Below are 128785 nucleotides of genomic sequence, written 5' to 3' on the forward strand. Positions count from 1 at the left end.
GGTTTAAAACCCCCAGGGGTGGGGTTTTTTTTTTGGGTTTTGGTTGTTTTTTTTTTTTTTTTTTTTTTTTTTTCTCCTTTCCTGGCGCCTGTGGTTTAAAGGCTGTATTACTGGGACTCGGGAGCGCCCAGAAGGACCCTCCCCAAAGCGCACCTCTGCTGTCAGGTGCCGTGTGTGGGGCAAGGAGAGAAAAGCTATATGAAATCGGCTCACGGGTTCTCCGCTCACGGAAATTACCATCAAAACCAGGTATCTTCCCCTCATGCATGGTGTGTTCGGTCTGCTCCTATGCGCGTTGTTTCTCTCTCTCTAGCCCCTTGGAGAGCTATAGTTAAATGCTGCCGTTGAAGTCTCTGAAGCAGGAAGGCAGGGGTAGATGTGTGCTGGTGGAGGTTCCTGATCCTTGTGGAACAATACAAGGAAGGCTTTGTGGCCTTCTCTGTGCGTAGGGTTGTTTCATGCTCTCGTGGGGGACAGATGGCTGTATAAGTGCTCGTGGCAGAGAAAAGCCATGTTAACCTATTTTTCAAGGAGATGATGCAAGTTACTACTACTCATGCTAAATAAATCTGTGAATGTGGGAGGGGCTGTTGCGATGGGTAATTTTAAATTTGCCTTTCATGGATCCACTGAGATGATTTCGCTTACTCTGAAGTTTCTCTCGCTATTGCCACGCTCATTCACTTAGGGAGAAGAGTGAATATCACCTGCCTCCCCCACAAGTTCTAGAAATAAGAGAGTAAAGATGGGGAAGCAAATCTTCCAATGGGCATCCTTCATTAGCAGTGATACCAAGTCATGCAGATTGATGAGGAAGGAAAGTGAGTGGGCAAATGGAAACAACAAAGTCAAGATAGTGGGAAGAGTAGCTACCACCAGACACATCTGTTACAGATACAGATCTGCAGTCTCAGCTGGGATGAACAAGGGAGGCTCCCTTCTTCCTTCTTATGTAGGTTCTAATCAGAAACATGGAAACTGGACGTGGGTGCAGCTCTTATTTAGTCACAGCTGATACACCTGCCCCAAGCCACTAATACAAGATTTAGTGGCTATTTTTAGGTCTTTCTTCATTCCCAGTTTGAAATAATTCTAATGTTGAGGTCCCTTTGGGAGCAGGAAAGGAAGAGATAACCCACAATCTAATCATCCTTTTCCTTTGATGTTACATGATCTCTGTGCTGAAAAAAATAATATGTTTTTCCCTAGAAGTTCATTCCCTAAGTTCAACACCTTGTACCACTTCAGTTTATTTTGCTAGTGTTTTGGCAAGCCTCAGATAACTGCACATAATTGCATCCTTTCCTTCATTGTCTTTTGCGTGTATGTCTTCTTAGCCAACTTACATGTGAAGTTTTTAATTCCTTCGCATGTATGTGTGCCCCTCTAGCTACTAAGTGTTTTTTCCTGTTTTCTGAGTTCTTTCCTACTTGAGTTTCTTGCACTGAGTTGCACAGAATTTTGTGGCCATGTGTTTTGATACTTGGAAATACCATTACTTTTGGGTATTGGAGTTTGTATGAAGCAGGATTGTATCCTCTCTAATCACCGAAGCCTTGCAGAAAGGCACGCTCTGTCGCTTTGTTTTGAGGTTCTTAGCTCTTCCGAGCTGTGGCAAGAACAGCTTGGGTTATAGACACTGTTTTTGGCCGGGATTGCGAGTCTCTTCTCTTTTCTTTTGCTCAAGGCTGCTATTGTAATCGCCTTCTTTATGTGACTTGCAGGCTGACCAATGACACGGTGTATATGTGTTTTAGGGGAAAGGCAGCTGGTAGCTCCAAGGGGACAGCTGCTTATTCTCCAGCATGCTCCCATAGGCTGCCAGCAGATGTGTCTGACAAGAGAGCTGATCCCTCAGTCCATTGAAAATTGTCTTCTTTATGCCTATACAGATTCCCTGTGTGCATTCCTCTCTCTGCCCAGGTGCAGATGTCTTCTCCTTCTCCGCTTTGATATTGCATGTGCCATATGCAGACAATCGTGTAAGAGATGACTGTAGTTTCTCACTCCTCACCTTGTGTGCCTACATTAAGGTAGAGCTGCTTTGTGGTTAACTCTCCTTCCCTGGATACCTGCACTGTTACGAGATTTATGCATACTTTTCCTCTGGCTTCAGGAATGCTTCCCTCTATACATGTGCTTCCCCTAAAACCTGCTTTTCCTTGTTATCCATGGATTATCCCTCAGCAGCCCTTGTGCAGAAGGTTCTCCTAAAGTCTCAACAGATGAGTCCAACATACTTTAAGAGCACATTTAAGGTTGCACAGTTTATTTTTATTTCTCATTTCTGTGGCCATGTTGCATATGTTTACTGCAAACACAAACAATGGAAGAAGTAGCAACTGGTATGTATGGTCAAGCTAGATCTTTGTAATGTGGTTTACCCACCAAAAAGGATGGCAATATCCAAAAATGGCACTATTGTGAAAAAGTGTTTGTTAAGAGTATTCCAGAGCGGCTGTTCTCGGTCATAAACATATCATGATTTTTTTTCAGAAAGCTAAAAGACTCATTTCTATGAAGAGAAAAGTTGATTAAAGCTTTAGGAGGAAAGTGATAAGCCTCCTATAATTTTATCCTTATTTTCTCTTACGTTTTTTCTTAAGCCCGCTTTAATATTATATTAATATTTTATCTTATTGTTTAAAAAAGGAAAATTTTTATTTTGTTATGAAGTTTTATATTCTCTTACGGCAATATAGTTAACATACTTTTTCCAGCTAATGACTCCACAAATTCAGCAGTTTTCTAACTCTGTGCAACCTTATCATTTAGCTTCTGCCTTTTAAGTCATTGGCTGGAAAGTCCCCTTCTCTCCATATTTACTTTCTCTGAGAACCATGCAGTGTCATGGACTTTAGGTGGTATGCACAGGTACAACTTACGTGGGTTTTGTAAATAATTCTGTAGATGTTGTACAGCAGCAAACTAGCTCTCTGTCTTGAGTGGTGCCAATTGTGCTACATAAACAGACCCCCAAAAAGGAAAAAAACTCCTTAAATGCTAATGTCAGCCACTGTACTCTGACGTGTGAGCAGCAAATCTGCCGAGTAAGAAGATGCCATTTCATGTGGTTGCTTTTCGCATTTGATTTATACAAGGATTTTCAAACTTAACAAAGAGAAGAACTACACTGGTACTTTCTTCTCAGAAGCACATGTTGTGCTTTCAAGAAATACTCCTCTGCCACCAGGAATAGTATTTTATTTAAAGTATACTATTAATACATGTGGTGTTTTAAAAAAATAAAAAGTGTGTACTTCATGGAGTTACTGGCACAATATTTTATATGGAAGCCGCTGGCTTGCCTCTTAAAAAGTCACCATGGAGCAGGGTGATTCTCCTGTCACAGAGGTGCTACTTGAAGTTTGTTCTTGACACCACTTCTGATAAAAGAAGCAGCTTTGGAAGTCAAGCTCTTCCAGTCACTGGTTTCAATTTTCCATGCCTCCAGAGGCCCCTATGCATTCTGCTACTCAGGGCTTGCGTGTCAAGAAAATTTTTGTTCAAATGTTTCACATGTGCGCACACCCGCCTATATGCATGCATGATGCACATGCCCATGTATACACATGACAACAGTTAAAACAGCAGGGAAAAAGTGCTATCCTGGGAGTAGGGAAGATGCTGGATACTATGAGAACACAGCCTATCCAGTCTGAAAGCCTTCCATAGGAAGGTTGGATCCTTAAGGTCTTCATTCACCTTATGATGGAAATTCTTGCCAGCCCAGACCTGTATATTGAAACATATATGACTTCATTTTCAGACAGGCTTCTTCTTTTTTTTTTTTTTTTTTTCTCCCCAAGCTTGCCAAGTAAATGATTCTTCTGCTGATTCTGCAATTTCCAAGTGCAGTATTTTTTCTCAGTGCCATGTCTCTGGAAAATAGCCAATGTGTCTAAATCATGTAATTAAACTCTAGAAGCTAGAGACTGCGGACTACTGACTGTAACTTATTTCTGGTTTAGCATACCGATGTTCCTCCAAGTTACTGTAAAGCTTCCAAAGCTCCCTAAATGACCTGATTGCTCTCCCACTTACTGTAAGACACTCACATGTTATGAATCTGTTTAGCCCAGCTGACCACTTCAGAGGCAGTGTGTAGAAGACAGACGCCTATGTGGAGGCCTTTAGCATCAGGCTTACCACAGGTTGTTTCAGATCCTGAGGATGTCTACAAGTGGAAGCGGGGTTCCTTGGCAGAACTGTCTTATCTTCCTAACTATTCTTTAAGAAGAGGGTGGGATGTCACAAAATGGATATTGTTGCGGAGATTTCTGGGCAGGTTTTGAATAATTTCAATTTGGAAATTCAAATTGGACTGTTTATAAAACTGTTTGCGTTTCCAAATGTTAAGTTTCACTCACAGCTAGGATCATTTGATTCCAGTAAGCAGAATCTGAAATGCTTTCTGCACTAGGAAGATGTTTGAAATTATTCCTTGGTTTTGAGCCAGGAAGAAGCTGCTGGAAGCACAGCTGGATTGGGATGCTTGCCTGCAGTTGTCTCCCAGATGGTCCCTTCCCTTGCTAATGTCAGCAGGCTTTGAGCTGGTGCCAGCAGCAATGGGAATGCAAATATGTACTGGCATTTTCACTTTTCAGTGATCTTGCTAATCCCGTTTGGAGCATGTGCTGTTCATAAAAGGGCCACCGTATCAGCAGTTATAACCGCCATCATTATGGTACCAGGAATGGAATAGTACTTTTGAGGAATGTTCATTTAATTACTAGTGCAGAGAGGATCTTAGTGGCCTTCTCCTCCAGTATCTAAGCGTGTTAGAAATCGGTAAAGGTGCAGTACAACACGATTTGAGAACAAATTGTGCTGACCTGAGTAATTATTGGCAGTCTGTTAAAATCTTGCATATAGATAGAGGCTTGACAGAGGGAATTTTCTGTAGTTTGCCTGTGTCTTGGTGGTGTGTTCTGCCGGGACACGTATGTGGAGTCAGATGCTGAAGAGTAATTAGTTTTCTTTCGGAGCCTTACTGTAGCACCTTTTTGCTCAGGGCCCCAGGCAGAGCACTGGAAAGACATTTGGTGAAATAATGTAATGGGAATGATGCATGACTTGTGCTCCTTGTTTCAGTCGAAAGTCCTCCTAACTCTGACTGGAAGAATTTTGTTGACAATTGCTTGTTTCTCATGGATAATTTTACCCGTCTTGAATTAGAAGTGGCTCTGGATGGTCTCAGAGAGCTGCAGGTTCCTGCAACTAAGGAAATCACATTAGTGACTAGATCCCTGTTACCCGAAGAGAATGGCTTAAAAAAATGTTTCCTAAATAGATTCTTTTGATTCTGTCTAATGAATTGACCCCAAAAGAGTGTGTGCAGTGACAGAGTGTAAAGAAAACAAATCAGTCTTTGGAAACAGAATAAAAATAAAAATGTTCAAGTCTTTTAAAGAATCAAGCTAAAGCAAGTTTTACTCTCTTTGGTAAAGTAACACTTACTGGACAACTCTAATGGAAAGGATCAGAATGGGCTCGTTGAATTTTTGTGCCTGTCTTGCTTCTCTTGACTGATAGTCTGTACCAGCCCACTATGTCTAATAGGGTTACAAAGAGTTGTGTGGATAGAAATCAGAGTGGGAAGGGGGAACTTGCCCTAAAACATAAGAAATTTCTTCTAAAATCAGTTTTTAAATGATTCTTTTGGAAAAGGCTTTGCTTCCCCCCCCATGTTTTCTAATCTATTTTCTCTTGTTCCTCCGACACTGTGGTGTTGAAATTGGACGATCCCTGACTTTAAGGCAGTAATGCAGATGGGCTATTTGTATTTGACTGTGTGAACTTCTCTGCCACAGCACTGATGAACTGGGAGCTCCGTGAAGAGCAACAGAAGTGATTAGGAGACTATAGGGAATTTTTGACATGCTATTAAAAAGAACTAGCTTAATGATGACTGAGAAAGGGTTGCTCTGGAGTATCTGTAGTACCCGGGAGACTATTGACAGGATCCTAGACAATGTGGCTAAAGTAAAAAGGCTGGCTCAAATTGCCCAAAGTGGATGATTTCCGGTTCAGTATTAAGGTACCTTTTCTTCCAGAAGGGTCTAAGTAGATTGTAGGAAGTTGTGGGAGCCCTGTTCCTAATGTAATTTAAAAATATAACTAGGAAAGCTTAAAGGAAAAAACAGACAAAAATCTTGCAGTTGACTGGGGGCTGTAGGCCAGATGTTGTCTCACTAAAATTGCCCATCCCCCTCTTTTAGTTTCTATTATTACCAGCAACTGGGGGAGGGACTTCTTTCCTGACAGAAAATGCATCTTGGATCTGCCACATTACAACCAAGACTGGTTGGTATGCAAGGAAAGGAAGTGGTGTGTTGTCTTTCCTCCATTTTAGGTGTCATCCTTTGGTTTTGAAGTTGGACGTGACTGTAACAAGAGCAGTGAGCCCCAGCATCCACACTGAGATATAAGTAAGCCTTTGAGACACCGAGGAGGCAGGATGAGCTCTGAGATTTGTATGTTATTGCTTTATTCTCTGGCATGAAAATAATACAAACATGCATTAGAAGGAGATGCTATGAGCCTGAAATATCTTTCTGCTGTAACCCGCTTGGCCTTCCCTGTACCTCTTAAGACCTTTTCTGCTCTGCTGAAGTATTAGTGGCACATAATGTTCCTATTTCCTGAGGGTGGGAACAACAAACTGGAAATGCAGGATGGAGGAGGAGGAGGGAAGAACCCGGGAATAGAATTGACTGCTCTGCAGGCTCTGCCAGTGGCAAGTTCAAATTTTTGGTGGGGCTCCCTAACCTGCTTTCACTACACATGGGCTGCCTGTGATGCTTCACTGAACTCAGCTAATTGTTTCACCCAGTCATTCCCTTCCAGGTCATCTCTCTCTTCGTTGCAGCCTTGATCTCACTTCTTTTCTTCAAGCTGCCATTTCTGCCTCATTGCTCTCTCAACTGTTTCCTAGACAAGAGCCAGTTTTGGGCAACCTGATGGGAGAGCCTGGTCTAAGCCTTGGACTAGCATGAATCATGAATGTTGTCCTCTAAATAAATATCTATATGTCATTGACAAAAGGTAAAGGAAAATTAGTGTTAAAGACCAATTCAGATGTTTCTGAATTTGAAGGAGACCCTTATATTACCTGGTTTTGTTGCTCAGTTCAGTCATTTTAACAATGAGACCAAAGTACTATGAGGGAAGGAGACCAAGTCTGCATCATAGAGTGAAAATAGTTTGTGTTGGAAGGGTCCTTTAAAGGTCGTATAGTCCAACCCCCTGCAATGAGCAGGGACATCTTCAACTAGATCAGGTTTCTCAGAGCCCCATCCAACCTAACTTCGAATGTTTCCAGGGATGGGGCATCTCCCACCTCTCTGAGCAACCTGCTCCAGTGTTTCCCCACCCTTAATGTAAAAATGAATGAGGAGTATGGATTTGGAAACTGGAACTGAAGAGAGAAAAACCAGAGAAATAGTTCATTTTCTTAAAGTTTTTCCAGAATAAGTTCTAAGTCTCATAGTTCTGGTGTCCATGTTCATGCTGTGCCTGGAGAGATTTCTACAAAGGTAGCTCCCTAGTTGCTTGTTACTGCACAGTGTGGTAACACCTGCAAAAATAGTTATAGACAGACTATAGTTAGTGTTGGTGTGCAGTTCTGTGGAGTATGATTGGTGCAGTGCAAGATTTTTTATAGTGTTTTCATGCCTAATGGGAACATGAGGCTCAACTAATGGTGGAACAGACAGAATTCCCATCTTGGCAAACAGTGGTCATATAAGGATGAAAACTGTGTGGTAGAACTCTTCTCTGAGCCGTTTTCTCTCTCCCCTCATAGCCTCCTAGTTTTGTGCATATATTTCCACATCAAACGCTTTAATTTACATGCTGGAGCTAAAGCTTGTGTATTGTATAGTCTGTTGGTGCAGCAGCAAAATTTAAGGTTATCAGCTTGCTTGAAGATAATTTCTTATTCCCACTTCCATTCAGGGAATATCTTATGTTACAGGCCTCTGTTAGGGCAACGTTATGAACTCAAAACCTGATATTTGCAATAAGTGTGGGGGTATAATTGGATGGAAGCTAACTGGTAATCAATTGCATGGAGTAGGGCTGGGAGAGGAGACTTGGCCAGCAAGATCACGGCAATTAGCGAATCAGTAAAGTGATTGTGCTTCAGTGCTTTTCTGCATTGTTGTTTTACAAAGAAGCGTTCTTTCTTTGCTTCTCTTAACAGGAATAAAAACAGTGATGGTAAATAATGCTAATAATTAAATAGTTTAAAAAATAAAAGTAGCCTCTATCTGCAAATACAATTTGCCAGCAATTTGAGAACCAAGCTCTATGACAGCCCAAGGCTGTGAAACTGATTAAAATGGAAAGAAGTAGTTATAATTAACCCTTAAATCATAAAGCACATTCTCTGAAAACCCACATAGCCTCCTTGAAGCCAGAACGGAGGTTAATAAAAAGAACAGCACTTAAATGAAGATGTTTTAATAGTATTAGTTCTTTATGTACTATTTTGAAATGTCAGTTTCTCTCATGGAATGAAAAGCAATTTCAAAATGCAGGGAATTCCTGTAGAAGGTGAACATTATCTTTTAACTGACTGTCAGTGCTGCCATGGTCTCCTAATGGACAGCATAAGTTTGGATACTGTGAATATGAATAGCATGCATTTTCTGCTTTTGCTAAATATTCCTTACAGTAAAACCCTCATAAAGTCAAAAGCAGAATTAGAGATGAGGACAGTTAAGTATATTTTTACAAAAAATGAACATTCTTTACTTCTGCTGAAGAAAATCTTATTCCTTACTAAAGGGCTTTGCAAAATTTTGTCCACAAAGAGCAGTTTCAGAAAAGTATTCTCAGTTTGGTTTTTGCCCTCCATTGTATGATTTGAGTGTTTGCGCATAAGTCTTGGTTCATATATTTCTAGACATGCCATGTAAGGCTACATTCTTAATTTAAAATGAGAAACAGCATTAGTATAAAATATCCCTTTTCCTAGGCTTATCCATATATTACTTTTGTAAGCCACTCTCAGTTTTCCCCTCACCCAACCCTTCAGGCCCTTGATTTCTTTTCCAGTGTTCTGACAGTGCCTTTAAGGCCTTTTTGCAGCTCTGTGCTTGGTCTGTCTATGCAGATTTGCAGATGCTCTCACAGACTTGGTCAGCAAATGTCAAGGTTATTTGTCTGATTTGTGGTGTTGCTTGTCTGGCCGTTGCTAACACTGTGTTTGGCCTCTTTATAATTTTCCATCCATCAGCAATCAGAATTTGGTATATAATAAAACTTCAATTTCAGATGAAAAAGAAGCAAGATGAGCATTGCTGAGTAGAACATGATTTTAGGGACGTGCTCTTTATGTCACACATCCTTTGTTTAAATGCTGGTTTTGAAAAAGTTTTATTTCCCTTTCCTTTTGTTAATGCCAAAATAGCATGCATCTTTTTCCTTGTGTTTTCAAACTTGTTCTGTCATAAAATTACTGTGAAATTTGAAGTGTTTACGTAAACTTTGCAATTGCCAGTTGTACCGGCAAAGGAAATGCTGATTTTCAAAGAATTTTTACTACCACGGAATTATTTCATCTAGATGTGGTGGCCATCTTCAGGGATGCTTAAGTCGAATACCCTAAACATAATATTCTGTGCTTAGAATTTTGGAAATAGAATCTTCTACACAGCGCAGTGTAAATTACCTATTTTTTTCCTCTCTGAAGCCTTATGTTGTCATTTTGTACAGATGAAAGTATACTTGTTAAAGGTAAATCATACTTGAAGTTGAAAACATTGTGTTTATTTCCACATAGATAAAAGCGCATTGCAGGGATCTGTGCGTAGTTGTACTGAAAGAAGTTTCTTGAGAAATTATATTAGAATGGATAAGAGCACAGGGAAACCATACCCGGTAGGTACAGCTGTTATCTTCTCTCTCCGTCAAAGAAGATAAAAGTGATGGGCAGCTGATGATTCTTTTTCTCCCTCTTCTTTCTGAGGTCTCCTTTATTTACCATATGAAAATGAAAAGGAGTAATTTCTGTATCAGTCCAATTCCTATTATTTTTTAGGAGATTTTCTATCAGGCAAGTGATGGGTAACGTATACTACAAAGCATTTCTTCACATTTTTCATTCTATAACATTATTAATCTTTTAGAGGTGAGATTTTGCTTCCAGATGTTAATGTTAGAAACTTGAGTATAATTACTGGTGTTTCTTTGAAAAATACACGAATCAATATAAAAATTGTCAATTAAGTCAGGTGAGGTGGGAAGAGGTGTTATTCAGGAGCTTTGTTGTGCTTAATATGCATATAATTCAAGTACCTAATAAGCAGGTGGAAGAAAGAATCTGTGTATTTAATTCAAAAAGTAATTTTTTTTAAGAATTGCAATAGTTTAAAGAGATCAGTGTCCATCTTGTTAGGCATAGCAGAAACATAATGGGGAGGCATTGAGAGAGTCTTTCATTCTGGTGAATGAATTTTGGTTAGGAAGATAAACTGGGGTCAGAAGGAAAGCTGTGAGGCTTCTCTAGCCAAGTGTATGTGTCATGGCAGAGAAGAGACATTTAAAGGAAAACGCTGTGGTTATCTAAAGAAATGCTAACATGGCCACCTGTATGGGTTGGAAGGCAGCACAGAGGCACAGAATGTCCCCAGGTACCTTTAGGCTGCACCTAAGGAGTCATTTGGAGGGGGCTGTTTAGCACTCCATAGCTCTCTCTTAATTAAAATCAGGTCTTAGGTGCCTACCAAAGATGATTCAGCTCAGTCCATGGACTGTAGAGGTTGTTTGAGTGATTATGCTTCTAATTTGGGCACCCTATCTGAGCCTCAAGGGCTTAATAAAAATTCATGAAAATAAGCATCTGTTCCCTTTAAGGGCTATGGAAGTTCTTAACTTGGATCCCACCAGGAAATGTATAATCAGAGCATGGAAGATCAGCTTCAAGACTCCTGGTGTTTCCACGGTAAACAAGGAAATAAATCCCTTTGGAAAGCATTCAAAATCAACCTTTGGATTGTCATTGTAAACTTAAAGAATCTCAAAATACACTGACACAACCTTATTTAGATAATCTGTAAGAAACAAATGATGAAACCAGCTAGAGGAAATCTTTTATGAAGTACGTTGTTGAGGAAGAATTCCATTAAGCTTAGTTATGCATTAGCACCTAGAGCCTTTCTCTCAAAATTAAATTAATAAACTGGACCATAAAAAATCCACAAGGCTTTGTTACAAATTCCACTCCCCTCTCAGATATTTTTAAAGTATTTTGGAGTCATTCCAAATAATCTCAAATAGTAACAGCGGCTAAAAGGATACACAGCAACTATTGAAATGATTTATATATTTAATTATACGTTTCTCTGTGCTGCTATATGTGCCCCAGTGATAATTTTTTTTAAAAAAAACCCACACTAACTTCATAATATTAAAACCCCGAGCAGTAAATTATGGGTTGCTCTCCCCCCATTCACTTCCTGTTTGGGATGTAAAAAGATTTCTATGAATAGCCGTTATTGTAATTATTGTGTAAGAGAGAAGGTAGGTAGGATTACGTCATGCTCAGTGTTGCACAGGCATTGAGTGACAGCTTTTCACAACAGCATTGTGAGATTTATCTTGGTGAGATGCGTGACCTTAGCTGCAAGGGCATTTGAGTGGCAAAGGAGCAATTATAGTAGGAGAGAACTGGGGAGAGAGGAGGGGCGAAGGCCTCTCACTGGGTGTATAACATTATCATGGTTCCCTATTTATGATGAATGAGAAGAAGTATTAATTCCACTTTTTGTACTCTGCCTAAATGTGATGAATCAGTGTGCAGCACAAATTCATTGGAATAGTAGTTTATTTACTCCACCAGATGTTGTGTTCATTTATCTTTTTAATATTTCTCACTGAAAGATAATATTAAGCTGTTATGAGTCATAGTGCAAAATGTGCAAGAGGAGGAAAGATTGTGCCTGCAAAGGTACAGCATTTTCTCTGACCTGAAGAATTTTTGAGGTGCATTTGTTTTGCATCTAGACGCTTTGTGTGTGGAAGAAGTATGAAAAATATGAGGGAAATCTCTTGAATTAAGTGTAACAGAGGGAAGCTATACCCATATGATGATTTCTGCTGTGAAATAGGCCTAGAGGAGTCAGTTAACAATGAAGAAGGAAGAAGCATTGGTCCTTTGGGAGGAAATAAGATGATTTGGAAAAGTTCTTGGCTCAATAAAGAAGCATAGAAAGAGTAAAAATAGAGCATTGTTACAAACCAGTGCATACCAGCAGAACAATTTAAAATACATGAAAGTACTTTGTGGCACAGACATAGATATCTTTTCAAGTCTGTTGCAAGTTCAGAACAGGGATTTGATAAATTCAGAAAGAGATACTAAAGGGAATGGATTGGGCTATAGTCTCTATCTACCCTAGTCTTGTATTTGTGGATGCCGGAAGAATAGCAGGGGAGTGGACCACAGAGAGGCTACGCTTGCAAGCTGTCTCCAAGTAGAACCTCTTCTTGGCACTGGAGACTCAGAGAACACTTGGGTTAGGTGGATGTTGATCTGCTTCAGTGTGCTTTCTTGTGTTTTGAAATGTAGTTTGCACTAAAGCACGCAGAATTGTTATTCTCTTGACCACATATGGAAAAACACAAGTGTTCTTCCCATAAGGAAGACCAATATTAGAGCTGGGATTTTTACAAAGTAGCGCAGGATGGAGCATCCTCTCTGCAGTGGATCAAGCTCATATTCTTTTAGGGAATAGAATATTGGAACTGACCGTAGGTCTCGTAGGAATCGGGGGCTATGGGACTTGCAGTTCTTCCTTCTGCCTCTGGTTTGCTCTAATTTCACAGAACTCAAAGAAACAGCTACATTCGATTCACAGAGAGGAAGAACCTGTTGGGCCCTCATGTTTTCTCTAGGAGACTTGTGCAGTGCCTGAACAATTCTAGCTCGTTTCTTAATCCTAAAGGCATGCCTGAATTTCTCCTGCAGAACCCAGGCAGATGTGTGGATCAGATGAGTGCTTAACTGCTTTCTGAGGTCAAGTTCTGCAGGTGGTGTCTGTCAGAGGGGAGTAGGGTCAATGCGCATTGCTTTCTGATCTGTGGCTACATGTTGTCTGCATACTAAGCTAGAACATGCTTCAGCAAAGGTCTGCCTAAAGATTTATGGGTAGAATCAAAAGGACTGGAAAGCAGGGGGTTTTCTTTAAAGCTTGGATCCAGCAGGACCTGTGGCCAGCAGAGAATTAATACAGTTTATCTGGCTGTCACTGTTCTTGATCAGCCTCAGAGTGCCAGGAAAACTCAGAAGAAAAAAACCAGTCTGTTCTAAGGAGATCCCTCTTAGGTTTGTCATGTGCATGACCACCTCCATCAAGACTCAAGACATATGCCATTGGGGTGCTCTAAAATAAATGACTACGCAAACCAAGGAGCAAATCTGCTTCCCTTCTAATAAAAACACGTGCACTGATGGATGAGAATTTTGAATCAGTGCTGACCCGTTTAGCAACACTAATGCCCTGTCACTCTTCAGGTGTTGTCATTGACAGTGCTTGAACTTTGAGGAAATCCTTTAATTGCATAAGGAAACTGCTGCAGTGACACTGGCTGCATGAAATACTTCATGTTTGCCACAGTTTAGATACAGGATGGGCACACAGCAGCCCCCTTTGTGACAGAAATCTCACAAGCACAGACCTGTGCAAGTGTCAGTTGTCCTAATACATATGGGAGCACTATCACTATCTATCCTGTAGCAGTGAGCTTCATTTGCCTGGAGATTGTACTGAAGTGTTCCCACTTCAAGACTGAATTCCGAAAAAGTGAGAAATTACAGCACTGGCTCTGTCTGGTGAGAAGAAGCAGGCTGTAAACAGTGCCAGTTAAGCCAGGCATACTATATTTCACATTCAAGGCTTTCGAGTTGAAATGGTTTGTGTTTGCAGTCTTGTGTAGAAGCAGCTTTGAGGTGCTGGGCAAGAGCTGACTCTTTTCTGTTGAGATATACAACAAAAGAGAGCAAGGGAGCTTCTGACTACAAGGAAGAAAAAAAAAATAATCCCCAGTACCTGGTTCAGCACTGGAACAGATGTCCAAAGAAGCTGAGGAATTTCCATCCTTGGAGATGTTTAAAACTCACCTTGACAAGCTTCCTGAAGAACCCTTCTCCCTCACTGGCTGTTCAGTGAGATGATTGTGATTGTATTCATTTCTCTTATTTGGATCTTGAACATAATTAGATTCAAGTAATCCAGATACCACAGTGATGGTTGCCAAAGTAAACAATTATCACAGCATTGGTGAATAATGTGAACAGATTACCTGGAGACTTTCATCTCCAGTCTCTTGGAGCTTGGTACTAAAACAAAGTCAATATATAACTGATCTTTTCTGACTGCTTGGGATCTTCACTGTTTTGTAGACTTGAATCATTAAAAGACATTTGGACCTTCAGGAATTGTCATGCTGTTCAGATACTTTATGATTGTCAGGACTTCCAAGGAGTTAGAGAACATTCCACTAGCCATGGAAGTGTATGCCCCAAAATAGTTTAGAATCCTTTATGGAAGGGTTAGCATAAGAAGGATGGACAACTGGTACATGAATGATAAGTTCTGTGTAGCTGGAAGAGAGAGAGAATGAGAAGGGGTATTTAAGAAAGTTTGTTGAAGGATCCTGTGCAGGGAAGGATCCTGTGCAGGGAAGGATTACTTTGCAGTTGGATTCGGAGGAGAGTGGGGGATAGTGGATTCCGTAGCAAGGAGAGGTCATCTGTCTGAAGGCAGTTTTGGAAGAAGTAACAAGCTGAGAAGGCCATGGAGAGGTGCTTGTGTGGACAAGAGAAGAGGGTGGTTTAAGAGTTGGAATGGTTTGAGGTTTCTGTTTTAAATATTTTGGTGTAGGGAAGAAGGAGTAGGAGAACTGAAGAATGAAAGATGAGTGTCTTTGGGTGTAGTCAAATTCTGCACACATCAAGTGCTGGGGGAAAGGGCAGGGCAGTGGTTAGCAATTTAGGGGCTTGGTACTCTTTAATTCAGAGAGGCTAGCGCTTCCCTCCTACTCTCCCTTAAATGCTTCCGTAATGTTATCCTCTATCCTTCATTGTGGAGTAAGCATTTTTCATTGAGGTGCGGAAGAGGCAGAATCAAAAAATAAAGACAGATTTACCCTTTTTAACTCCTAAAACAAAACCGACTTTTTGGTTTAACCACAATTTATTTCAGGGAAAAATAATTTTCCAGTTTAATCCAGACAAAGGCTGTATGATGCCTCATGAAGAGCAGTGCAACATTGCTGGGATACAGGGTCTACCAGGGTAAGATGTTGTAAGAGACATGTGCAGGTATGGAGGGAAGGAGAACAATTGGTTTCCTTAAAGCCAAAAATGATTTTCTGTCTGCTTCTTGGTAGCAGGTTTTTTTTATCTTTATCTGTTTTGTGGTAGCAAACTGGTTTCCTCCTTACATGTTACCTAGTAATTTCAAGACTTTGGCCTGAGATCCAGCAGCCAGAGCGTATTTGGGTTCTGTTTCCTACTTTGCCACTCAGAAGTTGTGACATTGAGAAAGCTTGAATTGTGGGCTGTTTTCAAACTTTTTGTAAGTGAACGCAGTCCCATTGACTGAAATGCAAGTTTTCTTCAGTTTATTTGACCTCTGTTTCTGCATTTATTTGCCTTCAAAATGACTGTTTAAAAGTCCCCATGTCTCAGGAACTGGCTGGCCTAAAAAAATGGGGTTTAGATGTTACAGTGCTATAGATGGACTGGCAGTACAAATGCTGAGAATTTATGTCTCCATGTAGAAGAGTCATTCAGGCTTGATTCCAGCGTACCCAGTCTCAGGCAGTAGTCTTCAGCCCTGTTCCTGGAGAACACTGCTGTGTGCTTGGATAGTTCTTTCTATAAAGAATGGTTTCCTGATCATTCAGCCTGGACTATTCTCCTTTTTACAGTTTCATCCAGTGGTGTTTTTCTCCTGTGCTTCATAAACTAATATGTAGTACCTGAATTATATCCATCCTTCCATTTAAGCTTCATTTTTCTTCAGTTATACTTCACTGATTTTATTTTTCTCTTTTCTCATCAATCATGAATCAAAGTTATTGCTTCTTCCTGATGTCCTTTAAGTAACCTGTTTCCTTACCTAAGAAAAGTAAGTTTTCTTATGTTTTAGTGATGCCCAGGTTGCACGTGGTTCATCTGTTTCTGGTGCTCTAGGTTCTCGTTAGGGGCAGTGTAAGAGAGAACTATTCCATCCTGTCCAGTAAGTTTTTCCCCATCTTTACTAAAGCAAATCAAATTGCACTCTGATCCTTTTCTCGTACTCCCCAGGCTGCTTTTTTCTCTGCTACGCCGAACTTGCTCAAATCCCCCATTGCTAGGTTTTCAGATAATTGCAGTGAGGCTGCCCCTTTTAATTACAACTCTTCTCTCCCCTATTTCAGCCAAGTTATTGAGCTCTATATTGCCTGAGACATTTTTCTTTCTCTTTAGCTATGCTTCACTGTCTCGCTGAAGACAGTGAAGTGCTTTCAATGCTCTGTGCAAAGAGCAACTAAAGAAACAAAACATACTGGCTTTTTGCATGTAACCTACATATTACCATGGTATTTCTCTGGTAGGCTGAGAATTGGGCAGATATAGCCAGAAACACCTTGCTTAGCAAAATTATTGTGCTGGATTGATCGAATGCAGCATTGGATTAGGCCGCACGCTCCTCCCTGACTGTGAGATAAGCCTTTATGTCAGATTCTTAATGGTGGTGGCAGAGTTTTGTTTGGATGTTCTCCCACTTAAGATGATAAATTTGGACTTGTGTGCTTTTCCTGGCTGTAACGCAGGCTCCCTGTTTGACCTTAAATATCACAACATTTGCTTTCTCACCTACCATGTATTAATGGGGAAAATACTGTCCAGTTTCAATAGTGTTGTACAATCATATGCTTATAGGGACAAATGCCTGCATCTGAAATGCAGTTTCAAGTCTGTCAGCCATGCAGATTTGTATTATCAGAAATGGCAAAAACTTTCCTGTCATGGCTACCGCCCTGCAGAGTCCTGACAAGGCAAAGTGTAAATTATAAAAAACAGAGTTTGGAAAGCATTCAGGGGAAATGGAATGGACGCCTTCCAAGAGACATTGCCAAAGATAGATAGGATCGGGACTTAAGTAAGAATACAGCCTATATTGTGGGACAGATTAACACTGATCTGGGAAACCCACTCTCACTGATGCCATGAAAATCTCAAAATCTGTGTGTAGTGTCAGGGTACAAAACAGCTGGGACTGAAGTCTTGAGGGGTGGGAGGTGTGGGTATATGGTAAATACTGGGTCTGTGCTACTCTTTTTCACCTTTATCTCGGAAGTAGTAAATGATGGAGTGGGTGTATAAAAACTGCCAGTTCTGTATTATTGTGACCTGATTTCTGTTTCCACCTTCTGTTTTTTCTTAACCAGTATTTCTCTGTGAAGGCCTCTGTGCTTTGATTTGGGAAGATATTAAAACACTGCAAGAAATCTCTGACCGTTTCAAGGGAGTGGCGTGTGCTTTTTTGAGATGGTTGTATCTACAGAGAATCTTCATGGATTCTAATGCTGGTGTCAGCGCAAGAAGAGTGGCAGGAATGGGTTGGCTCTGGATGGTCTGCTGCTTCCATCTAGTCACCTCGCTAGAAGGTAAGAACAGATTTTAACAAAGTTTTCTCTAGAAAGAAAAAAAAAAAGTGTGTTTTCCAGTATGCTTATCCTTGTCCAGACGAGCATTGAGCACGTCTTTCTATTTGAAGGTTGATCGCTATCTCATGACATGTAAAAAGATAATAGTGTTGGTTTTAGTGGGATGGGCAAACCCTCTTATGAAGGACCATTAATGAACATTTCCACTCGCTATCTCAGAAGTGACAGTATCAAAGAATAATTTTTTTTGCCCTAGGAATAAGATCCTTGTTCATGCTTTGCCTGTATTTGATTTTTGTGTTGCTGTTCTTGCACACTGTTTGTTTCGTGAAAAAAATTTCTCGATGTTTATGCTGTTCTACAAGGCAGCATCCAGTGGGCTGAAATGAGGAATTTTTGTCTCTGCCATCTGAACAACTTGCCTCATATAATAGATAGGGGAAGAATGCTTTGCATTAACAAGAAGAGGCAGTTTGTGTTCAGCCAGCAGAGGAAAAGAGGGAGACAGCAGTGAAGACAGGGTAGAGGAAAGGTGGGCAGGGGAAAAGAGGGACCAAAAAAATTGGAGAAGAAAGAACAGATGATAGGAGGGAGGTTGATGAGAGCAGGAGATAAGATGAGAGCTGTGGAAGAGAGTTAGAGAAGGGCAGAGGTATTGTAAATAATCCTCTTGTTTGTTCCAAGAAATATCCTTGCAGCTACATGTGCTCAGTGAACTGCACTGCTTTGTGATGAATGCTCATCTCTTGCATATGTGAAAGCCTCTGATAAAGGAGAGGAGGGAGAGAGGGAATCAAAGGGAGGCAAGGGAGGAAAGACCTAAAGGAAGGGAAAGGAGAATAGTGTGAGATCTAAGCAAAAGAGGGTGGAGATTGGGAAGAAAAAAAATAATGTTTTTTTCTTACTAATAATGAAGAGGAAAGCTTGTTAAAGCATCCCTTCTCTTAACAGGAGGCAAATGCAGTGGGAGGGAGTTCAGAGAGTAAATAAGTGATGTAAAATTATAATACAAATTCTTAAATCTCTGCAACTCTGCTAATTACTGATTTAAAAATGATTTTAAAAAGTACTATGTTATTCCTTAGTGTAACTGGTAGAGGAACTGAGATGGAAAATATTTTGCATATTCTCTGCAAATACGAAGTAAGTCAATGATGCCTGTAGGAACTGACATTTTTGGAATTCGGTCATCACTCCTGTAAGCTTGTAGAAATAAAAGAATTTAGAAAACACTGTGTGATACAGCTTCACAGAACTCACGGTTGAATTGCCTGGGTTAAAATAGGACAGTAAAATTCTGCCTATGGAGGTGAAGCTGTAAAGGTGCCCATGAGCTGAATTTCAACTCTCAATTCGGAGTCAGGGGATTCAGCACCTTGCGTTATGAGTGTACTGCATGGTCCTAGGATTGCACTCCAAAGCTATTTTGCATCTCAGACATAAGTTTTTTTGTTGTGGTGAAAAGGCCAAGAAGAATTATGCATTAGGGGAAGAAAAGTCTGATGATAACAATATAGAAAGCTTTGCTTTACTACAGAGTTATACATAAGGAAGAAAAAAGGCCCATGGCCGTTTTGTTGACTCATTATTATATATAGTAGAAACTTGAACTTCATGTTTCAAATTTAAGTTGAAAAATGTAGGGAATATCCAGTTTGGTCTTTAGTTTTTATAAGGTTTCTTAGTTTTAGATGATGTCTAAAATGCGTCTTGCCTCTAACTGAAGAGGATTGACTGAGTGGGAAAATCAATCAAGGTAATTTTTCTTCCAAGTGTTTCTCAGGCATCTGAGTTAGATTTAAACAGTCTGAATGTAAATCACTCTTTGTCTCAAACAAAGCTTTGTTTGAAATTTTCTAACAGGGGAAAACCAATATTGATAAAACCTTAAGGTAAATCATTAAGAAAAGAAGGAGAAGCTGTAGAGAGGGGAAGAAAAGCAGCCGAAGTCTTCAAACCATATTTCTATGCATTATGAAGAGACCGAATACTTCTTACGCAGAATGCTTTTCAGATATAAGGAAATCAGTACCCTTTTACAGGACCTAATGGGACTTTAAACCCCTTCATAACTCAGGAGTAAAGAAATTCTTGTAAGCAACTGAAGATGTTTTTGTTGTTATTGTTAGTTTTAATGCATAAAAAGGAATCATTATGCTGAACTTGTTTGATACAGATCTAGTATTTGGACACACAAATTTCACTAGGACTGAGTATATCTGTCCAAAATTTTCCAGACATGATTTTTAGACTAGAAAAAAACCTCATGGGAAGCATGAGGGAAAACTGTTTTGGAAACAGATGACATTTGCAAACTTACTATTTTAGCATTATAAAAGGAAACAAGATTGCACAAAAGTTTTCATTAAGATTTCATTTCCAAATGTTTATGGCTCTGCAAGAGTTTTTGAGGTTTTAGTTGGGGAGCATTATTTTTGAGATATGTGCTGGGTGAAAAAATAGATTTTTTCCTTTTTCTCAAAAATATGTTAAAAATTACACAGACATTTTATTTCTGTGAGTATCTATATATGTATGTAATTACTGTCTACAGTTTATCATTTAACATTTTTGTAGGTTAAGCTTTTTGATTGTAAAAGTTAATGAAGCATAGAATTTAAGAACGCCTGATAGGCTACAGTCAAAATAGCTGAGAGCAAGTGATATCTTGGTAATAAAATAGCTCTTACTAGGGCACAGGCTTAAATTTTCTGTGGAATATTGGTTTTACTTTGACTGAGTTATATATGTTTACAGCTGTAAACACAAGCAGAGCGCATTTTGCAGAACTCGTTACGTATGTTCCAAAGGAATTATGTGTTCTGCATGTGAGTGACTGCATTTCTTTTACAACAAGCTGGACAATCTTTCTAAATATCTTCCGGAAGTTCAAGATATGGAGAGAATAATTCTTCTGCTTTGGTAGAAACTTTTTGCATTAAAGATGTCTCCTTGGCAAAAGGGAATATGCAGGAAAAAGGTTTTGAGGTCAGGCATTCTTATTTCATTTTTTCCCCTTATCTTTCCTATTAACTGGTTGTCATCTTGAGTTATTGGAAATAATGTATTGATTGCTCAAATTGGCTTGACTTGGAAGTGGAGGAAAACTATACTTTCCTCAAAGGTAATCTTTAGAATAAAAAACAGCATGGTCTTTTGGTTTATTATATACAAAGAAAGGTTTAAATGGATGATATTCTACTTAAGAGGAAAAAAAAAAAGTAAAATTAACTTTTTACTTCAGTTGCTTGTGATTCACACGAGTTATTAAAATCCTAGCAAAAATTTTCTGTTATGTTCTTCCCAGTTCTTTCCTGACACTTCCCTGCATGCCAAAATCTTTGCCACATGCTTGAAAAGCCCAGGGCAGAGGTATCTCCTGTTATAGACATACAGAAGGTGAATGTGACTGAGATGGATGTGCAGCTTGTTTGTAAGGGGAGGGGTGTCTGGATTATCCCATTGGTCAGTCTCAGCAGCTCCACTTGATTAGTTTTCTCCCATAATAGATTGCTCTGTAGTCCCTGCGCTAGGTAGGACATCCCCATTCCCAGGTACGTACCATAGCCCTACGTTGAAACTGTTCACAAGCTGCAGGCTAGCCCTCGCTGCGTGGAGGCCAGTAGGACAGTAGAGGCTATTCATGCTGCAACTAACACTGTTTATATTTGAAGTTAATTAAAGCTTGAAAGAAAAGGAACAGCATCCTTATAATATACAGTATCTGGGACTTTCAGTATATGCTTCACTGAAACTTTGGAAGACCCAAGCTCACTTTTTAATGTTTATGAAAAAACAAAAAAAAAAAGGCGGGAGAACATAGATAAACTGGCATCAAAAGTAGCCGGTTCGATGGCAGTGGCAGTTGGATAAGTTCTAGACTCAATATTGGGTGTTTGCAGAATTAATCTCTTTAAACCATGGAAGAATATGTATTCTATTGTATTACTAGGAAAGTTGCAGATAACCATTTCAGTTGATTGCTTATGCAAAGTTGAAACTAAGCATTTAATGCCATTTTTTTTTTAATTTCCTGATGTCTGCATTTCCTGACATCAGCAGAAGAATTAGTGCAACATGCTAATCCTGGCAGTTTCCCTAGAGCTTTAACAAAACAATAGGGGAGGTAAAGAGAAAAACGCAGGCATTCATAAAGCTTAAAAGCTGAGCTACCTTGCAAATAGCCGTGTATTTCCATATCCTAGATCATTTGGTTATCATATCTCTCTTTCACAGATGGTACATAACTCCTGATTGAGGTGTGAGAATTCCTCCATGCAGATGACAACTTCGTTGTTCTGATAGTGTCAGCATTTTGCTCTGACATAGCAAGTAGTTAAAAGATATTATACATAATGGAACTCACTAAATATGTATCCCATTTGCTCCAAATAGATTTTTTATTAATTGCATATGAGTCCAAAAGTAATATAGAAACATTCATTGGAGAAATGACTTCACAATACAGACTTATCCAAGAAAAGAGGCTAAACTCTTTTGTCTCATCTAGGTTGGGTTTGTATGCATTCTGTTATATTAGGAGGCATATTTTATTACTCTGTAGCTTTTTTTCATGTTAAGTCATAGCTGAACTGTAAAAAAGACATTTTTGTTAAAATTTAACAGCAGTCTTTGTACTGAGTAGTTATGAACAAACGGGATTTTTTGGCTATTTTTATTTGGTTTTTCACTTGTTTCATCAACTCATTCTTGAAAAACAAAATACTTGTTACAGTTGCATGTGTCACTAGCCATTGATATATTATTTACTTCACCACAATAGCTATTTACTTTTGGAAGAACTTCTAGTGTATTTAAGGCTTCCAAAGGTTTCGCTCTATTCTGTCTCCAAATGGTAGCCTCCATATATGAATGTATTTGTTTAGTTTCATGTTAAAAGACTCTTCTCCCCACACTCAAAGGAGCAAAGAGGAACAATGAAAGGCAGGGGAACCAAAATAACCTAATAGAGAAGTAAGCACCCAACTTCTCCCGGAGCTATGGCAGGAGTGGGAATGGAACCCATTAAGATAAGTCAATGAAAGTGTTCTATGGAACATCTTACAGATTGAGGGGGGTTACTGCCAACAGGGGCATGGGACTTTCTATGGAATGTAGGGAAGATCATTTGGGGTTTCTGCAAAACTTAATGCGGGTTGTGTAGAAGAGGAACCATTGGTGAGGAAACGGAGTGACCAAGGTTGTTTCAGGGAGGATCAAGTGTGAGAAAATAGAGAGATAAAGGACCAATCATATGTAAAGAGGCTGCTGATCAGTATGCCTGTCAGGTCTTGACCTGCACCTGATCACCACAGTCTATCTTATCTTCTTATTAAATTCAATTTTTCACTAGTTACCTGGGTGAGGGGGCTTTATTTTGTGTGTATGTTTGTATATGGACATTTAAATGCCAGCAACTGGAGTTGAACCACAAGTCATAGGGGCCCACATGTCAGTGCTGCCAGCAACTGGAGAGTCTGGAATGGATCATAATCAAGTGCCAGAACTCAAGTTTGACCACAGGTCATAGGATCTGTGCATGTGATGTCAGCAACTGGAGTGAGCAAGCTTATATGAGTTGAGTCTGTGATCTCTAGCAAATACTGAGCCAGATTAGCTGGTTAGTAGAGTAAGTGGTTTGGGAAGCCAGGGAGAGACCAGAGAGTCTGAGGGAAGAATGAGACACCTATTTGTATGTGTGTGTCTCTGGGAGTGAGACAGCTGGAGAAGCTATCTACTGAGGGGATCAGGAGGTCCAGACCAGCTATTGGGAAAACCGTAAGTTCTGGAGGTTCTTTGAGAGTCCTATCTGTATACTGTGTATCTCTGTGCAACAGGAGACAGGATGATCCAAGGGCCAGCTCCTGGGTAGGTTAAGTGTCTAAGGCCAGTTACTGGAGTGATCCATAGTGTGTGTAGCTGTGCGTGTGCTTGTATGTATAAGAGGGGTTCGGTGGAGTGGGGCAGCACTACAGCAACTGGCTGCGAGCCTTGGGGACTCATGTTCAAGTGCCAGCAACGTAGGAGAACAAGAATCTGGGGCCAGCTACTGGGTAGACTGCATGCCTAAAACCATTTAGAGGATCCATAGCATGCCTCTGTGTGTGTGTGAAGGCATGTATCAGTGAATGAGGGTGTTTGAATACTAGGAAAAGGAGTGGGGCTGCAAGCTTCAGGTGCCTGTATGTGCAGGTGCCAGCAAATGGGGAGACCGCAGACCCAGAGGTCAACTAGTGGAGAGCAAATGTTTAAGAACAGTTATTGCAGGCATCCATATTGTATATAAATGCATATATATTTCCCACTAACAGACCTTCATCCTGACCAGCCAGAAAGGGGAGCAGAATGAGGCCGTTAGTGGTGCTATTTCTGTTTGCATGACTGGTGAGTGTTTCTGTCTGTGTTGATCTTCGTGGCTGGCCATTTGTGTATGTGCAGTGCTTACATGTATTTGTGCGTGTGCCCGTTGGGAATACCCACTCAGCCTTGCTATTGATTGGACCTGGGGACATGGAACTGCAGCAGCTTTGCTTATGTAAGATTATCGGATTGGGCAACCCCTGACAATATTTTTGCACCAGCCTAGAGAATTCTTTCTCTTTCCAGCCCTCATAGAGAGCATTTGCAGTCTTCCTACATGTTCATGTTGAAGGCATGATCATACAAGGCAGAATAAGCCCAGTAATATTTCAGTTCTTTTCAAGAAGTGTGTTAAGCCTGAGAGCTTTGCTGCTTGGGGCATTCAGCTGCGCAGCAAAGCAAACTCTCTGAATGTTACCTTTTACCCTTCTGCTCTTTGCCTTATCTACCAATGTACGTGTACAATTGGATGTATTCAGAATTCAACTGGACAAGGCCTTGAGCAACTGACTGTAATTTAGTGTGGACTGCAGAGGGGTGTTGATCAGGATGACCTCTATACCTCCTTTCCAGCTTGTTCGGTTCTGTGATTCTATGGTCTGGTCATTCTTAGCACCAGTTTCTCATCCCACAGGTAAAAGGATTCTTTCGCTGTCTTCTCAGGATCAACTTTCTTCTCAGTGGCTATAGTTTGCCTAGACCTGGGTTGTATAATTCCCTCTTACTCCACTCCACTGTTAAGACACTGAGGACAAGTGTTCTTCAATACAGAAAACTGTTAGGCCATCCAGGACCTAAAGGAGGCCTACAGGAGAGCTGGGGAAGGACTTTTTACTAGGTCATGTAGTGACAGGACGAGGGGGAATGGATATAAACGGCAGGTTTAGATTCAACATTAGGAACAAGTTTTTCACTTTGAGGCTTGTAAGGCACTGGAACAGGTTGCCCAGAGAGGTTGTTGAGGCCCCATCCCTAGAGGTGGTCAAGGCCAGGCTGGACGTGGCCTTGGGCAGCCTGGTCTAGTGGGAGGTGTCCCTGCCTATGGCAGGGGGGGTGGAAACACAAAAAGTTTCAAGGCCCTTTCCAACCTAAACCATTCTATGATTCTATGATCTCTGCAATCCAGAGAGCTGCTAGTCGATCTCTGCCTTCATGAAGTCTGTTCAACGGTCAGTCATCCTTCAGTGAATTGTCATCCTCGTGCATCAGGAGAACATTTTGCCTGTAACACAAGCACCAAAGTGTCTTGCTTGAAAGTATAGGCTAACCAAAATCTGAAAATCATTAGGATGCCTATTCTGAACAGCCTGATCTGTGATAGCAACTTCCAACCTCTGCCCATTTGATCTTGATGTTCACATTATAGTATAGTGCAGCCCATGAGATTGGTTTGTGGCATAAATATAGGCTGGTACTAGCATGAGTCTTTGGGATTTTTTTTTTTTTTTCACCCTTTCTGGCCTGCAAGAACAGAAGTCATTAAAATGAGAGTGTAGTTATTCTTGAATTTTGTTTTACGAAGAGTATAATGAATCCATTTGACTCTGCTGTAAAAGATGATGGGATTTTTTAGTTTAGGGAAGAGAAATACAGAAGAATCTCTCATCAGCTATGTTTCTCTTCTTTGTACTAAAATAGTAGTCTTAATAAGAAATTGGAATCTTATTCTTCAAAAATGCAAGATTAAAGCAGAAGTCAAAGAAGAATTGTTATCATTTTCTGTGTTTAAAAGCCTCCATATTGCTCAGATACCTTTATTATCCCTCATTTTTACTCAAGAGTGGAATATTGTTCTGTCAATACTCTGAGGTCACATCAATAAGTGCTGTCTCCAGCAGGATCATGGGTCCTGGGCCTAGGTCTGATCTGATATTGCAAGACCCTTGAATTTGAGCAAGGTAGAAAGGGCGTAAGCCATTTTTCTTCCAGGTTGGTAAATTCAGCTGATTGCTATCTGCACTGAAGAGCAGCAGAACATGGGTCTGGCCCAGCACACTGAGGATGTGGAATGCTACATCAGTGCTAATAAAGTGTCAGAGTGAAGGCTTATACAGGTCATTCATACCGTTCAATTATTAGCACAGTCATGGGTTTGGCCCATGCCAACTACACTTCTCCCAAACAGTGCCTAGGTGTAGGTGAGAGGTTAGGAATGACCAAGGACCATTCCTGAGAGATGGGTTGGATGAAACCATGCACTTCTGTGGAGCTGGAGTTTTTAGCCATGTGAACACGAGCCATACTGTGCCTTTTCGTCCTCAGAATTAGAGAGCAGTCTAACAGCTTGTTAGATTTATGAGTGTGCATGCAGCTAGCGTGACTGGGGATCAGATTCAAGGCATACAACCAGTAGGAGAAGGAGAAAAAGAAGAAAAATAGTGAGGGACTTTTGACTGTAGGTCACCAAATAAGATTTATGCACACAACATTCTTGCCTACTTTCCTTATTTTTCTAATGCTTCCTGACTTAAAATATTTACTGTGAGAAGGGCAGTTCTGTCTGCTTCGGGCTGCCTGTATCTGTTCGCCTGTGAAATATTCATGTGCTTGATAAAGATTACCTTCCTCACTGGTGAGACGCCGTCTGGAGAATTTGCTTCCTGCTAGTCATGACAGAGCCCAGGCTGCTAAGCAAGTCTTCTCTATTTTCTCTCTTCTCCTTTCCTTTCTCACCTTTTATCTGCCTTTCCATGCCCTGATTAACTTTTCTCTGTTTTATTTTCTCCTAGAGTTTCCATGGGGTAGTTGCATTATACTTTGGTAAATGGGAGGCTCAGACCTGGTTAGAAAAAAAGATCTTTCTTTGTTAAAAAATGACCTTGTATATCATTCCAGTATATCAAAGGTGTGTTTGAGAACCCAGTGACAAAGTACTGATATGACAAAGTGCAACCCCTGTGCCAGACTGTGCAATTGAGACAGTAACATGCATGGGGGAATGCCAAGTCCCTCTGCTGCCTGGACAGCCTAGGCATAGGCCTTTCACAGATGTTTTGCCACTCAGAGGAGCCATCTGAGCTGATCTGTCCTCAAATACTGAGCTGCTCGGCACTTCTGAGGTCTGTTAGGCAATTTGAGTGAGGTTGTGCTTTAGCTGTAAGTTACTGGTTAGTAGCTCTTTCCAATTCTGGCAAGCCAGCCTAGATATTTTGCACTGCTTTTGAAGCAAGGAACTGCATTGGCTCATCAGGAAGGTCTAAGAAATATATTATCTCCGGTAGGAATATAGGGAACATCAGTTCGGGGTTATCAATGAAGCCTGAGGTCTGGATAAACTTGCTTACTTGATCATGTCTGCTTTAGGATAAATCTAGTGTTTCCCTTCTGCTGATTAATGTGGAGTGAATCCCCAGGGGCGCCAGTAGGGATAGTGAAGTCAGCAATCCATAATTTGGAAATAGAAACTATTGAGAATCTTTCCTGCGTAAAACATTGGACTATCATATCATTAAACCTTTGCAAAGGGAATAATGAATCCTGTTTGTGAATAAGGTGGATGTTCCTGTTGGGGTTTCATATTGTCTGTTTGGTTTGGGATTTTTTTTTTTTTTAAACAAAGCAAGAAGATAGAAAAATCAAAATAAGCAGACGAAAGAGATTGACTTCCCAGAATTTAAGAAAAAGCAGTCAATTTGTACAGTATGTATCAATTCATGCAAATACCTATTTGACAGAGTCTTTTTCTTCACTTATGTCCTCACTGTAAATGTACACCGAAATGTGCACATGCTTGCATACCAGTAACTTCCAGGGTGGTCTCAGACCTTGATGTTCACTTCTGCAGAATGCTATGTGTATAGTTTGCACTGTCACAATCTCTTCTGTATTTCTTTGTACCTGAACAGAGAACAACATCTCCAAGAGCAGTCAAGTTTAGTACCTGTCCCCAGTTGTAATTCAATAACAATGGAAAGGCAGACTTGTTGTAGGAATAAACTAGGCCTATGAAATTCTGCATGTACCCTACTCCTGAGCACTATAATGCAAAAGACTGTTTAAGATTGATTTTCTGATAAAACTGGGACTTGTACACAGACTTGCAGCCTAATGCCCAGCTCCAGAGCAAGGTGAATCCATTACAGGATCAACTGGGTCATCATCCTAAACTCCCACAGAAATTTGGTTCCAGAGCTGGAAACAAAAGTGTCTTGGCATTGTGCCCACATCTACATCTGCAAATAAAATGGGTGACCATGGTCCTGAGGAGACTGGTGTGCATTCATATAACTCGTCTCTCTGTCCCACTCTTCCCTTTCCAAAAAGAAGGTGGCCTGATCTGTACTGCTTATTATGGTAACTCTGCTCCATGCTGTCAGTGTGCTTACATTTTGCCTTGGGAAAGTTTTCATCTGGCCAGAATATTGCCAAGCAACTTGCTAACCATGAGTTAGTATGATTCCATGCACAGGGCCTCTGCCCCTGTCTTGGCCCTGCTTAATTTAGTATGGATGTAGCCTGACATATTTAATCTCAAAACATGAATGTATATTTTGGATGTGTGGAAGCCCTCTACAAGGCATGGTTTGGGTTGTTGTTTTGTTTTTTTTCAGAGGCAATCTTGTGAGGGACAGATGAGATTTTAATCTGACTTGGAAAAGCACAAAACACTTTTTTTTTTTTATTTAAATATAAACAGAAATACTTCTGGATACAACTGGAGAGACCTCAGAGATTGGCTGGACCACTCACCCTTCTGATGGGGTAAGCATTTCCCTTGTCGTCTTGACCACATGTCTGCTGGGAAGGCATGCACGCATCTGATGAAAAAAGGGAAAGTGGAACCAATGTGACTTGTTTTATGGATGTTGTACACATAAACAATTTGAACATGGTATGTTGTGTGAGTCCAGATTGGTAAGAGAGGAGGATACTGGGTGTGATATTATTGCCAAGTCCTTACCCTCTTCTTTCTACCTTCCTTCAGAAATACTTATGAGGTCTCCGCTCGTCACTGCACACAGACTAAAAAGAACAGAATAGAATATAGAATAGAATAGAATAGAATAGAATAGAACAGAATATTTCAATTAGAAGGGACCTACAACGATCATCTAATCCAATTGCCTGATCACTTCAGGGCTGACCAAAAGTTAAAGCATGTTATTAAGGGCATTCTCCAAATGTCTCTTAAACACTGACAGGCATGGGATATCAGCCACCTCTCTATGAAGCCTGTTCCAGTGTTTGACCACCCTCTCAGGAAAGAAATGTTTCCTAATGTCAATTCTGAACCTCCCCTGATGCAGCTTTGAACCATTCCCATGCGTACTATCACTGGATACCAGGGAGAAATCAGCGCCTCCCTCTCTACTTCCCCTCCCTGGGAAGCTGTAGAGAGCAATAAGGTCGCCCCTCATCCTCTTTTTCTCCAAACTAGACAAGCCCAGTGTCCTTGGCCACTCCTTATAGGACATTCCTTCCAGCCCTTTCACCAGCTTTGTTGTCCTCCTCTGGAGGCATTCAAGGACCTTAACATCCTTCTTAATTTGTGGGGCCCAGACCTGCACACAGCACTCAAGGTGAGGCCGCATCAACACTGTATACCGTGTTGTATACAATCACGTCTTTTGACGGGCTGGTGATGCTGTTTGATGCACCCCAGGATGCGGTTTGCCTTGTTGGCTGCCAGGGCACACTGCTGACTCCCATTGAGCCTGCTGCCCACCAGCACCCCCAGGTCCCTTTCTGCAGGGCTGCTCTCCAGACATGCCTCTCTCCATTTATACTTGTGTCTGGCATTCCTCTGTCCCAGATGCATAATACAGCATTCGTTCTTGTTAAATTTCAGCCATTGATGATCACCCAGTGCTCCAATCTATCTAGACCCCTCTGCAAGGCCTCTTGTCCTTCAAGAGAGTCAACAGCACCTCCCAGTTTGGTATCATCAGCAGACTTCCTAATGGTGCATTCAACTCCTGCATCCAGATAAAAATACTGAACAGAACTGGCCCTAGAACTGAACCCTGAAGAACACTGCTGGTGACTGGTCACCTGGCAGATGTAGCAGCATTTACCACCACCCTTTGAGCTCTGCCCTTCAGCCGGTTCTTCACACAGCACACCGTGTACTTGCTCATGGTTGGACAGCTTGTCCAAAAGGAGGGACAGTATCAGTAGCCTTACTAAAATCCAGCAAAATTACATCTACTGCCTTCCCTTCATCCACTAGGTGGGGGACCTTATCATAGAAGGATATCAAATTAGCTAGACAGGACTTTCCCTTTGTGAACCCATGTGGGCTGTGCCTGAAAATGCATTGTTCTTAAATGCCTTTCAATAGCACCGAGTATGATTTTCTCCATTATTTTCTGGGTACTGAGATTAGACTAACATGTCTGTAGTTTCCTGGGTGTTCCCTCACACCCTTCATGTAGATTGGAATAACGTTGGCTAGCTTCCCATGAGTAGGGATCTCCCCAGACTCCCCAGACCTTTGGTAGGGGATCAAGAGAGGTCCTGCTGTAACATCGTCTAGGCCCTTCAGTACTCTGGGATGCATCCCATCAGGCCCCATGGGCTTGTGAACATTCAGCTGATACGGCTGGTCCCTTACAATTTCAGTGTCCACAAATGGAAAGTCACTGTTCCTGCATTCGGGGTCATCTGACTCAGGGGACCTGGCAGCCCAAGGTCTATCAGTATTATTAAAGACTGAGGCAAAAAAAAAGTATTGAATGCCTCCTTTTTTTCTTCATCCCTAGTAAAGTGACCACCTTGAACAAGTATCAGTCCAATGTTTTCTATAGACCTCCTCTTGCTATTAATGTACTTTAAAAAGCCTTTCTTCTTGTCTGATACAACACTGACCAGTTTCAACTCTAATTGAGACTCAGCCTTTCATGTCTTCTCCCTATATACATATACAAACCACAGCTCTGTAATCTTCCTGCAAGGCCTGACCTCATTTCCAGAGATCATACAAGATTCCAGAGGATCTTTTTCCTCTTGAGCTCCATGAGAAGTTCCCTGTTCAGCCAAGATGGTATTCTGCACCATTTGGTTGACTTCCAGCACAGTGGGATTGCCTACTTCTGTGCTTCTAAAGGTGGTTCTTAAGAACTGAAGAGCACTCATGGACTCCTGAGACCTCAAAAGCTGATTCCCAGGGCACACTGCTAAGTAGCTCCCTGAATAGCTTAAAGTTTGCTCTCTTGAAATCCAGGGTAGAGACTCTGCTGTCCTTTTTTTCTGATGACATCGAAAACTTTAAACTCAATCATTTTGAGATCACTGTGGCCAAGACAGCGACCTACCATCACATCTTCCACCAGTCCTTCTCTATTCAAAACCAGCAAGTCTAGGAGGGCATCTATCCTAGTTGGCTCACTGAGTACTTGTGACAAGAAGTTTCTTCCCCAAACTTCAGGAATTTCCCAGACTTGCTTGTCACAGCAGTATGATATTCCCAGTTGATGTCTGGGAAGTTGAAGTCTCCCATAAGGGCAAGGGCTACCTATCCAGAGATTTCTCCCAATTGCCTATAGAATAACTCATCAGTGCTGACACCCTGGCTGGGCCATGGGTAGTAAACACCCACTACAACGTCTCCTTTGTTTTCCGTTCCCCTAATGGAAAACACCTATGGAAACCTAACGGAAACTTCACCCAGAGGTTCTCAACCACATCATCACAAACTACAAGGGCTGTACAATCAAACCTTACCCTTAGGTACAGTGCAATTCCTCTACCTCCCCTGCCCTGTTTGTCCCTCCTGAACAGCCTGTAGCCCTCCATCCCAGCAATCCAATTGGTAGACTCATTCCACCAAGTCTTGCTAATACCAATGATATCTGGGCACTGACCAACGCTTCTGCTTCATCCCATTTGTTTCTCATGCTGCGTGTGTCATTGTACAAGATTTCAGATGTGCTTCTGAGCCCTCTATGCTCCTAGAAGCAGCATTAAAGTTCCCACCCTCTGACAATGCCATGCCTTGGCTTACCTTCAGCTCTCCTGTTGGTGCCCCCTTCCCCCATTGATTCTAGATTAAAGCCCTCTCAATCAGTCCCACAGGTTTGCGAGCAAAGACCCATTTCCCCCATCAGGACAAATGGACCCCATCAGACCCCACCGTACATTATGCCTTGAAGTCTCTTCCATGGTTATAAAACCAAAAGTTTTGGCAGAGGCACCAGTCCTGAAGCCAGGTATTGATATTTTGGGATCACGTGTTTCTTCCAAAGTCTGTCCCCATTACTGAGGAGAACACTACCTATGCCACTGAATTTGTCAGCATTCTTCCCAGGGCCCTGAAATCTCTCTTGTTTGACCTTAGACTTTTTTTCGCAACATCACTAATACCCATGTGAAAGAGCAGGATTGGATAATAGTCTGAAGGCTGTACTAAGCTCTTCCATTGTATGGTGACATCCCTAATCTGGGCCCTAGGAAAGCAGCAAACCTCTCTGAAAAGATGGTCCAGTCTGCAAATGGTGCTTCCATTTTGCACAGGAGGGAGTCATCAATCACCATGGCTTGCTGTTGTTTCTTCTCGGCACTGGTCCTAATGCAGGTCTTGTTGTGAGGAGTTGGTCAATCTGACCTTGGCGAGAGTGCTTGCACAGGTTCCTTCTTTTCCATCTCATTATGCACTTTGTCTATCATACCCAGGGCCTTGTACCTATTCTGTAAAGCTAGCTGAGAGGGTAACGAGGGGTTTCTCTTACAGCTTTGTGCGGTAACCTGCTTCCACCCCCCCCTATCCCTCCCTTGGGCCTTACTCCTGGCATAAACCAGATCCTGGACCTGACCCAATAGTCACCATACTGAGTTGGCTTGTGTGCAACAGAGATGGCAGAGCACAGCTCCAACTGTGATAAAGTTGGGTAGAAGGGACTTCTGCTTTAATATTTTCTCCAAAGAACAGTGTCATGTTTGTCTGTCTTGTTTGTGTTGTGCGTCTTGTTTCTGGAGATAAAAGATGGGGAAATAGGACAGAAGAAAGTGTGACTCTGATTTTAAGATTCTCAATGCCATGTGACAGGTTTGCATGCATTATGTTTTCTGTCATAACAGTTCTTACTTGCAAGCTTTAACAGCTCTTCTTTACAGGGTCATACTTTGTCCTGTCTGGAGTGCTGTGCTGCACATGCCATCAGCAGGTTCAAGTCTTTTCATAGACATGGCAAGGAGAAGGTGGGGGAAGAAGAAGGCCTGTCCTGTATTTTTGGTGCAGTTGAACACTGAATCCGTATTTTTTTTACTATTTCTTCTTCCTTTTCTCTCCCATATATCCATTATAGTGGGATGAGGTAAGTGTCCTGGATGACAAGAAGCACCTGATCCGAACCTTTGAAGTCTGCAATGTGGCTGAACCAGGTCAGAATAACTGGTTGCGTACTCACTTCATAGAGCGACGCGGAGCCCACCGAGTCCATGTCCGCCTCCGTTTCTCAGTCAGAGACTGTGCCAGTATGCGCACTGTAGCCTCTTCTTGCAAGGAGACTTTCACACTCTACTACCACCAGTCAGAGGCTGACATAGCCTCTCAGGAACTGCCAGAATGGCGCGAGGGCCCCTGGACCAAAGTGGATACTATTGCAGCTGACGAAAGCTTTTCCCAGGTGGACAGCACTGGGAAGGTGGTAAAGATGAATGTTAAAGTACGTAGCTTTGGGCCACTCACCAAGCATGGCTTCTATCTGGCCTTCCAAGACTCAGGAGCCTGCATGTCCCTGGTGGCAGTCCAAGTCTTTTTCTACAAATGCCCAGCTGTGGTGAAAGGATTTGCCTCCTTCCCTGAAACTTTTGCTGGAGGAGAAAGGACCTCACTGGTGGAGTCACCAGGGACGTGTGTACCAAATGCTGAAGAGGCAAGCATGACTGGGTCTTCAGGTGTTCGGTTGCACTGCAATGGAGAGGGGGAGTGGATGGTGGCCATTGGACGGTGCACCTGCAAAGCTGGCTACCAGCCCGTTGATGATGAACGAGCCTGCCAAGGTGAGAGTCCTTTTTTCCCCACCCCTTAGGCAGCCACTTCTTTGTTGATTCTCTGTATTGGTAGTATTTGGCATTTGCCAAAAGTTCACAGAGCTAGGAGATTAAATCATTTCTCACAGACAATGGTTACTAGCAACCTCTTCGGATACTTTTAGCACCTCAGACTGGATTTGGAGCAACCATTTCTTGGTGCTAAGAACATAGTTGGAGACTCTACTCAGGCTTTAGTTCAAGCTGCCACCAGAGACAGCCCAACATATACAGAATTAACTGGATTGTAACTAGCCAGATGTAACATAGTTCTTTACACTTCTTTACCAAGAGGCAACAATGTTAGGAGTTATGCCACATGGAGCAGAGCTGAGCCCAGAGCTAATATACTCTATCATCCTAACTAGTTTGCGTCCTTTTGCTAGTGCTCTTGGAACTAGTGATAAAAAAAGAAAGGGGAAATGGCAGCAGCCTGGTCATAGGACAGGGAACATGCAGCAGGGGTCTGTGAGCCTGGCTCAGTAAGAAAAAGCATTCATAATGGTATTATCGTTACCTCTAATGTGCTCTCTGCCCTGGGACCCATGGTATTTTCTGTGAAATGCTTGTAGGAGGCAGTAGAATAAATTGCATATCACCCAGTAATCGTATTGGGCCAAAATCTGGCCGAGCCTGAACACCCGGTCTAATGTCATGACTGTCTTCCTATCTCAAGCTGAAGACAGTTATTAGACCAAGCTGCTTATGTTGATTATATAATTTTGTGTGCAATGTTCTTTGGGCGCTTCCTTGTTTTTTTAAATATGCATCTACTCTAGATTTCTCAGCAACATAAAGTGTTGCTGCACCACACTTAGTACTGTAAAAAATTAAATGTAATGTGGAACCCAGTTTTGGCTGCAGACACAATTTTAAAGTTGGATTGTAATTTATTCAAATAAGACTTCGACTGGGACATTGAGAGTACAAATATTCTGATGAACACCAAGTGCAAATGCAATGGATAGTTAATGGTTTTCAATGTTACCTGACATTCCTGTTTCATGAAGGGATTGGGGTCATGCAAAATAACTTTATTAAAATGCAGTTCATTGTGTAGGAGACTTACAAATCAATTAAAATTGATAAGTGCTTTTTATTTGTTTAAGCTTTGAGAATGATTAAAACGTGTGCGCCTTTTTATCCTGCTCATCCTGAAAGAAATGTAACTACATTCATATAGTGCTGCTCCTGAGACAGAAAGCTCAGACGGACATAGAGCAGTTCTATACAGCACTAGCTTTGGTGTCTGCATCAGCAGCATGACTAGTTCACAATCCAGGTAAACTGCCAGTCAATAATTTAATATCAGGTAGTGGTCCTAAGCACTCAAAAAATGGGGAAATTAGGCTTGGCAAATAAAAATAGGGATTTTTTAAAAATCTGTCTTCCCTTTTTTGTAGCGTTCAATGAAAGCTGATACTCCCTTGCAGCCCCAACCAATATCACAGAAGCTGGAGATAGATGAAAATGGTAAATATTTTAAGGAATAACTGAAATAATGACAGTCTATCAAACTAAAAACAGTGTTCCCATCATTTACTTCCTGAGATTCCATGAGCAGCATAGAACAAAGACAACCAAATAATGAACCTTAATGTTAGAAGGTATTTTTTCTCCTCATGTTTCTCAAAAACTCCTTTGGCTTGATCGCCATTCGTGATCTCTTCTCCTGCTAAACATATGGTGCTGTTCTGTCTGAATGGAGCCACATTCATCTAGTGTAGTTTGTCCCCTTGATTGGTGTTTTTTTGTGGGGAGTCCTTTCCAGGACTTCTCCTCTGTATGTTCTCCCTTCCTCCGAACAGCAGTACACTGTGATACAGAGTTGCTGCAGTGTTCTATAGGAAATACAGAACAAAAGCAATAGGCCAAGGGCACATTTCTACTGATGATCCTGCAGAGAGTTCTTCTTAATAAGACTGAAGAATGAACCAAGGATAGGAAGGAGAAGCAAGTTTCCTTCTTATACTTGAGTAGAAGAGCGTGTGGGCATTGCCTTCCCCCTCACCATATGGAAGCCTGTGGAGTCCTTCCTGGACCAGCTGTTACCTCTTTATTTAGAACAAAGAATCTGACAGGAGCCATTCTGAGCAGATAGATAGAAAGCCCTTTCTTTTTTCCTGCCCCCCTACCATGAGCTAAGAGACTTTCTTTCATTACTTTCGTAGGACTGCCTGCTGTTTCTTCCTGTATGTCCAATTTCTCCAGCTAAGTAGAAGAGTGAAACAACATCCTTTAGTAAGCCCTTTAGGTGATGTGGGATGTGGTGTGCGTGGGATTCATTTTTGACTTTATCTAAGTAGACTTTTTCTCATGCTGAACAGTCAGAAAGGAGAATGGCAGTTTACAGAGGAAAAAGGAAGTTTGGGACCTTAGCTCCTTTTAGATCTGTAGCTGTGTAGACACTGGGTTCCCTGCCTTGCAAAGTTTCCTGCAACTCTAAGGGTTTTTCCACATAGAAGGCCAGAAACGGAAAGTTCTGTGTGATCAGGCCATCCTAGGCTACTGATTCTCAAAACTCTGGACTGATTGGCTGTTTTCCCACGTCTTCTTTTTGAAATATTTTTTAACATGTCTCAGTCATGAATTCTAAGTACTGTCTTCAAAAGCATCTGGTAACTTAAATCCCACGTGACTTTTAGCAAGAAAGGCGATGATAAGCAGTGGGCAGTGAATCCCAAGAAACACGTTATATTGTAAAATGGTTCATGGGGATGGAATCTGGGAACAACTGTTTTCAGTAATGAATCGGTTGATCTGAGAGAAAATCACAGGACTATAGGAGAAAAACATAGATGAAACCATATTTAGAAAGGGATAGAGTGGAGGGAGCTATTTCAATTATGAGATTTGGGGCAGGTCTTTGCATTCTTGCTGAAGTTAGACTTGGACTGCTGATCCCCTCATTGGGTATCAGAGTGTATTTGGTTTATGTGGCAAGGTTCTGGTAGTGGGGGGTCTGACAGGGTGGCCTCTATGGCAAGAGGGCAGGGGCTGTCCCATGCCAAACATAGCTTTTTCCAGACAGCTCCACAACAGACCCACCACAGGACAGACCTGAGCCCATTAGCCATGTGCATGGTATCTCTGTACCTGTATATTTAAGAAGGGGCAGAAAACACCAGCCAGAAAGAGAAGGAGGGAACAAAAAGAAACGCCAGAGGGAACACCAAGGTCAGAGAAGGAGGAGGGGAGGCACTCCAGGTGCTGGAGCAGATGTTCTCTGCAGCCTGTGGAGGATCCCACACCGGAGCAGATGGGTATTTCCTGAAGGAACTGTGGCTCATGGACAGCCCACATTGGGGCAGGGTAAAAGCATGGGAGGGAAGGAGTGACAGAGAGAAACTGCACACCCAGTATCCTACTCTGTGATGCTTTGGTGGAGTACAAGAGTTTGTAGTGAAAAGAGTTGAGTTGAGTTTGAGAGAGGGGTGAGAAAAGGTGGTGTTTTAATGTTTGGCTTTATTTTCTCGTTATCCAAATCTATTTTAATCAGCAATAAGTTAAATTCATTTTTCCCAAGCCAAGTCTGTTTTGCCTGTGATAGTAACTGGTAAGCAATCTCCCTGTCTTTATCTCTACCCACGAGCTTTCTCGTCCTATTTTCTCCCTGTGTCGTGCTGAGCAGGGGGAGTGAGAGAGTGGATGGGTAGGCATTTGGCTGTTTACCAAGGTTAACCCACCACATGGCTTCTTCTCCTCTTTTCTTTCTCTGGATGTTTCTGAGAGTACTAAGGGAGCAAAAGGTCTGTCTGTCTTATTGTCCTGGTTTGAGGTAAAACAGGACCAATTTTGTTTAGTAACCTTCCTTCTTAGCTGGGCCTCTTCTAACTACTGAAATTAACAGCATATTGTGCAGACACTGTTCGCTCTCAGAGTGATAAGACCTGTGTTTATAGCTGATGCCCAGGCATGGTATGCAGAGAGGCTCCTGCTTATACTTACTGCTATAACACCCACGGGCAACCATCTTTGTTATTTGCCCTGTTGAAGGGTCAGACGCAGGAAAGCATAGAGGGGTCCCACCTGTAAGGAGGAACGGACAGGACAGGTGACCCAAAACTGACCAACAGGGTATTCCATCCCATCTGCATCATGCTCAGTATAAAAGCTGAGGGATCAGAGGGTCAGCTCTCTTTCTTCAATGGCCAGCGTCCAAGGAGGACTCTGTCTGTTCCTCTGCCTTTGATCCAGATCCTGAATCCAGATCTGGAATCCAGTTCCCTCCCAGTTTAACTCCAATGTCAGCTTCGACAGTCTGTTCATTTTTGATACTCTTACATCTAGTATTCATTCTTGCTGCCCCACAGTACACCTGGGAGCAGAACTCCCATGTAAGAAACAGACCACTTGTCTCAGTCAAGAAGAGAGCGATTTTATGCTCTTCTAAATGTCTTCCTATATCCCAGCTTAGTTCCAGATCATATCTGGGTACAAAAAGTCAGGGTCACCTGTACCACATTCCCTAAAAACACTGCTGGGGGTACATAAAGCTCTGTTGAAGTTTCCGACTGCCCTTCTTGGTCCCTCTTCCCTTGCTGTATTTTGGTTTTGCTCTCGGAATATTTCCTCTCTGCTCTTATTGTCCAAGTGAGCTTTTCAGTGCCTCTTTCTCTCTTTTAACTTCTTTGGTTCTTGGTCTGTCCCCTCTCTATTTTCATTTTCTTCACCCCCCTTCCCCACACATGCCATGATTCCAGCAATTTTTCTGCTGCTTTTGATATTTGTTATTGTTAGAAGTCTGTCAGAAACTGCTCCTCTGGCCTCCCGGGTGGAACTTGTCTCCAATGAGCAGTCAGGCAAATACAGGCAACACAGGGGTGAGTGTTGTAGGACGGAGATGAGGAGAACTGGGTCAATGTCTCTGAGATGAGCTGTGCCCAGCTGAACTGTTGTGGCATTCTGAGACTGTGCCAAGACATGAAACATGACTGAGACAAGCTGAGAGAAAAGCGCTTGCGCACTCCAAACTCTGCCTTCTCCTTTCATAGTAACCTTGACTTGATGGGAAGTGGCAGCTTGCTCTGCCCCCTGAGCTGCTAGCTTTGCAACGCTCTGTCCTTGCATTGGATATTATGAATCAATGAGAGCTAAATCTGTTTTCTTGCAAAGTACTGGTGCCTGGGGGATGATGAAGTCGTACTATCCCCAGTGACAAGGCCTGTGGCTTAACTGGTCTTGGTGGTTTGTGTGAAGTCGTTCAGCAGACATACAGTGGAAGTGTTTCAGGAGAAGCTGCTCTTGTTCAGGCTTTCTCTGGGATGATCCTGAAATGGTAATATTCACGAAAGCAAACCCTGCTAGTCCTAGTGGTGGTGGGCTTGCTTCAGCTTGGGTATTTGTCTCCAGTGAGTGCAGAAGTCATCTGCAGAGATTGTAGGACCACAGCAAGTGGACATGATGCCATGGTCTGCAGTAGGAAGGGAACGTAGAGTACGTGAAAACTGAAAAATCTAGTGGTGTGAAAAAAGTGATCCTTCAGAAACAAATGAGAGAGAGATTCTGTCTGTGTGTGGAAAGACAGCCACTAGGCTCACTGTAACTGCTGGAATAAAAGGAAACGGTTTTTGCCTATTTAGATTGCCAGGGGATTATTTCTCTTTCCTCCTGACTTGACCTTTGATATACTATTTATAGAGTGACTGGACTGAGGCAATGCCAGGAAAATCTCCATGTCATGGCAGCAGTTATTGTTGCCATCTGTGGGCTAAAGTCTTGCATGCAGCAAACTAGCGTATCTTAGGCAATTTTGGAAGGGGATAAAGGTGCTCGTGAATGTAAGCAGCTCCCTGACTAGATGCAGAGACAGGGGTCAGAGTTTAGGTGGAAGTAGAAGGTGTGGGATAGCTGCAGTCCTTGCCTGTGGAGGCCGTTCTTTAGCTACATGGAGGCCAGTTAGTGTCAACTGTAGTCAGTTCAGCCTTATTGGCCAAAATTGCAAATGTAAAATACAAGTAGCTACGAATAATAGGTCGTAGCATTTTTCATAGTCTTTTTCTCCTTTATTTTTTTGCAACTATCATTTCATTAAGAAGGGGAAGGAGATGAGAATCATGTTTAATCACTGAGAATCAGCTTTGAATGTGGTATGCTGTATGATTTCATTTTGCTGTTTTTCTTCCGGAAGTAGAAATACCCAAGGGCAGAATGAGAGTTTCAAAGCATCATCCTTTCTCTGTATCTGCCATTCCTCCTGGAAAGACTAGCATGAGATGATAGGTTTATGTAGTCATTCTTTTTTTTTTTTTTTACTAGACAATACAAAAATAATCACTGTGGAGAGATCTTTCCTCCTAAGTTGCTCAGGATTCCACTCCATTGTTCTTCAGCTGCCATTTCTGTCATGAGTTGAACTGGGCAGTCTCTTCCTTATTGCTTTTCTTTACGCTTTTCTCTGTCACCATTAAACTCTTTTCTCAGGTTCCACCCTCAGAGGATACCTGCCAATCCTATTCTCATATCACTTCTGATCATCTGAAATGAGACAGCCTAGTATCAAAAACTTTCCTTCATTGTTCCCTGTCCACCCACAATCATATATGTGGTGAAAGATCTGGCAGTGGGGCAGCCAAAACCACAGGGATCTATCCACACATTTTAATTTGCATATGTTTAAGGGAAATCACAGAATATCTGATCTTTGAAGAGAGCTCTGAAGGACATCTTCTCCAAGCCCCTCTGCTCAAGCAGGGTCACCTTGAGAAAGTTGCCCACAACCACATCCAGAACAATTTTGAATGTCTCCAAGGAGGCAGATGCCACGACCCCTCTGGGTAATCTGCTGCAGTGCTCAGTCACCCTTATGATAAAAAGTGTTTCCTTGTGTTCAGAGGGAACCTCCTGTGTTTCATTTTGTGCCCATTGCCTCTGGGCCTGTCACTGGGCACCACTGAATAGAGCCTGCCTTGGTCCTCTTTGCATCCTCCCTTCAAGTATGTGTGCACATTCATGAGATCCCTGGAAGCCTTTCTTCTCCAGGTTGAACAGTCCAAGATCTCTCAGCCTCTCTTCCTATGAGAGATGCTCCAGTCCCTTCATCATCTCTGTGGCCCTTTTCTGGATTCTTTCCAATATGTCCATGTCTCTCTTGTACTGGGGAACCCAGAAATTGACACAGGGCTCCATGTGTGGCCTCAGGAGAGCCCAGTAGAGGGAAAGGGTCACCTCCCTCGACCTGCTGGCAACATTGCTCCTAATGCAGCCCAGGATACCATTGGCCACCTTTGCAGCAAGGGCACATTGCTGGCTCCTGTTCAACTTGATGTCCACCAGGACCCCCCAGGATGCTTTCTGCAAAGCTGCTTTCCAGATGGTCAGCCGCCAGCATGTGCTGGTTCATGGGGTTATTCCTCTCGAGGTGCAAGATTCTGCACTTGAACTGCATGAGGTTCCTGTCAGTCCATTTCTCCAGCCTGTTGAGGCCGTCTCGATGGCAACACAACCTGCTGGTGTATCAGGCTCTTCTCCCGGTTTTGTATTATCAGCAAACTTGCTGAGGATGCACTCTGCCCCATCATCCACATCATTAGTGAAGATATTGAACAGTATTGGACCCAATATTGACCCCTGGGGTATCCCGCTAGGTGCTGGCCTCCTCCTAGACTTCATTTCACTGGTCACCCCCCTCTGGGCTCAGTTGTTCAGGCATTTTTCAATTAACCTCACTGTTTGCTCATCCGGCCCATGCTTCATCAGGTTGTCTATGAGGATATTATGGGAGACAGTGCTGAAAGCCTATACCATGTTCTCCATGAGGATATTATTGTTCAACTTGTATATCAATGACCTGGATGAAAAGAAATGAAATTTTCCAAGGAAGAAATTTAGATCTGTCTTTTAGTTGAAGTGGTGGGAGAGCTCCCTGGGTAGTGTTTCATAAGTTTTGTCCTTAAAAGAGAGGCAAACACACGTATCAAAATCTGAACTCTGTCTCAGAGAGGTAGATTAAGTGTCTTGCGTTGCTTCATAGCTATTTTTATTACTGAGCATTTTTACTGGTTTAGGCTTTTGCCTGAAGTAGTATCTGGTTATTAGGTACATATGACCGAAATGACTGTTTTTAGTAGAGCAGGCTTCATTATCCTGGGCATCCCCAGCACCACCACCCAATTACCCTGAGTGATGGGCATACCTGGATAACTGGGACATTCTAGAATGCTGCGGTGCATGGTCAAGAGATACACAAAGTGTAACTCTGGGTACAGGAACTTCATGCAGTTCAACAAAGACAAGTGTAGGGTCCTGCACCTGGGCAGGAACAACCCTATGCACCAGTAGATGTTTGGGGCTGACCTGCTGGAAAGCCACTCTACGAAGAAGGACCTGGGAGTCCTGGTTGACAACAAGTTGATCATGAGGTAGCAATGTGCCCTTGTGGCCAAGAGGGACAATGGTATCCTGGGGTGCATTAAAAAGAGTGTGGCCAGGAGGTCGAGGGAGGTTATCCTCCCTTTCTACTCTGCCCTAGTGAGGCCACATCTGGAGTACTGTGTCGAGTTCTGGCCTCCCCAGTTCAAGAAAGACAAGGAACTATTGGAAAGAGTCTTTTTGCAAAGGACGTTAACAGAATGTAGACTTCTGGAAATTGGAGAGATCAGCTGTCCATTGTTGATTTACAGATTGTCTTCAGAAACCTTAACATAGACCACATTCTTACAGAAGGGCCATATAAGGTGGATGATTCATGACCATCCCTCTTCACTGCTTTTCACTTGACTGTTTGAACCTCATACTTTAGCACTCTTAACATGAAGTGACAGCAGTCAGAAATAGTTTGGGAAAATGGGATAGCGCATCATTTAATCAAAACTGTGTCGTGGTTTGGCCTCAGCTGGCAATAAAGAAATATGCGGCTGCTCGCTCAACCCCAACAGCCGTGAGGGAAAAATCAGAAGAAAAAGGCAACTCGTGGGTTGAGATAAGGCAGTTTAACAGAACAACAAAGAAAAGAGAAAAAACAACAACAATAACACCGATAAAGGAATATACAAATGCAATTACTGTACCCTTGCTCATCAACCAAGCTGCCGACTCCAATTCACGACTTCCTGCCCCCTCCCCTGGCCAGCTCCCCCCTATAGCCTGGGCATGGGTCACATGCTATGGAATACCTGTGTCCTCTGCTGCATCCTTGGGGAAATTAACCCCATGCCTGCTGGAACCAGGACAACCTGAAAGAGGTTATTGAGCAGTTCTTACCCAAGGAGCCTTGTGCTCTGCTATCAGCTCCATACACAATTTCCTCACTTAGCAAAAGAACCATAGAATTGTAGAATGCTTTAGGTTGGAAGGGACCTTGAAGATCATAAATTTCCAACCCTCCTGACATAAGCAGAGACACCTCCCACTAGACCACATTGCTCAAAGCCCCATCCAGCCTGACATTAAACACCTCCAGGGGTAAAGCTTCCACAAGTTCTCTGGGCAACCTGTTCCAGTGCCTCACCACTCTCATAGTGAAAGATTTCTTCCTGATACCCTCTTCCAGTTTGAAGCCATTCCCCCTTGACCTATCACTACATGCCCTTGTAAACAGTCCTTTCCCAGCTCTCCTGTAGGCCCCCTTTGGGTACTGGAAGGCCACAATAAGGTCTCGCTGGAGCCTTCTCTTCTCCAGGCTGAACAATCCCAACTGTCTCAGCCTGTCAAAGATAAAATATGTTTTGCTGAAGAGCAGTTAAAAGAAATGCAGGAAATAATAGGAAGTTAAACAAAACTAATGAAAGAGTCAGAAAAAATCTGTGTCAAAAAATGTCTTCATTTACACACCACCACTTAATTGAAAATTCCACAACAACATTCCAAAATTATTTGCTGAAGGTGAAAGCAGCAGAGGAATCTCAAAGCTTTGCCTGAAAAAGACAGAAAGGGATTTTGACAAGAATCAAGTCACAGCAAAGAGTAAAGGCAGAGCAAATGAAAGATGTATGTTCTTAAGAGCAGGAAGTGGAGGGAGATCAGGAAAGACAGAACTACTGGAGAGAGTCCAGTGGAGGGCTACAAAGATGATCAAGGGAATGGAGCACCTCTCCTATAAGGAAGGGCTGAGAGACCTGGGTGTGTTTAGCCTGCAGAAGAGAAGACTGAGAGGGCATCTTACCAGTGCTTATAAATATCTAAAGGGCGAGTGTTGAGAGGGTAGGGCCAGACTCTTTTCAGTGGTGACCAGTGACAGGACAGGGGGCAGTGGGCACAAACTGGAACACAGGAAGTTTCATCTGAACATCAGGAAAAGCTTCTTTACTTTGAAGGCGCCAGAGCACTTAACAGGCTGCCCAGAGAGGTTGTGGAGTTTCCTTCTCCGGAGATATTTGTCCTGTGCAACCTGCTGTAGGTGAACCTTCTTTGGCAGGGGCGTTGGACTGGATGACTTCCAGAGGTCCCTTCCAACACCTACCGTTCTGTGATTGTGTGATTATGGGAGACAGTGTGGAAAGCCTTCCTGAAGTCAAGGTAGTTAATATCCACTGCTCTCCCCTCATCTACCAAGCCAGTGAGTTCATTGCAAAAAGTCTGATCAAGCCTGAGTTCCCATTTGAGAATCCATGCTGGCTACTCACAATTACCTTCTTGTCTTTCATGTGCCTAGAAAAGATTTCAATAATTAGTTGTTCCATCATCTTCCCAGGGATCAAGGTGAGGCTGAGCTGCCTGCATTTCCCTAGGTCCTCCTTCTTGCACTTCTTGAAGACAGGAGTGACATTCGCTTTCCTCTAGTCCTCAGCCACCTCTCACAGTCACCGTGATCATTCAAAGGTTATCAAGTGTGGCCTCAGGACATCAGCCAGCTCCCTCATGGGTGCATCCTATTAGGATCCATGGTATTATGTAGGTCCCGTTTGTCTAAATGTTCTGTCACCTGATCTTCTACCTGGAAGAAGATCTTACTTGCTCCAGACTTCCCCCCCAGTCTCTGGTACTTGGAGTTCCTAAAGGCTGGTCTTGCTGGTAAAGACTGATGTGAAGATGACGTTCAGTACCTCAGCCTTTGCCATGTCCTGTGTCACCAGGTCCCCTGCACTAGCCAACACTGGGCCCACATTTTCTCTAGTCTTCCTTTAGTCACTTATGTACTTAGAGAAGCCCTTCTTGCTTTTGACATCCCTTTCCAGATGTGATTTCAGATAGGCTTTGGCTTTCCTAATCATGTCTCTGCATGCTCGGACAGTGCCTCTATGTTCATCTCAGGTTACCTGTCCCTGCCTTCCACCTTCTGTGTACTTCCTTTTTTTGTTTGAGTCTAGTTAGGAGCCCCTTGTTCAAACATGCAGGCTTCCTGACATTTTTTTCCTGCATTCCTAAATGTTGGTATGGACCATTTTTGAACCTGGAGGAGGTAGTCCTTGCACATTATCTAGCTTTTTTTGCACATTATCTAGCACTCTTCCCTCCAAGGTCTTATCCCATGGGACTCCTTCAAGCAGATCCTCAAAGGGGTCGAATCTGTTCTCCTGCAGTCCAGTGTTGTGAGCTTACTTTTTGCTCTGATCACTCCTCTCAGGATCTTAAACTCCACCATCTCATGGTCACCACAGCCAAGGCTACCTTCAATCTTCACTTCACCAATGAGCCCTTCCTTGTTTGAGAGCATAAGGTGCAGCTGGGCACCTCCCCTCATTGCATCCTCTATTGTTTGGGTCAGGAAGTAATCACTGATGCTTTCCGGGAACTTCCTGGATTGCTTATGCCCTGTTGTGTTGCTCCTCCAGCAGTTAGGGTGTTTGAAGTCCCCCTTGAGGATTTGTGCCTCCAAACATGAGGCTGCTTCCATCTCTCAGCTCTCAGCTCCATTCAGTTTTTCACATGTAAGCATCTGAGGCCATCTGAGACACCCTGGTGTAGCCAAGACACCTACTCAGCACTATTAGATAGGACGTAGGAACGCAGAAGACCCAGCATCTACTGGAATGCCATCTGGATGACAGAGAGAATGGATGCCAGGGGCCTCTCAAATGTACAAGCAACTGAATTGCTCCTTGCATCTTTGCTTTAGAGTGAGCCTTGTTGCTCCTTGGGTTCCACTGATTGTATTGACTGGGGATGGGATTCAGCTGCCTGTCATGGGTATCAGCAGGGAATATGGGCTATATGTCACATGCCAGAGATCTTCATGGTCTACTGAGAATGACACTTGGCTGTGCTCTGCATAAGTGGGGATTGCCATGTAATTTTATACTAGTCTGCTCTCCTGATTTTTTTTCTTACAGGGAGCCTTCTTTGCTCCCTTCTCTCTGTGATGCAGTAACAACATTTTAGGGTTGGGTTTTTTTCATAGAAAACCATTTAGCTGTCACATTTGGTGGTTTTTTTGTAATTGAGTCACCTTGTAAAAATTACACATCTTACAGAGACTTTAACTCACTGTTTGTACCCCTCTTTCATCTGTTTCTTTGGGTCACTGAGGAGGAACATGATAGCCAAAATAACAGAAATGCCACCTCTTCCTCCAAAAGTGAGGGAGCATGTGAGGACAGAGGAATATTACTGAAATTTGTTTTGTTGGTGAAACAGCTGCTGTTGAATTTCATTTGTGCAGTTTACTGAGCTATAGTGGAGTTCTTATAAACCAGCCTATCTGGCTGCTTCACACTTGTGGCTGCTTGTGATAAATGCAGGATAAGGGAGACAGAGACATTGGGAGGGGGAAATATGTTTACATTAAGTCTGCTACTTTACTCTCAATGGCAACTATATCAGAAAATCACTTCAGAAATGGGGCAGGTTCCTTCTTAAATGTGGTCGTGGGTTTTTTTTGGTTTTTTTTTTTTTTTCTCTGCTGCTTGTATTGCGAGTTTTTCTCAGAAGCCTGCTGCTTCTGGTGGAACAATTCTTATTTAAACCTGTAATTTACTGTAAAGTCACCTGTTTTCATGCTGCGTTATTCTTCAGCATAAATAAACAATTCTTCATTCACTGATGTTTACAGTTTTGGAATTACATTCAAGAATAGATGCTGCCTCAACAAGTAAGAAAGAGAATAGGTGGCAGGAAACCACCTGAGTGTGACAGCACGAAAAGCACAGGACAGTGCTATGGGAGACAGCAGTAACCTGCCTTTGCACATGGTGCAGGCGTATAATGGTAAACATGGTGCATGGATGAAGAAATTAGATTTTGTGAGCCAAATAAGAAAGAATATCTGGAAGCATTTGGTCTCTAGTTAGTTGTCTCTATACTATTGTACTATATCTGGGGCATGAGTAGACAACATTGTTATCCATTGGCAGACACCATGTCCCTATACAACCGTTTGTATTCTTACTGCGTTGGTTGGTTGGTTGGTTGGTTGGTTGGCTGGTTGGTTTTTATAAGCAGCTGTTGAATGCTTCTGGTCACTTGGAGTGACTGTCCATAGCATTAATGAAATCTTGCATGGCCTTTTAAGCAATAGCCTTGCTCTGCCTTATATGAACTGCCTTTCTGTACCGAGGTGGTAGTGCTACTGGCCTATTCATTCCTGCACTTCTGCTTAATACCTTTGTCTAACTCATCAGCAGTGTGCTCTCCCTGCAGACCTCTCCCCTGCATCCCCAGACTCAACAACAACTTCAAAGCACCATGTAAAAATAAATGTTTGTTTATTTTAATGCAACCATGTTTATTTTAAAATAAATTTTATTTACTAAATACTAGACAAACTCTTCTTCATTCACAGCTTTGTCTAGCTTTCTATATGATTTGCAGTTGGACTAGAGATTAAACTACCTGAATTCTCTTAACACTACCCTTGTAGGGACAATATGATTTTGTACTGCAGGGGTAAAGTCTGTATCCTGTACAGATTTCCTTCGAGCATCACACAGACTGCAGGCATTATCATTATCTGTTCATTTGCACTATTGTAACTAGCAGCAAAGTCATTGTCCTACTTGATGTCAGGCTCTAGTAGTACTGAATGAAAAAAGAACCATTTTGCAGGGTGTACCTTGACAAGTGGAATGAGTGTGCCATTAGTACTAGGCCTCGACAAAAGCTTGAGAAGGGGTTTGATGCGAGAACAAATGGATGAGATAAAATGACTTGTAAGAAAATAAAGATGTTCACATTCAGTTCAGCGTTCTCAGATTTGAAATAAATAAAGGAAAATCCCTGAAAGTGATAAATTTTGGTTGAACAACTACGCAGTGAGTTGGCTGAGAACTTCCCATTCATAATACTCATAGTTTCAGTACAGGTGCAAAAGCCAAGAAACGTGAAAATTATATTCTACATCTGTGGCTGTTAGCAGAGCCTTAAACTGAACCAAGGGGATATAATTCATAAAGTGGACAAAATCTTACTTATTTTTTTGTCCATAGGAATATATGGACAGATCTTTCCAGATGAGAATAGTTTTATTTTCTGCTGGATAAAAGCCTGAATGCAAAGGCCGTTGCTGTTTTCTTACCGTCATCCATCATATGCAAAATTACAATCTCTTCTTCCCCCTTCCTTTCCATATGAGAATGTGTCACACACTGAATGTTGTCATTTTCTGAGTGCTGGGAAGAATCAGTGTTCTCCTATCTAATAGCTATCATAAAGAGTTATTGAGGTCCTTTTTGTGGTCTGACCTGTTCCAGGACTTACCACTCTTATCACGGTACATATGGAGGTTACTCAGCAGCCAAGAAGACTTCTGACAGAAAAGATGAATTAATATAAAAGGCATAAAGCTGATGGGACTCCACAGATGTTATTGGCTGTTATGACTGGACTGCGACTGTAACTTTTTCAGCTTTGCTAAGGTTTACATACCTGCAGTCCCACAGTATCCATCAAAAATTCTACAATGGGCTTTGAAAACCCAGAGGAAAGGGAATTGAACACAAATGAGAGAAAGATTAGATAAGCAAGCTGTTCTGTTTTTCTGAAGTTGTTTATTTGTTAAGAAAGATGCATCAATGGGCATTCAGCACCTAGAAACATTTCCAAATAATTATTATTGGGGGTGGAAGCCTGCAAGTACAGTAAGTAATAACCAGATGGGCTAGTTCTGCAGCTTTTGGTGTGGTGTTCCATTTTGGAGCATTCATTAGATACCTAACTTTCATATTAACACCTGTATGCAGTATTCTTCTCTTAGACATTTTTCTTTTTTTCTATAACTTTTTGCAGTCCACAATCCTTTGGAATGTTCAGCTTATGTTAATCATGAGGACAGTTCTTCTCTGAGTGTGTCCCTTGTGTCTTTTCACATCAAACACTCATGTGGGGTCTATCTAAAAGTTTCCAGTTCCCTGTAAATGGTCTTTATTGTGAAGTTAAATAACCAAATGTCAGTCCACAAATGAACTTTCACCTGAGCTTGCTACTCCATATAATCTAAAATTAGAGCTGTATCTGTTTATATAGAAAAACAGCTTTAGAAAACTTATATAAAACTTACATAAAAATTGTAAAAGCTTTACCCTAGCACTTCAGTGTGAGATCCAAGCACCTTCTGTTAGGTAGTTCAGCATAGCATCTTTGCCAAACTTAGAATGTTCCATACTCCCTTTTTGGTAATCAGTTTGGGATTTTTTTCATTTTCTTTTGCTGTAGGGTGGATTTCCATCCTTGTTTCAGCTTTTTGCATAGGCATGTTTCTATGCATTTGCAGATTAATTTTGACTAAATTAAGAGGCTTTAATCCATTCTTGGGAAGTTTCCAGACCTACAGGAAAACAATAGGACTGCCAATCTGAGTGCCTGCTTCTAATTTTGATGCAAAATCAGCCATGGTAGCTGATCCATTTTTGTGGCTGTGTTGAGTGGGGAGAAGGAGGTGTGGATAATAACTGTAACTGTTATGGCTATTTCCAGTCAGATCGCATGGCTATGCTCTTTGGCTTCTCCAACACTAAAGCTCTTTGAGTGAGTAATGAAAAGACAATTATTTCAGATGGTCAAAGCCGTCTCTGGCCTGGTTCTCTTTCATCTGGCAGTGAATCAGTTTAAGCACAGTTTAAGTATAGAATACAATAAGCCATTTTGAAAATGCAGCTTTAACAATGCATCCTCCATAAAGCAACAAAACCAGTAGTAGCTACTCTATGTAGCAACTTCTCCCTACAGCAGCAGCATGAGTTAAATGTAAGTAAGATTGCATTGTTTCTGGAATCTGAATTAATGAGTTTCCTGCTTTTGCTTCTCTCATTTTCCTCCTCTTAGCCTGTCCCCTTGGTTTCTTTAAAGTATCTGTGGGTGATGACCCCTGCCATCTATGCCCTGCCCACAGCCACGCTCCACTGCCAGGTTCCAGTGAATGTGTGTGTCAGAACCGTTACTACCGATCTGCTTCGGACAATTCTGATGCTCCCTGCACTGGTAAGTATTGGGATGGAGTGTGTGAAAGCCAGGAGGGCGGTTAATGAGGGATCATGTGTCTGAATAATTCAGGGGAGTTGCAAATTCACCTCTTCTCATGACCTCTGAAATAACCCCAAACTTGCTTTTGCTCCTCCAATTGACTACAGGGTATATCCACTTACTGAATGTAGATGAGAAGGCAGAAGTGTTCCCACATGCTTTTTACAATGTTGATACATTGGTGAAACTGTGTTTTGAGAATACTGGGTTGTTGCAATACTAGATGCTCAGAAAAGAAAAAATGTCATATTTTAGATGACTCATGCAACCTTAAATAAATCCATTGCAAGTATGCATAAGGTATAACTTTTAATGACAGAATAATATACTAATTTCTCATGAAATGCTAAACTAATTTCTTACAGAGAGTAAACATTGTTCGTTGAAGCAATTAACCAATATCTTCTTCATTTATCATTGAAAGTGTGAAGACTATGTTTACTGCACAGAATTCAAATTCTGCAAGTTTTATTTATGGGAAAGTAATTACTTTTTTCATTGGCTTCTCTGTGGTTCTCATCAGTTATGACTTTTCACAGTCATTGATTATGAATCAAGAAAGAATAATTAGATGCAGAAAATGAAATAAGGTTAGTGATTAGCACTCAAAAATATAGTTTAAATAATATATCAAACATCACCCTTGAACTTTGTGGAAGTGACAGGGAAAAAAATTAACTTCCTAAAGCATCTTGCAAACACTTTATGGCTCTGAAGTTAAATGCTCAGAAATTAGGAAATGTGATTGTGGGTCTTTTCTGTAATCCCTTGCTTCCTGTACCGCACAGAATCCATCTTCAGCAGCATCAAGCATCTGTACTTCACAGGGATTATTTTTCCTGAGCAGTTGTCTATCCTTTGCATTGATTGTGATAGGAATCCTCAGGGAAAACCAGTATGTGGTCATGCAATTAAATACTATGCCACAATGCAAATGCTGAATGGCCCAGTTAAGATCAGGGACTTGGGTCTTTTTAGTCTGGAGAAGAGAAGACTGAGGGTTTTTTTTTTCGACGCTTATAAATACCTAAAGGGAGGGTGCCACGGGCATGGGAACAGTCTTTTTTCAGTGGTGCCCAGTGAGGTAGAGGTAAGAGGCACAAACTTGAACATAGGAAGTTCCATCTAAACATGAGGAGGAACCTATTTACTTTGAGGGTGGCAGAGCACGGGCACAGGCTGCCCAGAGAGGTGGTGGAACTCTGGAGACATTCAAAACACATCTGGATGTGGTCCTGTGCAATCTGCTGTAGGTGACCCTGCTCTGGCAGGGTGGGTTGGAGTAGATGATCTCCAGACATCCCTTTCAACCCCTATCATTCTGTGATTCTGTGAGCACAAAAAAAAATTTAATTCTGACATTTCCTGATATACAAATGTTTCATCTTGTCAGTAATACATTTTTTAAAAGTCTTCTGTGTGCAATTTTCCAGCATAATTAATTTTTTTAACAACACTGGAAAAGTGAGTCCCCAGGGAAGTACAGCGATTAGAAATACTCAAATGCTCCAGCGATGAACTAGGTTGCAGACGAGAGATCCCATGCAAAGACCTCATCCACCTTTAATAATAGAGGGTATTGATCAGAGTTAGATAGAGAAATATTTCATCCATGTTTCTTGACTACAGATTAATGGTGAGAATGAGGAGTAATGGCTTTCATTACAGTCTTTGGAGGGAAATGTTACGTAAATCGTGTTTCCCTTGCCCCTCCCTGTTACTGAGCTCAGCCTCTGTCCCTGCCCTTCCAGTCCTGCTTCGTGTCTATGCTCAGGTTTAGCAGTGCAACACTGCTGCTTATTTTTACCTTTCTGAGCTTTTAACTTTCTAGCTCCAGTGTCTTGTCCCGTTCTCATCCCCATACCATCTTCTCACCCACTGCATTTTCCTGCTTCTCTTTTGCTGTCTCTGTGCTGGCAGGGGAAGTGTTGGATGCACAGAACAGGAAGTTTTTGAGCTGTCAGAGTTTACTCCAGATGCCGTTCAGGAATCTGGCTGGCAGCAGGAGTAATCATAGGGAAACTGGTGTTCAGTTCCTGCAAAAGATGGATCAGGCTAACTGAACTCTGAGAAAGTTCAGAGATATTAGGTGCCAAACAAGAGAATTAGAGGTCTCAGTAGAGATGTATCTTTACTAAACTTGTGCAAAATTTAAAATTTTTAAAGGGTTGGAATTTCCCTAAACTGTCTGTTCTTTTAGGGAAAAGAAAGTCACATCCTTGAAACAAAGACCCTTGTTGTTAATTTTTTTTTTAATTTGAAATGTGATAGTACAGTTGCTCCTTCGTGTATGTAAGTGCATGTATGTAGCAAAGAATATGTTTTTCTTAGCCTTTTTCAGTTTAACAACTAGAGAAGAGTAAGAATGAGAAGAAAAAGCAACTTGTTCTTCTGTTCTTTCACCCCTCCTTTGTCTTCTCCCCTCCCCAACCTCTCTCCCATTCTTTCATGGGATTTTGATCTTTCATTCTGTCTTACAGGCATCCCCTCTGCTCCCCGTGACCTAACCTATGAAGTTGTTGGCTCCAACGTGCTCCTCACCTGGCGCCTCCCCAAGGACCTGGGTGGCCGCAAGGATGTTTTCTTCAATGTCATCTGCAAAGTATGCCCAGCAGGGTCCTCAGGGCCATGCGTGCGCTGTGGGGACAGCATACAATTTGAACCTCGCCAAGTGGGTCTGACAGAAAGTCGCGTGCAAGTCTCCAACCTCTTGGCCCGTGTGCAGTACACCTTTGAGATCCAGGCTGTCAACTTGGTGACTGAATTGAGTTCAGAAGCACCCCACTATGCCACCATCAATGTTAGCACCAGCCAGTCAGGTGAGGAGACCCCTGCATCTGAGTCCCAAAATTTCCACTTCTATCTCTCATTTGATTTGCTTTCATCTTTTGAATCCTGGAGGTTTGTCTTCTTACTTGTATGTTGTGCCTTTTTTAATCTTGCCCTGCTAGTTCCATGATTTCACTTCTGCCCTTCTCATTCCTGATTCCTGCTTTCTCTGAATGGGCTTTTCTTTCTTCCCTCTTGGCAGAAAAACTGAGTTTAGCAGCTAATGTGGTTGTGCGTGAACAAAAGTTGTTAGGGCATAAGCTGCCCTGGAGAATGTGGCAATGGAAGTTGTAGTTCTGTGGGTCAGACAAAGCATGTTGCTTCATTGTGCAAGACAGGGACATGATCAGGGTTTGATGGGGTTTTTGTGAGCATCAGCCTGCCACAGCAGCTCTTGGAGAACATTTCTTCATTCCCTCTTCCCTTGCTCTATCTCCTACTCCCTCCATTTCATCTTCTAATACTTCAATCAGCCTTCCTAGCGTTTTTCACCTGTTCACTTTTATTTTTATCTTTCTATGTTTTGAGACACTCTGTTTTTCCATCAGTTCTTGTTCCTATACACCACCTTCCATTCGCCTCATTTCACTTCACACTCTACTGCATTTTAACAAGTGGTATTGAGTGTTTCATCAAATGGCCAGCAGGTAAAGGGAGGTGATTCTGCCTCTCTACTCCGCTCTGACGAGACCCCACCTGGAGTACTGTATGTAGCTTTGGAGTCCTCAGCACAAGAAGGACGTGGACCTGTGGGACCGGGTCCACGGGAACGCCATGAAGATGATCAGAGGGCTGGAGCACCTCTCCTGTGAAGCCAGGCTAAGAGAGTTGAGATTGTTTAGCCTGGAGAAGAGAAGGCTCCGGGGAGACCTTATAGTGGCCTTACAGTATCTGAAGGGCACCTACAAGAAAGGTGGAGAGGGACTTTTTAAAAGGGCATGTAGTGATAGGATGAGGGGTAATGGCTTCAAATTGGAAGAAAAAAAAAAAGATATCAGGAAAAAATGTTTCACTCTGAGGGTGTTGAGGCACTGGAACAGGTTGCCCAGAGAAGCTGTGGATTCCTCATCCCTGGGAGTGTTTAAGGCCAGGCTGGATGGGGTTTTCAGTGACCTGGTCCATTGAGAGGCGTCCCTGCCCATGGCAGGGGGTTTGGAACTCGATAATCTTTAAGTCCCTTCCAATCTAAATCATTCTATGATTCTGTGATTGTATGATCTGTCCACCTTTGCCTTGATGCATATCACAGTAAGGAATTGGAAAATAGAGAGGCAGATAGTCACTGTCTAAAGATGAAGATACAGTTAAAGATACAGATGGGCACTGTATGACAAGAAAGAATGTATACAATGACATTTACTCATCACCTAAATATACATGACCCCGAGATGGAGTGTATTAATACTGTGCAGTCCTGTGGGCCATAAAAGGATATGAAAACTACAGTTTTTACAATTTTTAGATAGGTGTTAAATGGAATTTTGACAAAGAATCCAGAAGCACAATCACCATTCCTATTTTATGGAAATTACTCTGGGTTCTTCCACCTACCATGTATTTTCTTCTACCTAGTTCTTGCCTTTTCAACCTTGCTGTTCTGATAAGTGGTCTTGGAATATTATTCTCCTGTCAATAGGAGACAAAGTGGGGGGTTTTGTTAATTTTTTGTTTTTTACATGGTAGAAATATTAAAATTTGCTGTACAGTTGTATGAAAGGTGTTATGATCCTTGTAACTAAGAACTAAACCACAGGGATGACTAAACTAGAATACTAGTGGCTTGTGTGGGCAGTCAAAGGAAGGGAAAAGATTAAATAGCTGGAAGAATAGGTCAGACTGATGGATACCATACAGAAGGCTTAAATATAGAGGAAAATGGAGAACAGCATCAAGCAAATCCTGATGTTCTGTAAATATTAAATACAAGGACTGGAGCCAGAGAGAGCCACATGTATACATACATACAGTTCTGCTAAATGTCAACAATAAGAGACTGGGCATATGTTGTTCTTTACAAGCATGTATAAGCTGGTATGGAGAGGAATTTTACACAGATTGTTTAAGAGGATATGATGAGGAGTAAAGTGATGAGGAGGCGAAAGAGAGGGAACAATTTGAACTGAGTGACAGAAAATGTCTGTAAATATTTAGAGATGTGTAAATGTTAAACTCAAACAAATCCCTGATGAGATTCTACAGTGTAGTTGTGGAAACCTCTGCAAAACCAGGCTTTGATACATCTGAAGTGAAATGCTGTGAAACCATATACACATCATGGTCTTGATTAAATCACATCTTTTCATTTCTGCTTCTATGCTATGGAAAGGAGGGGAATATACATGCACCCCAAATAATTTCCTACTGTTAGCAGATGCCAGGGGTTTCACAATGTCTGTTTCTTCCCTTTGAATCGTTACCTGACAGGCACTGAGTAGCAGAGCATGTATAGGATTCCTGCCCCCTTAAGAGGCCGGCTGCAAGTGGGTGATCAGTTTCTGTTTACAATAAAAGATATGTCTGGGTAATCTGTATGGTAATTCCAGGCAGTTCCTTCAATTTCTGCTGGAGACAGGTGAGTGTTCTCTTAACATCCTAAAGGGTTCTCTTTCTTCCTGGTTCTCATCTCAGCCTTCTTCATCTATATCTGAGGTAATTTAATTGAGAAACTGCTTCTTCTCCCGCCTGGAATCCTCAAATCTACCATCTTCTTTTGCTTCTGTTTGACGCTTCTGACAACTCCCATTCCTCAAGGTATCTTTTGGTGTCTCTGGGTGTATTGGGTGTTTCTCTCCAAGGTGCCTCTCTTGTGCACTGCAGCAGTTTCAGGGGAGGCCAGCTTTCTTAAACAGCAATGTGTACTGAACGACTTCTTTTTGTGTTTGTGGGTTGTTGTTTTTTTTTTCCTTGCTCTTCCTCAAGATCGTTAGGAGTGAGCTTGAGATGAGCTGCCCTCGATTCATAGTGACAGCTCATACTAACACAGCCTTGCTTCCTCCATCACGTGGCCTGTCTCATCCATACCCCCTCCCTTCTATCCCTTCAGCAGCTTTTCACTTTAGCATGGCTTATTGTTGTTGTTGTTGGGTTATTATAACAATTATTATTATTACTATTATTATTATATGAGTAGAGATGGACATTTCAGGATCTTATGTTCTGAAAGAGACAAGGAAGGGACAGGAAGGCATGAAGGGTATAAAAAAGGCAAACTGGAGAAAGATAAGTTTTCTAAATAAATGGTGGTAGCAAAAGAAATCTCTCTGTTGATTTAAAGGTGACCAAAGAAAGACCCTCCAGCCCTGGCAGTTTTTTGAATATTCTGCTTACTCATACATCAGTCATATTCTCTCACCTCTTCCAGTTGCTGATGCAAAAAATTCTCCTCTCCACCCTCTGCCCCTTTGTTAAAGATATCGTAGGCAATATTCTGTGCTGGAACAGTTCTACTTTTCTTTTTCTCATGCTACCTATTTGCTCTTTATCTCTGTCTCCAAAACACTGTTCATCTAAGAGTTTTCTTACCCCTAACAGTCTGCTAGCCCTGCTTCGAAGTATGATAGGATCCTCTGGTTACACAATCACATTTTTCTGTGGTAGCCTGATTATGATGTTCCTACTCTTCTGTGGCTATATGTTTGAAGACAGAATAAGAAGGGCTGGCACTGAAAAACTTCCTTTAATGTAGTAATACCTAACCTTCTGTAGCAAAAAGCATCAGCAGCCTGTTTGGATAGTAATAATAAAACCTGTTTGGATAGTAATAGCATGACATGCAAATATTGTATGCAAATTATCAAGCAGGAAAAACTATCCAGAGGTAAGATGAGAGAGAAGGGAATTGCTCTCAGCTCAGATTTGAAGTGCTGAGGATGAATACCTAAAGAAGTGTGAGGCTGTATAGAAAGATGTTGGGAGCATTTTCCAGATAGCATGAACTGCATGAGGAAAGGCTATTACGTAATTGTAGTGGAGTTATGCTTCTTCACAGAGGGGAACCTGACACACAGAAAGCAAAGAAATTAAATTCCAACCCTATTATTAAAAAAAAAAAAAAAAAAAAAAAACCTGACTAAAATATTAATGATTATTTTTACACCTTCAAGTGTACTTATCAGGCTAAACAAATAATCTGTTCTCATGTCTCAGGACAGAAGTCAGGTTTTCATTTAAAGGACTGTGAAAGACTTTCTCTGTGCACAGCTGTAACTACCTGTCCTTTTTTTTTTTTCCTACACTTTCCACTGAAGCATGTAGTAATATCTGTTGCCAGAGACACACTACTGAACTTATTCGTTCAGGCAGTTGTTACATTCCTAGAAAGAAGAGGAAGAGATAAAGACAGCAAAGACTCAAATGTTGGAGTAAATCTATGCAGACTTTTAAAAACAAATAGATTTTCTAATTTGAGTCCAGACGTTATGAGAGCAATGGAGATATGTGCAGATGAAGGTCACGTGACCGGGTTGCATTGTACCTGTGAAAAGATACATAGCAGCTTTCTACATCGGTTGGATTCAGAGCGGTGGGACCTGGCAATACCAAAAAATCTGTAGAAGTGCAGAAATTAAAGCCAGACAGTCTGAAGACTTGTGTAAGAGGCTGAATGGAGGCAAGGACAGTTATGGTTAGTGTCAGGAAATTTAAGAGGACCTGACAGAAGATTTTCAGGTGAAATGGTGTGAGAAGAGGAAAAGAATTATATGCCAAGTATGATTATGACATTATGAAGGGAAATGGATGAGTTGCTTGAAGATGTTTTCTTTTCCAAAGAGAGAAAAAAGAGTCCCATACACTTTGATGGCAAAAGCAGGGACACAGGCAAGGCATTTTCTTGATCAAAACAGGAAAGGAATAAGAAGGGAGCTGTCAAAAGCTACATGCTAGTGCGTTTTGCCAGGCTAAAACCAGCAGGTAAAGCAAGTGGAGTGTGAGCTCTGTTCATTGTCCTCTGAATGAACTGCATTAATTTTCAAAGTAACAAGCTGTTTGTTTATTTATGATCTAATTACCAACCCTGACCAGAGATCCCTAAGAATTAATTGTACTGTTTTATTCTTCAATAGGAACAACAAATATACTCTTAAGGTTTAATTTTTCCCTTAGTGACATTTGTCAAGTTTGCTGCTGTCAGCGGATTTGCCCAGTTATGACTGGGACTTAATAAAAATTTCTATGGTCAATCCACAAAAAGAAACTATTCCAGTTTCTCGCTTTACTATGCCCTATCTCTGCAGCACGAGCAGGGAATGAATAAGCTTGTTTTCACATTTCAAGTTTCAGCAACTGTTTAAATGAAGAGGAACTTTTTGAGCAAGTAGAAATAGGAGGTACATAGTAAAACACAGCACCTTGTGGCATAAAGGACTTTCTCCTGTTTATTAGGCATGAGTGGAACCAATACACAAAGAGTAGTAATAATAGAGGTAAGGGAAGTGAAAATAACTAATTTGCCTTTCTAAAGTACTCTTCATCCACAGGAAAAAAAACCTGACTAAAATATTAATGATTATTTTTACACCTTCAAGTGTACTTATCAGGCTAAACAAATAATCTGTTCTCATGTCTCAGGACAGAAGTCAGGTTTTCATTTAAAGGACTGTGAAAGACTTTCTCTGTGCACAGCTGTAACTACCTGTCCTTTTTTTTTTTTCCTACACTTTCCACTGAAGCATGTAGTAATATCTGTTGCCAGAGACACACTACTGAACTTATTCGTTCAGGCAGTTGTTACATTCCTAGAAAGAAGAGGAAGAGATAAAGACAGCAAAGACTCAAATGTTGGAGTAAATCTATGCAGACTTTTAAAAACAAATAGATTTTCTAATTTGAGTCCAGACGTTATGAGAGCAATGGAGATATGTGCAGATGAAGGTCACGTGACCGGGTTGCATTGTACCTGTGAAAAGATACATAGCAGCTTTCTACATCGGTTGGATTCAGAGCGGTGGGACCTGGCAATACCAAAAAATCTGTAGAAGTGCAGAAATTAAAGCCAGACAGTCTGAAGACTTGTGTAAGAGGCTGAATGGAGGCAAGGACAGTTATGGTTAGTGTCAGGAAATTTAAGAGGACCTGACAGAAGATTTTCAGGTGAAATGGTGTGAGAAGAGGAAAAGAATTATATGCCAAGTATGATTATGACATTATGAAGGGAAATGGATGAGTTGCTTGAAGATGTTTTCTTTTCCAAAGAGAGAAAAAAGAGTCCCATACACTTTGATGGCAAAAGCAGGGACACAGGCAAGGCATTTTCTTGATCAAAACAGGAAAGGAATAAGAAGGGAGCTGTCAAAAGCTACATGCTAGTGCGTTTTGCCAGGCTAAAACCAGCAGGTAAAGCAAGTGGAGTGTGAGCTCTGTTCATTGTCCTCTGAATGAACTGCATTAATTTTCAAAGTAACAAGCTGTTTGTTTATTTATGATCTAATTACCAACCCTGACCAGAGATCCCTAAGAATTAATTGTACTGTTTTATTCTTCAATAGGAACAACAAATATACTCTTAAGGTTTAATTTTTCCCTTAGTGACATTTGTCAAGTTTGCTGCTGTCAGCGGATTTGCCCAGTTATGACTGGGACTTAATAAAAATTTCTATGGTCAATCCACAAAAAGAAACTATTCCAGTTTCTCGCTTTACTATGCCCTATCTCTGCAGCACGAGCAGGGAATGAATAAGCTTGTTTTCACATTTCAAGTTTCAGCAACTGTTTAAATGAAGAGGAACTTTTTGAGCAAGTAGAAATAGGAGGTACATAGTAAAACACAGCACCTTGTGGCATAAAGGACTTTCTCCTGTTTATTAGGCATGAGTGGAACCAATACACAAAGAGTAGTAATAATAGAGGTAAGGGAAGTGAAAATAACTAATTTGCCTTTCTAAAGTACTCTTCATCCACAGGCAGTAAAGTACAAGGTTATGACAGAAGACAACCCAAGATACTTTTAAAGGATTTTCAGGTCTTTAGAGAAAGGATTAGAAGTAAATTAAAGTCTGTGGAAAAGACATAGGACATTTTCAAATTAAAGATAAGATATTAAACACATAAAAAAAGAAATTCCCATGCTGTATTCAGACCAATCTTCCTTGAAGATGATAGGTGGGAAAATGTGTGGAACAAAGCTAGGGCCTTCATGCCATTTGTTTAGAATATGAGGATAATAGGATACCTGAAGAGGTAACAAAGGAGAGACAAGAATGTGAGAGTGGTAGATTTGGGGCTAGTATTAGAGAATATAGAGGCATATTAGAGAACATTAGAGGCATAGCTGAGGTTGATCAAAACGTGTGAAATATAATGAGAGAGACACTGCATGCTTTCAGAAGCTTATGGGGTGAGACAGAAGGGGGAAGAAAACCCATAAACAACTAGAAAGAACATAGAGGCCCTGGCATGGTTTAGTTTGAATCCCAATTAAGTGATGATCTGTGAGCCAGTTGTCTCAATTCCTGTTGTAGCCCATGGATGTCTAGTCAGTAATGCAGACTGAATGACTCAACTGCCAGGTCATAATCATAAAATGGCTAAGCTTGGAAGAGAGCTCTGGAGGAGACCTTCTGCAACTCCCACTGCTCAAGCAGGGTCACCTTGAGAAAGTTGCCCACAACCACATCCAGAACAATTTTGAATGTCTTCAAGGAGGCAGATGCCACGACCCCTCTGGGTAATCTGCTGCAGTGCTCAGTCACCCTTATGATAAAAAGTGTTTCCTTGTGTTCAGAGGGAACCTCCTGTGTTTCATTTTGTGCCCATTGCCTCTGGGCCTGTCACTGGGCACCACTGAATAGAGCCTGCCTTGGTCCTCTTTGCATCCTCCCTTCAAGTATGTGTGCACATTCATGAGATCCCTGGAAGCCTTTCTTCTCCAGGCTGAACAGTGCAAGATCTCTCAGCCTCTCTTCCTATGAGAGATGCTTCAGTCATCTTTGTGACCCTTTGCTGGATTCTCTCCAGTATGTCCATGTCTCTCTTGTACTGGGGAACCCAGAACTCGACACAGGGCTCCATGCGTGGCCTCAGGAGAGCCCAGTAGAGGGAAAGGGTCACCTCGACCTGCTGGCAACATTGCTCCTAATGCAGCCCAGGATACCATTGGCCACCTTTGCAGCAAGGGCACATTGCTGTCTCCTGTTCAACTTGATGTCCACCAGGGCCACCCAGGATGCTTTCTGCAAAAACCTGCTGGTGTATCAGGCTCTTCTCACGGTTTTGTATTATCAGCAAACTTGCTGAGGATGCACTCTGCCCCATCATCCACGTCATTAGTGAAGATATTGAACAGTATTGGACCCGATATTGACCCCTGGGGTATCCCGCTAGGTGCTGGCCTCCTCCTAGACTTCATTTCACTGGTCACCCCCCTCTGGGCTCAGTTGTTCAGGCATTTTTCAATTAACCTCACTGTCTGCTCATCCGGCCCATACTTCATCAGGTTATCTATGAGGATATTATGGGAGACAGTGCTGAAAGCCTATGCCATGTTCTCCATGAGGATATTATTGTTCAACTTGTATATCAATGACCTGGATGAAAAGAAATGAAATTTTCCAAGGAAGAAATTTAGATCTGTCTTTTAGTTGAAGTGGTGGGAGAGCTCCCTGGGTAGTGTTTCATAAGTTTTGTCCTTAGAAGAGAGGCAAACACACGTATCAAAATCTGAAATCTGTCTCAGAGAGGTAGATTAAGTGTCTTGCGTTGCTTCATAGCTATTTTTATTACTGAGCATTTTTACTGGTTTAGGCTTTTGCCTGAAGTAGTATCTGGTTATTAGGTACATATGACCGAAATGACTGTTTTTAGTAGAGCAGGCTTCATTATCCTGGGCATCCCCAGCACCACCACCCAATTACCCTGAGTGATGGGCATACCTGGATAACTGGGACATTCTAGAATGCTGCGGTGCATGGTCAAGAGATACACAAACTGTAACTCTGGGTAAAGCCACTCCAGTGATTTTTTTCTTATGTTTCCCAATATTTCTAATTCCACTGGTTGTAACCTACTTCCGCATGCTGCCCATCTGAGTAGAATACCATTTATCATCATTGTTCTTGTACAGATTTTGCTGTACCTAAATGTGCTATGCACAGTGCCAACTCAGGTCTTCTTACCATTGGCCAATATAAGCTGTTGATGGGTAGCTGAAAATTAATAGTACATACAAAAATCAGAATGAATATGTTTTAACTAAAATACAGGTCAGATGTTGCTAGTTTACTTTGAGTGTTCCTTACAGGTAGGGGAAAAATTGTGGACTGGGAAGAAATGAGAAGGGTGGAAAGAATAACTGCTGGAGGTGGGAAGGAGGGGAATGAAAAGAGGTGGGAGGACAGTCATAGAGGGGAGATTTAACTCCGATCATTCTGCAAAATCTGCATGTGAAACTAGAAGGAACTCAGCTCTGCCCTGGTGGTGTAGCTGCGTATTTGGGTTTGCACTTCTCTCTGTGTGTGCTTTGTGTCCCATCAGAAGGAAGTTAAACTTTGCAGAACATTAAAATGTAGCGAAATCTGTCTTGATCAAATGTTAACTGACTGGTTATCCCATTCTCCTCACATTATCATTTGAATACAGTGTTCTTGATTTTTGTCTTAAGTGCTACATATGGTCTTGATTAATTGCTGCTGTCTTCAATCCTTGTCGCAACATTGTTGTCAGCAGATGAAGTAACTGTGCAATCTTGTTTGAAAGACAAGCAATTGTAAGAAATAAAAGGAGTAAGGATGAGAGAAAGCGTTTTGTTGTTTATACTCTTACATTTTTGTTTCATTTACATTTTTAACTGGTTCTTACTTGCCTGAGCTGTTTGAAGCCCATGTGAATTGTGTCAGAATAACTGTATCTTGTTATAAAAAACATTTCTTTTATCTTTTTCACAATTATGAGGCAAGAAAATGCTATTCTGCAGTTTTTGATAATTTACCAAATGTCTCTGCTTCGTTTCTCACATCAAGGAATTTTATGTCTATTGTGTAAAAGCAGTGGATTTAGGTGTCAGCTTTTCATTGGCATGCTTTTTCTGGAAAATGTAAATGTTCCTGAAAGTGTTACTTCCATTAGGAAAATGAGGGTTCCCTAGCTGAGTACATTAAAGGCTTCTTGGCAACGTGACATTTTGCTTGCAGAGAGAAAGCAAAACTTGAGAAGAGCTTTGTGGGCAGACAGCTGGCAGAGAAGATCCTCTTCCAACAATCCTGAAATTTTTGCTTGGAAATCTCTTCCTAAGAAGAAATTAATATTCTTTTTAGCTTTTGCACAAACCTGGAGAGTGTATGTGTATGTATAAAGTCATAGATGTTTTTTGTACAAGTGGATTTTCATTCTCTAGAAAGCATCACACGCAAATGGCTTTAATAACCATTCATCTCCCTTCCTGATCCGGGTACATTTTTTAGAAGAATTAACTACTTCAGAAAAGGGCCTGCTATTAAAGAGATGCTCTGTGTTTCTGTTGTCTTCAGAACCTGTGAATGATGCCTCTAGGAGGACAAAAAATGGAAAGCAAAACTACCTCAAATAGTAGCTTGGATTGTAATTGTAATTATTGTACTTCAGTAAACAGTGTTTGAAATCATTAATCATATTATCTTCAAGATAATATTTTGTTTCCTTCCTACTGATTTAATGAGCTTGAGGTTAGTAAGAAGTAATGGCAGTTACACGAGTCTTGAACTGAACCTCAGACTTTTAGAACAGCCAATCAAAAGATTTCTCAAATTGGTAGATGCAAGTTCTTGCTTGCTTTCTGGTTTAAATTCGTGCTTCCAAAGCCCTCTTTTATGTTTGCTGTCCAGATCCTTGCTTTGTACATAAAGGGAAGTTGACATTTTCCCACAGTAATTAATATCTGACACAGACTATAAGCACTTAATATCATAATGGAATCAAGACAGCTAACAGCTCCATCTGGGTAGTGCACCAGGCTGGCCTGTTCACCGAAAGACAAAAACTTAGCAAGCTATTTAAGAACAGGCAGAAAAAGTATGTGTGAAGCTTCCACACTTACTTTTTACCTAAGTGACCTTTAGGTGATGATTCCAGGCAGTAGTGCTAGTTAAAAGCCCATTCACACTGGACTTCTGTGGTTCAGTGGCCTGCAGTGAGACTGAGAGTCTCAAATACAGTGCCAGTTTTGACATCTGGGCAACAGTCCTGACAGGGATTGGCCTAAGATGCAGGAGCTAGTCTGAACACAAGGCTGCATATCAGGCTATGAAAATGAGATTCATTCTCTGTGATTTGCAGCTGAACTAGGACCATTGAACTGAGGAGTGCTTCGAAGTCTGTTCGTTAACACATCGATGTTCTCATCTACCTCTGTCTTCTGCTTTGCAGTCATGATCTGGTGGTGAAAGGCCCCCATTACTCAAGCTCGTACTTGATTTTTTTCTCCAGGCAAAGAATTATAACCTGGGGGAGAAGCAGAAGAGAGTTAATGTGCTCTGATTTTTCTTAGACCACTGTCACATTGTTTGTCCAAGCGTGATCCTAGAACAAGGCAGTGGCACTGAGCACCTTGTCATCGTACATGTAAAAATTGCAAATTTGAAGATCAGAATAATGTTCCAGCTACAATACAGACCATTTCATAATTCCTGCACATGATTAGTTGGATGTGGATTTCTTCATTTTCTTCCTGTCCAAGTTGTCGGTGACTGTATTTCCCAATAGAGTAGAATTGTGCCTGGATTTCTTCTAGATATTTTGTAAAGTACTTCATAATGCAAATTAAGGGAAATTAAAGGAAGAGCTGATCTTACTTATTAACTCATCATAATGAATATTCAGTTATAGTTCATTGTTAAACTTATGCCTTTGCAATCTCTCCTTTCTGTCTTTTATTACAGTCCCCTCTGCTGTCCCTATGATGCATCAAGTGAGTCGTACTACCAGTAGCATCACACTGTCATGGCCTCAGCCAGACCAACCCAATGGGATCATCCTGGATTACCAGCTCCGCTACTTTGACAAGGTGAGCAAAAAATGATGTGGTGCTGATTGATGTAGAGCTGTTATGCAAAACAGAACAGGGAAATCTTCTGTCTGGGAGGTGCACCTCTGGATCAGGATGGATAAGGTGGAGAAAAATGCTTCAATTGTGAGGGAAGGACAAGCTGTAGCAAAACCAGAATTTCATGATGTACACTTCATCCAACATCAGTTCGTCTGTATTTCCCAACTTGGAACCATTTAGGGATAATGCAAATAGAAAAAGAGAAGACACTTGTCGCCAAGCTAAAAAGCTGTGGCTAACAACCTAGTAAGTTTAGCCCCAGCTGGCACGGGTAACAGTGGAAGCAGCTGAAGTTTCCAAATGTGTACATCAGAATTGGACTCACTGCAACATTCTGTCATGTCTTTGTGGTGGGAAGTCCTCTGTTGCTAAGAAATTATGGGAGGAGGAATGCACTCTTTCATTCACTAAGTGGTGGATATCAGTTACCTGTTTATGTGCTGGAATTACAGGGTGGCAAATATAAAGATATTCTCCATTCACATCTTTTATGACTCCTAATCCAACTCATTTGAGGGGAAGAGGTACGTAGAGCTGTTCAGACAAGCTCCCATTCTGTATTCTTGATCTTTCACATAAATATTATTGCAGGATTGTGCAGGACTACTGTTTTTCTAGCAGTAAAGGGGCCTGTTGTTTCTGATAACAGGTTTAACAGCTTCCTGGATACAGCATTACATGTGTTCTTGCTCTGGATTCTCCTAGGAGAACGCATGAGTTTGGAGCTTGTAGAAAGCAAAATTTCAGGACAGGCTAGGGCTTTTTTTATGGATATGCTTATCAAGGAACCACAGGACAAGGTAGTTTTGTCTCTCACTTTTGTTTAGGTCGGGACTGAGGGTCTTTGGCAGAGCTTTGTGGGAAGCCCAGGCCTAAGGGAATGAAAAGCCACGGTGAGGAACAAATAGTGTGTGAGGAAGTCAGGTCTGGAATAGCAGTTGTGGTTGCAAGGCTCTGTAACAGATTCAAAGAATATTGGGCCAACATGGAAACTAGCATTCCTTGATGAGGAGAGCCTGCAGTGTGGGCAGAAGTCTCATGTTCCTTTTTCGTCACTGATATTCACAGGCAGAAGATGAGGATAATTCATTCACCTTGACTAGTGAAACCAACATGGCCACCATATCAAACCTGAGCCCAGGCAAGATCTATGCCTTCCAAGTACGAGCTAGAACAGCAGTGGGCTATGGCCCATACAGTGGAAAGATGTATTTCCAGACTTTAATGGGAGGTAAGTGCTGCCATTTTGTTCTCAGATCTGCACATGACCATCTTTCACTTGTGTGTGTCACTGAGTGTATTAGCTTATCCTCTGGAGGACTGCTACCAGAGACGCCTACTCAACTTGTATTTCTGTATATCATAATTTGCATATGCAGATTTGTTCACTCAAAGAAGCTTCATGCTGTGAGAGTGTATTGTTTACGCTAATGCCGTATCCCCCAGTCCTACTCATTGTTGCCTCTGCACCTCTGACCAGCCAGAACAGAGTGTCTCAGTAGAACTCTCTTTAGGAGAGCGTTACAGTACGTAGCACTGTACACTGCTGTAGTTTGGTCTTCAGCTGTCACAGGACATCTCAGAGCTGAATGCTCTGTGAAAATCTTAAAGACAGGTGGTACACAAGACATACACCGTAAGCTTGCCTTCCAGCTGTATCACCATCCGTTCATGCAGAGAACAACGTATTACCTTGTGATAGTCTTTGGTCAAAGGTACTCATGTATGTCATCTACAAGCTAAATTAATAGGGGACAATGGGATCAAAGCCCAGGTGTAGAGCTAGCCTATACCTAAGTGGCTAGTTAGGTGTCAGTGGACCAGGGGAAGGAAAAGTGGTTTCAGAGGGAGCACTGACTTTTCAGAAGTAGGAAGGAAGGAACTGGAGAAGCACAATGACTGAAGGGGTAAAGGGATAACCAAATCAAGCATTCGCTGAACTGTCAGGACTAGCCTGTGAAGCAAAAGACTGGTAGGGATGGAATTATGGGTAAGACCTAGTTGAGTAGAAGGGAAACTCTAACAGTTCCTGTCCTCTGCATTTGTGTGTGTGTATGCATGTGTCTTCCTTGCTAGGGGAGCGCTCGGAGATGGTGCAGGACCGACTGCCGCTTGTCGTGGGCTCAGCGCTCGGGGGTCTAGCCTTCTTGGTAATTGCTGCCATTGCCATCCTTGCCATCATCTTCAAGAGGTGAATTCCTTGACCTGCTCATGTGCACTGCAGACAGTGGAACTTTCTTACCCCTGCTACATAACCCTATCCCAAGGGAGACAGCCTGATCTACATTTATCCAGATGTCCTTGAGATGCCATTTTCTAGTTAAGGAAAGATCCTGCCCCATTACTCCTACCTGAGGAGCCTCTCCTTTGGTAAACCGCTCATGTACTTAGCTATTTGGCTAGTTAGCAACATGAACACAAGGGAAGCATTTTAAAGCTGGTGCTCAAAAGGTATTTAAATGCATCACTGTAAAGAAGGGACTTTAAATTGCATTTACAGCAAGTGGAGAATGAAACAATGTAGTGAAGAAGGACTGGTGGAATAAATATTTAGATCCACTTATTTAGAAGGTGCTAAATACCCTTTAACCAAGGACCAACAGACAATAGCTCATTTGCTGAAGAATAAAATCTGTACAACCCCAATGGTTCAATGGAACACTGACTCATAAAATATATGTTAAAGAAAGCAAATACTGCTCCCCATTTTGGAAAGAAAAAGGTGCAGATAAGTCAGTGTAGAGATTATCTGTATAGCAAAAAGGGACAGAAAGTTTAAAGAGAAAGAGAAAACAGTAAGGGTCACTACTTCTGTAGAGGTACAGAAGTAAACAATGGGGGTTTTGTTATTTGAAGAAAAGAAACAGTCATTACCTGCTCTTTGAATTTATTAAGGTTTCAACTTAATCCCCTAGACTGTCAGTAATGGATTTCTGTATCTTTGCTCTACTTTGCCTCTGCCCAAGAGGGACTTTTTAGCTTTTTCTGCTGACCTAAAAAAAATGTATAAACTACTTAACTTTAGAAAGTGACATCTAGTTTTAATTATTTCTTTTTTGTTCTCTTCTCTCTTCTACATTTGTTTTCTTCTTCTGTGTATATTCTCTTTTAATATTTTTCTTTCTGGAAAGAAAAGAATTATCAATTATTGTTATATTTGCATTGTTACTTCCTTTTGTAGCTTTGAACTGTTAAAAATATAATTTCTTGTTACAGCTGGAAATGTAATATTATGTGCACAACTCAATAAAGCATATATTTTTCCAAAAAAAATATCAAACCCAGAATAAATTAATACTACCAAAACTGTGTTGGGGAAAGACATTAATGGGTTTCTGTAAATGTATCTACATAAAAGGAAATATCATAAAAAATAGATTAATTTATACTTGAAGGATCATATGCAATTAATAGACAGTTGTTCAGAAAAAGTGGAGGTACTGAATTTCTATTTTAAATTTTTTCTTCAGATGAAAAATAAGTTTGAAGATGTAGGAAATGAGGAACACCACATGAGATTAGTAGTTCTTTAAAAGACTGAATATATGTACAGTCAAATGCTATTTTTTTAACTTGTTTTTGTAAATAGTTGGTACACATTTTCCAGGTAATATATAATGTGAAACACCTATTTTAGCTAATTGGGGTTTTTTTTAATGATGGAAAACCATTAGTATGTCAGAAACCTATTAAAAAAACTAGTGTAGACCTGACTTTCAGATGCAACAGCAGTTAGAGCTCTTTGGTATAGGCTCCTAGTAAAGCCAATTATTTTTCACAACAGAACAGATTTTGAAGTTAGAAGTTTTGGGTTTTTTTTGCAATCTTAGCAGAATTTAAAGAAGTAAGCCTGACAAGAAATACTAATACACAAAGTTACCTGTTAGAATGACAGAATTAGTTATGTTAGTAAAGTATCATAATGTTTCATGATACTCTGTCTTCAGTTGCTAATGGAACCAGCAGCTAGAATGTCTTGTGCTGAAACAGCAAAGCATGTGAGTTAACACAAATCCGTGCATACAGCAGGGATACTACAGGATACCACAGGGTTTGATTTACAATCTGGTCTAATTAATATGATTTAGAAAAGATTGTAAACTAGCATGAATTGTACATTTCTGGAAAAAAAATAATATGAGCACTGTTGGGAACAAAGGAAGTGACTTGAAAATGGAAAATATGTTTACAGCAAACCAAGAATAGGATGAAACTTACAAAACAACTAGATCATGTGGGAAAAAAATTGCTTGAAATAACATACATTTAAGAGGAGAATGAAATCTGAGAAATGCTTGTGCTGAGAAGGACCTATGCTTACTGGAAATTAGATGCATATATGCAATAAATATTGCAATAATAAAGCCCATATTTATTTTGATCTGCACATGCAAAAATAACATCATGGAACAGATTTCTGTTCATCTGGCTCTGTGTGGTTGGTTTTGAGTACCATACTTAGGAAAAGAAAAGTCAAAGTAAATGCTGTTAAGAGACCAGTAGGAAAAATAAAGAGGAATTAATCTTTGGGGGAAATTTATAGAAATTAAGCATTAGAGTAAATGGATCTTAAAATGTTTTTGAACAAATTAAAAGGCATCACAGAAACTGACTTAAATTAGTGTTTAAAAGAAAGATTTGTCATAATTAAATGAAATTAAAATGCAAATTTAGCCTGAATAGCAAGAAAACTTCCAAGACAGTAATGTTAAACTGTAATATTTTTTTTCAGGATAGTGCTGGAGGCCGTGTCATTTGTCATATGTAAAGTGGGGATGCATAGGAAACAAGCATGCACTGGTTACCAAGAGATTGGCAGGATCTTAACACCCATCTTCTATCCCTTAATTCAAGGATTCCCTGAATCTTGCATTGAGAAGCCTACCCCAACATCCTATGAGAGACTCTTGTGTGTGTCTTGACTTTTCTTTCCTTTATATCCTGCAGTAAAAGGCGAGAGACTCCATACACAGACCGCCTGCAGCAGTATATCAGTGCACGAGGTAAGTGTTCTTGAGCAACAGATGCCAAGGGCCTATCTCTTTTCAGGACTCATTAACAATCATGTCTCTCAGGGCTTGATTCTGGTGATGTTTTGGGCTATCTCCTCCACTGCAGGACTTGGAGTGAAGTATTACATTGATCCTTCAACCTATGAAGATCCCAATGAAGCTATTCGAGAATTTGCCAAGGAGATTGATGTGTCCTTCATCAAGATTGAGGAGGTCATTGGATCAGGTAGTGATCTGCAGATTTTGAAGTGCCTTCTTGGTCACCTTGAGTCCTGACATACTGCTGGCCTGAAATGGGCCCAACTGTGGTACATCAAGTGTCTCAGGATAGTTAACCTTCATTTTTACCAAAATTCATCTTAACCTACTTATCCTTAGATGTTGGCCCCAAACAAAGTTTAAAACACCCTTTGAAGACCCAGAGCTCCACATTTGAACCCTGAAGATGTCCAACCTGACTGAATTCAGATCCTTCATTGAAAACTTTACTTTAATCCAAACAGGCCTGGTAACACTATTTCCTAGCAGCACCCGAAGTAGAATGTTTTAGTGCACCTGACTAAAATTCTTTGCTTTGTTTCCTTGCTTGAGGTTTGTTTCTTCCCTCCCTGACAGGAGAGTTTGGAGAGGTGTGCTTTGGACGCCTAAAGCACCCAGGGAAGCGTGAATACACAGTAGCTATTAAGACCCTGAAATCAGGTTACACAGATGAACAGCGGCGGGAGTTCCTGAGTGAGGCCAGCATCATGGGGCAATTTGAGCATCCCAATGTCATCCATCTGGAGGGCGTGGTCACCAAGAGCCGACCAGTCATGATTGTCACAGAATTCATGGAGAATGGATCACTGGATTCTTTCCTCAGGGTACCACAACCAGAGTCTCCCACAACTGTTACCTCTTCATCTTGCTGTGTGCCAGTCTCAGATCTGATAATTTTGCCTGTCCTTCCTCTTCACTCTTGTTTCTCTAAACCCTCAGTTGTCCTCTTCAGTTGCAATAGAAATAATAGCAAACTACCAGAGTAAGTGGTTTTGGGCCAACATGGTGAAAATATTTCAAAAGCTCACCCATCATATAAAATTTATTATTTTAGACTTCTCCAGCTCAAATAATTAATGATAAACAGTACTAAATTGTTTATCCTTTTACACAGGCTTAAAGTTCCTTATGTGCATGCTCCAAAGTTTTCTTTCCTAATAATGATTTTTGGACTTTATTCCACTGAACGTTTTCAAGTTTCAACATTGTAATGAAGTAATGAAACTTGTAGTTATTTTTGGACTCAGTTTCCAGTGTCTTTTCTGGTAATGAAACATAGATACAGACATTTTTGTGGTATAGATGCTTCACTTCTTTTTTTTACTGATTCATATGCTAATTCAACCACAAATGCTTTGACAGGTACATTTTGAAGAGCACATGAACCCATTGTGTAGAATTGCATAGAACCCATTTTAAAGATCTTAAAACAGTAGAGCAGATTTGTCTGCTCACAGTTAGCCATCTTAGTTGTTAATGAAACTAGACGTACGATGCTAAAGGAGGATATGGCCACAAGGTGAGATTTGTCTTCAGAAGATCACCAGTGTCTGACTTCATTGGAGATTCGTTGCCTGAAGCCCACCCTCCTTTCTTATTTGCTGTCCCTGAACCTTCAGATTTTGACAGAAGTTAAGATACATGTTCTCTAACTTCATAAATCCACCTTGTTACCTTGCTCTTTGTTAGTCTTCCTTGCTGGATTCATGTTCTGTGGTCGTAAAAGCCCATGTTTGCCTCCTTACTTGCAGCAGAAGGAGGGACAGTTCAGTGTGTTACAGCTGGTGGGAATGCTACGTGGGATTGCAGCTGGCATGCGCTACCTTTCAGACATGAACTATGTGCACCGTGACCTGGCAGCACGTAATATCTTAGTCAATAGTAACCTTGTGTGCAAGGTGTCAGACTTTGGTTTGTCCCGCTTTCTGGAGGATGATGCTTCAAATCCCACCTATACTGGAGGTCTGGTAAGTTACCACTATGGAGTGAGTTACTGCAGTGCTGCCACCTATAATTTTTTCCTGTGTTCCTCCTTGATTTGGTGTGCCCTTTTTACTCCATCTTGAGACCAGAGAAACCAGTAGGGTAGAGCCTTCTATCTTATGGGCTATCTGTTCCAAACAAGTAAAAACCAAAAATAACTGAATATCTGATCCACTCTGCCATGGAAAATGGAGTCTCAGTGCTGTTCTTTGTGGCGTAAAGGTGAACAGGACAAACCTCATAACCTGATGTAGGTGTTATCTATCTGGAAGTATAAAGACTTGAAGGAGAGACTGAAGTCCTGTACTACCACCCTTTGAGGAAAGAGCTGTTTTTTTCCTACAGAAAAGATAACTGGCATAAGTATATTGATGGGCTTACAACCAACCATCAAATGAACTTAATGCCTATGAAGTTCTGATACCTGTTATACATACCACAAAAGGGGTGGGAGTATAACAGGCTGTTTGAAACTACCATTTGGTGTGCAGGGGATGAAGAAGAAATCAGTCACTGAAAAGTGAAACAAGTTTTAGATGTATGTGTTTTTGAAGAATGAGCACCTGAAAGATATTTCATCTGGCAGGTCATACCTGCAGTCGGAGAGGTCAAGACGGAAAGAGGAAGTAGTTAATGCTAGACACTCAGTGTACGTGTCCTTGGTGTTGCAGGTTGGGATTGTTTAAATGGCTTTAGACTGTAAAATAGTGGTGACTTTCAGGAGAATTTTACTATCTGCCACCTCTCAAATGCTGCAAAGTAGAGCTGTAAAACTTAAAATCTATTACATCATGGGATTTGTAGCAGCAAGGAGTCATGATTTTGTTTTTTCATCTATATTTGTAAATAGAACAAGGTGAAAACCTTGAACATAGTTTGAATTTAAACCAACAATGCCTACAAGATGGCATCAACTGGACAGGCAGCCTGTACTCAGAGTTGTGTTGTGCTACAGGCATCTGATCAGTTCAGTGATGTAATTTTCACAAATAGTCCTTATCTCACTAACATTCTGGTTGCTCTCTGACTGCTTTCTAGGGCTGCAAAATCCCCATCCGTTGGACTGCCCCTGAAGCTGTCCAGTATCGCAAGTTCACCTCCTCCAGTGATGTCTGGAGCTATGGCATTGTCATGTGGGAGGTGATGTCCTATGGTGAGAGGCCTTACTGGGACATGTCCAATCAGGATGTAAGTTTTAGTAGCGGTGAGACTGTACATCTCTTTCTCTGTCCTGTATCAATTCAAGAAGAAAGTCATACACCACCGAGTGATTGGAGCTTGTTTGTCTTTTATTTTCCCAGCTGTTATAAAGCTTTGTTCTTCATTACCTGCAGGTAATTAATGCCATTGACCAGGACTATCGCCTGCCACCACCCCCAGACTGCCCAACTGCTTTACACCTGCTGATGCTTGACTGCTGGCAGAAGGAGCGGGTCCAGAGACCCAAATTTGAGCAAATAGTCAGTGCCCTAGATAAAATGATCCGCAAGCCATCTGCCCTCAAAGCCACTGGCACTGGGAGCAGCAGGTGAGATGAGGACTTAGTGCAAAATAATAGGGCTTGTCTCTCAGTAGGCATCATGAGGAAAAGAAAGCAGTAAATTAGGCTATATAGTATTTTTACCAACCCTCTCATCTGAGACTGCAAACAAAAAGGAAGGAAAAAGAAGATGAGGGAGATGATTCACTTAATGGGTGATGAGGAGTTGTGAGTGCTGAATGTGAGGGGAGATAAATGTCTTGATGAGGTGCACTGAGGATGAACATGGGGGAGAGATGTTAGGGAATGAAGGGAGGGACACATCTGGGTGCAGCTACATGAGATATTCTGTGATCGCACAATACTATGGGATCACAAAAGGTGATGAAGGAAGAGCTTATGGATGGAAGGAAAACTGTAGCTAAGACTAATCAGAACTGCAGCTTGCAGCCCATATTTTCCCAGCTGCGTTTTCCAGCCTGATGGAACCAAAGGCAAGAGGTCAGCAAAGTACAAGTCTCTGAGGGAGTAAATGGCACCAAGATTAGATGACTATTGGGCTGATGATGGAATTGCATCCTGTTGGACTGGCAGGTTTTTCCCCGTGGTTGTAAACCTTGTCTCAGTGGAATGTACTCCACATCTGGGAGAGGAGAAAGAGAGTTATAGATTTGGGACAGACTCAGATGACAGGGAAAAGAGCAAATTCCACGTATAAACAGTCATTTCTTTGGCCTTTTACTGCTATGCTTTTATCTGAAGGGTGTTGGAGCTGAAACAAGGCACTCATTGTCTTATAGGTTACTTTCTGATCCAAGGAGTACATCTAGGAGAGGGAGAGCTAGTCACAAAGGTAAAAAGGTATAAGGTCTCATCTCTGCCTCAGAAACCTCCTCACTGCAACTCTTTACCCAGATAATAGGTCTAGACCCAGAAAGTGTTGAAAGATCTGGGGCAACAAGAAGAGAATGTGCCTGAGAGAGTATAAAATGGGAAGGAAGGATCAATTTCTTGGGTTAGGTTGATTGTTTTCAGACAGAAAAGGGAACACAGGTAGTCTAGAAACAGGGCATCAAGGTGGGACTTTAGGAATCAGGGCATGAAGAACAAATACTGTTCTCTTCCATTCTGTGCTCTTTAGAGGTCGCATCCTCTTACCTTACTAGTGTGGTCAGCTGATGTTGATAACTTGGGTTTTTAGAACCTGTCTCTTTTGCAGACCATCTCAGCCTCTCCTGAGCAACGGTCCTCCAGATTTCCCTTCACTCAGCAATGCCCACGAGTGGTTGGATGCTATCAAGATGGGCCGTTACAAGGAGAATTTTGACCAGGCTGGTCTGGTTACATTTGATGTCATATCACGCATGACTCTGGAGTAAGTAGAGGGGCAGAGCAGAAGATACCAGACACTAAATTTTCCATGCAGAAAGTGAAAGCAGTCTGAGAAATATTTAATAAAGGCTATATGGAGAATACATACACATGAAAAAGGAGAGGGAAGCCAGAGCAAAGTAGCTACTGTTTCTTACATCTTATTAGGGCCTCTGGACACTCTCCATACCACTGTACATTTGTAATCTGTTTCTATAAGCACTAATACTGATCCCATGTACACTACAAAAGATATTGTCAGCGTTGCAGAGAGACTATGACATCAGAATGTTCATGACACCTGCCACAGGTAATAACCACTTTCCAGGGGATGTGTAGAACCAGCCATACCATATACTGGTTGAATTGTTATGTAGAAGACAAGAGCCAGGAAATGGAACATTCTTAGAGTCATAGAATCGTAGAATGGTTTGGTCTGGAAGGGACCTTTAAAGATCACCTAGTCCAACCCCCCTGCCATGGACAGGGACATCTTTCACTAGATCATGTTGCTAAGAGGCACATCCAACTTGACTTTGAACACTGCCGGTGATGGGGCATCCACAACTTCTCTGAGCACTCTTCCAGTGTCTTGCCACCTTCATCGTACTAAATTTCTTCCTTATATCCAATCTAAAACTACTGTTTCTCAGTTTAAAACCATTGCCCCTTGTCCTGTTACTACAGGCCCTGGTAAAAAGCCTCTCTCCATCTTTCTTGTTAGCCCCCTTCATATATTGAAAGGCTGCAAGAAGGGGCCTCCAGAGCCTTCTCTTCTTCAGGTTAAACAACCCGAATTCTTTCAGCCTTTCTTAATAGGAGAGATGTTCCAGCCCTCTGATCATTTTCATGGCCAATTTCCACTGCTTCTTTTTCCATCATAACCTACCAAGTTCTGCTGACACCGCCTCCACCGACATACATTTGCCAAGCAAAAGCAGATGCCTTGTCAACTGTTTCTCAGACAAAGATAATATCCATACACATTGATTTAGATCTACAGGGAAAGGGGCTGGGACTGTTGAGAACAAGAAGCCCATTTTAACACCTTCCACATCCTCTACTCTCTTGCAGAGATATCCAGCATATTGGCATCACCCTCGTTGGTCACCAGAAGAAGATTCTAAACAGCATCCAGCTCATGCGAGTCCATTTGAATCAGCTTGAACCAGTTGAAGTGTGATGTTTACACCACCCTTATTCCACTAATATCAAACTCTGGAAAGGTTCTGGAGGAATTCAGAGGGATTTTCACTGTAAGAAAAAGAGATGTCAGTATGCTACTTGAAGACTTACTGCACCCAGAGAGTGCACGCTACATGTCCTGTTCCATGAACAAAAACAAAGCCTTGCCATGATTTGAAAGCAGAGCTAAATAACTGGTGGCATTTAAATGTGGCTGACATCACACATGGGGAACAGGTTGGGGGAGGGAAAGTTATAATAACATGGGAAGGGGATGGAATAATAGCTTGGACTGATCACAAGCACCTATTGTCTCTTCTCGGCCAACAAAAGGTATCAGACAACTTTACAAAGCCATCAGAAGGCTTTATCTGTGGCTGGGAGCACAGCAAAGCTACAGAGACATAATAAAGGCAACAAAAAAATATCATTTTTTTCCAAAAGAATCCCATCATGGTGTGAGAGATTATTACTCAGATGGAGATGAGCATCAGTCTGTCACTTGGTATGCCAGTTTGTTGGGGAACTCAAGTTCCAGTTAGTGCACAATATGTGGTAAGCAATAAGACATGTCACCTGGTAAAGAGGTTGAGAGTAAAGGGCTCAAAATTCTGTGCTATTTCATGTGCAATTCTTGGGTCTGCTCCATGATCCAGGAGGGAAGTTTACTAATCCATTGTGCTGACACAAGGAACAGCAAGTCCCTGGTGCTACGCAACTCTGTTTATGGCACTGCAACATAATGGAAAAATAAGGATTCCTAGGATCCACCCTGCTGGATCTGCAAGTGGAGAGGGAAACAGGTTCTGGTCCTCACAAGCCAATTCTTGAGAGGAAAGGCATAAGTTATGATATTCTGAAATCCTGAACACCCGGAATTTGGGTTTTGTTCTCTTCTGACCCCCTTACAGATATTGAAGACTGTGACAGAAAAAAATCGGAAGCCCTTTGCTGTTGAAAAATATTTGCTTTTTTTCTCACCCAGCCAATGGGCACAGTTGGTTGAATATTCTTTCTGAAGAAAATGCAAACCTGAAGTAGTCAACTCCAAATAGACAATTGGAACAAGGAAGGTGAAACTCTTTCACAAGTTCTTGTCAAGATGTATCAGGGAAGGATACCAGTTCCACAAGTCACTTCAGTCCTTAAAAAAGGAATAACAATGTCCTTGCAATCAACTATGTTATCTGGTAGAGGTGAATGAGAATAACCAGAATGACAGAGCTTATGTCCCCTTCAGACAGACTAGTGCCTGCTTATGGAAAGATCTGCTTTGAGGAGGAGCAGAGCTTCAGGGCTATATTTATCTATCTGTCCCTATGCAGGAGTATGAAAACATGAAGCTGAGCTTGAGAGGAAAATTCATAAACTATACTCTTGTCCACCTCACCAACACAAAGGAAGGGAAATGGAAATGGCCTCATTAAGGAAGACCCCAATGAAAACATTGCATAAAAAGATATCTTTTTTGTGTCTGTAGAGGAAATAACCCCAGCTGTTATGATCTGTGCCCGTCTGTTGGCTCACTGTGACCTAGTCATCAACTTACTGTATTTCTCCATCTGTCAAGGTTAGAATACCACAACTTCTACAGATATCACTCCTGTAAAGATTTAAGGATTCCCCCAGCCAACCCAGCAACTGAAGACTGAAAAACCACATTTGGTAGTTATTGAAGAGTCCCATAAGATGATAAGAGGTGCTCCAGAGTAGTCGCACTAGAATAGCCAACACAGTTCAGACTCTTTATTACGCCATTATAGCAACATGTTGGGTTTTTTTAGTTGAAGAGGGAGAATAGCAGTACATTCTTTCAAGATATAAAATGTCAATACAAAAACAATACAAGGAAACAAGAATAAAACATTCACATCAGTACAAAGACAGTATGAAGATTAACAAAAACCCCACATCAGACTAGAGTGAAACCCTAGAAAATTTGAGTCTGTTGCTTTTTAAGGGGTTTCTACAAACATTTAATAATTAAATCCAGTTACGTGTATGCTGACTGTCAGCTCCACCTACAGCGTCTGAGACTGAGCAAGTGTTGTCTTCTTCAGAAAGCATATTGAGCACAAGATGTTGAGGGGAATCTGTGATCTCTAGCACCTTCCATATGTATTCACCAGAGAACAACAATGCATGTATGTGCATTCATATATGAGTGTATTCTTGAAGTTCTGTGGACTGTTTGGAGAAATACAGCAGGCTATGTTTTCCATGCCTTGGGTGGTCAAGATTAGTGGAGAAATTAGTGATGTAGTTCAAATCCTGTGACCTCTTTTCAGCATAGTGAAACTTACATGCCGAAAATACATTCTCTCTATGCAATGAGACACAAAATGGGAACCTTGTCTGAATCTTACATCAAAGATAATGAGGTTGAACAGAACCTTATAGAGAGCTGCGGTGAAATGAAATGCTTGGTGGTCGTTCAAGCAGTGGGACATTTACTTTTGCATATGAAGTCTATGGCAATGTTGTTTTCACAGTCAGAGGAAAGGGATTTACTCACTATACCAAAGCAGGCAAGTGGTGATTGAACATCATAGATCTCTTCTTCCTCCTGTTCTGAGACAAGCTTGAAATGTTCCTATGGTAGTTCCAAGGGATCAAGTGTCAAGATGCCCTGGCTGTGGCTAGAACTGCATAGGGACAAGCTTGGGGTCACAGATGGAGTGCAAAGGTGACTGTTTTCTGTAAGAAGTCTCTCCATTCTCTTTATTCTCAGGATGTTCCCCACTTTCAGAGTACTTCTTCCATAACTTGGGATGCAAAGGCTCTCGTGTCGTAATGTATCTTGTGTTATTTGTCATCATGTCAGTCCTCAACTCTGCAAGTATGAAGGAAAAGCAGTCCTGGAAAAATCATTAGAAATACCTTGATCTCACTTTTCTCTATCTTATGTGAAAGCAGAAATCCTACATTCTGTTTCCACAGACATCAACTGGGATGTACTGCAGTATATGAAAACTCTCAACAGGTAGGGATGAGAATCAGGAGGGAAAGGAGTCTACCTTGACTTTGGCAAGGCTTTCGACACTGTCTCCCACATCATCCTCACAGGCAAGCTTAGGAAGTGTGGGTTAGATGAATGGACAGTGAGGTGGATTGAGAACTGGCTGACAGATAGAGATCAGAGTGTTGTGGTTAGTGGTGCAGAGTCTAGTTGGAGGTTAGTAACAAGTGGTGTCCCTCAGGGGTCAGTACTGGGCCCAGTCCTGTTCAACATATTCATTGATGATCTGGATGAAGGGATAGAGTATCCCGTCAGCAAGTTTGCTGATGACACAAAACTGGGAGGAGTGGCTGACACGCCAGAAGGCTGTGCCGCCATACAGCGAGACCTGGACAGGCTGGAGAGTTGGGCAGAGAGAAACCTGATGAAATTCAACAAGGGCAAGTGTAGGGTGCTGCATCTGGGGAGGAATAACCCCATGCACCAGTACAGGTTGGGGGCTGACCTCCTGGAGAGCAGCTCTGTGGAAAGGGACCTGGGAGTCCTGGTGGACAACAGGATGACCATGAGCCAGCAATGTGCCCTGGCGACCAAGAAGGCAAATGGCATCCTGGGTTGCATCAGGAAAAGTGTGGCCAGCAGGTCGAGGGAGGTCATCCTCCCCCTCTACTCTGCCCTGGTGAAGCCGCATCTGGAGTACTGTGTCCAGTTCTGGGCTCCCCAGTTCAAGAAGGACAGGGATCTGCTGGAGAGGGTCCAGCAACGGGCTACAAAGATGATTAGGGGATTGGAACATCTCTGGTATGAGGAACGGCTGAGGGACTTGGGTCTCTTTAGTCTAGAGAAAAGAAGATTGAGGGGGGATCTTATTAATGCTTACAAATACTTAAAGGGAGAATGCCAGGGGGATGGGAGCAGTCTTTATTCAGTGGTGCCCAGTGATAGGACTAGGGGTAATGGGCACAAGCTTGAGCATAGGAAGTTCCATCTTAACATGAGGAGGAACTTCTTTACCTTGAGGGTAGTGGAGCACTGGAACAGGCTGCCCAGAGAGGTTATGGAGTCTCCCACTCTGGAGACATTCAAAACCCGTCTGGACACTCTCCTGTGCAATCTGTTGTAGGTGATCCTGCTCTGGAGGGGGGGTTGGACTAGATGATCTCTAGAGGTCCCTTCCAACCCTAACCATTCTGTGATTCTGTGAGTGGGACTGCCCTAGGCACCTGATATCTGTCCATCAGCAGAAGAGTGAGAAACAGTGCAAAAAAGTCTTACAGAGCCATAGTCTTTGCCAGAGAAGCAATGAGATTAATGAGTTACTGCTCACATTTACTCCGTATGATATCTATAATAAGCAATGCATAAGAAGACCAAGTAAATTAAATGCACAGGTGTCAATGCATAGACTTTCATGAGGGCATTAGGCACTTGTATGAAAACTCAGAAGAGTATTATCTACTGTTGGAAAGAATATATTGCAAAGACTAATAGCTCGTCTGCTTGAGCACCAACTTTTCATTATCTGGAAACAGGAAGAAACTTCACCTTAAGGCCAGCTGTTTTGTAGTTATTCCTGATAAGGTTCCTTGCAGCTGCCTTTTTGATGTCTGTTACTGGATAGTCTCCCAGACAGACAATTTGGTCTGCACCAGTATGTCAGTTGGTGTACCGTGCTGCGAAAGAGCACATCAGGCAAGCAAGTTCCCACGTATGCTGTTTCAGCAGCCACGTGGAATTCTCAGTCAGGAGCTACATGTCTGTGCACCCCCTGCTTCACTAAGCCATGCCATGTTTATGTCAAAAGCAAGCCCCACTCACCCAGAGTATTCAAAAACAAGCACTTAAGATAAGCTTTTTGCACCCATGCCTGAAATTATGTTGAGGAAAGGATCAGTGAAAGTATGACTTCCACAGTGATTTCTGTTTGGCACCCAAGTATCCTCAGTGCATGTGCAGGTGATACGGCTTGCAGCCCCTATTTTTTGTTTTGTTTGTTTTAAGTTTTAAAATTTTAAAATCTAAATTTTGAAATTCAAGCAAGTAATAGTTCATACTGTTACAACAATATACAACTAGGCTAGTTGAGGGAGCACAAGTTGCTTAATGCTACTGAAGGAGAGCTGAAACAGTCTGTCTGTTTGGTACAAACATATTCAACACCTGGGACTACCTGGAAAGAAAGAAGCTGTTGTAGTTTCCTTAGTCGTAGACAATTCGCATGTTATTAAGCTGAATGAAACCTCTGGGTGTGGTGGGAAATGATGAGCAACACCAAGGAACTTATCTTTAATAAGCAAACAAAGGTAGAGCTGTCCTTACGGCTGGATCTTGTTTGGTCAGGGATTCCAGCCAACGAATCTACCTTGGGGATAGTCTAAGTGAAGGTAACTGGCCTGAATCCACCCTGCCTTTGGCACACTTTCTCAGCAGTCAGCTATACAGCTCTTGCCCATACAGGTGCAGCTAAGCAATAGATTTCCGTTCAGGAAAAAACTGATTCTTTCTCTTCCCTGAAACCAGTTGATGCTAGAGGGGGCAATGCAATGAGCTGTTCACATGTATTCCATGCTAGCAACTATTCATGAGTATCGAGCATCCTCAGGATTGTAGATTACATGTAAATTTGAATCTCTGGATGTCATTAAAAGACAGTAAGGAAGAACAAACCTCATGTCCAACTAAAAAGCTAGTCTAATCCTTCCGTTTTCAAATCTATATGGAAAAAATTGCACCTCCCTCAGAATTTACACTTCGTTGTAGCATTCCAGATCATCATGCTCTGTGTATGAACCCGTTCCATTTCTGCATTACTGAAAGGGCTGCGCAGAGCCAATGAGAAAACACTGCGTGGTCTTCTAGAGCTTGCCATTTTGTAGCTTGGACCTGTTCAAAGAGGAGTTACTACCCCCTGGTGTTCTGTTTGCTATGTGAAACACAGAAGAGAAGGCTTAACTGCCCTCAAAAAGCCTTGTAGCTTATATATTTTGTCTCCCTTTTCTGGGTGATGAGAAGACTCTCAGTTGAAACATGTAAATTCATGAAAACATACCAAGATTTCTTTCCTGTTTCTTCCATGACCTTTGTTCTTTGAACAAACAGAGTAATGTGGTCTTTTGGTCAACTGCTGTAAGAGCAAGTCACAAGTATGAGTACAGTGGGTTGACATCTTGACATCCATGCCTCAACTAGTTAATAGAGTTTGGTCTGTTATTTGTGTCTCTTATATAAGACCAAGTGTGCTTAGCTAACAGCAATAATGCTGTTTCCTTCTGAAAACTAATCCCTTGAATTCAAGCCATGATAAGTAAGGTTGGATATTTTCTAGTTTACAGTGGCACTAGAAATTATACACACACTGATAGCTAAAACTAGAATTTTAGTTACATCTATGCAACTCCGTGATTGCATTTTGGTAACTTTTATACAAACCTACTGCTGTCCATGCATCTGGACAGCTGTAATGGACTGATCATTTATAAACAATTCCATCGCTGAGAACAGACTCTAGTCCTCTTTGAACCATATTGACTCTGCAAGTGAGCGGGAGATTAAAAATAAGAAATTTATTTAGAGAAGTCAGCTAGTTTCACAGACATAAATGAGAAGACACTATCTGAAATAAGTTATTTTAAAATACATCTGTTAGTGTTGCTCTGTTAAAAAGGACAGTAATTATACTGTACCCTAATGTCTCCACTATAAGTTAAGTTGCAAAACTGTTGCTATTTTTAGACTGTCATCTCTGCAGCCTTATAACAAGAACAAACTAACAACAACAATAGTAACAGTTATCATGATAAATGAATGTGGTTTTCCCCAATGAAGACAAGTACAGTAAAAATAGCAGTAGTCCACCAGCTGGGTTGCCTGTGATTTGTACTGAGAAGCACTGTGGTTTTTGTCAGGTGAAATATTGAAAACTGAAAGTCTATCAGACCTACTAATTAGGAAAGTAAATATCAGCTTAGGGACATACTTAGGATCATGTGAACAGCTGCTTAACTCCATGTATACAGAAATTAGTGAGAATATAATATTTATCATTAGGACTGCACTGTTTTCAATTTTAGCATGCTCTTTAGATTTGTCCAGAAAATAGTACTAAGTTATTAAGTTAACACTGAGGATAGGTTGAGTAGCTTCACGTAAATGTATATCATAAAATCAATTTCTCTTATCCAGCCACAGTCTGGAGCAGCAGAAATGGCAAGCTGGACTCTAAGTTCAGCTTTCAGTACCACATCCCTGGGTGAGGTCCCTTTTCTTATGGCTGTGAGATGATGCCTTCCCTTGAGAAAGGAATTTGATATGCTTTTTGTGTGCAAGCAATAATACCTGTCCTTAATCTTTGTTTGACAAGGTCAAACAATGTGAGATAATTTTCATGCCACCTAGGTATCATCCAAGACACGTAGGGAGGACATAGGAATTGTTTAAAGGAGTGCAATTCAGGAGTGGGAATGAATGGAAAAGAACTGGATAATACTCAAGATTAAGCATGAAGAGACGTTTTCTAGCAGTGATGGTTTAGAGGGCTGTGACTATGCTGAGACATTTACTTAGGACCCCTATAAGCTGTGTTCCTCACTTTACGGAGCAGATCCTCCTGGAAACTCTGCTAAGGTACATGGAAAAAAGGAGGTGATAGGTGGCAGCCAGCATGGCTTCACCAAGGGCAAGTCATGCCTGACAAATTTGGTGGCCTTCTACAAGGGGGTTAAAGCAGTAACGGACAAGGGAACAGCAACTGACATCATCTACCAGGACTTATGCAAAGCGTTTGACACTTTCCCACACAACATCCTGGTCTCTAAATCGGAGAGATAGGGATTTGATGGATGGACTACTCTGTGGATGGACTACTCTGTGGATAAGAAACTGGCTGGACAGTCACACTCAAAGAGTTGTGGTCAACAGCTCGAAGTCCAGTTGGAGACCAGTGAGGAGTGGTATTTCTCAGGGGTCGGTACTGGGACCCGTGCTGTTCAACATCTTTGTTGGTGACATGGACAGCGGGATTGAGTGCACCCTCAGCAAGTTTGCCAATGACACCAAGCTGTGTGGTGAGGTATACACACTGGAGGGGAGGGATGCCATCCAGAGGGACCTGGACAGGGTGGCGAGGTGGGCCCATGCCTACCTCATGAAGTTCAACAAGGCCAAGTGCAATGATGTCCTGCATGTAGATCAGGGAAATCCCATGCACAGATACAGGCTGGGGGAGAATGGATTGAGAGCCATCCTGAGAAGAAGGACCTGGGGGTGTTGGTTGATGAGAAGCTCAACATGACCCAGCAATGTACACTTGCAGCCCAGAAAGCCAACTGCATCCTGGGCTGCATCAAAAGAAGGGTGGCCAGCAGGTCAAGGGAGGTGATTCTCCCTCTCTACTCTGCTTTTGTGAGATCCCACCTGGAGTACTGCGTCCAGCTCTGGGGTCTCCAACATAAGAAGGACATGGACCTGTTGGAGTGGGTCCAGAAGTGGACCACAAAGATGATCAGAGGGCTGGAGCACCTCTTCTATGAAGCCAGGCTGAGAGAGTTGAGGTTGTTCATCCTGGAGAAGAGAAGGCACTGGGGACACCTTATAGTGGCCTTACAGTATATGAAGGGCACATACAGGAAAGCTGGGAGGAACTTTTTACAAGGGCATGTAGTGATAGGATGAGGGGTAATGGCTTCAAATTGGAAGAAGGTAGATTCAGAATAGATATCAGGAAGAAATGTTTCACTCTGAGTGTGTTGAGGCACTGAAACAGGTTGCCCAGGGAAGCTGCGGATTCCCCATCCCTGGAGGTGTTCAAGGCCAGGTTGGATGGGGCTTTGAGCAACCTGATCTAAGTGGGAAACGTCCTTGCCCATGGCAGGGGGGTTGGAACTAGATGATCTTTAAGGTCCCTTCTAACTCTGTCCATTCTATGATTCTACGATGTGAATATGTTCCTCACTTTGTGATGAACTGCAGATAAAAATTCTCTACTTGGGGTATGACAGTGGGACATAATATAATGTAACTATGTTTTTAAAGCTCTGATTCTATCTTTTTCCTGATTCTCATCCAGCCTCAGATTTCAGAACTCCACATCAGATCCCAACAATCCCATCCTGCATTAATTATGTGGTTTGTTTCACTGGGTCTAACTTCCTAGAACAGGCTAGTCCTTCTTAATAGGTTTACACACAAATTTACCATGTTTAGTTGTCTAACAGACTTTACCTGAGATACCATCTGACGTAGACCATATTTGTGGCCACAGATTCCAGAGGAAGGACAGAGGCATCATGGAAGCTTCCTCTACAGCATGGCTGTAGAAGAAACAACATGCAGTAAATAAATAAGTGAATAAATAAGGATTTGCAGGCATTGAGGGATGCAAAAACAGAGGAAATAGAGTATTTCCATAGTTGCTATGAGACCAACATAGCAAAGATAAAATCCACACTTCTAATCACCTTTGAATTAATGAAACATTTACTTGTACTTCTCATCTAGCCCTACCTTTTCTGATAAGAATTCAGTTCTTCCCTCCATAAAAAAAAAAAAAAAAAACAAAAAAAAAAAAACAGAATACAACTCTTCTCAACTGAACGTGCCTCGCTTGACAATGGGATCCCGAGTGTGCCCCTTCCAGGACTGGCAAGCAGTCTGTCCCTTCCAACACACTCGTCATAATTCACAACAAGGACTTACATAGTTGAACAGTTTTCTCACCTGTGCTCTCCAAAGGTCGTCCTGCTCATAAGCCACTTTCCAGTGGATGCCACCCATCACAGCAATGAGCAAGTTGGGCATAAGGAGTCACAACAGCAAAGGCTGAGTAAGTGATGCCATACATGAAGGGTAGGTCCACTTCATAGTTGGCAGGCCCATCAATGATGGTGAGGAAGAGCTCAAAGGTGATAAAAGTGCCATGGGCTAGTTGTGGAAGTAGCCCAACTCATCGAGATCCTGGATGTGGGAGATGATGTAAAAAGCTAAGAGAAAAGAAGAGGAAAAAGAAGAAGAAAAGGAAAAAAATCCAAGACTTCTAATCATGGCCTTGGCTGGTGTAATCTGACTATGTCTGTAAACTACAACATCAGATTTTAGCCTAAACAATAGGACAAGACAGCCACATCTCCTATGTATGTCTAAGTTTATTTTCTTATAACTACTTCAGTTAGCTCTTCATATGGTCTTCAAGGCTCCTGAGTTCAGTGTCCTATAATATACTGGTAGGCCACTATTCTGTTCTCGCCTCCTGAGTTATCCAAGCAGGCTGGAATGAAAGAAGTATAATGGCTACATCCTGCAGACATAATGTCACAAGACAAACACAATGCCTGGCTATGCTGTATTCAATCATACACTTCGGGAAATTTTAGGGAACACATCAGTAACAACAGTAAATCCATATTGCTTCTGAAGAAGAATGAGAAGAATGTAGATTGTCTATTACTACAGGTATTGAAATTTTTCAGAAGTTAGATCAAATTCCAGCTGTCCTCCTTTCTTCCTTTAAATTCATATCTTGAATTTTGATCCTCTGAATAAGCCCTCCCTTTATGGACCCAAGCCTGCACATGAGATCTCCAAATATCATCTGCAGGTTAGACAAAGTACTATCAATAAGACCAAGTCTTCTCACAAAGAACCATGAGCATATTGCCATGGATATTAAGGCAGAGGGAACATTGATCATCTAGTCTGACGTCCTTTACCCTCCAGGACATTACATTTCACCGCCTTTACCTTGGACTGCTTTTCCCCATGGCTACTCAATCTTATCTTTATGATAATTTTTAATTGCAGTTTGCCTGGCACTTTTTGTACACTACCTAATTAGAATAAAGAGCTGTTTGTAATGTGGTGTTTCTGCATTTTCCACCATCACCAGGTCACATATTCACTTCTTTATACTCTAAAAAATTTAAATATTTAAATGTTTCCCTGTCAGACATCTCATTTGGCCCTCTCATCATTTTTATGGTTCTCTTCTTCATCACATTTTTGGACATCATTTTTAACAGCAGAATATCAAGAACACACAAAATCAACCTCACTAATACTGTACATGGACAGGAAACCAGCCTTTCACACTGACTCTGTTCACTATTTACTCACCCACAGACCACAGTAAGCCTTTCACAATTACGTTCTTTGGCTGCTAGGACACCCAGATCCTTCTGACTTAAATGCTTTTTTAGGAAATCCATTCTACGTAGATAGAATGTGCACTCTTTTTTCCCAGTTGTCAAGGACTATCCTTAGATAAGAGTTTTCAAAAGATTGATCTTTATATTGACATTTTACAATATTAAGCAGTCTTTAATCTGTATTATCAACTGATTCTGCAAAATAATAGACCATAAAGTGGCTCATAGGTCAAGTTTGGACCATATAAGGTCCATTTTATCAGAGCTTTGCTGTCCAAATCTCAAAAGATTCACTGACAAGAACCACCTGAATCAAGGAAAGTATAGCAGTGTCTGCCACTTTTTCCCTGGACATAGTTTTCCTTTGCATGTTCAGGACCTCCTTGTCAGAAGAATCGGGCATCTAGCTATGCCTGAGTTGTAAACCCTTCTTAAATAGAGTGAGGACTGAACCTGTGTCTTCCATTTTCTGAAACTCCAAAGGCAGAGGAGTCCCAAATCCTGGGCCATACTGCTAATGCATTTTGATTTTTTATTTTTTTTTTATTACAGTTAGGGATTTACAATGATAAAATGTTTAAACAAGGAAAGCAATCCAGAATTTTTGTCTCCATCACCTAAAAATGTAATGGCCTTATCAAAGGTAGGCCTTACCGCCTGCCAAATATTTGTTCATTACTGCTGTTTTGTATGCTATCAATTTTTTTTCATGCCTGCTTTGGTTTGTTAGGTATATTCAGAGAGTACCTATCAGATCAGGTCCCTTAAAAGGTACATTCAGAGCAAAGCTAGACTTGAGATAAACTCTAAGTCACATATGTGTGATCTGATGGGTAAGCATAGCAACAGTATCGTAGGATCTAAAATAACTCAGTCAACAAAATCTTGAACAAGTATATCCTCTTACCTAAATAGATCATGTAGGGTAACTATGGATCACAGGCTTGGGCATTTAGGTGATAGTCTTTTGTAGATCTGGATCCTCATGCTGTAAAATTATCCTGTTATTTATTATACAGCTCTAATGATACTGTGCTGTTGGGGTTGCATGGGACTGCAGTGTATGTGTTCCATCATAGCAACTCAGTGGTTTGTCCACAAATCCCTTGGGATCTGTGATCCTACTCACATGGGAACTTACCATGAGAATTATCTAGTATTTTGATCTGATGATAGAAATAAAAAATAACCTGAACCCTTCCAGTTCTGTTTTAAAATTTATCCATCGTAGTCAAGATCCTGATATCATAGTCAAGATACTGAACTACTCTTACATTCATAAGTAATGGTATCCTTAATATCCTAGTCATCAACCTGGGCTGCTTTTTCTTTTTTTGGCATACCAGGTCAAATCAAGGGTCTGTTCTTGGATCTCCTCTGTCTTGTTTCTTGTTTGATCATCAGGTCTTCTGTCTTCTTTGATCATCTGGTTAGATGGCAGCATAGGCAAAAATAAGTATAGATTTATCCTTATTCCCATGAATGTAAACTGGAGAACTAATTTCATTTTCTTCAGGTTTGTAGTGTACCAGTGAATAACATATGGAATATTTTTTGCTCTGAGGATGAAAAGTACCATCCAAAGGGAGGACTTTAATATGCTGACAGCAAAATGACTTGATGCTCTACATCAACATGTTGAAGTGTCTGTGAGAGGTGGTTATAAAGTAAGACTGTTTCCTGCTCCATAAAACTGTTGTTCTATTTATGCCCTAAATCATAAAAATCAATAGTCATATTATAGCAGTATCGCAGTCAACATTTTTATTTATGCAAACGCAGAAATTTTAAAATATTATTTTTAGTGTGTTTTCCCCAATAAAGGGGAAGTGGCATGCTTTTCCAAAAGTGTCACCTCTTGGTGTTAACTATGGGCAAGAAGTTAAACCATTCCACCAATACTTAGACATGGAAACTAGATCTTGTCGACTGATACTCTATTCCAAGTTAGCGATTCTCTCTGCCTTGCTGACCATTTAAAGTGATTGTCTTTAGCTTGTGCTATTTGAAGACCCTAACTTCTCCCTTACTGATAATGTTCCCTCTCTAATTCTACCAGTGGTGTTCCCAATTCAAGAACTATCTCTGTTCCCTCAATTTCAAGCACCATATCATAGAATCATAGATTCATAGAATGGTTTGTGTCAGAAGGGATCTCTAAAGATCATCTAGTCCAATCCCACCCTGCCATAAGCAGGAACATATTTGACTAGATCATGTTGCTAAGAGGACCATCCAACTTGACTTTGAACAATTCCAGTGACGGGGCATCCACAACTCCTCTGCGCAACCTGCTCTAGTGTCTCACCACCCTCATCATAACAAATTTCTTCCTTATATCCAGTCTAGAGCTGCCTGCTTTTGGTTTAAAACCATTGCCCCTTGTCCTGTTACTACAGGTCCTTGTAAAAAGTCTCTCTCCATTTTTCTTGTAAGCTCCCTTTATATATTGAAAGACCACTATAAGGTGTCCCTGGAGACTTCTCTTCTCCAGGCTGAACAACCCCAATTTTCTCAGCCTTTCTTCATAGGAGAGGTGTTCCTAGAATCATAGAATGGTTTAGGTTGGAAGGAACCTTGAAGATCATTGAGTTCCAACCCCCCTGCCATGGGCAGAAACACCTCCCACTAGATCAGGTTGCTCAAAGCCTCATCCAGCCTGGCCTTGAACAACTATAGGGATAGGGCTTCCAAAACTTCTCTGGGCAACCTGTTCCAGTGCCGCAGCACCCTCAGAGTGAACCATTTCTTCCTGATATCTAATCTAAACCTGCCCTCTTCCAGTTTGAAGCCATTCCCCCTTTTCCTGTCACTAAATGCCCTTGTAAAAAGTCCCTCCCCAGCTTTCCTGTAGGTCCCCTTTAGGTACTGGAAGGCCACAATAAGGTCTCCCTGGAGCCTTCTCTTCTCCAGGCTGAACAGCCCCAACTCTCTCAGCCTGGCTTCATAGAAGAGGTGCTCCAGCCCTCTGATAATCTTTGTGGCCCTCCTCTGGACCTGCTCCAACAGGTCCATGTCTTTCCTATGTTGGGGGCTCCAGAGCTGGGTGCAGTACTCCAGGTGGGATCTCACCAGAGCAGAGTAGAGGGGCAGAATCATCTCCCTTGATCTGCTGGCCGCTTTTCCTTTGATGCAGCCCAGGATGCGGTTGGCTTTCTGGGCTGCAAGTGTACATTGCTGGGTCATGTTGAGCTTCTCATCAGTCAGCACACCCAGGTCCTCCTCAGGCCTCCTCTCGATCCATTTTCCCCCCAGCCTGTATTTGTGCTTGGGATTGCCCTGACCCACGTACAGGACTTGCACTTGGCCTTGTTGAAACTCATGAAGTAGGCATGGGCCCACCTCTCCAGCCTGTCTCTCTGGATGACATCCCTCCCCTCCAGTGTGTCTACCTCACCACACAGCTTGGTATCATTGGGAAACTACCTGAGGGCACATACGATCCCACTGTCCATGTCACCAACAAAGATGTTGAACAGCAACGGTCCCAGTACTGACCCCTGGGGATCACCGCTCATCACTGGTCTCCACCTGGACTGTTGACCACAACTCTTCGAGTGCGACCATCCAGCCAGTTTCTTATCCACCAAGTGGTTCATCTGTCGAATCCATGTCTCTCCAATTTAGAGACCAGGATGTTGTGTGGGAAAGTGTCAAACGCTTTGCATAAGTCCTGGTAGATGATGTCAGTTGCTGTTCCCTTGTCCGTTACTGCTTTAACCCCCTTGTAGGAAGGCCACCGATTTGTCAGGCATGACTTGCCCTTGGTGAAGCCATGCTGGCTGCCACCTATCACTTCCTTTTTTTTCATGTGCCCTAGCAGAGTTTCCAGGAGGACCTGCTCCATGATCTTGCTGGGGACAGAGGTGAAACTGACTACTCTGCAGTTTTCTGGGTCTTCCTCTTTTTCCTTTTTGAAAATAGGGCATGTTCCATGCCTCTGATCATTTTTGTGACTCTCTTCTGGACCTGCTCTAACATGTCCATGGCTTTCTTGTGCTGGGGGCCCCCAGAAGTGGATGCAGTACTCCAGGTGGGGTCACATGAGAGCAGAGTAGGACAGAATCACCTCTCTCTACCTGCTAGCCATGCTTCTTTTTATGCAGTGCAGGATACAGTTGGCTGTCTCGGCTCCAAGTGCATGTGCTCGGCTGACATACAATTTTTCATCCATCAGTATCCTAAAGTCCTTCTCCACAGGTCTGCTCTCAAGCCATTCATCCCCCAGTCTGTACTGATCCTGGTGATTACCTCAACCCAGGTGCAGGACCTTGCACTTGGCCTTGTTGAACTTCATGATGTTCACATGGGCCCACTCCTCAAGCCCGTCTGGGTCTCTCTGGATGGCATCCCTTCCCTCAAGCACGTCAACTGCACCACTCAGCTTGGTGTCATCCACAAACTTGATGAGGGTGCATTCAATCCCACTATCAATGACACACTGATGAAGGTATTAAATATTGGTTCCAGCACAGACCCTTGAGGACACCACTCGTTACTGGTTTCCACTTGGACATTGAACCATTGACTGTAACTCTTCAGGCTCAGCCATCCTTACCCATCTAATAGTCCATCCCATCAAACCCATGTCTCTCCAATTTAGCAGCAAGAATGTTGTGGGAGACCATATCAAAGGCCTTACAGAAGTCCAGGTAGAAGGCATCTGTAGCTCTTCCCTTGTCCACTGATGTAGTCACTTCATTGTAGAAGGCCACTAGATTAGTCAGGCAAAACTTGCCCTTGGAGAAGCCGTGTTGGCTGTCTCTAATCCCTGTTTTCCATATGTTTCACCATATCTTCTAGGAGGATCTGTTTCATGATTTTGCTGGGCAAAGAGATAAGTCTGACTGGCTGGTACATCCCAGGGTCCTTCTTTTTACCCTTTTTAAAGATGGGGGTGAAGTTTCCCTTTTTCCGGTCACTGGCAATTTCACCTGACTGCCATGACTTTTCAAATACGATGGAAAGTGGCTTGGCTAATCAGCTAATTCTCTCAGGACTCTGGGGTGCATCTCATCGGGTCGCATGAACTTATGTACACTAAAGTCCCTTAGGTGGTCTTTACGCTGAACTTCACTTACAATGAGTGGGACTTCATTCCCCTAGTCCCTGCCGATGGGGGTGAAGTTTCCCTTTTTCCGGTCACTGGCAATTTCACCTGACTGCCATGACTTTTCAAATACGATGGAAAGTGGCTTGGCTAATCAGCTAATTCTCTCAGGACTCTGGGGTGCATCTCATCGGGTCGCATGAACTTATGTACACTAAAGTCCCTTAGGTGGTCTTTACGCTGAACTTCACTTACAATGAGTGGGACTTCATTCCCCTAGTCCCTGCCTTGAGGTTCAGGGGCTTGAGAGATGTGGCAAGAGAAATTACCATAAAAAACTGAGGCAAAAAAATTGTTTTTTACCTCAGCCTTCTCCATTTCACCAATTCTCCTGTCTTATTTATCAGGGTGGCAGGGGAGGGTGGGTGGGTGTAGATTTTCTTTAATCCTCCTTTTCTGGGCCAATTTACCTGTAGAAGCCCTTCTTATTATTCTTTCCATCCCTTGCCAAAGTCAGCTCCAGCTGTGCCTTAGCTTTCCTCGTCCCATGCCTACACATTCAGGTAGCATCCCTATATTCTTCCCAGGATACACATCCCTGGTTCCACTTCCTGTGCATTTCCTTCGTACGCTTTGGTTTGACCAGGAGTTTCTTACTGAGCCATGCTGGTCTCCTGCCCTACTTGCCTGATTTCTTACACATGAAAATCCAAATGTTCCTTGACACCATCCTCCCTCCATCTATAAAATGGAAATGTTGCTATGTACATCACAGAAACAGATCTCTCAGAAATCTGGAAGAGTGGGACCTTACCTGATGACGTGGAAAAGCCCTCCCAAGGTGGTTGGTGGTTTGTATTTGGTTGCTCTAGCTCTGAAGATATCTGGAATCTAAGAGGTATACACTGTTTACATTTGTATTCAGTCAAATTCTAAACTGAGGAAATATTATAAATATAAACTGTTCTTGCTTACCTTCAAGATCAATATTATTATAGACCCTGTCACTATGACCAGTTCCCCCACCTTATCTTCTGGAGTCACATAAGATTCCTGAAAGAGATCTCACTACGTTAGAAACTGACAAAGATATGACCATAAGGCTCCATTTAAATAGACCCAGTGGTGACCAACACGAACAAATCCTCCTTATGGTATAGCTTCTGTCATAATTCTTAGTGGTATTATGAAACTCTGCAGCCTAGCGAACTGAGCATGACTTAGTTAAAGGAAAACGGATTTAGGTCTCAAGTGCTAACAAAAGATGGCTACCTAATCATCTCAAAGTCAGGTTCACAGTTGTAGACAACCTAGTAGAGGACGATTTTGAGAGGTTCTGGGCATTTGAACTGCCAAAGAGTTCACCTGGAATTGTGGATACCTATTCCACAGAATATAGCCATATTGTCAATTGAACTGGGGCACTAAAAAGCACAAACAGTTTTGAAGTTTATTCTCTTCCATTACTTTGTTTCCTCACCCGAATGGAAATAAATTGTCAGTTTCTGAGAGGTATTGATAAGCAAAGCTCTACGTTAACACCTTTACATACCTTTCACACACAAGAACAAGAAGAGAATGAGGGAAGAGGTTTTGAATATAAAAGGCAGACTAATACAGAATCACATAATAGCCACTTGTTTAGCTAGTCCACATAGTGGGGACCTGTCCCCTATCTTGACTACATCATGTAGCCTAAATGTCCCCAGAACTGGAAGCAGCCAGCTTTAGAATGCCTTAAAGTTTTGGACAGTGGTAGGATTTAAGTGTGCTTCTCAGGAGGAAGTGCTACTTCTTCCTTTGTAGTGACAAAGAAAGAGAAATACTGAGTAGACAGGCACAGGCATGACCATAACTGTGGCTCCCTAAATAATGGGCAATCTATTGCAGTGTCATGTTGAGTTTCAGTGCAAGCCATAAAAGCTCATTCAAGAACTCCAAATATGCTTCAAGAACATACTGAGGCCTATGCTGCCTTGTTATTTTGACCTGGGAAAGTTAGGGTGAAGGTCTTGACTCACTCCATTATGTCTGCAAGGGCGGCAGTCTTTTGCAGTCATTCCTAACCCTGGTGGCCGACAATAAGGACTCCCTGTTTAGGCTTAGTCACTTTGGGTTATGAAGGGGACATGAAGAATCAGATACCTGCAGCAGTTTCTGCACATCTATAGTATTATCTCTTTGATCTGTTTTGGTGTTGTCTTGAAGTTTCAGAGGTCGGTAAATGCAGCACATGGTGAAGCAGATCATGTAGAGCACATAGAACACAGCCAGGATAAAGAAACAGCTATGTCCGTATTTATTCCACTTCAGACTCAGTAATAGGAGTAAGATCAAGGAACATCTGTGCCTCAGAAAAGAAACCAGACTAAATTTACATTGTCAAGCAGGAGAAGAGTAACCTATGAACAACTCACCCCAGACTGGGGAGAAGTTATCAAAAAACAAGATGAAGTAGAACCTTGCAGTCTTGGGTATACCTCACTCTTCCTGTCAAACACAAATGATCAAAGTGCCACAGGCAGAGAAAGACTAATAGCAAAAGCAACAGTTTTTCTCACTGAGCTATTCACTCCTTTACTGCCTATTTAAAGACCCAGTATACTCACTAGATAAACAATGCCATAATGACAACAGAGAAAAAAAGTAGGATAAGGAGGCACTTAAGAGGAAAAGAGGGCACTGGGACCAGGCCATTCTTGGACATTCAGCCCAAATTCCTCTGAGGTTACGCCCTGATGTTCCACTGTAACAGCTGCACTCCTAGCTTTCAACACGTGGACAATTCTAATAGTCTGGGATATTTAGAAAGTGTGCAAAACTTTCTCAGTGAAAGGAGTTAAAGATCAAATAATATACTTTTCTGTTCATTCTGTTGATGATAAGTTCCAAGAGAGAATGGTCATCTTCCCATGAGTCAATCTCTGTGAGGTCATACAATGTGGAGGTCAAAGGGACAAAATTCCACTGGACATAGTTTTTTTTTTCTACATGAGGTGCTGAAACATCTAATTAATGAGGTGGGAACAGCTGAAAAAAATAGAAATATTTACTGAAACCAATCTCCTGTATAGTCTTCCCAGATTTCCCAACTGCCTTGCTGTCCCGCAAAGGGAGAACGGACTTGTCAGTCTCTGGTGTTACCAGTTTCTCAAGCTAAGTAAGCTGATCTAGGTCAGTAGCAGGGTGGAAAGACTTCAAAAAATCCCCACGTGTTACAAGCATTACCAGTTTAATGGAGGTTCTCTTTTCCCTCAGCCAGGACCAATCCAAGACCTTGCTGTAATGTTAAGTGATTAGTAACAGATGTTTCATCTCCTAGGTCACTACTCATCAGACTTAGTGCTCTGATAACTTGATGATGATGATGCAGGAGTTGAGAAGTTCCCTCTGGATCACCACACGTCCAGTCTTACCATTTTTCACCTTGGGCAGCTGCATTTCTGCATCTAAATAGTCCCATACACAGGTAATCCATCAACTCCTTCAGTTCAGGAGGTGATGGAGTGACAGCAGTTTAGGTAATCTGAATGCTATTCACATACTCACTATCATGTTGCCTTCTATGCCTGCTAGCTTCAATGGAGTGAGTCCCTCGTTGTCAGGAATCTGGTCCAGGTCTTCCTGCCCCATGTTGTTCCTTTCATAAGCAAGGATGAGATTGTACATTTGATAGGCAAAGGTATTGTTGGGTTGAAGAACCAGGATATGGAGAACAGTGTTACCTGTAGAGATCTGACAGAAAATTAGATCTTCTGTGAAACAATACGATAAAACCACTTATCTCCTAGCTATGACAGACTCTGTGGTAGTCCCTACTCAGCTTCAGTAAGAGAAAGCAATTTGTTAGCACCCTGCACTGCCTCAGTGCACTACAAACACATTCACTTTAAAACCCAAGGATAGCAGCTGCCAAATAGAGGCTTTCAATACACACACACACACACACACAAAAAAAAAATCATCAAAAAGGTAATTTGCTGCTGACCTGAAGTGGGTGTGATAGGTTATCAGTACAAGAGCCTTTTTCCTTTCTGGTTTAGAAAGTCAGTTTGGAACTGACCATTTCTCTGTCTAGGTAGCTCTAATATCACAACCTCTCCAAAATAGATTGTTTTCTCCCCCTGGTTGTCAGCTGGTATTGTTTATATCTTTGAAATTCCAGTCTTGGGCATAATTTTTCATATGCATATCCCTGCAATGTTTTGCCTTGTCATAAGGGACCAAATTTGATGAGCTGAAACTAATCTGTAAGTGTTCCTTTCATAAAGGACATCAACAGAATGTAGACTTCTGGAAATTGGAGAGATCAGCTGTCCATTGTTGATTTACAGATTGTCTTCAGAAACCTTAACATAGACCACATTCTTACAGAAGGGCCATATAAGGTGGATGATTCATGACCATCCCTCTTCACTGCTTTTCACTCGACTGTTTGAACCTCATACTTTAGCACTCTTAAAGTGAAGTGACAGCAGCAAGAAACAGTATGGGAAAATGGGTGTCCTGGTTTGAGGCAAAACAGAACCAATTTTGTTCAGTAACTTTGCTTCTTAGCTAGGCCTCTTCTAACTACTGAAGTTAACAGCATATTGTGCAGACAATGTTCACTCTCTCAGAGTGATAAGACCCATGTTTATAGCTGATGCCCAGGCATGGTATGCAGAGAGGCTCCTGCTTATACTTATTGCTATAACACCCACGGGCAACCAACTTTGTTATTTGCCCCCTTGGACGGTCGGAAGCAGAAAAGCATAGTGGGGTCCCACCTGTAAGGAGTAGCGGACAAGACAAGTGACCCAAAACTGACCAACAGGGTATTCCATCCCATCTGCCTCATGCTCAGTGTAAAAGCTGAGGATCAAAGCGTCAGCTCTCTTCCTTCAGTGGCCGACGTCTGAGGAGGACTCTGTTCATTTGCCTTTGATCCCGATCCTGAATGCAGATCCGGAATCCAGTTCCCATCCATCACTGAGTCCAGCCTGGGACTGCCCCAGTGCCAGCTAGTGACGTGATTGTCGTCTCGGGAGCTTGATACGGTTTTGTAAATATTTCATTATTTCTTTTTTTATTTTATTATTAATATTTCATTAAAGTAGTTTAGTTGCTTCTAATCTCATAAGTCTCTTTTTCCTCCTCTGCCCCTCTCTTTGAAGAGGGGTGGAGGGGAGCATCAGTCAGTCCCATCTGGGGTCCCCCAGGTCCCCAGTAGCCGATTTGGCCTAAAACACGACAATGGGACAGCACATCATTTACCCAAAGCTGAAGGAGGTTATTGAACAGTTCTTACCCAGGGAGCCTTGTGCTCTGGTATCAGCTCCATTTTCAATGAGCAAATACCCAATTTCTTCACTCCCAGCACAGTCAGCTAAAGATAAAATATGTTTTCCTGAAGAGCAGTTAAAAAAATGCAGGAAATAACAGGAAGTTAAACAAAAGTAATGAAGGAGTCAGAAAAATTGTGTCAAAAAACATCTCCATTTAGACAACACCACTTAATTGAAAATTCCCACAACAACATTCCAAAATTATTTGCTGAAGGTGAAAGCAGCAGAGGAATCTCAAGGCTTCGCTTGAGAAAGACAGAAGGTGATTTTGACAAGAATCAAGTCACAGCAAAGACTAAAGGTAGAGCAAATGAAAGATGTATGTTCTTCAGAGGAGAAGGCAGAAGGAGTTCAGGAAAGAGAGAACTACTGGAGAGAGTCCAGTGGAGGGCTACAAAGATGATCAAGGGAATGGAGTACCTCTCCTATGAGGAAGGGCTGAGAGACCTGGGTGTGTTTAGCCTGCAGAAGAGAAGACTGAGAGGGGATCTTACCAATGCTTATAAATGGTTAAAGGGTGAGTGTTGACAGGGTGGGGCCAGACTCTTTCAGTGGTGCCCAGCAACAGGACAAGGGCCAATGGGCGCAAACTGAAACACAGGAAGTTTCATCTGAACACCAGTAAAAGCTTCTTTACTTTGAGGGTGCCAGAGCACTGGAACAGGCTGCCCAGAGAGGTTGTGGAGTCTCCTTCTCTGGAGATATTTGAAACCCACCTGGACGTGGTCCTGTGCAACCTGCTGTAGGTGAACCTGCTGTGGCAGGGGGGGTGGGCTAGATGACTTCCAGAGGGCCCTTTGTGATGTGATGTGATGTGATGTGATGTGATGTGATGTGATGTGATGTGATGTGATGTGATGTGATGTGATGTGATGTGATGTGATGTGATGTGATGTGACATGATGCGATGTGATGTGACATGAAGACTATAGGAGAGAACAGGAGAAAGAAATGCATTCACATGAGAAAGTAATAGGAAAGACAGATGACTACATCACAAGTCTCTGTGCACTCTGAAGCAATGATCTTTAATTTCAAAATGGTAGGTAAGAAACTGTGAATATTTCATATATATATATATTTTCAGGCAGTTACATTTTAAATGTACACTATCACTGGCACAAAGCCATCTGTATTACTTTAAGGGGCAAACCATGAAACCAGGGCTAATATCAAATATTTCCTTACAACATGTATAGACCCACAGAAGAACATTTCCATTTAAGAAGAGAACATTATTCAACAATAGGGATACTTTTGCACAATCTGCCCTTTTGTTCTTCAGATCATTTTATGCTGACTTTGTTTTCGTATTACTTTCCACATACATCAGAATTTCATATTGCATAATTCCATTCACAGTTGAAGTTGCTGAATTTTTTTCATACTTGGATATGGAAGAGCTGATGCTCTTGGGCACAAGAGAAAACATGGTATGAAGTTTCAGATTAGTTGTATTAGTGCTGTAATGGGAGATAGTGTAGTTATTAACAGCTTTTGTCAGTAGCATTATATTACAGAGTTAACACCCAGGATTAAAGTTTGGTCCTTCTTTTAACTGTATCAGGCTGCCTGCAGGCCCAGACAGGCATTTCCCCATGAGTAATAGTTCCACTTTGGTACACGGACTAAAGATTACTTCCTTTTTTAACTAAGACCAAACTTTTGGAGCAAAGTTCTCTGACAAGATTTGCCTTCCTTGGCAATTCTGAAGTTAGGGTTTATGGAAGACACATGGACATGCTACTGATTAGACAGATTGATAGAAAGAGGAAGAAAAGGAGGACAGCTGGCATGTCACAAATAAAGACATCACAGCAGTTTAGGCCACAGGTAAATACCAAAATAGATGAGATTGTAACTGATGTGTCTACAGAACTTATCCAGTGGCCCGAGGACATCAGCTCCCTTTTCCATTATTGCCTTCACCAAACTGATGGTTTCTTTCATCACAGCAATGTGAAGAGCAGTCTCCCCTTCAACACACAGTTTCTTTGTTGCCTAGCACACCACACCAAATGTTCCAGAAGCACTTCCACTGTAATGAATAATGAATGAGTAATGAAAATCCATGGAACTAGGGAGATAAGGTATGATTTCTTTAGAGTCTCTTGAAATTCTCAATTCAGACTTTCATCTCATTTACATGTTAGGAGTGACTTTGTAGAAGACATTCTGGATTTTATCATGTGAGAAGGACCACAGGATCTGACCCAGTCTCTCATCCATGCAGTCTTTAATTTGTTTTGACCCAAAGGCAGATACTACAACTGTGAAATTAATCGCCACACAGAATGAACAATATTCACTCTCAGCATTGCTCATTGAAGTGTTTTAGCACCTTGTTTATTCCGCTTATGTCCCTACTCATATTTTTACATTTCTGTAATAGTTTCTATGTGAGTATCTCAAGCATCAGAAATGTTCACCAAATTTTATATCAGCTTTTCTTTACAGCTCTGAAATAACTCATGATATGTTACAGATGAAGAAACTGAGGCACAGAGAAATGAATAACTTTGTTCAGAGACAGGCAAATGACCACAGCTAGATTTCCCACATAAATCACTATATTCCCTACTTCATTTCAGTCTTTTTATGAAATAGGAGGATGCAATTCTCTGAATTTGCAATGTAAATTTGTAATGTCTGAATAATGTAATGCTTACCCTGAAATTTAGGCAAAATAGCAGGATCAATACTGCTGCTCCTGAGGGCTACATGAACGTACTGGAGCTTCAGACGCATTCTCCTCTCATTAAGTGGGTTTGGTCAGGGAAGAGGCTGCTCCCCAGGACTGCTTACATTGCTTCTTCTGGCCTGCCTCTGCGTAGCAACACCTGTGAGAATGAGCTTCAGAGAGGAAAAGCATCATCTGAATCCATACTGCTTCTTGCAGCACTGAAACATATTTGCAGATATTATCACAAAGTGATCTTGCTCAAATATCAATTCAGACAAATCGAATGGGAATGAGAAATTGAGAAAAAGTGTTGAGAACAAAAATTAACTTCTGGGGGTTTTAGGTCATCATATCTACACAGTTTAGGTACATAGTTTTTTTAGATCAGTGTAGGTACCCAGTTTACTTCTTCGAGTGAAAGCAGAGTATCCAGAGGTGTCAAGTGACTGAGTCAGGGCACAATAAAATAGAACACCCTTGAGTAGGTCATTTTCACTGGCTCTTTGGGATCCTGAGTGAATCTCTAACATGGATCTGGACCATTATTGGACCCTTTTGGACCATTTGGATGTCCTGACGCTGTCCTTTCAGCTCAGCATTTTTACCTGCTCACAGCTCAGATCTCATTGCTTCATTGACAAGTTCCAGGGCTGCCTCCATCATAGCCTGAGCAACATCCACATTGTCATACAATACAGCCACATGAAGGACTGTCTCCCTTACTGCAGCTAGAGAGACAATAATAAATTAACCATCTCAGTGCTGAATCCCCACCATTCAGCTGTTTCCACTCCACCCTGGCAAGTTTATTCTCTTCTACAGCTACAGCCCTATACCTGTTATCCAAACATGCAGACCCCAGAAGTTTTCTTCTCAAAAGTATTTCAGCCAAGGCTAGTACTAGAAGGGGCACTACCTCTCTGATGAATACCACAGGCTTTACAAGCAAGAAGTTTCTGAATAGCTTGCAGATCATTATCCTTTGAGGCCTGGAGCAGGGGAGATTCCCAGAGCCTGGAACAATAAATATTGTCCATTCATAGTCTTAAAAAAAATAAAGTGATAATAGGAAACAAGTTTTGCTGCATCAGCAAAACAGACTTGGTTAGAGGTTTTTATTCTCAAGATAACAGACACTTTTGAGAATTGTCAAGACACATACATGAATGATACACCTTTTAAATGTCAGACATTTTGCATAACCAGAACCTCTATAATTTGGCTTTTAAATGAGTAGAGAGCTGATGAAAACATCACGGAGGAAATATAGTTCTGACTCAGGTGGTAATTTAGCATTCCAGGGTAATTGCACATTTACTGTACTTGACTAGGCTTTGTGCAAGGTGTCAAATTACCTTCAAATCTTACACTGTCAGGCGTCAGCATTTTCTAGCAGGCGACATCTGAGATCCATGCAGAAATTGCACATATTCCCTGCATTATGTATGGATTTCTGTTCCCATTTCAAGCTCATCAGCCAGTCTCAAGTAGGCTGGATCATTGATTCTTGTCATAATACAAAATTCAGTAACCAAATCCTTTCTTTCTGACAGATGGAAATGCACTGGCAGAACACAAAACTGTCTCTTTGACTCTCAGCCCTCAGCTCTAACCAGGAAACTCGGGTAGAAAAAGAATCCTAATTAAATATTCAAACCTTTCATCTTGCTCCATCCCAGCATGGGAGCTTCAGCTGAATACAATATATAATGATCCCTCTGGAAAGTTTGGAAATAAAGACATCATTGTTAGCAGAAATAAATAATTTTTAAGAAAAATAAAGGTTGGCTGCATGCCCATTGTAATTATCTCTGATGCTGAGAGCCACAGGGGTTGTGTCTGTATGTACTCAGCCAGCTTAATCTGCCAAAATGAAAAAAAAAGAAAGAAGCTTCTTCTTCATCAGCTTATTAATGTGAGTAAAATAAGGTGATACCCTAAGGAAATGTACTAACAACATGCAGCATCATGCTTTTCATAAGGAGAGAATCAAAACCACCCCACCTGCTTTTAATGGGGCAGGCTCTGCCTAAGAAAATGAGAAGACAAGCCTGAAGTTACTGACAAACCTCCTGAATGGGCAAGACTGGGGTAACAGAGAATCTTGCTAACATGTATTACACCACAGCTGTACAAGGTTGAAGAACTAAATTAGGAAAAGGCTATGCCTCTCTGCCGACCTGCATCTGCAAAATGGCATGCAGAAACCAAACCTGGTTCAGCATTCACTGGCACTGCGTAACACTAGGTAGTGCTGTAAGCTACTCATCTTTGCCAGCAATGCAGTACCTGATTTATTAAAATGATAGATAAGATAAAATAGTTGTAATAGTTCCTTAATTGTTCAGTGGGTAATATAAATATCTGCAGTTACAATCCAGGATCTCTGTTCCACTGCCTCTCAATGCACATGGAAACAAAGGTATTATGTATGTGTATTTGGATGCTAATCTCAGTGAAACATTGAAAGAAGACATAGGGCTGATCATTTACTCTAAATCAATTGTGGAAAGTGGACCATGATCCTCCATAAGTATCCCGGAAAATGACAGGAGAAACCCTTCTACCAAGTCTTGGTCGTTCCCTTCATATGTTTCTCTTTGGTTTCTGTGCGCTTCATAGAAAAGGAGACTGCTCTGAAATCTTTACAGCTTCTCTCTATCCAGACAGACTACGATATCTTCATTGGTTAGGAATAGGCAGCAATGTAGAAATAAGCAGAAACTAGCTCTCTCCTTCGGGAGCAGCATGGAATAATAGTTCAACAAACAAATAGCTTTCATTCTTCAATGAGTCAAGATGGCTGAGATTGCAGCTGCGGAAGGCATCCAAGATATGCAGAGACTGAAAAAGAAACAGTTCTCCCACAGAACACAATTTTAGGATTCTCCTTCAACCTGTAGTTAGTTGACTGAGCTAACTGTAGAAGGAACAGTTTGTTCACACAAGGCAGGTGACAGGTGACATTTCTCATTACAAAATCTTTGCATGTTCCTCAGTTTAGCAGCCTTCACAATCACCATCCCTTCCTGTCAGTTGTTACTCCTAGAGAAAGTAAAGAATGAACTAAAGATGTTGAACTTGAATGTTTGCAAAGGAGTTGGTAGGCTGGAAATGTGCATTATCTCTCTCTGCAGTGTTTATTTAGGGGAGAGATTCCAGTCTCCTGAGTTCTCAGTTGGAGTTCAGCGGTTCAAAACAAAATATGCCTAAAAGGAGTATGGTCAATCTACAAAAGGAGAATGGAAGTCCTAAGAGTGAGTCACCATACAGCAGCTGTTCACCATGTAGAATCTGCTCGGGACAGTTTCTGTTCAGGGATATATCCAAACCGTTCTTCTATCCCAGGTGCACATATACAGCAGATGCATTATACAGAACAAGACTTGAGCACGTGAAACACGGTGAGGCTGCTGGCTGAAATCCAAGTGAGGGAGATGGCCCAAGGAACACTGTAGGTTACTACACATCTAAAAGGTGAGAGTGAGAAATTAAGAGAGCTGACAAGAGCCAGCTGGCTCTGCTCTTCAGGTTGCTTTTACACTCTCTTCAGAATTGACTCTAAGAAGTTTCTGAGAACATTGTAAAATCTCTGCAAAACTAATAGAGTCCAAAACTAATTCACCTCCTGGAAATCAGTTCCCAGTCTTCACAACGGATCACATAATCTGCAAATTTATGTGAAGACATAAAGATAACGAGAAGAAAAAGCTTTTCTCTCTAGCTAATATTCTCTAGACCCACGCAACAGATGGTCTGCTTTGCATACTTAAGAAAAAAGTTGCTACCTCTGAAGGGGATTGTTGAGGTTCTTCTGTCCCCCAATAGCCAGGGTATAAGGTGGGAGGCCTGAATCTAATTCAGACCCATCAATTAAAAATGGAACTAGTAAATCTCTGAGGTTAAAGTGGATTTGATGCCTTTATGAAAGATTAAGTCTGAACTATATATAAGATAAGGAAAGAAACTGGAAGCTGATTACAGAATAATTAAATATTTGAACATGGAGTTGCAAGAAATAAAACATGGCCAAAAGTCAAGCTTGAAAAAAAATAATTCATTGTGACCTACCCAGGATAGTCCAAAATCACACTTTCTGCTGTTTCTGAAGTCTAAATCAATTAGATCCCAAATGCTTGGGCCTCTGTGCTTGAGGTGATTGTTTCACAGCCTGACAGAGCTGTAATTGTGCAGAAGAGTCTCTTACTATCCTACCTGAATCTTCTCGGTTTGCTTAATTGTTTCCTTTAGTTCTCTGTATTCTTTCAGGCAACCCTAAACTATTTCTATTGCTTTATCTTTAAGGATAAAATCAGTGTCTGTATAACTCTGCATTTGTCTGAATGTTGTTTTTACCTGTGCCTAACATGCTCTCCTTTATTCTCAGCAGGTTGTTCATGATGTTAAAATGACTAAAATGAATTTTTAAAGCTTGCCATTAAAAATTTGTGAAGATGCAGTAAATGTAATACTCCTTAATTTAAACATTAATGAAACTTCTGTAAAATATATATTATTTGGAATAATTTTTAAAGCAGGTGCTCATCACATGATTGGATATGTGCACATAAGGCTAGATAATTATATAGATCTGATTAACATGTCTAACAGGACTCTGGAAGAGTGTGTGCGTGTTGACACATTACCTGTAAAGTGTCCAGGAATTAAGAAGTTTCTTTTATTATGGAAGCTTATTTTTAGCATGCTAGTTTGCTCCAAAGGGATTAATCTAGCCACAGGAAAATAGAAACCCACAATTAGAAAAGGTAAAAACACATGGTTTATGAGCTAGGGTTCTTCAGGGTTTCTATTCCCACAGTCATTTTAGAAGCAGCAGAAAGGCTGGTGAGAATTTTCACCCTTCAGTGAGCAAGGAAAATTACCTGATCAATCTTTAGACGTGCCACTGTTCAGAAAAGCTGTTCTGCTGGTGACAGGATTTCTTGCTGCTTCTTACTTTGAGAAATATGTATGCTATGAAAGCAAGTGGCCTGTTTATTACTTACATACTAAATAGTCCATTTTCACAATTTTCCTTCCCTTTGACACGGTGGTCTAACTTTTCCAGACAGGCTAACTACCCTAATAGCCTAAATATAACTGTTCTTGTTGAGGTAATTTTCAAATATAAAGAAAAAGACAAGCTTGAATCAAATATTATCTTCTCTGCTTTAGATAACCAGGTAGAAATAATCCACTTGCACAAGTGAACAATTTTGAAGCATTTTAAGTGAGAATTCTTTCTTCCTATTTATTGTTACACATCTGAATAATGGTTTGAAAAAAAAAAAATAGAATGAAAACAAAAAATCTGCCATTCAGGAGTTCAAGGCTAAGTCTCACATCTGGAATGGAACTCACTTCAGGCCAGGGACTGACTAGGGGACAGCTCTGCAACAAGACTTCTAACCTGAATGTGCGTCAGCGGTGTAGTGTGCCTTTGTGGTAATGCCATTTATCTACTTAGTGTGATGTATTAGGAAAAGCACAGACATCAGGGCAAGAGAAGTAATTATTTGCCTCAGCACAGATGAGGTTGCATCCAGAAAAAAGTCGGGTTGAGCTCTGCAGTACAAGAGAGGCAATGATGAAGTGGAGTGGGTACACTATCGCTATGATGCTTAGGGTGCTGGAGCACATGATATATCAGGAGAAATTGAGGACTGCTAGTTTGTTCAGCTTGGAGAAGCCTGAGGGAGGTATAATTGCTATCTTCCAATACCCATGGGGGGAGGAGAAAAAGGAGGAGTCAAACTCTTCTCAGAACAACACAGTGAAAGAGAGAGGCGACAGGGACAGGTTTCATTAAGGGAAATTCTATAGGACATAAGGAAAAATTTCTCCTACTGAGGGTGGTTCAGGCTCAGCACTAGAAAAGGTAACCAGAGATCCTGGGGAATCTAGGTACTGTGAGATATTCAGAATTCACCTGAACAGCCTGATCTGTCTTTGAAGTCAATCCTGCTGCAAGCAAGGGTTTGGAGTAGACCAGAGTACCCTTCCCATCTAAATATTTGTATAATTGAACTAGATTAAATTTCCTTTTTTTTTTTTTTTTTCCCTTGAATCTTGTCTCTAAACCAATTATTTTTTCCAGGTAACAAAAGCCAAATTTTGAGAATGGTTAAAAAATTATGATTTCGGTAAAGAAACATTTAACATATTCTGATTAAAAATATAATGAAGACTATCAAAGTACCCCTTGCCTGGTACTTCCATCCTCTGAAATACTCTTACTAATCTATAGTGAAGTTCCAGTCAATGGAGGAAGAGAAGAGGGAGAAACTCCCTGCTTTTGTGTCCTTCCTACCTTTCAAGAGAGGAATTAATCTCAGCTCATGCCTCGCTAGACTTATTCTCATTCTTACCAGACACGTTTGATGGATTGTGTTACTTGCCAATTATTCATATTAAATGACTCAAGCAATGGTGTTCTGTCACTTTTCCTGGAAGTACATACCAGTATAAAGGCTTCTTATTGTTTCATTATTAATCCTTAAAGCCTGAAGATTAGTCATTAATTATGATTTCAGTTTGACTGTCAGACAGCCTTTCCAGATTTTAAGGCTATTATTCCATGTATGTTTGTTTTAATACTGCAACAGTATCACAGTATTTAAACGACAGACCTTCAGGCCCCCAAAGTTGCACAGCCCAGCCTTGCTTTTATTTGAGTAAACAGAGGATGTACTCCCTTTGATAGAAAACTTACATCTTTCTACAAAGCACTTCAGTGGTGGTCTCAGAACTGCTTCATTTACCCATCTCTTACCCAAACAGCTGCCTCATGATATCCAGCTGGGGTTGGCTTGGCTGACAGCTGAGGTAAGAACAGTTCTGACAGCCGTATTAGTGGCCTACAAAAGATAAACATATTACTTTGTCCATGACACAGAGCTGAGCAGGATGGACTTTGCTGGGAGAAGAACAGCAGAACACATATATTGACCGGCTTATTTCTGCAGGGCTTTAATTTGTTTGGGTTGGTGGTTTTTTTTGTTTGTTTCTCTCCCCCTCCCCGCACCCCAAAGATTCAGTGATACTGTCCCCAAGAAAACAAGCCCAACCTTGAAATGGCAGCAAATCTGACCCCAGATGGAAGACGTATCAGATATAGACAGATGGATGTGGACTTTTCAGGACTGCAAAAACTTGAGAGTTTCACAGAAGTACACTTATTTTGCACAAAACTTGTATTTCTTTCTTCCCACTGGGCTGGGAAGGCTGCATGGATGAGGTTGCCTCCAAGCTAAAGATGCAGAAAAAACATCCAAGGTAACATAGGTGGGCAGATTCAACGGCTTTTTGGCCTGAATGGAAATCCTGTTTGCATAAATTTCTACAAATGCAAAGACAGATAAAACAAACAAACAAACAAACAAAACATTGAGCATTATCCTAATACAAAAAAAAACCCTACCTAAATCTGCTAACCACCGAGAAAGGAATCCTGCATATCATTTTCCGGGCAAAGGCTCAAGATTTAGGTTTGGGGGTGATTTATTTTTTGGAAATAAATGTAATTAATTTGATCTGACACAGGAACAATAATGTAGTCTATTTTATTTTTTAAACTCTAAAATCTGCAAAGAATTTGTTGAGCTGGGAAATGTATAGCATGACTGGGCACAAAAAGGCCTACCTCAGATGATTACCTCAAGTGCTCCTCTAAACTTTAAACTCTCAATCTTGATTGTTACTAGGAAAGATCCTAGTCTTGTGAGGATACGAAAACCATTCTACTGCAGTGAAAGTAAATGACCACAAGGTAGCAGCAGAGATCTGAGCGTAAAACAGGAAGGGCCTGATGACATTTATCTCTGCCTGAACTGGAGATAAGAAGAGTTGATCAGTATATGCCTGTTTAGAGAAGATATATATGTGGCAACCTCAATTAAATACAAACCATTTGAACTAGGTTTTAGGTCAAACAGCTACAAACATCAACGTAACCCCATCTAAAATCTCATCTTTAGCTAAGCCATTGACATCTGGATGTATATCAGACCCTAAGTATAAAGTGTGCACAGGCTTTATGAGGCCAGTTTTACAACTTTGGAATGCAGCTGCTACCTCTAAATGTCAGAGATTTTGTCCATAAAACTATATATCTTGTTCTCATTCCCAGGCTTGACTCCACCCTGGATCAGACAATAAGTCTCACTTCATTTGAAGATGCTACTTTATCAGCTAACAGAGCTCTAGTAATCAAACAAAAAAATGCACCCTTCTTCTTCTGCCTGATTTTATTACATTTTCCTTAACTGTGCCATGCCTTCAGCTCCTGAAGCCCACAGTACAAACTCTTGCCCTGAGTATTGCAAATACCATCTCCAGATAGTTGTGTATCATGCCCTCCAGAATCAATTTTAGTCAAACAAGAGCCAAGTCGATGTGTTACTTCTTCCTTATTTCCCTTTTTGAAACTGGGGGTTATGTTTCCCCTTTTCCAGTTGGCAGGAACATCACTAGATTGCCATGACTTCTCGAATATGATGGATAGTTGCTTGGCAACTTCATCCCCCAGCTTCCTCAGGACCTGCCATTGTATCTCATCAGAGACTGACAAGACACCTGGACTTGTGCAAAGCATTTGTCACTGTCCCACATGATATACTTGTCTCTAAAGTGGAGAGACATGGATTTGACGGATGGACCCATCCATAAGGAAGTGGCTGGCTGGCCACACTCAAAGACTTGCGGTTAACGCCTTGATGTCCAAGTGGAAACTAGTGATGAGTGGCATTCCTCAGCGGTTGGTCCTGGGACCCATGCTGTTCAACATCTTGAACACCTCCAGGGATGAAGCTTGCACTTCTCTGGGCAACTTGTTCCCATGCCTTACCACCCTCAAAGTGAAACATTTCTTCCTAATATCTAATCGAAATCTGCCCTTTTCCATTTTGAAGCCATTGCCCCTCAGCCTCTCACTACATGCCCGTGTAAAAAGTCCCTCCCCAGCTCTCCTGTAGGCCCCCTTTAGGGACTGGAAGGCAGCTATAAGGTCTCCCCGGAGCCACCTCCTCTCCAGGCTGAGCAGCCCCAACTCTCTCAGCCTGTCCTCATAGAAGAGGTGCTCCAGCCCTCTGATCATCTTTGTGGCCCTCCTCTGGACCTGCTCTAACAGGTCCATGTCTTTCCTATGTTGGGAGATCCAGAGCTGGATGCAGTATTCCAGGTGGCGTCTCACCAGAGCAGAGTAGAGGGGGCAGAATCACCTCCCTTGACCTGCTGGCCACAAGATCATCTCATCTGCGATATATCTCAGTTTTAAAAGTCTTAGGGGTTAAGTTCTTTGAGAAATGTGCTAAAGGGGAAAGACCTTCATTAGAAGGAATATAAATTGCATGATGTTATAAGATGCTGGTGTCTATAACTCTTTAAGTACTATATTTTGCCCCAGAAGATGGAATTTGAGAAGCACTTGCATACTAGACTTCTGATGCATAAATGCAACAAAGAAGTGGATATGTTTGAAATCCTAATCAGGTTATTTTTAGTAAAGAGGACATACATGAGCATACAAAATGCCTATGGAGTAAATAACTATTAAAACAAAGTATCACACGTGAGGTATTCACTAGAGAATAAACCTTAGTTTATGTTAAGATTGGGACCTAATATTCTTGAAATTAGGACACAACCTTATCTTAATTTTGATCACTTCTAGAGCAAAGTTGGTGGAATGTCACCACAGGAACACAGAGTAGTGTTGCAAATGAAGACAATAGCTTTGCAGTTATCTGTGACATCTATTCGTAGAACCTCTTGACTAGAGTAGTGCTGAGGCACATCAAACTTCTTGAATTCTATCATCAGAACTAAAATACTCTGCATGCCTTAATATTTATACTTGGGTTTGCTCCACTTAAGCTAATGGAATTGAGTATTTGTTGGGGATGGTTTTGTAATTTTTGGCAAATAATTTATTTGTCAGAAAAATGCAATTTGGGTTACCTTAAGGTACTCAGGAATTTGGAACTAATTTTACAACCAGTTTATGACCAAAAAGTATGAATCATTGATGGTATTTGGATTGAGGCACAAATAAACAGAACTATCATACATAAAATATAAAAGAAAAGGAAAGCAATGCCTTGTGTCTTTTAATTTGATCACCTACTCTGTGGCAGCACTGAATTTAAAACCATATCATATATGATTCAAAGCAGGATTTGAATCCCAGTCTCAGGAGATGGCTATGACCAGGTTCCTGCCAGGTATTCCGTATTAAACTGCTCTCAGTATCTCTAGGTGGAAAAGAGTTGCTCTATTTTTGGACTAATTATAAGGAAAAGTTAAAAAGATGGAGAACCGCTAATTCTGGAAAAATCCTATAGTTCAGTAATGTGAGCGGTCTCCTGCAAGGAAAGACTCAGCCCTACTTTGGATCAATGATAATGAACATTAGAACCTGATTTTCTCACATCACAGTGGCAGGCCATCTCCATGGTGCTTATAAAGCTGTCCCTCAGCTTTTGTTAAAAAAAGTAGACCTACCAAAGACTGGAGTTCTGGGCCCCACACTTTAAGAAAGATGTTAAGGGCACCAAAGCTGGTGAAAGGGCTGGAAGGAATGTCCTATAAGGAGTGGCCAAGGACACTGGGCTTGTCTAGTTTAGAGGAAAGGAGGCTGAGGGGCAATCTCATTGCTCTCTACAGCTTCCCAGGGAGGGGAAGTGGAGAGGGAGGTGCTGATCTCTTCTCCTTGGGATCCAGTGATAGGATGCATGGGAATGGTTCAAAGCTGCATCAGGGGAGGTTCAGAATTGACATTAGGAAACATTTCTTTCCTGAGAGGGTGGTCAAACACTGGAACAGGCTTCGTAGAGAGGTGGCTGATGCCCCATGCCTGTCAGTGTTTAAGAGTCATTTGGAGAATGCCCTTAATAACGTGCTTTAACTTTTGGTCAGCCCTGAAGTGATCAGGCAGTTGGGTTAGATGATTGTAGGTCCCTTCCAACTAAAACTGTTCTATTCTGTTCTATTCTATTCTATTCTATTGTATTCTATTCTATTCTATTCTATTCCATTCCATTCCAATCCAATTTAAAAAGAAAATAAAATTTTATTTCAAACATAAAATAAAGCCTTCAACTACTTGTGCAGCCTCATGAGACAACAGAGGAGGTGGTGAATACTGGTCAAAAGGTTGTCTGTTCTTGAACCCGCTTGGACAGGCTAACTGAGGTCAATGAGGTTGGACAGTGACACTGAGAGTGGGATTTAGCTCATAAAAATGCAACGGCTGTTGGCTGTTTGTGTTACATAATAAACCTTTAGATAGACCTGTTAGAAAAAGTCACTCTTAAAAATACAGTCATTTATGGTAATGACTACTTTCCTAATACTCTATTAGCAGTGCTGCATTCCTCAACATGTTATCTATGTAATCATCTAAAAGAATGTCCCAGACAGTTCTACATGAAATTCCAGTTCCTGCTAGGCAGTGGGGTGCTTTTTAGATATCTGAATAAACAACGTCGGTGTAACATGAAACATGAATGCACCACTGATAGCACTTGGCCTTACATACTCAGAAATGCATGTATTGTTAAAAAACATTATGCATTTTCTAATGATATATGCATGATCTAATGATATATAATAATTTTAAAATGCATAATCAAAAATCATATAATAATTTAAAGAAAGAAAAACCTTTGGAAGATCAACTCAGTCCTATTTTTAATGCAACCAAGAATTACACTGTTACCCCCTATGATATATTTAAAGTTTTTAATCAGCATTGACCTACTGGGGGACATGAGTTAACCAAAAAGGAAGCTCTACCCTGCAGATTGTAAGGCTGAAAATGGGGAGACGTAATGCAAGTTACTCAAGGCTATTCAAGAGGTAATACAAGTTATTCAATGCACCACAATTAAAATTCAGGGTTACATGATGCTTGTAGTGATTTCCCTTTTTATTGTGTGAACTGGGGTAACATAGGCTTGCCCATACTGTGACACAATGGCAGCTCACTAGCACAGTGTTCTGTCAGAGAACATGGCCAGTGACATGCATGGTAAAGAAAGATGCTGGAGGTTTTTTAAACTCTAATACTAGCATAAGACCCACTCATAAAGTATGTAAGGCAGTTAAGTGTGCCTGTTGCAGGGATGGGGAGGGGCAACATGCAAACTAGCATAACGGCAGCATTGATGATGAGAGAATCTGCAGTACACTTAACTGTCCCTTTCCTGGTAGACCTTCACCTTGATAATGCCATTAAACAAGTCTCTTGCATCTCCAACTGCATACAGTAGATTTATGCTACTAGCTATGGTATGAATGTGATCTACCTTAAAAAAAACCAGCAAAACCCACAACAATCAAACTACATTCTCTACACTATATTTTTTTTTGATCATGCTGTGCTTTTTGCCTCACTATATCCTATCCCAGAAGTAAATTACACCTTCTGTAAAAAGCACTTTTTTTTTTTTTTTCAGTTGCCAACTTCTCTTATTTCTCCCACTATATGAAGGACAGGATCATCTTTCTCATTCATTTTTTTAGGAAATCTTCCCTCTGTGCATGCACCCTCCCACTTACTAATCTTTCTAAACCAAAAGAATTTCAACTCTGTTTCATGTCATGGTTTCTTTATGCTTTAAATAAGTTTTTGTACCCATTCTTACATTCCCCTCATTTTTTTTTGAGATAGGATAACCAAGGCTGAACACATGATTCCAGAAGAAAGTTGTCTCACCCACTTACAGAATGGGACAGGAACAAGTTTTCTGAAGGATGTTGGCTCTGTGACTGTTCACTTCTCTCATTCAGCTTGTGGCTGCTTTTAGCCCTAAGCATTACAATATTCTCATTATTATTCTCTTCCTACTTTTCAATAGACTAAAATTCAAAAAAGGAAGCCACTAATGATGAAAATATTCTAACATCTTGCCCCTTTCCTGTTTTGAGACATGTTCCATTAACTTCATTATTTGCTTTGAACAGTACATTAATTCAGTAGTACTGAACATTGGTAACAGAGCAGGATGGCTTAGAGGAAAGGTTTCCAGTTGCTAACCTTCTAGTTACAGTACAATTACTGGCCCTCTGGACTTCAGTTCTTGGGCCAAGTTTTACTGCCTTCATGTTCATGAATTCCTGAGGTGCAAGTCATCATGATTAAGCCAAATAGAATTACATTATGCACACCCTAGGACTTAATAGAATAAATAACCAATCAAGCCAGTCCTGTGATTCACCTATTTGGCCACCCACAGGAAATAATCATCCACATTGCAGTACTCGGTTTCCTCAAATACCTTGTAAGAGCAGAGTCCACAGCAGCTACTGTGTCAGCATTAACAAAATTTTTCACCTCGACAAAAGGGTTTTTTGCTTGCTGTATTCTGATCGCCCAGCTATAGGCAGCAGCTTACCTTGATCATTCCCTCCCTCTCCTAAACATCATTTAAGTAGCACTGATGCTGTGGCCTCTATGCTATTGATCCTGAAAATTAGTAACAATGATGATTGTTATATGTAGCTCCCTGCAAGTAAGGAGGAGATACTTCTCAGATGGCTAAAACTCAGAGGAACTAGTTTGCTACCCATTCACCAAGCACATTTCGGTGTTGAAGAGGTAGTCCCTTTGCTAGCCTAGTTTCAGACTGTTTGGCTATCTCCCACCTCACTGGACATCACTGTCAGAAGAAGAGGATGTAAAACCATGGCAGCAGAGCAGCATGGATCAACAGTTGGCATGTCATGTCTTGGGTTGCAGCTTCGCGACCATTTGGGGGGGAGGGCTCAGCCCCATCCTTGTCTCTGCCCCAGGTAGGCATTCTCCTGTACCTCCTTGTGCTGGGGTTAATTCTTGTTCAGTTCACAACGCATCAAGAACCCATCCAGCTGAAAACAAACCTTTTTTCTCAGGTTTCTAGTCTACAACAAGCTCACTTCTCTGCTACACCACACAGCACAGCCACATTACCATTAGTGCTGGCACAAGTAAGTTGATAGAGTAGAAGGTCTTGGACACAGGGAGACAACTTCTTTCAGTGGCAGCCAAAGCACATAACATCAGCTTACTGTAACCATGTAAATTTATCCTCACTGAAGACACTGTACAATTTCTCCTTGGCTGACTTTCTTTCTCCTAGGAATTTGCATGTGGATGGTGGATGATTCCTATAATCTCTGTTTTAGTCTCCTCCACAGTCACACAGTTTTAAAATGCTTTAAAAATTCGTCCCTCTCCATAAACATTTCAGCAGAGAAGAGACATATCAGAGAGGATATGTAGTAAACATGGGTGTGACATCAAATTTCTGCTTGCAATTGGGCCAAAGGTCAGAGTATGGCTCCCTCAAGACCACAAACTATTAATGATGGCAAAAATTTCCTGTGATCTCTGTCGTGCTTTCCCTGACAATTTGGAGCTGCTGAAGTCTCAGTTGTCAAACCAGCTATGCCATTGTGCTGTAGTGTCCTTTAGTCTGTCCTTATAGCATCTTTGGAACACCCATTTCTTGACACCTGTTTCCAAGTTGCCTGGGGACAACAATTACTCTCTACATCTAAGTCTAGGACAGAAAACAGGTAAGCACCAGGTGGGGGCAGCAGACAAGGAAAAAACCTGAAGCAAAAGGCAGAAAGGAACATCAAGTCTTGGACATACCTTTTTTGCTGCAGTAGCTTGATTTCATCGAGGTGCCTAGCCTGAGTTCTTTCACCCTGTAAGCAGTGCAAAAAAGAGCCCCAGAGCCAGAGGAGCAACCCATGATCCTCAGGTAGGACCACCCCTGGGGTCTTGTGCTGAACTCAAACCACCACCTCCATCTCTTTCTCCCTCTAGTCTGGGTCTGGAAATGGCACTTTCTCCCCCTGCTCCATCTGGGATAAGGCTATCCGAGTGGGAAACAGGTGCTTCTGCAGAAAAGGTCAGAGCAGAAGAGTGGCAGAGAATTGCACCATTTGGATAAGCCAGGCAACTTGGCTGAGTTCCAGAAACAGACAGCCTGCTGGAGAGTTGCTGAGTGAAAGAGATCAAGCATACACCCGTCTTCCAAACTACTGCCTGATTTAAAGAGACGTGGCTTACTTCAGAAGCTGTAAGAAGTCTACCGTGTTCCCCAAATAGTCTTGTTTATACTCCACACCAGACTTCCAGCACATATTTTCAAGAACAGATTTTTTAAGAGAAACAGCAGAGTTATATGAGAATTGCCAAAGGCTGTCAAGGGCTACCTTTGTCTCCTCGCCTTTTCACTTTCTCTCTCTTTCAGGTTTATTTTATCCCTGTCTGCAGAAGAGGGAACAATGATAGTGACAGGGAACCAAATGGATTGCTTGAAGCTCTCTTGCTTCAAGTTCTGGGCAAACTTCTCTCTTTTGTCTCTTTCCACCACAAGCAAAGCCTACATATGCTTAAAACCCAGCCCTGAGTAACAGCTACCCGTGCCCTTCGGCTGTCCGAAGATGTTCTTTACCCCTTGCGTGAGTCATTAGACCAAAAGTATATCAGCAAAGGGACTGAAAAGGAGTCTCCTCTGTCAGTTATCTTTAATGCAGACCTCTGTTGCACCTACAAAAATATCCTTGCAGGTACTTGCTATCCCTGAATGAAAATTTCATCATGCTAGATTGGCAATAAAAAAATGTGAGGGCCCAGGCTGTTATTTCTTCTCTCTCGTTGCTACTCAAATGAATGAACATGAAAAGCACGCCAACCCAAAACTAATATGTGAGGCTGGGTTAGGTCACAGGTCTCTTGTTAATAAAGCATGAGTTGGAATGATTGTAATCTGCTGCAGGTTTGGCAGGCTGGCTTGAGCCAGGTCTTTGGGTACAGTCTGTCTGCCGAACCGCATGGGAATAAACCCTGTGAACTCAGAGAGTCTCACCACCCTGATGGGTGTAAGAGCACTGTTTTCCTTTCAAAGGGACTGTGGGGGGTGAGGAGTGGGAGAGGAGGGAATGGTTTATGTGGACAAGTGTGGGAACTTTAGTGACTGGGAACACAAACCTGTGTTTCCTCCTAGTGTCAGGGACAGTCAGGATGAGAAATCTGTCTTTGTGCAAATTGATAAATGGCTTTAAAGGGGTGGGGTGAAAATATGTAACTCAGTCTATATAGCTGCCTATCATCTTTCTCCCATGAGGGTCTTTGTAAACGAGTTCAGGTTAGATAGGAACACATGTGTTCACACCAGGAAACTTACTTCATGTATAACTGCTCTGCTGAGGGTTGTGACCAGCCTTTCCTTTAAGGACAGCAGGGATGGTTGTGTTCTTGGGAACACTTATGCAAAATATCAGACAAACAGCATTTGTTCTAGTTCTCTTAGCTGGAGAATAGTCTGTTGAAAAGTGGTTAAATATCAAGGGCCTGGCTTTTGACACGGAACAGGCTTAGAAGGGGTAACATCCTGTACTGCCCTGTCAAAACAAACTCTCCCTCACTCCCTCTCAACCGTTTAGGTGCGTTGGTAGAGCTGGCCCGTTATCTTTATTCAGAAAAGTCAAATCAGACACAGCAGATAGATAAAATTTGTTTTCCTCGCAGTTTAGCAGCCACCAAAACAAAGTACAATTTTATCCACAATAGGACACATGCAAGTTTGGATGCCACAGCATTCATATTGGTGCATATACCAAGGGGGATACACTACAGACCAGTGATGGGGCTGAAGTATGTGTTACAACCATATCGGTCAAACCGAGAATTGTTGTTTTAAATAAGGTTACTCCAATACACACACAGGAAAATGGAAATTTGTGCAGACAAAAAAGATTATGCAACAAATGCTCAAAAGACTGTTTGATTAACTGATTTTCCTAAAGTTTGTGAGGAAAATATTCTGAAATATCAAAATATTTTTCTAGTGTTTTCAAAAAACATTTCAATTATTTGAGTGCAGGTAGGTTTTTGTCCTTATGAGTTAAAATTGATCCCTTTCCTCCAATTTTTACACCATTTTTATTTGCTTGATGGGGTACTTTTATTTCTGACAGCTATTTCTCATCCTAGAAAATTCAGCTTTGCAGCAGCCTGGTAGACTGATTTGACTGAGTAAGGAGGCATTCTTTTTATCAAGAATTTCAGTGTTTGGAGTGAGAGGGAAAACCTAACAGGAATGAAATCAAGCTGCAAAATAAAAGTGAAATGAAGTGACCTATCTCTGTACAATACTATTGCTGGTCATATAAAATATGTTCCCCCTCGTATTTCTGGGTCTCAAAAGTATAACTGAACTAGATATATAACTGAAATAGATATAACAAATAGATAACGGAACTAGACTTCTGATTGCTATCAGAGTTTGGATTTAAGTGTTCAAATTTTTTTGTGTGTCTTTAGCACAATCTGATCATTGCCACCGAAAAATATAAAAAGAACACTCATGGATCTTCAGATTTTGTGTGCACGACTTGACAGATGCAGTAACTAAGCTCCCCCTAAACTGTGGGAATTTTAAATTAGTCTTCTTTTCAGTTCCTTAAATTTGATTATTGTTAGGATGAATAATTATGTCCCACTTTATAGGATATTTCAAGTGTCTGCATGATTCAGGATATAGAAATGTAAAATGTTACTGACAACCAAATACCCAATATAAAGTTAGGAGAAAGGAGGTGAAAGCCTGCTATATATTACACACTCCTGAAAAAAAAAACCAAAACAAAACAAAAAACAAACCCACAGAGGAAGGCTTTGAGCTGCACTGACCATGTGATTTGGTCTTATAGAGCAAGATGCAATTAGAAATTGGGAGCATATGTCCAGCATTATAAATCTGAACTCTTCTCTCCTCAACCTGGAGAGTGGATGCTTCCACTCTCCGTAGGCAGGCTACTTACTTTATTAAAGTAAGTCTTTACCACAATGGTCACCAAGTGTCTAGAATTACTACAACACATGCCCCAGTTCCAAAAAGGCTGAGCGGTTTATTGCCTAGAACATCTTCTAACCTCCTTTGGGATCCAGAGGATAGGAGATCTATAGCAAAAGACTTTTGATGAGCTTGATCTGTTGCCTAAAAGCACAGAGTCTGCCATTGTTTTCCTACAGACAGACATTGCAGAAGAGTTGGTTGTTAAGGCAAAACGGTCAATGTTTTCGAGACAATGTTTTACCTTCACAAGCAACATCTATCAAAGATATTGAAGAAATTGCACAGGAAGGACAGAAATTAGGGAGAAATGTAAAACCATTGTCTTCTTTATTCCATTCCTTAGCAAGCTCTGTAATAGATCCTGTAAAGCAGAGGAGTATCTTGTCAATATGGAAGGGCAAGAAGAACTAGCATACTGGTAAGGTCACATCAGAAGGGCGTTATTTTCATTACAAAACCAAACTTGCAGGCTTCTCCCCTCTTCATGTGAAAATACTAGTGTCCTGTAATTAATTGTCTTATTTTAGTTTATACCTTACCAAGGACGTGGTGGCTTAACTTGGTAAAGCTATATTTTATAGCACTGAGTTTTCTCAATGCTCTGGAAAATATAATTATAAAGGCAAAATCAGGGACCAGTACAAGTGATCAGCATGCAACTGGATTTGCATGAAAGGAAGATGATTAGTGCTGCATTTGTTACAAAGATCCTCATACGCAAAATCCACATAAATGTCTAAAAAGCTGTCTGGCTTTTCCCTTTTCTTACATGAGGGAATGATAATTTAACTTCCTGGATTTTTGCAGATATGCAATTTTCATAAATTAATTTGAATATTTTAATTCATTTTTATACAACTTTTAAATATGGAGTTGAGACTTACTCTTATGTCATTGAGACCTGAAAGAAAAACATGCTAGAAATCATGTCATTGGCAAAATTTCCATAATCCTAATCATCATTGATTTCATTGATGCCATAACAAGTTTTTGTATTTCTTTAATGGTTTTAGGTATAAGACAAATGAATACTGTGTTACAATGTCCCTTTATTTGATATGTTTTACCTTCTAAAACCAGTTGGTAATTCTGTGATAAAAGCATTATACAGGCATAAAGCTGGAGCTGCTATGACAAATATCTTATTTGGATCCTTTCCTTATTTTGACTACTGAATTTTGCCTAAGCTCTTCTGTTATGATACTGGTAGTTCCTGAAAAAATTTTATGCTCTGTGGTAAATATGGAGGGAATTTTAATAGTACAGAGCATTGTTTATTGAGAGATTTTTAGAATGTAAGAAGACAAAAATAAAATATACTGTTAGTTTAAAGAAGCAGGTATGAAGAGGTTGTTCCTGGGCAGCAGAAAAAGAGACAATACCGTTCAGAAAACCAACAGCTGTAAGTTCTCCAAACATTTATTTAAAATATTTTTTCAAGTAGCCAGGGATCGGGTTAGACAAGCTAAAGCCCAGATAGAACTAAATCTGGCCAGGGACATTAAGACAAACAAAAAATCCTTCTTTAAGTATGTCAGCGAGAAAAGAAACACTAGAGAAAATGTGGACCCTCTCCAGAAGGAAACGCAACTGGTTACCTGGGGCAGAGACAGAGCTGAGGTACTCAATGACTTTTTTGCCTCAGTTTTCACTGGCAAGGACTGCAGCCGCACTGCCCATGATGCAGAATGCAAAGGCGAGGATTGGGAACATGGAGAACCGCCCACTGTAGGGGAAGATCAAGTGCGAGACCACATGAGGAACCTGAAGGTGCACAAGTCCATGGGACCTGATGAAATACATCCATGGGTCCTGAGGGAACTGGCAGATGAAGTCGCTAAGCCACTGGCCATCATGTTTGAGAAGCCATGGTGGTCTGGCGAGGTTCCTACTGACTGGAAAAGGGGAAACAGAACCCCTATTTTGAAAAAGGGAAAGAAGGAAGACCCGGGGAACTACAGGCCAGTCAGTCTCACCTCTGTGCCTGGGAAGATCATGGAGCAGATCCTCCTGGAAACTCTGCTGAGGCACATAGAAAACCAGGAGGTGATTGGTGACAGCCAACATGGCTTCACCAAAGGCAAGTCATACCTGGCAAATTTGGTGGCCTTCTACGAAGGGGTTACAATGGCAGTGGACCACGGAAAGAGCAACTGATGTCATCTACCTGGACTTGTGTAAAGCATTTGACACTGTCCTGCATGACATCCTTGTCTCTACATTGGAGAGACATGGATTTGACAAATGGACCACTCAGTGGATAAAGAACTGGCTGGACAGTCGCACTCAAAGAGTTGCGGTCAATGGCTCAATATCCAAGTGGAGACCAGTGACGAGTGGCGTTCCTCAGGGCTTGGTAGTGGGACCTGTACTGTTCAACATCTTTGTCGGCGACAAGGACAGTGGGGTCGAGTGCACCCTCTGCATGTTTGCCGATGATACCAAGCTGTTTGGCGAGATATACATGCTGGAGGGGAGGGATGCCATCCAGAGGGACCTGGACAGGCTGGAGGGGTAGGCCCAAGCCAACCTCATGAAGTTCAACAAGGCCAAGTGCAAGGTCCTGCATGTGGGTCAGGGGAATCCCGAACACAAATACAGGCTGGCGGGGAATGGCTGGAGAGCAGGCCTGAGGAGAAGGACCTGGGTGTGCTGACTGACAAGAAGCTCAGCACGAGCGAGCAATGTGTGATGGATGGCAACCTAGAAGGCCAACTGTATCCTGCGGTGCGTCAGAAGAAGAGTGGCCAGCAGGTCAAAGGAGGCGATTCTGCCCCTCTACTCCACTCTCATGAGACCCCACCTCAAGTACTGCATCCAGCTCTGGAGTTCCCAACATGAGAAGGACATGGACCTGTTGGACCAAGTCCAGAGGAGGGCCACGAAGATGGTCCGAGGGCTGGAGTCCCTCTCTTATGAAGCCAGGCTGAGAGAGTTGGGGTTGTTCAGCTTGGAGAAGGGAAGGCTTTTGGTAGACCTTACAGCAGCTTTCCAGTACTTTCCTGTAGGGGGTTTACTGGAAGTGGTGAGACACTGGAACATGTGGAACTCCATGGACATGCTGGACCATGTCATGGACCTGCTGAAGCATGTACAGAGGAGAGCCACGAAGCTGATCCGAGGGCTGGAACACCTCTCCTATGAGGACAGGCTGAGAGAGTTGGGGCTGTTCAGCCTCGAGAAGAGAAGGCTCTGAGGAGATCTTATAGCGGCCTTCCAGTACCTAAAGGGGACATACAGGAAAGCTGGGGAAGGACTTTTTACTAGGGCATGAAGCGATAGGACGAGGGGGAACGGCTTTAAACTGGAAGAGGGCAGGTTTAGATTAAACATTACGAAGAAATTTTTCACTTTGAGGGTTGTAAGGCACTAGAACAGGTTGCCCAGAGAAGTTGTTGAAGCCCCATCCCTGGAGGTGTTCAAGGCCAGGCTGGACGTGGCCTTGGGCAACCTGGTCTAGTGGGAGGTGTCCCTGCCTATGGCAGGGAGGTTGGAACTCGGTGATCTTCAAGGTCCTTTCCAACCTAAACCGTTCTACGTTTCTATGATTTTCCAGTGACCTCTATTTTAAGAAAAGGAAAATCTGGTTTTACTTTTTTGCCTTTGCCATTGTTTTAATTAGAGCACTCAGCAGCCTCCAACATATACCCACACACACGCATAAATTCTCTCCTTTCTTTCTTGCCACGCTTACCTTCAAAGTTGACTTTGCAGTTCTAACTCCTGATTTATTGGATTTAGCAAATGTATTTAATTTTTTTTTCCAGTTCCAATTATCCATTATAATTTTGCAGCATTCATATTTTCCACAGAGTACAAGTTTGACTCATACATTGTTGTTTCTCTTTGAAGCATGGAGGTCTGAATACTAACATGACCCAACATGAACAGGTACTGAAACTATCAACTGTAATTTAACAGTTTATTAAGTAAATTAGGCAGCTGTTATAAGAGCTTTTGATATGACACCACTCAGCTAAAAACAAGATGGAGATATAAATGTATCCCTAAAAGACTGTCACCAGCCTGACATCTGCCTTCCACAGGTACTGAAAGGAAAAAATTATGCCAGAAGCTGAAAGCAAATTCAAACACGAGTGTGCACATGTGAATATTCAGAAAGTGAAAGGCACACAGAAATGAATGAAGACAAAGCTCAGAGTCCTTTATATACTTACTTAAAGGACAACAGTTTGTATTTTAATCTTCTGTAACAAAAGTGCCATCCGTGGTAAGAAGTGTGAGAACATCTGGACAGCCAGGAGTCATTGGACTTCTGAATAGTCAATAGTTTTTCTAGTTTGCTTTTCTGTATTTCATTCCATGTCCTCATAGGCACTCCTCTGTCTGTAATGAGAAATCAGAGCTATTTTCTACTTCTACCTCCTTCAGTCTGTGCAGGATTTTTTCATCTCGTCATTCTTTGAAGTCACTCAGTTCACTGGGAGAAGCATAAATAGTCTATCTGCCTTTAACCCCTCTGATCCTCTGTTATCTTTTTCTTTTATCTTTAAATTTTTAAGGTGAAGCCAAAACAATAATTCATACTTTGTCTGGCAGACCAATATCTGAGGACTGTTGTCTTCTATTTATGCCTTAAGCAAAAAACATAAAGAAAAAGACCTGGCAGAATCTGGTGTGTGCATTGCATTAGATCCATCCTCATGTCACAACGTTTTAGGGCTTCCTGTTGCATTTGTTCCATGTCTCTGGGAAACATTTCTCTTTCACATATGCACTGTCAGTCTCAGAGCTGGGGAAACAACTTTCATGAGATTCAACTTCCATTGTTCATTTTAGCCGTGGGTTTGCCAAGGCTGCTGATCAGGAACCTCTCAGCCACAAACAGAAATCTCAGAATATCTTTTAATCCTGATTCACTTGGATCTCTGCTGTGCCAGGGTTTCAATATATGATAAAAATAACTTGCACTCCTATTCTAGCAAATCTGGGCAATGTTGGACTGAGGAAATTATTAATTCTCTCCTTTCTTTTACACCTACTGTTTTTGGGAAGTAGCTTGAAAGAGCAATTAGTGCCTTTATTTTCTAAGTACTGTATACTTATGATAATGCTTGGAAGTCTTAAAAAAACCCCAACATTTTTCTATTAGACAATATACATTGTGAAACTATGTCTTTTGTATTGACAAACAGAAGAAACAAGTTACTGGAAAGGAAAATTGACTTGGCAAAGAGAATACCACATAGCAGTAGAGGAACAGGAATGATTGAATCCACATCTCCAGATGGAATGATTCATGTATTTTCTCAAATAAAAAATAAATCATACACACAGCTCTGAAGCAAGCTTAAGAGACACTAAAACAGATTCCTCCAAGCTGTCCTTTCACAAGGAAAATACTTCAGATATTCTTTATTGCTTTGATGAGAACAGATGAATGCTGGGAGTTAGCAATGCTCTGCTGTCTGTAGCAAGAGCACATCCTCACTCTGTCGGCACATCTACAGATGTTGTTTCCCTTTTTGTGATCTTCACATCAAGGCTGTATGAAGTGAAGTCCTGCACCACCATTCCAATGACAGTTCAACCAGTGACACAGAGCAGAACCTCACTCACTTATGCATAAACATCCTACGAAAGTCATACCTCCTCCAAGACTAATATAACTTTATGTCCATGATACCCTCCACTTGCTTCAAGGGTATATTCCCCTTTGTCCCAAGATTAAGGCAAAATGGACCATGGACAAGAGGCCTTTCTTTTCTTCTGTCTCAGACTGTGATATTTTATTAGCTGTAGTTAGATTTTGCCAAATTCATATGCCCTATGCTTAAAAAATGAAAGAAGGAGATCTGAGGTAATATTTTAATTGTTTCTTTATCTCTGAAGTTGTAACTGCAGATTACGATATAATTGGGTAGAAAGCTCACCCCTTTATCTTCAGTGGAAACATTCATCACTACTCCTGGCAGATCTGTGATCACATGTGTGGTATGTAAACAGGGTTCAAGCTGTGTTTTAGAAGGGGCATTCACTTCCTGTGGTGATGTTAGAGAAGCTTTTCCTTATGTTCATTGTGGCGTAAAATCTTATAGATCTGATCTAAAACTTTGGGGGAATTACTTAATACTTGCCTTTTCCCCTTTTTTCCCTCTCTCTTATTGCTGTCTGTCCCCTATTCCTCTATTTCTTGTCCTATAATTTTTCCTTTTTCCTTCCCCTTGTCTTCTCCCACATGAAGAAACATGTTTAGGAGAAATGTAGAATGTAAGAAATTAGAAAGACAGAATGGTGAAAGACTGAATGTTCTAGTCAGACAGTACCCTGGATATACAATCGTCCTCTTACAGCTAAAAATTGCATTTCTGCTGTCTTACACCTAACCCTCCAATTTTGAGCCCAGCTTCTAGACTGGAGGATTGGAGATAAATTTCCTAATCTTCCAGACTTCCTGTATGATATCAAAATTCTTGGCCAAAGTGACTTACCTTAAGGTATGCAGGAGTGTACTTTTAAGGGAGGATTCTTTGGGGATCTGCCTGGGCTATGGGCATTACTCATCTCACAGGAACTTGAGAGGGCAAGCGTATTAAAACATGTGAGCTCTTCAGATAATATAGTAATACAGTCTTAAAAACACTCAAGAAGGTGCACATTTCTTTATAGATTTTAGAAAAGGATAAGATTAAAATATTTACTTAGGTGTAACTTTAACTCCATAAAATAATCTTGATGAAATGCACGGAAATGAATGAGATTAAAAAATAATTTAAATATTGTCACAATTTTGTCTTCTTAAATGTAGGTCTGAGCTTAGCAGAAATTTCTTCTTCACAATCTAAATGATTGTATGTTCAGTTCCACAGGCACAAAGCCTTCTCAAAATATCCAGATAGTACTATCCCTGTGGACAACAAGCTTGTTCTCAAGTAGAGTAGTTCCTGAAAAAAGCAATTATAGAATTGGGCCTAATTTTAAACTGCATTTTTACTAAATGAACAAAGTTAAATGAATCCTCAAATAGAGAAGTCTCTGACAACTTCATGATATTTTGATGATAAAAAACTTCCCTCATTTACTTGCTAAAAGTTATTTTTAACTGTTTTCTTTTCATAATTATGTTTTTTTTCTCAGATATATCTCTAGTCAGTGAGTAAAAATGTAAAAATGTAATAAAATTAGGAGACTTGTCAAACCATGTTTTCCATAAGTTCTTAATTTCTAGAGATAAGTGTCTTGACTTACTGAGCTGGCATAACTTGAATAGTTAGGCTAATGTCAGATGCCTACAGTCTCACCTTCTCTATGTTACTATAGGGGAGTAGCTTTAGTTAAATAAGCACAATTAGAAACATGTTAAGAAAAGAAACCCACATAACTGACAGAAAGAAAACTTATACAGGAATATTTGTCTGGCTACTTGCAATACCAGTCAACAAGCAGCAGCTTGAAGCAATTCACCAGCCAGTAAAGATGAAACTATTTGGAAGATGCTCTCCACCTCATAGAAATGATCCACCCCAGTGCAAAGTGGGACAGTACAACCCTAACATCAGGGATGTCTGGCTGCGGAGGATCTCCAGGGATGTCTGGGACCCAGCCCAACCCAACACGGTTAACACCCTGTTCCTCCCAGCTACTGAAAATTGCCATTGTGATTATTCAAGAACCTGGAAAACAGGGCCTGAATAAGCCCTAACACATAGATGTTAGCATCAATATTTAAATTCTAACATTAATATTAGGACTTTCACAGCTGGGAAGCTCATTCAGTCTTGTGAAATACTTGGGAGTGCTATTCATGGATTATTTACTTTTTCACCTACCTTGAAAACAAGCTCTTCATCATAACATTTTGAGAGAGAGCCACAAAGGGATTTTTCAAGTAGAAAAGCTTCAAAGAATTGAGAGCTGCCAAAGAGTCTTGTGCCAGTCTGGAAAACAAAAGTTCAAATTCAGACAGGGCATGGGATGTAAGAGCTGCAGCACTGTGTCCCCCCAAGGTGCAGGTTAAACAGTGCCACTAGCACAGCATGAGAACATGCCTGGAAGATCATGCTTTGCACATGAGGTTCCCAGGGGAGTCTGACTATCCCTCCAGGGTTTAAATACTTTATAAATCAGTGTTGCCAGGATTTGGGTAGTTGCATGCATGTCTTGCCAAAGAAATGCTGGTGATTAGGGTACTTCATGGGCAGAAACATGGGATCAAGAGTATTTAGGAGTCTCCAGTATTAGCCTGTACCTGTGCAAAGGATTCCGGCAGAGGAATGGGCAATTTCTTTATCCCAATAAATCATTATCTTCATATTATTTTTCTCACAATTTTTGGATGCCTTTGTTTTGGTGTTGTTTTTTTTTTTTCTTTGGTGATACTTAGGACCTGATCCAACAAGACTTAATGCAATTACACTGTAACTTTGATGTTGTACTTGGAGATTTTCCCAGCATCTGTGTGAATATAGCAGAAATGGTTTGTTTCCCAACATGACAGATCACCAAAGTTTCCATCGCTCCATATGTAAACTGCCATATACTACTGTTTTTTTAATTCTCCAGCAGAGCTGCATAAGAATAGTTCCATGTTCTTCCTCAGCCCCAAGTGTAAAAGGACCTGTACATCTTTCTGTTCATTGTTAAGAAATATTAATAATACAGCAGTGCATGGTGTTTCCGCCCTGTAAAACCACCTCCATTAATAGGATCTGAACTCATCAAGGGGTCTGTTCCAGCTACTATGTAAAATCTAATTACTAGGAAACCACAGTCACTGCACTGCCTGTGATCATGTTTTCTGCACTGAGTAATATGTAGAAATCCCCTCATTTTCTTCAAGCCGTGCTAAACCCACTTATTTTCAATGAAATTCTTATTGCTTTTATTTACCTATGCATGGTCAGCACGGTGTTACATCTGCACACAATCTAGTATGAGAATTTTCCACTTTTGTCCAAGGAACCTCTTCCTGCTCTAATGCCGAGAGTGTATATCTCTTACGATTATCAGATCTTATAGTTTGCAGTTCCCCGTGACTGCATAATGGCTTCTAAGTAATCTGGATCTTACTGAAATAGATTGGCCTATCAAAATGAATTTAGGAAACCCTCAACAGCAATAAAATATACCATTTTTCTTAACACTTTACTTCTGTTGGTATTACCTTTAGTATATCCAATGGATGCATTTGGTATATTTTCATTTTTATTATGGTGCTATGCCTGAATGTAGATGCATAAGAAGTTTCTTCTGAGAACATCACTTCATGACTCCTCTACTCTGACATAGGTATTTTTTTAGGGAGAACGGAAGAATACTGTTTGGAGGCAGAATGGAGAGATTACCATCAGGGTGTCTTGACTTGTGTCAGCAACTTGTGTTGATTCATTTTGCTTGATATATCAAACCCCCAAATCCCTTAGATAACTAAGTGTCCAATGTGTTACATATATTGTAGGATTACATTACAGGATATATTACATTACAGGATGATAGCATCTATTCTTTGGACTTACTTTGCCACCTTTTCCAAATTAAGGCACATTCATTCCAGCACAAAACGGTTCACTCTCTTTGCCACTGTGGTAAAATGTTATCAAATAGAGAGTACCAAGTACCAAGTACTGACTAGGAAAGGATTTTCAAGGCTTTAAACATCTCCATTTGCCCTAAGGAACAGACTCTTTTTATTGTATTTATTATATAGATTAGTATGGGAACTTACATAGAGCCTGGCCTCGCTGACTAACTGAGCAAAACCTCATCCAGGAGCACAGAAAAACTGGGAGTGGAAGAGTTACCTAAGCCCAATGCTGCCCACATGAAAATAATAATAATAAAAAGCACTGCTGTCATACTAAATCAGTGAATCTTCAGTTAAACTCTTCTTGAATTATTATGCAGCTACAATGAAAATGTTCTTAGAAGGACTTGATAAGCAGGAAGAACTGGTTCTAGATGTGATAATCAGTGGCATCCTTGAAACAGGAGAGTTCAAGACACTGAAGCGTGTGAGAGTAGTGGAGTACAGACCCTGATTTCAGGTGAGCAGATTTCAGTTTCTCCAGGAAACTGGTTGGGTGGGATTCCACACGAGGAAACTCTAGAATGAACTCTAAAGGAGCTCAGGAAAACCTGTAAGTCTTTAAGGACAGCATCCTCCAAGTGCAAGAACAGTCCACCCCAGTACTCAGGAACACAAATAGATGTCTCAAGAGATTGGTTTGGCTAAGCAGGGAATTCATGATGGAGTTCCAGTGCACAAAAGGCAGCATGCAGAAGTAGAAGCAAGGTCAGGTTACAAAGGAGAAATATTGCATAAACAGGTAGGAATGTGTCCTGGTTTGAGGTAAAACAGAACCAATTTTGGTCAGTAACTTCGCTTCTTAACTGGGCCTCTCTAACAACTGAAATTAACAGCATATTGTGCAGACAATATTCACTGTCTCAGGGTGATAAGACCTATGTTTATAGCTGATGCCCAGCCATGGTATGCAGAGAGGACCTTGCTTATACTTATTGCTATAACAACCAAGGCCAACCAACTTTGTTATTTGCCCCGTTGGAGGGTCGGAA

The 128785-nt window shown here is 41.4% G+C and overlaps 1 protein-coding gene and 1 pseudogene across 1 annotated transcript; one reads left to right on the forward strand and one right to left on the reverse strand.

Annotated features, from left to right (window-relative positions):
* Positions 1 to 17490: 17490 nt before the first annotated feature.
* EPHB6 (EPH receptor B6) lies at positions 17491 to 76859 on the forward strand. Its single transcript, XM_009892244.1, has 16 exons — positions 17491 to 17667; positions 28664 to 28728; positions 33270 to 33966; positions 50131 to 50286; positions 52809 to 53147; positions 65004 to 65128; positions 66239 to 66401; positions 67247 to 67361; positions 70118 to 70173; positions 70289 to 70408; positions 70798 to 71045; positions 71973 to 72188; positions 73243 to 73392; positions 73539 to 73732; positions 74904 to 75059; positions 76130 to 76859. The coding sequence occupies exons 1-16, from the start codon at positions 17574 to 17576 to the stop codon at positions 76236 to 76238; spliced, it is 3003 nt and encodes a 1000-aa protein (XP_009890546.1). The 5' UTR covers positions 17491 to 17573; the 3' UTR covers positions 76239 to 76859.
* A 16338-nt stretch (positions 76860 to 93197) lies between these two features.
* LOC104293251 lies at positions 93198 to 101434 on the reverse strand (annotated as a pseudogene).
* Positions 101435 to 128785: the final 27351 nt, after the last annotated feature.

This window comes from Charadrius vociferus, unplaced genomic scaffold (assembly GCF_000708025.1).
Source record: "Charadrius vociferus isolate BGI_N301 unplaced genomic scaffold, ASM70802v2 scaffold301, whole genome shotgun sequence".
In the NCBI taxonomy this organism is placed as follows: Eukaryota; Metazoa; Chordata; class Aves; order Charadriiformes; family Charadriidae; genus Charadrius; species Charadrius vociferus.

Excerpts from the sequence above, each read along its gene's own strand:
- EPHB6 (XM_009892244.1), top strand. The coding sequence starts at position 17,574 with ATGGATTCTAATGCTGGTGTCAGCGCAAGAAGAGTGGCAGGAATGGGT. Across the intron at positions 50,287-52,808 it reads TTCTGATGCTCCCTGCACTG|GCATCCCCTCTGCTCCCCGT; the intron begins GTAAGTATTGGG and ends TCTGTCTTACAG. Across the intron at positions 53,148-65,003 it reads TGTTAGCACCAGCCAGTCAG|TCCCCTCTGCTGTCCCTATG; the intron begins GTGAGGAGACCC and ends CTTTTATTACAG.